The sequence below is a fragment of the Pseudopodoces humilis genome, chromosome 1, assembly GCF_049639895.1.
Source record: "Pseudopodoces humilis isolate 2021_Gansu_Grassland_sample_001 chromosome 1, ASM4963989v1, whole genome shotgun sequence".
NCBI lineage: Eukaryota > Metazoa > Chordata > Aves > Passeriformes > Paridae > Pseudopodoces > Pseudopodoces humilis.
Genome location: NC_142200.1, coordinates 90,926,429 through 91,033,031, shown reverse-complemented (window position 1 = coordinate 91,033,031; position 106,603 = coordinate 90,926,429). Strand labels below are relative to the sequence as shown.

Here is a 106,603-nt window from a genome sequence, read left to right as displayed (position 1 = left end):
TTTGAACCATTGACTTTTTATTTTCGAGAACTGGCCAGCAGATGTTTGGGTTGCTTAGGCTAGTCTGAGTTGGAATTTTAAATATTGGAAATTCAGAAATGTTTCTCTTTTTCTTGGAAAAGATTTGTTGGTGTTTTCCTTCAAAGTTGCCAGGTGAGGAGCTGGCAGTTCACTTGTCTGCCAGGTGGGAAGCTGGGCAGTTTGCCCACCACTGGCAGCTGGTAGGCTGGCAGGGTACCAGGCACACTGTCTGCCAGCAGCTGGTGTCCATCACAAGTCTGACAGAATGGACACATTCCCATCAGAAAGCTGGCTCCTCAGGAATCAGCAAGATCCTCTAAAGGAAAAGTGCTGTGCTGGAAACCTTCAGACTGCTGCAAGTTGTCACCTTTGTTAAGGTGTGGACTGGTAAGTTGCTCCTGCTTTGTTGCACAAGACCAGAGCCTTGAACACACACATACACGCATAAAAAAAAATTTAAAACCAATTTTTTTCTGTGTTTAAGTGGAATAATATCAGTGCTGAATTTACTCTAAGCAAACTAGTGGGGGAAAAAAAAATGTACATTCATGACCAAAATTTGAGCTGTAAGTTAAAATTGCGGTATTCCCTTCAACCTTCATCCTAAAAACATATTCTCAGAGGCAAAACTATCAAGACCTTTCAGATAATGTATTGAGGTGAACAGCCCCACAGAAACACGCAGGGTTTTCAAGGATGTGTCAGCCAGTTGGAAAATTCTACCTTCAGATGCTGAGTAATTGTAGCTAAGCTAGAAATATTTAACAGTAAACATCGCCTTCATGCGTGATGCTCAAAACCACAGCTGTGATTGTCTCTCATAAGCACTGCAGGATGTGGGTGTGTGAGGAAACTAAGGAGCATGGATGTCTGAAACTGCACGACAGGATGTAGCATTCTGTTAGGTCCTTCAGAAACTTGGAGCAGGAGGCCCTGTTCTGCTGCAAGGACAGGCAGGGCTGAGGGAGCAAGTGAAGAGAAAGGGGGCTCTGAGGCAGCAGACTTTGCTCTGTGCAGCCTGACACACATCCCACATCCACTGCCTGGGGTAGCTCCAGCTCCTCCAGGTGCTCCTGGTAGCTCCCAAGCCAGTCTCCACCAGACTTTGCAGGGGAGCAGATCTTTAGTAATCCTTCATCCCACCTACGGAGAGCAAACACCACCGCTGTCTGCACGCCACTGCAGCAGCTCCCAGGGCTAATCCAGAGCCTGACACACACTCTTTAAAAAAATTTCAATGTCAATTATTCTTGAGAAAATAAAGAGTCAAGACTCTTGATCCCAGCTCTTTTACTTTCTTTTATCCTCAAGATTTCCATTAAGCATATCTGATGAATTCAAATTCTCTCCATAAATTTTCTGCTATATTTTAAAAGGCAGTTGAAGATTACAACAAAATGAGACAATGTCTTTACACTAGTTTTTTAATGTTGCACATACTGCATTTTATAACATCAGAAGAAAAAAAAAACCCAAAGTAAACCTTAAAGACAGAAAATAAATATAATTTTTATGAATATATGCAGAGAGAGTGCAAAAAACTGCATCTGTAAAACATTTAAATGCTGAATCATACCACAAAAAAAAAATTTACAAAAGCACTTATTTCTTTATACATGTCAGCTTTCTTCTTATAAACACAAAAATATTTTAACAAATCTTACAAAGATCAAACCCTTTTGCCCTTCACCAGAAGAAAAGTGGTGAAGAAAGTGTATTACCTGGAGGAAAAGAAAAAAAACCCAAAAAAATAGATAAACAGAATGTAAAATCTGCGAGGGGCAGGACAGGGGTCCGTGGCCTCTGCTGGCTCACACCACATGCACAAACACGCCCAGTGTCAGGCCTGGACACTTCCATCTACACACATGTAAAACACAGGCTTTTTACAGAAATAAGCAATGCTGAGGCAATTAAAAGAGCCCTCACACGGTGACCCTTGGTGCCTGTGATGCCAATACTAGTGTATGGAACAGTTCTGCTTCTCTTCATTCCCAAGCCTTGCTCATTAGGGAAAACTGATTGATCAGACCAGCTGAGCTCCAAATAGCTCACGTGAACTGAAGCTTTTGTGAAACTGGACCAGGCCAGCAGCAAAAGACTTGGAAAATAAAACAGATTTGCTCTATGTTCTGGGGTGTTTAGGAAGTGGGTGGGTAGCTATGGAAAGGGCAAGCTTGAGATAGAGCCCCTGATGAACATCTGGGATATGCTTGAACATGGTGGGATGGCCCAGCGCAACAAATGCCATAGAGCTGGTGGCACTTGAATCCTCACATGGACAAGTCCCTTGTGCACCACATCCACTGCATGGGCCTCAGGAAGCCATGCAGCTCAGGCACCTTCTTGAAATTTAAGCAACTCACTGCATACATGCTGCAGCATCGCACATTCATTCCCACTGTCTGGGATCTCCCCGGCACATGGCCACCAGAAGCTGCAGCTTCTGTCTGGACATCCAGAAGGCACAAGCAAATTAACAACATCCTTAATTTTCATCCAAGAAAGGAGAAAGTTTCTTGGGAAGAAGAAAGAAGAATGAGGTCGTTACCTCTAAAGAGCTGGTGGACCAGCTCATGATCGTCAACCACTATCATCTTTTATAGCTCAGATTGCGATGGTCAATAAAATTGGTTGCTAGGAAATTACCTTTCCTAACATCAGAGATTTGCTCGATTCAAACAACTAACTTGAGGGATCATAAAAAAACCTCTGATGTAATTACAAAATAGTAGGAAACATTTACTGCGGACAGCACCAGATCACAGAAATTTACTTTGCCAGGTGCACCATGACCTTTTCTAAGAAGAGAAAAGCCTTCCAGGATGAATGCAATTAAAATAAATCTATCATATGATAAAGGCAATGATACTTCATCCTTAGTATTTTATAATTATCAATAATAAATTATATTGCATTGCATAAATTACAATAATAAATTATAAAACCATATTGGTTATGAGGTTGCATGTCATGACACAAGACAGACCTTTGGGTTTCCTGTTCAGCAACACCATTCAGTTCTCACTTCACTATTTTACTAACTAAAGGACAAATGAAAACGAGACTGAAGTTCTCCAGAGTCTTAGCAGTAAGTTAACCTTCCAGTCAACTGCAGAAGAACCAACTCTTGCTGTTCCAGGAAAGGTAATTTTTCGCATCTTTATTTCTAGCCATGTAAATTACGATCTCATCCTACACACTCATGGGTGAGAGATGTCTGACAACTGTTTTATAACTAGCACACTCTGTTCAACTGCCTCAGCATATTTATAAGATTATCTTCCTGGGTAAGTATACCCTAAAAAGTCTCTAGAGAGTTTGAATACCTACATTCTGAATCTATACAAGAGAAGTATTTTCTATTTATATAATAAAAATATGTATACAGGATGTAGATTTTTTTATTTCCCAGCACATTTCCAAAGAAATCTGCTTAACAATAGAAGCATCTCTTCTGTGAAGCTCAAAAGCTGAAGGGCTCCCTTATCTATGAACCCCAACAAAGCAGCCCTTACTTTAGTTCTTAAGTAAGTTCTTCTAAAGTCTCTGTAAGTTTTTCTAAACAAGCCAGGTCTGGAATTTTCATCTTTGGTCAGGTACCTCAGCATCAAATTTCTTTTTAAAACCTGGGAGAAAATGGCTGCAAGATTTTTATCCTCATACAAAGACATCTACTAGCTTTGTTCTAAGAATCTTTGGCCTGAAACACAGGATGAAAAATAAAATCATAAAAGGAATTAGTTTGAGAAAGAATGACTGGGAGAAGGAGATTACAGTGCAAAACAGATTTCAAATTTTTAAAGCGACAGTCATTATAGCACAACCGCCCATTGTGGCACCAAAAAATGGAGCAGCCAAAAGTTGGTTTTATTGTCCCATCCTGGAAATGTAGTTGTATCTGTCTGCTTGTAATGATTTCTTCATGCAAATATGGAGGCAATATCCAGTTTCTCCTAGTTCATTCAAGTAAAATTTGTGTACATTTTAAACTTATCTTTGGACTTCATGCTGTGTAACTGGACAGACAACAAGATGCAGCATTTAGCGTCATTAAAGCACTGAGAAACATTCATTATTGTTACCCTTCATGCCCTTCTTTGGGGTAAGTAACTCCATACACCAAAAATAAACCATCACTTACCAAAGGGCAACACTGAACACCCACTATAGTTCTGGAATAAATACTGCAGAGACGCACTTATGCTGCAGCATGACAAGTATCTTCTTTTTATTAAGAGATCAGTCTGGGAGCAGATATCATCATCCTCATTTTAACACAAGGACATGGAATGCTGAATGGGATCTTCAGCTGTATTTGACACAGACCCAGAGACTGATGGGAAATGACAGGATATGTGGCCACAGAGATTTGTGGCCAGAAGCAGTACAAACCCAGGTTTCTAGCACTGGTCTCTTAAGTTTAGGAACTGACCTTTAAAGACCTAGAGCCCAATTTTCATAAGGCCTGAATGCTCCTCGTTCAGAGGAGTATGTTTCACTTTCATCCTCCACTAGATATGTCTGTGAATGTTCTCAATGTAACATTAAAGGTGTAAATCCCACCCTCAAGGTGTCTCTTGGTCGTTAAAGGCCCAAGAACAAACTGGCAATGTGCTCCTGTGTGGTACCTGCACTGCCACAGCCCTGTGCTCTCCCCTGTCTGGTGCCCCCATAGCAGCCACCTGGTATGGTGAAGAGATGGGAAGAGCAGTGAAGCCTGGTAGTAATATGCACCAACTACATCACACAGATGGAGCTCAGGAGGGTGGATTTACCTCAATTAAGAAGTCAGATGTAGTCAGAATCCTGAGGTTTTTTTTCTGTTCTCCCTAATTATTACTAGTATTATTTGCCATGCTTTCAATAAATGTTTTATAAAGTGACTCTAATGTTTCTTATAAAGTTAAAAAAAAAAAAACAAAAAAAAAAACCAACAAAGAAACACAAAAGCAAAAGCCAACACTGTAAAAAGATTCCTGCTAAAATGTTTCTCTGGAAACTCTCTGAGCATAGCCAGCTAGTGCAAAATAGCTGCCTTCTGGAAAACAAAGCAACAGGGCTTTCCTGCTCCCAGCACTTCAGCGCAGGTACTGCTCGTCTCGGCCAGGCCAGGATCTACTTAATGCACACTAATGCACATTAATGCACATGCTCAAGTATTCCCACGCAATGAAAGCCAGGATATGGACACAGCCTTTTAAAGAAAATCATTGTTGTAAAGCTTTTAATTTTAAGCTCTGAAGATGTCTCGAGCTTCTTTCTTGGTCCATTTTTTTGCACCTACACAGCCAAAGGAAGTGGTGCCTGTAGCTCATGCTCCCCTTATCCAGTTTTTGTGCGAAGACCTTCAGCAAAAGCCTGGGCTACCAATCCACGTCTAGATTTCTTACATGCCTGGACTGGCGCTGAGACTGCCAGGCTGTGTTAACTCCTTCATGATTAATTTATACCAGTTTTGGAACACCCACCAGACATCTAAAGTGGTGCAAGAGAGGTGCCTTTGGCTGCGTTTCTTTAACAGAGGGAAGAATCTGACAGTTTCATTAACACAACAGTATTAATGAAAAAAGGGTCCGACACCCTTCATTCCAATAGGCATTTTAGATAAAACAGGCCAACAGAAAGAGGGAGAGGACAAGGAAAGAAACCAGACTAGCAAAGGATGCATCGGTCATGCGTAAGATCACAAAACATGAAAAACCCTCAAATTTTAACATGCAAAGGATACTGGTACATTGCAATGCTGGTTATGGTTAAAGAGACTGTACAGCTCCTACATCTTTGTCCTTGAGGCTTTGTTAAAGTAAGACTTGCAACTTCAAGTTCATAAATAAAATGGAAATGACAGTAGTGCCATAAAAACGTAGGTAGAAAAATAGTGCAAAGCCAAGGGCTGGACACTTTAATCTGTCACAAGTACCCCAAAGCACTACCATTAGTGCTCTTCATGAAAACACATACAGAAAACATTCTTTATTTATTATAAATGGCAGTTGCCTGCATTGCACTCTGTATTTAGAATGTACTGTCTACCGTTCTGCTTCCCTTCAAAGCTGAGGATGAAGAATAAATATAGCCTTTCACACTGGCGAGCACTGCCTGCCCTCCAGCCACGACTGGTAGCAAAGTCAGGCAGTATTTATAAAAGAAATCAATTAAAAAGTAAAACAGACAGTATCTGTTAAGGCCTCTGTCCTTGCTAGTCTGCTCAACATACTACACTTTCTCAAAAGAACACCTGCCACTTTTGTTACAGTAACCAGAGAGCTAAGTTAAACAGAAAAAAAAGGTCACATTTACAGCTGCCAAGAAGGCAAAGTTCCTGAGGCTCAGCCAAACACCACACACAGACACCCTCGCAGCACCCTCCGGTGCTGTGTGCTCGGAGAGGGGCGGCGGGGCCGAGCGCGAGCCCGACGCCACGCTTGGGCCCAGCATCTCCTGCAAACCTCGCAGCCCTCATGGAAAGGGGTTTGGAATTACAACCAATTGTATAGTGCAAACTTGTATCTGTTCCCAAAGGTACAGAAAGCACAGACGGGAGTCCAGAACAAAAGCGCCACAGGCCCCGACTGTGAGGAGAATTATCCATTAAGGAAATAAACTCCAGAGAGTAGAGTCTGATCTCAGCTACTCCTGACTGAGCCTGGAGTAATTCCAGCTCTTCAGTGAGCTTCCAGTGAACTCATACAGGTGTAACTGATACCAGGGTATGACTTGGTTTGGTGGTGAGGCACCAAATTAAAATGAAGCACTTATTAAATGACAGCTTTCTAGATTCTGAGTTACTAAAAAATACCAATAACAGAGTTTGTTAACCTTGAGCAGGACGAAAGAAATACCCACCAATGGAGGGAGCTCACATTTACACAGCATTTCTCAAGCATTCACTCCAGCATGTCCATAAGGTTCTGAAGGAGGGCTTGGCTCAGCCTGGTTTCAGTAACTTTTTAACAGTGCTGCCACCCCATATAAACTGTAGAAAAAATATACTGACTGCCCATATGTACTTGGTACATCTGTGCCCGTGCCATGCTCTGTACACACACAGCCAGGATCCCAACGCTGGACACAAAATGGGAACTGTATCACAGTCTTTCTTAAAACATTACCTTCACTGTGAGTCTGCTGCACCCATGGTACTGACAAAAGGCATGCCCAGTGCTAGGGAAATATGCATATTCCTAATATTTCTTGGTAGATACATCATGTTTGATGTGAAAAAAATAGCAGCTTTCTCATGGTAGTCTGGTCTCTCAGAATAAAGCTGTATCTTAGAAACAGTTTTGTTGTTTTTTTACTTCTGTAGCTGAGATCAATGGTAAAAATCAAATGGATTTAAATGCTGAAAGAAATGCTATGGCAGCCAATTGACAGGGAACTACCAAACATATTTTTCTTAATGGTTTGTTACATTTAACTGGACACAAGCTAGCAGACAGAAGGACCTAATCAGGCTTTTCCTTCTCCCTCTTTTACAAAAGACCCAAAACTTTCTGAGAAATCTGAGTGTCACCAAGAACCAACAGCAAGCACAACAGTAATGACTAGATCTGCAAAGACAGAGTAATGCAGCAGGATCGAGTCATGTGCAGCCGATGGAAAAAGGGAATGTTCTATCGGTCTTGAACGGTGGATCATATCAGTGGTATGAAGTACTGAATGGTGTCCTGTTTTCCTCTTCAGGAAGCAAAAACCTACACTATACGTACTGCACAATAATCTAGACTTTTCCCCCACTAGGATTTGTTACTGATAGAGTAGCCCGTAAAGAATAGGCACTTATCCCAAGAACTGGCAAAAAAAAGGGAGCATTATTTGGTAGGAATGGCACCCAAACACAACCATTGTGCTTTCTCACATGTGTATGTTGTACAGATGGAGACTCAAAAAGACACAGAGTTTTAGGTTGTCGGCAGGCTGTGTTTTTTCTTTTTGCTCCGGCAAGATTTGCAAATGCAACAGATGATGCATGGAGATGCCACAAGCAGCAATGGCGAGGTCACCAATGCTATGATACCTAGTCCAACGAGGATCCCCACAACCTGAAAGACAGGGTGGTGAAAAGTACATATTTAGATAGCATGGAAAATAAAATATGCATGTGCATAAACATAACATGGGTCACAAAAAAATAAAAAGAAAAAGAAAAAGAAAAAAAAAAGAAAGAAAGAAAGAAAATATGAAAATAATCATCTTGGTTCTTCTCTGAAGGGCAAAATCTCTTTGCTTCATGCATGCATGAGAGCTCTGCCCAGCTGGCTAGGAACACACCTGTGTTCTGTTCCACATCACTGAAGCTCGTGAGTGGCCCAGCTTGTTTCTGCAAGGGCCTCTGTCGTAATGTCGTAAGAAAATATCATTCTGAAAAACAAAAGGAGAAGTTGTAAGAGCAGATTACAGAACTGCAGGGAGAGGTTCAAGACCAGAGTGGAAACACAACCTTCCTGGCACTGCTTCGAAATTGCCAGCTGCCAGCAGACAAGTTCACCTGTCTTCTAAATAATTACCTAGAGTAACTTCTCGCAGTTTCAGAAATTGGTGTATGTTTGGCACCTGAGCTATCATACAGAATCTTTCATCCTCCACTTTTAAAAAGCATAAGCACATGAGTTTCACCTATTGCACAAGTACGTGGTCTATAATTTGGTGATGATAAAGGGGACTGAAAACAACAGGCATTTCTGAAACCTAGCAATGTGAGGGATCATCTTCCTGAAGTATTCCACCTTCTGTTCTCCTGATGTACCTACTTCACAGTAATTTTCTCCTTAGATTTAACAGGAAAATATAAAAAGTACAAAAATCCTTCACTTCTCTTTTACCATTAATATTTATTAAACTACCCATTCCTTTCTCCAGGTCACTCATGGCCTGCATTACCCTCCCTAAACCACTGTGCTGTAACCTGATGCTGCTTCCCCTTTCACTTTTCAGGTCTGCTCTTTGGCTTTGCAGCTATTACCTTCATCTATGCCTGGAGCTTCTGTAACCCCCACACATTCAGAAAAAAATACATTTGAATCACACAACTATAGTTTCTTTCTCTCTTTCTCCCTTTGAACTGACAAAAACTCGATAAGGGCATGTCTGTGGGGTCTGCAAGAATGCAACACTCTCCTGGTTCAGCACAGTGTTAAGCAATCACTGTGTACTGCATGTACTCTGAGGCAAGCCCTAAGACTCATGTTGAAAAAGCACATTCACCCACAGAGAAAGGAGACATAACACTGAGGGAAACCTGTTTAGCATGCTGAGTAAAGGATGAAGACTGAGGAAGTCTCATTGTTTGCTGGCTGTGGAGTACAAAAAAGAAGACAAGAAAAGCCGCACAGCACACAACATTTTATTTCAAGTGCTGCTAAAGTCCTTTTCACACTCCCACAGTTGTTACTGATGACTGTGCCAAAAGGGCAAGCTGCCATATATACAAGTGCATTACTTCAGGACTCTTCATGCTGCTAGGATACTTGAAGTCCACACGAGTTGAGACTGGTTTGCAACCTTTGAGAAATAATTAGCAACCTGCTAATTATTCACAATCCATGTTATGATCCAGTATTTTTATCCTCAAGCCTAATAACCAATCGTTCTCTTCAGCAAAAATGGCACTAGAGAGGGACTAGTAAAGGAGACCTAGTCCTTCCTAGCAGGGAGCCCTTAAGCCACCATACCATGGAACAACCCCCTTCACCCAGTACCGTAACATGTTTTAGACAGGCTGTGTCCTTTGCTGTTGAAACAGGCGGAACGTTTATTTTCCTCACTCTCAACCAAACTGTCTTTAACTACTGGAAGAGGGAAACTGAGCAAGGTATTGCTGCAACAAACCTCCAGAAAGTGATGTGCTAGTCCCATTTCCCTCAAAGAACTAACATGGGACCCACAGACGTGGCTATAACCCTTTACGGAAGAAAAATATTATACTGATATAAATAAAAGCACTGGGTGAAAGAAGAGAAAGAAACTGAGTCAGAAGCTGAATTGAGCCAAGAAATAAGCTAGGACAGCAATGAACTAACAAAGAGCTTGCACGGAGCCTCAGACTAACCCTAACATCATTATTCTTTACCTTGGTGGTTTTTCTGCAGTACTTACATCCAAGTTCTGTAGACAATACCAGCAAAATGTGTGCTTGCAGTTTTTGCACATCATCTGAGCACAGCCCTCGTTTCGCTCAATATAAATTCGACAAACTGGGCACTGCTTAATTGGCGCCTCTGTCTCTGCTCCAATAAGGAATCTAGAAAAGTAAGGAAACATTCAAGTGAGATGTGAACATAATTGTTGGCATTCAGGTCCACTGCCTGATATGTATTGTGCTGATTTTTCAGAGCATCTAATATTGTTGTCCCAATGCACTCAGTGTGTGAAGCTTCAGAACAATACATTGAAGCATACTCACTACTAGGTGTAAGACTATTAATATCACATAAAAGTGAAAATCCCCTGCCTTGTTCCTTGATGCTATATAAAACCAACACTCACTACACCCACAGTTAATCACCTATAGCATTAAAACTTAGGACTTTGTTACAGAGACCTTGCACAATTCATTTAACAGGACTGGATTATGCAACTCATAGCACTTGTCTGAATAAAATAGGCTAAAACTCCACCACAGCCAGAGATCACACCTAGAGAAGAAAAATCATAACAAGAGCTTTTTGGCAACTCCTATTCAATGGAGTCTCTAGAAAGCAGAATGCTCTAGGTTTAAAGTCTTTCATTTCCTAAAAAAATGATAGAAGACTTTGAATACGTGACTCAACATAACCTGCTTCTGAAAACAAAGATGGATAGCCAAAGACATGATGTAATTTAAACACAAAAATCTCTCTTCTGTAGATTAATGACTATTATAACCTGATCTGTAGGCTGTTTGCACTTAAGGAAAAGGAGCATAAATCAGGCTTCTCACACCAAGTGAAATTTACACTCTGTATGAGTTAGTTTTTCTGTGCAGAGATTCTATATATATTAAGCAGGGGTGATTTCTTAATCACAGTATAGGCAAAATCTATATCCTGCAATATTGGTATATTGGATTTTTTGTATGGGCATAGCTCATAATTCTAGCATGTGAACAAAACCTTTAGGCAGATTTAAAGTCCTGGAGGGCTTCACCTTTCAGAAGTGTCAGTTGCGACCCAAGCTTGGCAAGTACACACATAATATTAAGCATTAAAAAATGAAATTTATCATTTAAAGTAATATTTAGACTGGAATTGTATTTAGGAAACACCAGGAGACATAGACAGTTTCCAAGCTGAAGCTGTGGACCTGGAAGAAAGTTGCTCCATGAGCCTGATGTGAAGCCCTGTGAAGAAAAGAAACGAAAGACTGCGTGGCCATCATGGATTCCCATCTTACCCCTGCTCGGTTGGTACTGGAGAAGTTTGGTTTTCCTGGCACAGGTGCTGCCCGTGCCACGGCTCCTTGCAAGAGGAGCAGAAGGTCAGGTGGCAGGCGGGGCACTCCACTGGCACCGGTGCTCCCGACTCGCTCACTGCAACGTGGCACACTGTTTGGCAGTCGGCTGTGGGGCACCATGTTCTCTGGGGGTCCAAGTGGACTTCTGAAAATCAACAGAGACAGAAATAAAACTCTTTATACAGTCCCCTTCTTGATCCAGTGACATGTGTCTAGGTATACAACACCCAATTCTGCACAAGGGTGTGGGTGCCAAAGCACTCCGCACCCACGCCCATGGGCATTTGGGCCTTTTCTTCTTTAGGCAGGTCTGCATTTGTGCTCTGCTAAGCAGTTGCACTGAAAGTATTGCAACAACAGAAATACAATGCACAGAATGTGTTCCTTGCTTTTTTACAGGGAGGTGCAAAATATGAACCTAATTGCTGCTTGCTGAGAAGCATGTGTCTTTTGTAACACTAGGCCACTCCATGTCTTTCACATGTGCAAGCCATGCAGTAACTTCCATATAAACAGCAGAAGGACTGTAATTAAATTAATGTCAAGTCACTTTCCATGCCTGATTTACTCTCCTCTATCTTTAAACTGCAGTTAATATTCACTGTATCATAACATTACTATTTGTCTGGTATCAGATTATTACAGGAGTCAAGATTCAGGGTGTAGACACTAAGTTACAATCATCACCACATGGCAGAGAATAAGTGCTGATCCTCTCTCTCACTTCCCAACCTTTATTCAAGGAATTTGCAACAAAAACCCACCGGGGACACATTCACTGTTGCTCATTTGCTACTCAGTTCCATGAGATGCAGCTGAACACTCACACCCTGCAGAGCCTCTCCAGAAAAGGGCTGTCATGCCTGCAGGAGCTACCTTGTCCCTCCTCCTTCCCTGGGAGCTCTCTGGTACCACCACTGAAAATAAATAGATGGAGGGGATGTCTCCAAAGTCAGTGGAAATCCTGACCGTGAAATGGCAAAAGCCATTACAAGGTACCTGCAGCAGACAAAATTAATTGTCCCACTTGAAACAAAAACCTGCACAAGAACCTCATATATATATGTTCTCTGGCAAATGTTGCTGAAAGTACATATGGATGTTCCTCTTCTCTGATGGCTGCAGGACACACAGGTACATAGTGCTCTGACTTCAGGTAATCTCTGAGTCTGTGTCAGAGTGCTCCAACAGAGGTAGAGGATTTCTATATCCAACCAAAGGCTGTCACCTATAATTTAGGCAGTGAGAGCAAAACACCTGTTCCTTCAGCTACTTCATGGATCTAGTTGCATTCTTTTCTCTGTCTTGAACATGCTTGGCCTCCTAAAACAAACAAATATTTTGCTTTCTACTGAATGAAAGCAAAACCAAATTAGTTCTCAGCTTCATTTGTATGGAGAAGAGAACCACAGCCAATCATGTAACTTTTCATATTTACATACTTTTAAAAGGTAATGTCCTGATTGAGAAATCTTCTCTAGGTACCTTTAGTGTCTCTTAAAAGAAACTCTGAATTGGGTAAGACTATGGCCTAGTAGTTGCTATTGAATTTAATCCTTCACACAATAGGTTCTGCATGTTTTCTGTTGAAAATTCAGCTTTGGAAACCTAAATTCCCCTATCCTGTTTTTGTGTGGAAGACAAAATGTCTGGTTTTGACATCATTGTAAGGAAGGGAGTTGGGTTGTAAACCTGTTTTTTAACAGATTTGTTGCAGCAAGATGTAATGCATGAGATGAAACTCCTTCCTCTCCCACTTCCTCCATTTTACAAAGAACCTACAGACGGTGTTTTGCAATCCAGGCTGTCTCATACTGTTTGGTTTACCATGCAGTACAAGCAAAAGCAGAGAAAATTAAAAAGGCACAGCCAAAGCAAGGAAAGAGGCTATCGTCCTACTCTGGCAAGTTGCTCCATCTCTTGGTTAAGGCCATTTCTCTCCCAAGCTTTTCCCTGCAGCCAGTTCAGCCACAACTCCTTCCACTCTCAGGAGGAAAGCCCTCCCAGACAGTGCCAGTTTCGGGCAGGGACCTGGCCAGTTTTCATAAAACATGCAAGCAAACAGGTGAGATGTGAGTGGCAGACAGGGGGAATGCAGCACCCTGAAGAAAATTATTTTCTGGCTCAGAAGAGGTACTCACTGAAAGGATAAGACTATGATTGTATTTCACTGAAATCTCCATTTAAAATGGACTACTTTTGAGTCAGGCATAAAATGGAGATTCTCTTCATCTACCACTCACCCTACTGAGTAATTGTCACAGAAACAAACATAATGCATGTGCCCTAAGCACTTACCATTCCTCTATTTCTTTACTTCAGTTGACTACATCAACCCCATCCTAAATAGACATAAAGGATTTCCTGTTTCTTCTAATAAAGATGCTTCACAGAAGCTCTGTGGTTTGGCCCTGACTGGATGCAGAGAAATTAAAGATATGCAAAAAATTTTTGTTTTTAAAAACACATTTGCATCCTAAGAGCACAAAACCCACAAGAGAACAGCATATTGTCAGTGCATCAGTTATTAAATTTAACAATTGTCTATAGATACACCATTCTATACCACCTACTTCTCCCTATGTTTTCACACAATATTATTGGCCCATTAAAAATATATATATATGCTATTAACATAGCTAGCACAGATGGGGGATGGGGGAAATAACTGTTGGATGTATAAATCCTTCTCGGGGTGTTCCAAATTTTCCTCAAAATTAATTTCACAATGGAAAATATCTGGAAAGGCTCTACCAATCACTTGAAGATCAGGAAGGAGTCTCTGGGCAGATTCTGGGTCAGAATTCATCCCCAGCAGATGCCATCAGTGAGGTTTATTGCTAGTTTCAGAAAAAGTGTCAGACCAGGGCAGGCAGGCTTTGCCAGGTAAGGCTCAGGTCTGAGAATGGAGCTCCAGGCCACCAGAAACTAATAAGCCAAGTCCCACTAGTGAGTGCAGAAAGGTCAGCCTTGGGGAACAGCACTAAATCATAGTGGATAGGCAAAGGTCTTGGCTAGGGCTGGGATTAGTAGTGGGTGTCCAGGTCAGAGCTTTAGCAGGAATTGTTGTTCCCAGACATCAGTAAGCTGGATTTATTGCTGGGGCCAAAAGGCAAGGCAAAAGGGCTATGTCTAAGTCTGCTGCTTGGACACCCGTTTTATCGTAAAGGAGCATGAACAGATATTAGAATCATAATGAAGAGAGATAGCAGAGGTGGAAGAGGATTTGTCAGACACAGGCAAGAAAGAAAAGGAAAGGAGGACTTAAAAATAGACAAGTTTCAGGCTTCTCTGTGCGGGAGGAACTATTTAAAAAAAAACATATGTAACAGCGAGTCAGACAAAAGATCACGGGTTCAACTTTGGCTAGTTAGAGAGGAGAAGATATCAGGAAAGCAATACTTTCAGAGTCTTCAGTTAAAAAAGGTTTTACATAAAACAGATTAACACAAGGCAAGAAAACCTCATTTTCTTAACCCTTTAATGCAGTGATTTAACAAGCTCTGATTTCCATTGTCTGGGACTGTAGACAAGCCCCTGATTAGCTTATGAACTAGAGGGACTTCATAAGGAATTAAGAATAAATAAGAAGGTGGTAAAAAAGGCAGGAGAAAGAAATTTTAAAAATGAAAGCAAGGTTTGGAATTTTTTTTCCTTTTATTTTTACCCGAGTGCCATAAAATCATAGCTACAAATCTCCACTTACCCATAAACTCTGGGGCATATTTGAATATTTTACACTTTTTGTACTTTGTTGGCATTCAAAAAGACTCATGTCAGATGAGATTCTGTAAAAACCTATATATTCTTATATCTAACCAACTTTTCAAGTGTATTGCTTTGCCTAATTTTTATAGACCTTTGCATTGTCTTACGCAATCCACTGCATCTAAGCAGGCATGCAGAGCAAGAATATAAATACAGCCTTTCAAGGAAAGTTTGAGAACAAGCAGAGTGGGGCAGTGTCTCAGACACACCACTCTGCATGCTACCAAGCACTGAGTTCTTTGAAAAACACTACACCTTTCAGCTGAAACCCTCAAGCTGGTGACAGTCTTTAAAACCAGGAACGGGATCTCATCTTTCTGACTAGCAAGTTTCTTCTTCAGCCTTGGCAAGGAACCACCTCTTGATGCAGAAGGGTGATCTCTGGGCATAGGAAAGCTTGGCCTAAGTGAGACCTTCAGTTTCAAACTTCTTTACAAAGTAGGCCTTCCTCAGGAATGAGGGGACCTACTATTCCCTGGGAAGAAAAACTCTACTAGATGAACACACATGAGGTCTCTACGTAAGCAAAGCAATTTTTGCAGGGATGCTTGCAAAAATCCACATTGCATTTCAGAATATGTGTCCCCCAGAAGCTCTGAAGATCCCTATGGATGTGTAAAAGGATGGTGTGCCCTGGCCTGCACCAGCCTCTAGCACCTTGACAAGTTCTACCAGTACAACTACCTCAAGGATCCAAGATGAACGTGCCATCGGAAGAGCAATGGAGCCCCAGGCACGCAGTCTGAGAGTGCTGCCCGCAAGCTTGAGTAAAAGTCTGCTAATTTTTTTGATTCTGCAAAACAGAGAATTTCGAATTTGTCTGTGGAGCGCAGTCAGACCTAGTGACTGCTCTTAAACTATTTGAAAGCAAAGACATCTTCTCTGTCTCTTCCTTAACTCACTCAACAGGCCCTGCCTCTGCCGTATGTAACAGTGCTGCCTCCACTGACAAGAAAGAAGGCAGTAGAAACATCAAGGTTCATACCTCGTTCAAACTTCAACCTCTTGTATAACTCAAACTGGTCAACAGGAACCAAACAGGCAATCTGAAAAGAGAAATACACAAAATAAGCATTAGAACTACAAACTTTAAAAAGTTAATAAGCGCTATGTTCTACACACCTGCTTTCCTGAGCTGGCTCTCAAATTCACCTCTTTGTTCCTGCACCGTGCTCCCCCATACCCTGACTTCTTCTCCAAAACTTAAAAAGTAGTTCTTAACCTTCCCTTCCCTAATTCATCCACACAGCCCAGAAGTTCAGCCCATGTCTTTCTTACCATGCACAAGAAAACCTTCTCTGTGGATTCCGTATTTACTTCAGGCTTGCCAGTTTTATTTCATGTTGGTTTAGTGTAACAAAGAGTGACATGTTGCCAGCCCTGGAGACTGCAGCACGCTGTTCATGCACAAGAATACAGCTCAAATGAATGGTTCTTCATTTATGTCTCCCAGTGTTAATGGCAGGGGTCACTTAGCTCTCCAGAACTGAAAGCAGTCTGGTTTCCATTTTTTATTCATTTCATTTCACGTTTGGGCCAAGACAGCTAATACCACTGCTGCTGAAATTTGCCATAGACACAGAGCAGCCTATTGGGAACCAGACTGAAGTTAACAAATTTAGTTGGCATAGACAAACAGGCTTTGCTGATACATTCTACACATTACCGTAATTAAACTAGCAGCCTAAAAGGCTAAATGCTCTAATCTCCAATTAACAGTCTACATAAGAAGACCAAGTGCCCTATTTAAAACTAATAAGCAAACCTGCACACCGGGTATGGAGGGGTTTAAAAGAAACTTCACAGGCACCTCAGGAGTCACATGTTGGTCAGATTCAGAATGTGGGATCATTCTCTTAATCTGATCCATTTGTAATAATGTACCAGCACTGGAAATATTTTTCTCTTTTACTGAAAACAAACCTAGACTAATATAAGACCTGAGACCTGATCATTTGAAGCACTGTGTGACAGTGTAGAACTGACAGTTTCAAAGTGACACACTTTCAAATCTCACATCCTGTATCCAACCACAGTCTCTTCAGATTATTGTAAAGGGCAAAATTTTCCCTCAGTGAAGTGGCCCTTGCTGTCCTCCTCGGTTGCAAGGTGATAACACTCATGAGAAGAAATCCAATGACAAAAATCAAATACATATTCAATATCATGCTGTGAATACATTTTCTTTCACAGGCGGAAAAAATAAAATAACTTTGTATTATAAAATACAAAATAGCTTTATTAATATCTCAAATCAATTGGACATGATTGCACACAACTGTATTTTGTAGCAGATGCTTGGATCATTTCTTTAACCTAAGCCAGAGTAGTACAAAAATGAATCCAAATTATGTCAAGATTTAATACTTTTAAGATTAATATGGCTGTAATTAATTAATATTTAATATTAATATGAATGAAAGACACAGAGATTTTTCTGGGAAACTCTTCACCTGTTCATCAAAAGTCACCTGAAACAATCTTGGAAAACACAAAAAAACTAAATCAAATGGGTAAAAAGAGTGAACTTTAGCAATTTCAGCAATGACACATAATTTCAGTTTTGCCCACTCCTCCCCAGGGCAGCTTTGCATATAAATAGTTTGGAAAATGAAAAGAGTCATCTGTATTTCTCTAGCTGGGTAAGCACTGGCAACTACTTTAAGTTTTCCTTCATTACAGCTAAATTAAAACCGTGAGTCTCAATGCTGTAAGAGCCACTTGAGTGAATTGTTTAGTTGGCCGGGGTCCCTCTGTACTTGCTTTTACATTTAACAAACAGTTTTTTCAAGAGCAGTTCTATTGAGCCCAGAATTTCCCATGTATTAAAAATCAGCCTTTTTGATTACAGTGGGACTGGAGTTATGCATCTTAACGCAGATTTCAATAGGAAGCAGAGGCAGTGCTGAAAGCTTCCCATTCTCCTGGGGAAAACTTGAGCTTACCATGGCAGCTTTCCCTTCCCCACTGGCTTCACTCAGCTCCACTTTTTTCTATGTATCCTCTTCACGGCTCAGCTTCCCCCTCCCTGTGTGCAGCTCTGGGCGTTGAACACATGCAGCCCATCACCTGTGCCACTGACTCCCACAGGCTTGGAAAGACCAGGTCCTGATGGCACCCACACATGGGTCAGCCTGAGAGGTGCTGAGCCAAAGCCCCTCCTCACAGATTTAGTATCTTTAGGCATGAGGAAAACAATGCACAAATTCCTGCTGCCTGAGTTCAATGCCACATGAAAGCTGTATATGCAAACTTAATTGAAAAAAAAAAATAAACGTGAATATCAGGTCCCCATAAAAAAACAGCAAATCCTTTCCTCAGTGAACTTTTAATCTCATTTATACCTAAGCAAGAAGGACAGTCCTAAGTGCAATAAGGGGATTAGGTGTTTATCCCCTCCTACTTGGCATCAGTCTGAATGCTTATTTCCAGACAACTTCTCAAGCCCCACCCGGGTGTCCGTCTGTCCCAAACACCTCCTCTCCTGCACAACCACTCATGTCTCTGGGCTGGTCAGGGCATGGAAATCTGGGGAGGCAGTGAACCAGCAACCCAGCAGATGGCAAAGAGCCAAAAGAGAAAGACCATGAGCATACCAGAAAGCAGGCAAGCAGGCTTTGCTTATTCTGTGCTATGAAATTATTCAATGTAGGAAGAAATGCTAGAGGACAGGTTCGGGGAACTTTTTTTTAAAAAAAAAAAAAGTACTGGGGGTTTTAATTAAAAAAAAAAAAAAAGGCAAGAATTCTCCTCTCCTGAAAGTATCTCAATTTGAGACTTACCAGGTTGTTAGGAGTTGAAATAAGTATTCAGATTTTCCATACCCTATAAACAATATCTGCAGTTAAAATACTCTTGCTATACAGCACAAGAACACACAAGACCTATTGCTAATAACAGCAGCATTCATCTGAAGTAAAAATATCTATGGACAAAAGCAAAATTTTGAAGGCTTACTACAAACAAAGGGCCCCAGCTGGACCCCTGTCAAGCATCCAAAAAGATCGTGTGTCATCAAATGTATCACAATAACCAGGGTCCCTGCTATCACATGATACCAAAGAGCAAAGAAAGGAAATTGAAAGGGGTCAAAATAATTTGGTTAAGTGTACACCAGGGCAAACTTTTCCAGGCAGTGCAGTAACCAGGATGCAAGGAAGAAAAACTCCCCTGTTTTTAAACACTGGCTACCAGAGTGGAAAGGGAAAATCACTACTCCACCTATTCTCGGGCTTTCAAGGGAGATGCAAAGAGGCAATCAAGCAAATTGAATAGATCTTACTTCCTTTCACACCCGTATGAATCAAGCCTTGATAATGCCAAGGGAGGGAAGTTCAGCAGGACAAAAGCTGCTCTCCTTCTCACTTTAGCAGACAGGCAGCAAGGGGAAATCCTGCACTGGCAGCAGAAGTTTGCAAAGGGTGGCACTGCCCACCTCTGCCAAAGCCCCACTCACTGGGGCTGAGTTCAGAGGAACTGTCTTGTTTTGCAAGGAGTGTAAAACAGTTTCAGCAGGGGCTCTGGTTTGCTTTTGAAAGGGGTATGAGAGCTCAATCTCTTTATTGTTAGAAATTACACCCACAACTTTCTTCGTCAAGCTACCATGCTCACTAGAGTCATAATGAAATACTAAATTATTAATGTTCTTCATTAAGGAGCTCTTCTCTTATTTAGCAACAAATAAAAACAAAACCAAGGCTCTCTCACTTGTTCCCCTAGGTTTTATTTTAAAACAAGTAAATAAGAAGAACAAAATTTTTCATTTTGACCCTGAAAAAGATAGGTCAGTCTGAAAAATTTTCTCACATTCCTTGTCATTTTACCATTTCAATATCTTCTGTAGCAAACCATAAACCAATTTTGAAATTAAAAATAAAACTGATATTTTAAACTGAGTCCCAGTGGGATTTTGCGTTTGGCTATGTATGGAATATAATGCAATTAAGAATTCTAAGATCTGGGTTACTGTCCTATTTCAGCATTGCTTTACAAAGTGCTGACAACCCTCTGTCAGGTTAGCACTGGTGTTGATCACAAACTTACATAGACAGAGGGACAAGGAGCAGATTCTGCACTGCATGCAAAGGGGCAATTCTTGACAAACTTGAGAGCCCAATTCAGTACCTCCTTTACTGACTGCTGCAGTTTTAATCCAAATCAGATTACATATAGATGGATCACTGTATCAATGTTACAAACCTTGGAAAAACACGGGAATCAGAAACAGCAAAGCACAATGCCCTAGATATTATCCAAGTGAGTACTGCAGTAGAAATCCCTGTATGCAGTGGAGATTTACCCTGATTCACAGCTTACACTGGTGACTGGATTTGCACCAAGGAAAACCATTTCAAACCATGATAAATTACCCTTTATTTAGATTAGGGATTTTAACTGGTCCAATTAAATCAGTGGAGCAAGTTCCCAAGAGAGACAGGAATATTCTAGACAGAAGAAGTCTGCATGTTTAAAGAGAACTGCATTACCATAAGATGTTCCTTCTACCTTCTGCTTCCAAGAAGAAATCCAAATAATCTTTGTTTATTGTACCATTGGAGCTTGAAAGGGCAAACATTTTGTTTAACCAGACAGCTTTTAAACTTTCCTTGTTTTGTGTAACCAGCTATTCGAAAGAGAGTCTGTAGCCAAAACCATTGCCTTACCACCACCAGCCCTCATTTATTTCTGCTGAAAGACAGCTATGCTACAAGCAGCTGCTACCTAGATGTAACAGGTCAAGATACGACCTAGGATTGCACTTGATTTCAAGCACTTCAGTGGAACAGCTCCTTCTGTTTGATCGCATTCTTCGTCAAAACAAAACAAAACAAAACAAAACAAAAAAAAACCAAACCAAACTGCTGGGGAATATACCAGTTTCAACTAGATTTTGTTGAAGGAAAAAGAAACCCAAGCCAGAGGGTTTCAGAAAACATTTTTAAAGTACTGAAAAGTACAATATTCTAGTTCAAATGACTTTTCACTTCATGCATTTTAACAACAAAAAACCTGGAACATTTTTTTCTAAGGTCCAGAGGGACCTCAGAAAGGAAAGCCTTAATTCCCAACATTTCCTATGGTCTATGAATAAGCACCGATGAAATATTCAACTGTTTTAGAGAAACACATTCCCTACTATTCACACTTGCTCATTTCTTCATGAGACATACAAGAAGAAATTCTATTCTCTGTTGAAATTGTTAACCAGAGTTTTTGCCTCCCTCCATCCCCCAAAGGCAACAGAAGAACATGAATCAGAAGCAAGGCAAGAGCTTTGAAAAGGCTCTAGTAATTTAGGACCAAACTAGACAAACTCTTCAGAATTTTACTGAGAAAATAAACAGTAAATAGACAAATTAATTCTGATTTGTCGAAATGAAGACAAACAGGTCACTGGAAAGCACTGAAGGAATGTTACACACCTTGAATAAGGACCTTGAGAGGGAGAAGAAGAGGAACTTTCATAGCTATACTGTGTTCATAGCTATACTACATTATAAATGCTTATAAGCTTTGTTATTAATTGTTCAGTTTCCTTATTGAAGAAAGCTCAATCCAAAATACACTGAAAGTCAATTAAGAGGTTTTCCTTCACTTTAAATTATGCCTAAATTCATCTTTATCTCCCTTTTGCAGGCTATGTTAAGAGGCATTTTAAAAAGCAAACAAAAACCTGTTTTAGCTAATATAACAAGATGCATTTTGCCCAAAGTATAGGAACCAATTTAGCACTGTGTCCATGACAAATCCAGTTTGAACTGCTATTTTTTCTCCAAACTTCAACAGTATCTGATGAACAGCAGTCACAGCATAGTCTGAAATGAACATGACATGAAAAATACACCTTTTCAAAACACTGATGCTATCTTAGAGGAGAAAAAAAGGACCTTTTATTTTTGTTTTTCCTCACAGTACAGGCAACATGTCATTCTTCATACCACAGTCCTGGTGAGGAACCTTGTCCTGTCAGAAGCCAGAGACAAAACATCCAGACCCCTCAGAGGTGAGAAGCCTCATACTTTTACACCAGGAGTTTGAGAGTTTAAGGAATAAATTGTAACTCTAAACAGTATTTCCATGCCAAACAATAGCCCTAGTTAAGCACATTCTGTATCATCTGATAAGGTTTTTCTTTTTTAAGAAATAGCTTTAAAAGGCCACATTTTCACAAAGGACAGCCTTTATTTATAGAGGAAAAAAGAAAGAAATACAGAGTGTTCATATATATAAATCTGTAGTTTACATACTGTTCTTTTAGTCTGTGAATGGAGTTATTCTATTCTTTCTGTCATTACTGCTTTTTCTGGGTGTTTTTTTTTTTTTTACCTTAAAGAAATAGGTATTTGGTAAAATATATAAGCAGTACTTTTAACCAGGTTGGGGATTTGTTTGCTATTCAAGCAGAAGGTTTGTGTTTCAAGCACATCGCCAAAAGGGAGTGTCAGAACATTCAGTCATCCACGGGGCAATAATGCACATTTGGGCTGTTTAGTCATTCTGCTGTCAGCCCAAAAACCACCCAAGGATTAGGCCAGTGGTCCATTAACACATGCTCCTGGAGTGTCCTTTACTATTTCTTAATTCCTATAGCATTATAACCCTGGTTGAACAGAGGAGAATTCTTCCTGTCATTTGGTAATTTTCCCTTAAAAATACATTTTTAGTAAAGGCTAGATGCCTCCAATCTGGTGCAAAGGGTTGGAGAACATTGCTACACCCTCTGTAACTTTTCAGAAAGAGGAGGAAAGGAAACGGCTGGCTACTTTTCACAATAGCTGGATTCAGCCAAAAAAAGGCTCCACCATATGTCTGTACACCATAATAACCACAGCTGAATGTCCCATGCCCTGATTCAACTAAGCACAACATTTCAAATGTACGCTGGAGAGCAGATACAGAATTTTTTCTGGAGAAAAAGTCTGGTTTGGTATCGGGAATCACACTGTCACTGATGGCATTTGAGTAGGATTATATACTTCTGCCACAGTTATGACATCTGTATGCACAGGGCTCAAGAGAATCCAGAAGACAAACTTCTCTTCTTCAGTTCAGGGATGGAGATCTAATTTTCCTTCATTTTATTCCTGCAAACAAATGCTGAGAGAATGCACAAAACCAATCAAAATCCCGTAGCCATCTTATTTTTCCTGGTTGTTTTTTTTGTTTGGTTTTTTGGGTTTTTTTGTCCTACTTGTATTGTCAGGCCCAGCAGGGACATTTCTGCCTCAAAAAGCAGGCAAGCAAGCATCCCTTGGGTGTATCCCAAGAGACACGTTCCACATCTCTTAAAATCTACTTCTAGCACGTGTTGTGCAGGTACCTTTCTTTCCATACAACTACACAGCCCTGCATGATTTATATTGGACTGCAAAATGGTTGTTGCAGCCCATGATCAACATACACAAGGAAATTCTGACCTTGCACACCATCAGTCTGAGTTCTTGCTGTTAAGAAAGATACAAGAATTTCAGTGTTGGCAGACTAATCAAATCTGACCGAACTGACAGTCTAATGGAGGCTCAGCAGTTCTGGGATACAGGGTATTCTGGTTAAGTCACCTGCATGGGTAATTCAGAGGCTGTCCAGATGCCAAGGGAACTTCTCCCCCAAGGCACAGAGGGAGGGGAAAAGGAGCAAAACTCTTTAAAAACATCTGTTTGTTTCTATCTCCTCTTGTCAGTCAAGCCTCTCGCCAAAAGTTCATTAAAGGTAATTAAAGGGAGGAAAAAGTGTATGATTATCTTTATTATTATACAGCTAAAGAAATTCAGGGGAATATATGTTAAAAAAAAAAATAGAGAGAGAGAGAGAGAAAGAAATAAGTATGAGAAGTATAGATACCTCCGCTTCTTGTAGGGTCCCATGGTTCAAGCATACCATGTCTGGACATGTGATAGGGGAACCACAACCTTCTTGAATTGCCAGCTCCATGTACTGTTTTAGACACTAGAAACAAGTAAAGAAAAGAAAAAAGAAAAAAAAAGTTATATCCCACATGTTGGTAACAACCAGATGTCAGAGATGCTGTGCAGTTCCCACCTTCACCGCCTTAATTGGCTGTCCTGAAGCTGCAGCACACAGCAAACATCAATTATTATAAGCGTGAATGCTACAAGTCATTACATTGGAAAGAATGAAACAAAGAACAATTAATTATGCATGACTTCATCTGCCGAGCACTGCGTTTACCTAAGTCAGCAAGTCAGACCTTTCAGCTGTAACAACCCCTCTGCTCTGCTAAGCTGGGATTGGAGGATTTGGCAGGGGTGGGTGTCTTTTGTCCTAATTAAACAGGCTTTGCGCCTTTCTTTTTCCTCCTGTGTTCTTAATTGAGACTCTCAGCCGGCAGTCTCCATTGTAGAAGAACTCATCTACAAGAAAGACACTACTGTTCTCAGCTGCACAAAAGGGGAAAGGGGTTTAGCACCTGGTTGGGAGGTTATAATCTGCCCTAGAAGATGTGGAGCTACCAGTTCTTCCTCTCCCTCAACCTCCTCCATAGATCGAATAATTTCCATAATTTATCACAATTTATCATCAGCCTTTACTCTATCCAAAGTCTATTTCCAGCATAGAGTCCACTTCATGAATGATTCCAAATTGTTCCATTACAAGAACAGCAGGATTCCCCTTCAAGCTCATAAAGCCCTCTATTCTCCCCACCCTTTATCTGGCATGCCAGTTTCAAATATATTCAACTTCTCTTTATAACACATATTATAGAGTTTTCAGTAAAATCACAGTGCAAAACTCATGCCAAAGAACATTGCTAGAATTGTTCCTCCAAATTGCATAGATAAGTAAGGTCACTTCTAAATAAAACAGCAAAGTCTCTTCAACATAATGGCAAAGCATACAATAAATTGCAAGTCACCATTAACAAAACAACAAAGCCTGGAGTTCTGACAGATTTTGGTATCAGCTTGCATAGTTTACTGTAAATGAAAATAAACATATGTTATGAAAAGTAGGACTAATGTGGTTTTTTCCCTACAGTTTTATTTTCATGCCCACACAACAAACCTCCACCCCAGTACTGCTGACTTCTTCCATTATTGCCCCATCAATTTTTAAGAAATGTCAAAGTGACATATGGCTTTGAGACCTCTGTCTCTCTGCAAACTTTTGGAAGAGGCACAGAGTTCAAAAGCTAATAAGTACGTGATGGGGAAATCACACTCCTTCCAAGTATGGAGGCCTTGAGACTCTTCAAAAAACATTGTTTTATTTATTTATAGGCATGTAATATCCAAATCTGTGTTAGTCTGGGCTATTCTGAGAAGGCCTTGTATATCGTGCTCTGATTAAAGAAATTTCCTGATTTGTATTTTTTTATTGGAAAACTGATTCCCTCTTAACTGTCAGGATAATTAGGACCTTTACAAATGGAAATGATATTTCTTTATTATTCTGTCTCCCTACTGAAATGTCCACATCCACGTTTTGCTTAATTCTGGTGAGCTATACAGAGATATTAGCCCAAGCAAGTAGAATCATCTTAACTTAGTGGCATTTTAAATTAACTTACTTTTGATTTGTAAATATTTGAAGTGTATTCTCTTAGAAGAACGTTGGGCTATAACCTAACTGGTAAGCTTTAAACATGTACCTCATTAAGCACTAATGTATTCAGATCCAGCATGCACCCCTATAAGAAAGCAGCAGAGCAGGCTGTAAGGAACTGATGGTGCAAGTAGTATGTGGGAGGCGAGGGAGATACACACAGGTGAAAAGCCAAGAAGAAATCATGTCAGTCAGTGAAGGCAGTATCAGCTCCCTAGGGATTATCAACCCAGATTTAACCAGGAGTTATTCTTTTATTATTCCAACAGCAGTCTCAGTGCCCTGACCCATCTTCTCACCCACTTCTCCCAAAAGCATCCAGGTACAGTGCTTTTACGAAGCCGGTTTACCCACCGGATCAAATCACCCCCAGCACAGCAACTCCCTCACAGAGCAGTGAGCAGTAAACAGAAGCAGATACGGAGCCACAGTGGTGCCTGGGAGTGGACTCTGGTGACACTGGAGCTGCCCACATCTGCCACCATGTTCTGGGCAGTGGTAGCAGGTGACATAGGGAAAGCCCAAGAAAAGCATGCCCACAGCCCAGGGTGGCTCCCAGGACCATTACTGATGCAGATGGAGGCTGTGGGTGACCTTGTCCTGCAGCCCCATATTCACTAAGCACTGAGCATTGCTCACATGCTCCAGCACGTATCACAGGAGAAACGGGGCAGCAAGTGCTCACTCCCCGCACAGATTTCCTCCCTGGTTTGCACCTGTACCCAGCCTCCTCCACAAAGAATGTAAACAGAAAATTCTGCCCTCAGAGTCCCTTCCCCAAGGCCTGCACATGCTGCAGTGTGTTGAGTGCACTTCTTAGATATGTGGGCAGAACATCCATACATCTCCATCTCCTCATGGGAGACCTGATTACTTTCTGGATCAAGTCTCAGAGCAGCATTTGGTGAAGGGCAAATGCTTCCCTCCCACCAAAGCATTTAGGTAGCCTTAAATTCCTCAGCAAGCATGAGAGAGCAACCTTTTACTTTTGCTAAGATCCTGGGTTCTGTCTCCTCTGTGGCGCCGCCTGATATTTAGTAATTTGTTTTGACAGCATGGTACAGTGGATTTGTATTCTGGGGGCAGCTCAGGTCAGGTGGGTACAGAGGGAGGACGAAGCCTGAGAAGCTACTGCAGGCCCAGCAGCAGCCCAGAGGCTTGATCTTAATTTAGACTCTCAGGACAGGAGCTCAGAGCACTGACAACTACGCTTCCGTACAAGGATGGCATGAAGCTCTAAAGGAGCTTCGATCCACAGTATAGATTTTGCAATCTGTTTCCATACGCAGCATCTAAGTACCAAGCCAGAAGAACAGAGGTTTCTGAGGATTGCTAATGGATCTGGATTCTTCTTCTCTTCTAACCCTCTGCTTGGCTGTAGGTGAGCAGAGGTGGGCAACCAAGCCTTCTGTGGTTCTTTTAGAGGTTGCTGTGTTTTTCAACTTGAAAAGATTTTGCAATTGGGCTGTGCAGTGCCTGGATCTTCAAGTACTTCCCAGAAAAATCTCTCTGTTAAATCATTTCTATAGATATGCAATCTTTTGTTTTGACTTTCTGTGCTTAGAGAAGGTGCTTTGGATGCAATACAAGAAGGGCTTAAAGTTGCTGGGAAACTTGGAAGCATTTAGTATTTATCACTGAAAGATTAAGCTTTTTACTGAAGTATATACACGAATGAAGATGTGAATTTCCTGTTTCCTCTTAGCACCAAAGAAACATTGGAAAATCACTAAAATTTTAAAATATGCCCTAACTTTGCAGCAAAACTGTTTTCAGATGGGTTTTACCACTATTTACAGCTCAGCTACTAATTTAACTGCTTACTTGAGAAGTGGCAGCTAAGAGTATCTGAAAAGATGCAAGCCAAAAACGTGATGAAAAGATGTTTCCATGTCTGTATAATGAATCACAACTGACCTTCTCAGCAGTGTGTCCTCCCACACTTTAGAGAATACATTATTACAGACATAAAATAGCAAGATTTTTTGTGCATTTTGTCTACAAAAATCAGTAGTATCTCAGGAATACTGCATACACTACATATGCTACTTAATTGCTCCTCAAAGTTAAGGAAAAATCAAGATGCTCTGCCTTCTGTGATACAAAGCGTTGCCTGAAAGGGTCTTAATCTTGACATCCAAGAAATTATGAGATCGCAACACCCTGGGCTACACTCTCCCACCAATTTCCTGCAATGTGGTGACTTTTGAGCACAGAGATCCATCAGTGGCTGGAGTAGCCTCAACACAGGATCTGTGGCTTACAGTGACATTAATGCCATCCTCTTACTTTCCATGGCCAGAGCCAGCAAAGTTTCCATGAATGTTTCACGTAACCAAGGCAGAATGGTTGAAACAACAAACTAAAAATCTACCAAGGTCTTGCTGAACCTTGAAGTTAACTAACTAACTTGCTAACCTTCTGAAGGTTAGAATCCTGCTGACTACAAATCATGCACTGGAGGTTTGATTCCATTATGTTCACCCCACAAATAAAAAGCAGACACCAATACAAGTACTTTTAATTCCCATGCAAGTGTGCGCTAACCAGTTACACTCAATTTATTCAGATTTTCCCCACTGAGGAACAAGATCATGTACATATCTGTGTTCTGGGAAACATAATAAAATCCCGAGACATTCAAGCAAGAGAGATCAATTCAAATGTGATAATGTAATTCCACTAGTAAAACTCAGTACACTTAACAGAATGCTTTGTTGCTCATCTAGCTTTGCAAATCATGTGTTGCTCCTGCTGGACAACTGACAACTTTGGTCAAAAGAGGAGTGCAATTATTTTTTTCCTCTGGCTGAGATTCATAATGTATAATGACATTTTTTTCCACTAATTTGCTGTCTAAGTGTTTTGGGGCAAGATTTTTTTCCTCTTACGCTGGTTTTGTCACTCAGGCCATCACCTTCCTCTGTTTAATAAAACAAGATCAATATCCAGTTATCTACCTCACAAAATGCTACTCATGAGTATCTAGTAAGTAAAGGCCTATAAAGTACCTGGATCAAATTATCCTGCAACATATATGCTTGCTTTTTTTTTTTTTTTTTTTTTAAATCTTGCAGGACTGCTGGGAAAGATTATGATTTAGCCAAATTCTTACAAATGCCCCAAGTACATATTTCCCTCCTGGAGCTAAGGGTTTGTTGAAAGAGGACATTGAAACGTGATGGAATAATCTTTAAAAATACACTGAAAAGCCTATTTAAAAAATGCACAAACTAGTAATATAAAATATTCCCTCTTCGGTAATAAACAGAAGTGTTTCTATGGTCAGCTTCAAGCCTGAGAAAGAAAATTCTGTTCAGGCTATTAATGGATTTTTCATTTTAACAATTCTGCATGCTGCTCTAAGTTCAATTTCTTTTTTTCTCCAAAGTGGGTATTTTTAATATACTGACGAAGAAAAAGATGTTTGTTTGGTTATGTATTTACTCTGCAAAGGGATCATAACAGTTCTGCATTTTAACATAAAAATGAGTACAAAGTGTAACTTCAGTGTTATGTTGCTAGGTAATGATGTGACAAAGGCACTATATCCCTTTCACTGTGAAATCTGAAGTTTCTATTCAAATCCACTTTCAGATAATTTATGTATCAAAGACAAAAGATGGATCCCAATCATTCCTACATACTGATTTTCAAGTACCCAGACATGTTCCATTGCCTTGCTCCTCTCCAACCTGCTTGCAGCTCTTCAGCTCCCAAAATGCAGCCTCACGAGTTTGGATACAAAAGCAGAAAAGAAACCCCACATGTCATACGACAAAACTGAACTTTTATAAAGAAATTTTTTAAAAATCAATAAATTTAAGAAAATTAAACCTTTATTAAGAAACATGGAGGGAGGGCTAGGAAGAAGAAAGAAAACACTGGCTTATTTTCCTGTCAAATGCCACCGATACTGCTGCCAGACACTGTGTAGTGGTTGGTACAGGATAAGTAAGGGTATTTGTCTTTAATTCAATTATGGAAAGGTAAAGAACAGAACTACAGTATTTCCCAGACAGTACTACAGGATCTACATTAAATGTGAAAATGCACAAAATGATTGAAGGCATCTTGCCAAACAAGAAGGTCTTTCCTCCTAACATGTAACTTGAAGACAATTTCCATTTCAAAAATAATAAGAAAAACACAGGTCTCCCTCTTAAAATCCAAAGGAATAATTTACAATGTTAAATCTCTCTTCCAGATTTGTCCTCAAAACTGTGTTTGTTTGGGGTTCGGGTTTTGTTTAGCCTAGGCTTTTTTACAAATTCCAGTTTTGGGGGCAGGCTGCAGAAATACTGTATATGGAGACAATACGTTTCAGCTGACATTCCAGAGTGTCTCATGATTCAGAACAGATGAACAGGTAGGCATTCAGTTTTTATTTTAGTTCAGGGTGGCCATGGTTATGCACTTTTTTTACTCAGTAAGACATAACGTTCATTTATTTCTTATCCTATAGAAATGTTACCTGTTCTTCAGTGCGTACACAATCTAGTATTACTAATTTTGGTAAGACAGTTCACATCAGAACTCTAAATTTAACCACCTGATCTACCCAAATCTATCTATCTAATCTAATCTATCTATCTATCTAATCAAATGTGTACTAAGATAAATATACCCCCCTCAACAGTATTCATAGTGCTTATGGCAGATATATATAATGTTTAATAATAAGTTCATCACTGCTGTGACATCTGCACTTCTGCATGTTCAATCACCAAAATGGATCAGTCACTTTCAATGTGTGGTACTCAAACTCCTCAAGTATCTCTCCAAAGGTCTTAAAACTAGATGAAACAAGTGTATTGGCAATTAGCTTGGAGGCATTTGCACTTCACTTGGAAAAAGAAAGTGAGCCTTTTCCAATTAAAGTTTTTAGAAACTACATGATGAAAATAGTCATATCTTAATTTGCTACAGATAAATTTATGACAGGCACGGTTTAAAGTGAGAAACAAAATTCCAATGAAATTTGCATATTGTCCAATCTCTATTTTAACTGCTAAGGACCAGATACAGTGATAAATTAATGGATAGAAGACCAAATGGATAGAAGATAAGGCCACATAAGAGCCTTATCAAGAAAGATGCTTGAAAAAAAGTGGGGAAATACCCCTGTAGCTTCAAAGAACATACAGTCAGTTCATGGCTTAGTATGAGGGAAGGGATAAAATCACTAACAAGAATTTAATTTTGTCACAACCAAGTGAAAACACTTAGCAAGCACGACAGTGCACAAGAACATAATTGCCTCCTCTTGGTCCACAAGCCTTTTTTTTTATGGGATCCTTCAAATGTACCTGAGAAATATACTGTCACCACCTTTGTCTCAATGTATCTACCAGTGATGCTAAATTCTGCTCAGAAACACAGTCTGAAACCAATTTACTCATGGCCCAACACGTCCTGACAGCATTTCATAAAAAGCAGGAAAGGTTCTTGGTAATTGTTGCCATGAAGTGGTACCACCAAACAGAACAGGACCAGAGAAACTCACCCTTCACAAAATGTAACCAGCTGCAAATATAATTTTGCTTGCCAAAAATCCATGTCAGGCCAAACCTGGCCTTACCAACAGCTACAAAACAGACATGAGCATGAGGCTTATGTCACAGTCTGGCTCAGTTACTGTGGCACATTGAAGCACTAGCAACTTACTCCACATCGATTTCTTCATTGGTTAAACGAAGATAACACCAACTGCATCGATGCAATGCTGTCATTAAAACATTAATTCCCTCTTCCTCCCATCTTTCCTTGGCCACCATCCAGAGGCTGCTACCTCTACTGACTTTAGAAACAGGCAGTCCCTATCCTGAAGTAGTATCCATCTAAAGTGAATCGCGTGCCAAGATTAGCAGGTGTAGGAATTCTCGTTTTTAAAATGTGAAAAAAAAATTATTCTGAGACATTTCAAATGTCGAGCTGGGAAAAAAAAAAGAATCCCAAATGTCAACACTTTCAAATGGAAAACAATCTGAGGTGAGCTTTACATAAAGTAAGTGGGGCATTGCAGCACAGGGTGTATTTAGGAGGAGGAGAAGGTAGTGAGTGTTCTGGTGCAGTTGTGAGAAGGTGTCTCATAGGACGGGGAGAAAAAGGGGAGAACAAACCCCTTCTTGAAAATGAGCACAAAGAAACAGAAATTATACTAAAACCCAGTGTTGGCTAGATGATGGCAAATCCAAATATTCCCTCAATCTTAAGTTTTACTAAGTATTATTTCAGTGGATTATTCACACACAGTTGTTTCACTTAGCAGGTATCCCATTCTTTTTGCCATCTGCCTCCTCCTTGTCCTTGATCTACTCAGTCTCCTCTGCTCTCAGATTTTTCTGCTCATGTTTTTTGTGAAGACCCCCCCACATTCATTTTTCCAGTTTTCCAGTGCTCCCCTCCACAAAAAATCTGAAACTTCACAGTGCTAAGGGCGAAATGTCACTATTCAGCCACCCAAAGGAGGCAGGACACTGCACAGCCGTTCCTGGAATGATTAAGGAAAGCAGAGGCACCTTAGAGTGTCCTATAGCTGATGTACCAACAGAGAAACTCCTATTTCTGTAAGAGTTTCTTCTTCTCCTCTAGTAAAAGCAGCTGGCAGCAGCCTCTTTCCAAGGCTGAAGCCCCCAAAGCCCAGGCAGGTGACTTCCCACAACACCATGCTGCCCCAGAGCAGCAAAGGAGCCTTTTGAGCCCATGTCTAGCCCTAGCCGTGTTGTCACACATAGCTACAGCAGAAAATCTTGTTCTCCAATTGCCTTTGGAACACCTCCTACTTGTAGAAGCACAAGACAGCACAGAAGCTAACTGGGCTTGCATGCTGACTTCTCCTTTTAAGGCTGCATGAAGTTTAATCCCATTTGGACTGCATTGTGTGCACCATAATAACAAACAGGTAGATCATCATAGTGTTTGTTTTGCACATTTTGTAACCCAGTTGCCTCACACACTTCTCAGATGTACAAGACTCAACAAAGAATTTGCTCAGGAAAAAAAATAGGGTGAATCATGCTAGTTCTGCATAAACCTGTGCCAACAAGTTTACAAGAATAACATACTTGAAAGCATCCTCTGTTTTCAGTTTGTTATACGTGGTCTTTGACATCTCAAACCCTGTGCCAGTAAATAACACGCAAGATAGATGGACATAAGCTGCTGCCTGACATTAATAGCAGCAATCCCATTTATTGCTCACCTGGCTCTCTTTGGGGCCATGAAATGCTTAAGTGGAGGGGAAGAAAAGAGGAAAGACAAAACCAGTGTGCAGGGAGAAAACTGGTGTGCAGGGAGAAGCCAACACTGGGTTTTCTACTGACCCCTAAGACCATGTTTCTGCAGCAGCACTGCACTAGTTCCCCCCTGTCACCACTGCCACCAGGGCAATCTTATCCCACCTGCTAAAACCTCACCTCCATGACTGCTTACAGGCTACAGACACACACCAAGTCTTTTGTAGGGCTCTTGGTATTTCCAGCATTACTGTTAGTCCTGCACCCCTCCCTAGCACTTCCAAAGGTATGCAGCGCCAGACACCAGGTCAATTCTAGCCACGGGTATGCGAGATGTACATGATCACACCACTCACTGTCCCTTCCTGCTGCTTTCCCAGTTTCAGCCATGTTTTGAAAAGGCAGGAGTCAGCGCCAGACACCAGGTCAATTCTAGCCACGGGTATGCGAGATGTACATGATCACACCACTCACTGTCCCTTCCTGCTGCTTTCCCAGTTTCAGCCATGTTTTGAAAAGGCAGGAGTCTCCTAGATGCACACTTTCCAGAGAGTCTAATGAGCACCAGAGCCTGGGCAACACCCAGTGCGTTATGCAAAGGCAAAGTGGGGAGAGTGGCCTGTCCGTTCCTGGCACTGCCCCACCAGAGGACTCCTGAGTCTTTCCTGAGTGAAGCACTGCAAGAGCTCTCTGGGCAACGAAGAAAAAGAGCGAACATTTACAAAACTTTATTAGAAATAAGTATAATATTCAAAGTATTATTCTCTAAGTGGATGAATCAAGAAGCAATTAATATTAGTTTGCTTTGGACCCAGATGCACTAAAGTGCACTAAAATACTGCATTTTTTTAACACTATAATGGTGTCGACAGACATGGTGTATAATTATTTCACATACATATGTGAGCACCGTGACCACCATGGGGGCAAAAACCTGAGGAGTTGCACATCCAAGGAAGAAAAAATTGCAACAAAAGGTAAATCTAAGGGACTGCTGATAAGTAGGACATCCCCCCAAATATACAAGGATGAGTGGGAAGACAAGGAACAAGATGAACAGTACCAGGAACAGATGATATCCCCTTCCCTTTTGGGAAAGGGATAAGTAAAGGTGACAAGGGGACCATAAAATCATGCAGCTTAAGCAGTACGTATATTGCTGAATATCCATACGTAAAAGCGTGCACCACAGCATGGCACGGGGCAAAGGTTTTATAGATACAGGAAATTAACTGAATAATATAGAGTTTAGTCCTCTAAAACTTCTACAGATAAAATATATCTCACATCCCTTCCCAATCTTCTTCAGAGATCAGTCTTTCATTCAAAACTAATATAAACCCAAACACAATTAAACCAAGTCATTAGGCACACTAGAGCCATTTCCAAATTCTTGGGATGTGCAAATGTGTGCTGTATCTCACACTGCAGTGGAATCTTCTGCCAAGTCAAGACTGATGCCTCTTCAGACCTGACTGAGCTACCAAGTAAGATGCTAAGTATGCTCTGCAAGGCATCTGCTTTTTCTGCTGAGAACAGAGAGAGTAAAAATGTTTACAGTTATTAGAAAAACTCCTACCCTACTAGCAACATTCCACCAAAATGCAAACATATACATTCTAAAGCACAGTTTACTTACTTTGGCTAGAACACAGCTTTTATGGGGTATTTTGTTCATTGCAAGAGTTTCTAAGCTGAAAAAAAAAAGCTGTACACAATTCTAAGTAGTTTGGATGCCTTGGTTTTACAGGCTGCAAATGGAAAGGAAATATAACCTCACCCCCACAGATATCTAAATAGTAACGATTTCCAATTATATTCCACAGCCACAAATGCTGTGAAAAATAATCATCGTTGCAGCATCACCATTACAGTTAGGAAAGGAAAAAAAAAAAAACCACCCTGCATGTAACAGAACAAAAAAATTAACAAAAGCAATGGTTTCAGCTTATTGGAGTAGAACCTATTATGTCCATGTCAAGCTCTTTTCTATTTCACATTTAATACTACTCCTGGTTCTATAAAATCACCCTTAGTGACAAAAAAATAAGCTATACAAGCTGAGACCATTGCTAGCTGAAATACTGCAAAACTGATTGGTGCTCAACCCCATAGCTCACAGCGGATATTCTTACCCTAAAAATCTTACTTAAGTGTAGGGTGAAGGTATCTCACTCACCCTGGCATGGGTGAGAGGAAATTTAGGGCATGGCACACCAGTAGAGCTGCTGCAGGCTGTGCCCCAAGCAATCCCCCATGCAAGTCCTGACACTCCGTGTCAAGCTGCTCCTGACACTGCTTTTTGGAGGCTGCCCAAAAGTGCAACTCATATGGCCTCTCAGAAACTGCTCTGGCTTCAAGACAGAAAGCCATGTAGCCAGATTAAAAGTTTCCAGAGCCCTCTTTGTTACAGGGTGCAAGATCTACATGCCTGGGCATGCATCAGCCCAGACACATCCATCGGGAGGACGTCAGGACACAGACAACAGTCAGACAAAGGCTGGACTTGGAGCATAAACTCAATTGAGACATATTATGCCCACTGAAATAAATAGAGCGTGTCTAAAGGCTTCTCCCAGCTGCATTCGGGCTCACTCGTGGCTGGCTCTTGGTTCAGACAAAGTCAGCGAAGTTTGTGCAGATGCCAAATAACTGTGACTGCACCCTGCATGTCACTGCCGCAGCACTGGAGCACCAAGCTCACAACGGATTGCTCTTCCTGGTGCTGACCAGGGAAGGAGTGTATGGATATGGTGACAGCTGTGGCACCAACAGGGGACACGTGAGCACAGCAACATCCCCAGCCATCCCTGAGCTCTCCCTTTGGCCAGCATCCCGTTGGAGTGCAGAGTCCAGCTCTGCCTGGCACAGTCCTCAGCAGCCCACTCTTCCCTAAGGGTTACTCTACCCAGCTAACACTGAGGTTCATGTACCATTAATGACACTAAATCAGACACTGAGTTCTTGGATAGGAGTGGGACCACTGTAAAAGTATCAACCTCTGCACTTTTCTTTTTTCATATTTAAAGCATTGTCTTTTACCTTTTAGGTACGTGGTCTCAAAACTTTAATTGCAATCTAAAATACAGAAATGCTTTGTGCAAGTTGGTATGGAAAACAAACTTCATTAAATTCAGGTTGAAGTGCATATTTATCAATCTTATCCCAGTTTCTTGAAACTAGATTCTCATCCTGTTTAAACAACCCTGAATTCAGTATAAGTAAAGATATTCTCACCCTAGCTGGCTTCACAAATACCAAATTTCTTCATGAATTCAAACAATCAGGGGTTTTAAAACTTAAACATACTTTCTTGATGCTTATCCACAATTTGTTTTTAAAAAATAAAACCAAGTACCTTTATTCTAGAGTTAAACCCCCCCCCCCCAAAATAAAAATCAAAACAAGCAAACAAACTAAAAAGAAACAACAAAAAAACACCACACCAACATCCTCCTTCTGACCCATTTTCAGGTCAGGTACTTTAGTTACCATTACTGAGGTACATCAAAGTCACTTTCACCAGAGAAACTAGGTCCATTTTTCCCATGCTGACAAAGAGACCAGAAGAGTACCACTGTCTGTAGGGCTTTTATCAGCTCACTCAACCTCTCCCTCTATCATTTCCACCAGCTTTATTTGATCTGAATTTGCAGACCAAAAAGTCCTTACCGACTACTATAGGCAATGCATGACCTGGGCAACATCTCTGCAGCACAGAGGCAAAGGTTCAACGGGCCATTTTTGTTTAGGTTTTCTGACTGCCCTTAAAAGTTACATAAAAGACTTTAAAGGTCTCTGAGAACTCAGAAAAGGATAGCAGGGAAACAAAAGCTCACAGCTATCCTATGATGTTTCAAGTATGCTTCAGGAAAAAGTAAATACTGAGATTGATTGCATGCAGACTGTGTATGTTCTCCAACACTCTTAAACTGCATCTTCTTCCTCTTTATTACTGGGTTTTACTAGTACTTGTGATAGGAAAATATGTTAGTTACAAATTATCAAAAGCAAAATGACAAAAGAAATCTTTTAAATAAGGCAAGACAGGCTAACACCAAATGCTCTTTAGAAAAGCATCCCGTGTCAGCATGGGTAGCACATGCTTCTTGTACAAGACAAGCAATCCCATCTTACAGGTCTGTCCATCTCCCATTACCCTGCTTCTGTAATGTAAAGGCACTGACAGATCTTACCGCTGTACAAAAGATGCAGCTGCATTCCTGAAGAGTGGTCATCTTATCCAGGGAATATTCACAGAGACATAGCTTGCAAGTGAGGAGAGGCTCCAGAGCTAACTCTCCAGCTTCTGACTCGTCAGCAGTCATGGTGTGAGGACAAGCCTTCTCAGAAGAGCCCATTCAGTTATTAATGGTGCACTCAGCCTGAAAAGAGAAATTGGCAGCTGAAACATTGTGTAAGCCATCCACTCGCTTCCATTGCTCTGAGAATTTACATCTCAGATCCATAAAAGTACCTGCACACACAAATGTACTACTCAACATCTCGGGGCCAGTCTCTACTTCAGGCCATTCAGGATTTACAAAGACAGCACACCTCCTCAAAAGACGTGAACTGGCTGGGTTCTGTGTGAACATTCACCTTGCTGGTACAAAGTATCTCAGTCAGGCCGCTTAACATCAAAATAAAAAAAGCCAAACAAACACAAAACTCAGAGAGGTGGAGCTATATATATATGTAGGTATGTATGTAAGTATGTATATGTACATATATATGTGTATATACATATATATATACACACATATATATGTATATTCACATATATATGTGTATATACATCACTCTGCCTTTTGAAATGAGTTTCAGACTCATACTCTTCGCACCCAAATGGGATCCTTCAGTCTTCATTGCACCCACACAGTTCCAAGGAGTGTCTCCACTTCCACTTTCTATTCCAGTTGGTGGCTTGGAAGCTCCCCTAGGCAGTGCAAGACAAGAACAGATTCCCACTTTCCAGGCAAGTACTTCAAATACTTAGTCTGTAATGTAGGTGGTGGGTCCCATGAACTCCACCTTCTCCATGAGTTGTCACTGAGATATAGTGAGCTGGCTCTCTACTCCAAGAGGGGTGGTGAAGGCATCCAAACCCAGGAAAGGGCTTCAGCTTGCATGTGCTATATCACACAGGGCTGGAGCTTAAAACCAAATGAGTAAGAGCATTTCATGTGCAGTCTTCTTTTTTGCATTGCCTTAATGATGCCAAAAAGTAGCTTTTGTGCACGCCGCTTTCTGGCTCTTCTACTTATTTCATAGACCTCTGAGACATTCAACTGATGCTTGTGAACCAAGTGCACCAGCACTTCGACAGAGAGGTGCTCACCAGAGCCAGGTTTTCGCTACACATCACAGCAGTGCTTGGGGATGAAACTTCTCTTCTTTGATGAGCAGCAAATGGAAATGTCATGTTTGCATGTAATGCTTTCTGGCCTCCGCATTTAAGAACTCTGCACCGTAATAATAAAAAATCTCTAGACCCTCATTCTTACACAGTAACACTGAAAAAGGAATTAAAGAGAATACCCTTGTGCTTAAGGTGAAACAATGTAAAGCCTATTTGCAGTTTTTACTCGCCTCAGCACAGACAGCGGGGTCCGCTACAGTATTTAAAGCACTGGAAAATCTATCCCCGCCTCTAAGAAACTTGGCCCAACTTCCACAGACCTCCTTCTGAATACGCTTTGCTGATAGCAAGACAACCTTCACCCACATTTTACAAGCAGAGACCTGATGGCCAGCTGTGCACAGCTGCTTGCACCAAGAATGCAGCTCTACTAAATCTGGAGCTGCATCACAAGTGAAGGCTGCACAAACGTGAAACCAATCTAGACCTATCGATGTGCCTGTCAGATCTGACATCTCATGAGGCAAACCAGAGACTCGAGCCATTTGGTCCTCTTCTGCTGGCCTCCCCTGCAGTCCTGAGCACCCTCTGGGCAGGGCTGTCAGGTCGCATTTGGTGGCACGTCCCTGCTGCCATTCTGTGGCTGCTGGAGTGGCCAAGGCAGCTGCAGACTGTCAATGCATATGTGACGTACTGACTTGCAGTGCCTGCTGAAAACCTCCCTAGGGAGAGAATGAGGGGGCTCATGGAGCTCATGGAACCTTTCCCTGCGGCTCCCATCTCAATGCTGAGGCCTGTCCCCAAAGCCTCATGGGAGCCTGTGCTCTCACAATCTGCAGGAAGACACCTTCTCTTCAAAAGCCACAAAACCACAACAAATCTGGGTCAGAGAACACTTATCCCTTTTTAATTTTTACACTTGGCAGTTTCCTAGCCTAGCCTGTCAGAGAAGCCATCAGATTTGTCCCTTGGAATGTCTTTCTTGTAAACACACAGTTTTAACAGATATGTGCATCATAGCCAAGGTTCTGGCACCTGAATTCCTGACCACAAATCCAAAGCAAACTCTCTTTTTATGGCTTGCTATCATTATTTCATAACATACGCTATTCACACATTTTTCTTGTTCCAGTCCTGGGGCCTGCTACCATGATGCCCCTCAAAATTTGCTCCATACAGCTGCAGAGCTGGAGCTCCAGCATGGCCAGAAGCCTTAGAAGGAAGCCTCCCTCTGAGTCAGGAACTGCAACAATCTTCTGTAATTACTGCAGCAGGGTGGGGGGAACACTGAGTCACTGGAAACGCTGTGGCAGATCAAGAATTACCTGTTATTTAAACCTACGTGCTAGACGTTATCTCAGTATTTAGGAGAATTGTTACACGTTTACTCAGGTTGCTTTTCAATGACAGCTGCATCTGTACAGATGAGCTATGGACCCTCACTCTGCACTGGTCTGAAATTTCTTCATTTACACAGTAAAAGGTAGCAATGCTAAAAGGAAGGATGCACAAAAGAACAGGCAGGAATATTTCAGGATGTGGGAATGGATATAAAATGGATAAAGCTGTTTCAAAAGTCAGTGTTCTCCTTATAACTAAAAGGGTTATGACCCTGCACGCAGGCAGCATTAAGGCATCTGTAGGAAGATTCAGGTGTATGACTGTTTAGGGCTAGAGGCTAATTTTAGATGGCCTAAATCCAGCACTCAGTGTGACAGCGAAGAGCAGGCTCCTGATACACTGCTCTGTGCTAGTAGCAACCTAATGCCACGGTGATGGCTGTAGGGACTCGTTACGGTATCCCACTGTCACTGATGATAACCCTTGTCCCTGAAGACTGTAGGTTAAATTCAGTTTTGCTCCCTGTCCCTCCACACGTTTGCCCTTCCCTCACACCAGGATGACAGAGCACAGCTGAGGTTCTCCCTAAAACAGGCAGAGCACCCTGTGGAAATCTCCAGCAGACAACACCAAGCAAGCCTGGCACATCAGAGGATCCACCCCCAGACAGCACACGCTGGCTCGTTAACCCCATTGGAGTTCATCAAACAAAGCGAACAGAGAACTTGGAGACAGCTCCTTGTCCTGCCTGCTCAGCCCTTGAAGGAAACACTGTGGCTACCAGGAAGAGCACTCCTGCCATGGTCCTTGAGAGGCCAGCTTGTCCACAAGCATCCCTCTGGGTCAGGCTGGCACAGGCAAAGCCATCCTGTTAGCGCTGAACACCTGCCTTTCAAAGGGAGAGCAGACACATGGCCTGCTTGGCCTGCCCCTTCTCCCAGAGTGACCCAGCCCACTGGTCCTTGCATCTGCCCTCACAAATCAGGACTTCTGCTACTGCTGCCAAGGGACACACGCTAGGGGAAGAGCTCAGGGTTATGGAGAAGGGTAGGCTCATTCAACAGCAGCTGGGCTCTGAAATCAGGTTGGCAGGGGAGGTTCATTCTCATCACCACATCAGATGGTAGTAACAATGGAAAAAGAAAGACGCATCTTCCTCCAGTTCCCAGCCCCTACTCTTCCTGTTCTTCCCCAACACTTCAAAACGCATTGTCCTCTCTCAAGCTCCCCAACTAACTCCTCAACTTTATCAGCGTGGCAGAACTGACTTTTCCAGGTGCTGCAGCATGCCATCAAGTTCCACCTCAGCTGCTCTGAATTTTTATGGCTTTCACTTTGCTACGCTTATCCCACAGACTGTCATTACTTAATTACACATCCATCAGTCCTCTTTACAGAGGATTAAAATTCCTATTGCAATTACAAGTGAGTTGCCAATAGGTTAGATTGAAAATAAAGCATCTTGGGTGTATGTGTTGTGCAGGGAAAGAGGGAATCACTGAAGAATGAGTTAGGAAGAAAAAGACCATTCCATATTTGGTTATATGAACAAAAGTGATCAGAAATTAAAGTAAATAGAAAGTTTCTGAAAAACAATGGACACTCATATAAATATAACACACTGTTAAGCATTTAAACTTTCCCTTTCATGTTTAAAAACACAAATGGCCTGTTTAGGAAAGCATCCCAAACAAAGCAAGAAATGCGTCACTGAAATTGTAGTGCGGCACCTCAACTCTGTAAAAAAAAACCCCACTGAACAGCAGCAAGGGCTCCACAGAAGTTGTGGAATACAGATAAACACTTCTTGCGGGTATTCTAACCCAGAGAAATATACCGGTCTGAATCCTGCACCAGCATGAATCATGGCAAGGAAGGGTCAAACTGGCCCCAGCATGTGCAAACACTCAGAAACTCCGAAGATCCACTTTTTTGTCTACTTCTATCAGCCACATACACGCACACACACGCAGATCATACTCCTTTCACACTGCACAGGATTTCCAGGAAATTGGACATCTTTCCTCAAATTGTACGCTGCTCACCTCATAAGAAGACTCATACTTCCCTGGCTGTGACGCCGACGGTGCTGATGCCACAGGAAAAGGCAGGATCAGAAAGTCTGAACAAATGTGAGCGAGCTGCAGAGGGTCAGCCCTGTAGGGGTGTAAGCTGCACAGTCACCAGGACCACAGCTTGCCAAGCGCTCACACCTGTCAACGTTTCCGTTCCACTCATCTGCCTGTGGACACTTTCGCTTTGTCTCTGGGAGGTGACAAAGCTTTGTGCTTTCTTGTAGCACCGGAACACCTCAACACGGCCCGTAAGCAAGAAAACATTAGAGTGTGCTCAAAGCAGAAAGGGCTGAGAGGGGTAAGTACAAGCAGAAGCACTAACACGAAAGCTGGAGGTTTTCAGTGAGATACGAGAAACAGAAGAAAAATCACTGCCTCCTGACACCAGTGTCTGACGTCTAACCTTGAAAATGATTTCCTAAAAGCACATATCTGCAATGCCTGCAATGCTTCTAGACAGCTACCCACTGCCAATCCTGGCATTAAGTGTCCCAAACTGGAAACTATTAAATCCCTGTGATGGAGGTGAGAGAGCAGCCGGGTGGGTATCTGGGAGACAGCCAAGGTCAACCTACCACAACTCCACAGAGGTATCAAAAATCGATACCACCTACTGCTGAGACTTTCCCTGTAAGCAGGAATTTTGAGGTAACATCCTTGCTACAGTCACACAAAGGCTCACTTGAGTCTGCCCAGCTGCCTCAAACCATGACTACTACGGAGGAACAGAAGTTACTCTGTATATGCAATAGAGAAAACAAGCCAGGCAGTCTCCAGGGCTGCAACATCAGGACATTGCCTATGTGCCTGCAACCAGCTCACTGAATTTAACTAAAAAAAAAAAATGCATCTGAATGCAACTTTCACTACTTAGAAACATCACATAGAATGATTAGAGCCTCCCGCACTGAAGTTGGAGGAGAACGAATGGAGTATGTTCAGCACCACGGGTTATGCTTTCATTTTTCACACACTGCATCCAATGGCAAAAACAGAGCTCTTGGAGAAGCTACTTCATGTCCTGTGTTTACAAACAATTCTGCTGAAGTTAGTCAAGCTGTATGCTTTTACCTGCAATTAGAGTTTAAAGGAAGCCAAGAAATGCACAAGTATAAGACACATTGCTCCAGGAAACATTAATGGAACAAAAAGGGTCCTTAATGTGTTTTCCCCTGTGGGCTGGCATGTCCATCCTGTGGGCAGGGTGAAACCTGAGAGGCCCCTCTGCCCCAGTACACCCATAAACCAGCACCCAGGCTTGTGGATTTGCACAAACATGGTGAGATTGAAAAGAGGTGTAAGGATACACGTGGGTCTAACGCCTAGCACAGCACGGTCCCCTTTAAAAAAAAAAAAAAAATTGCATCAAAGCACAATCAACGCATGTGTGCTACATTCCTTTCTAGAGTACCAGGTATTTATTAAACTCTCTTGGAGAAACATTTGCAAGCACTGCAAGTAATCCTTTCTCATGCCCTAGAGATTTTCCAAGTACTCCACCCATTACGAAATTACTTCAGTGCCATACAATACATGGTTTGACATGATCCACTCAGGATTCTGTTGTTTCCTGTAACTAAGATTCCCTCCATGAAAAATAATAAAAAAAAAAAAAATAGAAAAAGAAAACTATCTGAAAAACATGAGTGCCCAAAACCAATGCTAAAAATCAGGCCCCTGGGGGAAAAGAGCAATTACAGAAAGATTTAAAAAATACAACAGAGTGGTATTAAGATAATTGGGTCAAATTACAAGATATAAACTGAGCTATGAAAGTAGGACTTGTGAAGACAGTTGTCAGAAACCCACATTTCTATCAACTGCAGTGAAATGCCATCATTACCAGTTTTGGTTACAAGTCCTTAGCTGTCCCAACTCTCTCAAGACAATGTCATTCAAAATTCATTACTAAAACAGATTTTTTTAAGCTCAGCATTTATGCTCAGAGAATTAGTCCAAGTCAAGTGCACAAGAGCTTCTGTGGTCTTAGAGATAGACAGGCCACTAACCCACAGTGCATTAATTTCTCTGTACGGTATGCACTGCCTACGCAGAGCTACCTATCCAGTCCACACAGCATTACTTATCAGGCAGTGATCCAGTTAGGTGGTAAAACATATGATTAAAGCCACAATTTAAAAAAGCCTTCATCTTCAAGAATGACATTTAATCATATGTTTAAGTGCTCCTGTGTATCAAAGCCTGAATGTTCTGCTTTATTGCAATGAGGTTATTAAAAAGTTAAACAAGTACTCAGATTTTCTGAAATCATGGTCTCAAAAAAAGCAACCAGATCCACAAATAGGTCTCATTTTAAATACATTTTTAATATATTCAGAATTACTGTATTACATCTGAGCCTTAAAACAGCAAGCAGTTGATTACATGCATGTATGAGGATAACCCATTTCTGGATTACCATAATATGCTACCAAGCTGAAGCATTAGAGAGAATCAAAGCATTTCAGTATCTGCTCTCTTTGAGCAAGGCTTAAGGAAAGTCAGATGTATAATATTTCATGACAGCTTTCTACATTGTAAAATTTTTATTGTCAGAAAACTTGTTTAAAGGACAAGCAGCCTAAGTAAATGTGCTGGTACATGAGAACACACCAAAGGCAATTTCTCTCACTTGTTTTCATTGGAATGCCTGGGAAAAAAGAAAAACCAACAAAACCTTGAGCTGCTGTTCAAGAAGCAGTAGCTATATGAAGTATTTTCATAGCATGCTAGCAACCAAAAAATACATCAAATACTTTTAAAGGAATGCAGTGAGTGGAAAGCCTCTTGCACACACAAAAAACCAAATGTTAAGGGACTGATTCTAGTAATTCAGAACATGATCCAGACTTTTGCCAGCAATTTTTATACCAGCACTTTAGGATATTTAAAATACACATTAAACAGCTTCCCAAATATCACATGCACCCAATCATTCCAAACCATTCTAATAAACCAAAACACCACTAGGACACATATATATCAGTCTCCACAAGACTTTGAGAGTGCAGCTGTCAGGTAACTTCTCTGCTGTACTGTAATACTGTGAGGTATGGAGAACTTTGAAAATTTAGAACACTAGTTCTTCACAACAACTTCTTGTGACCCTATGTCAATTTGTCCTCAGGAAGGTGATTTTTGCAAGAAGATCATGGATATTAACTGAATATAGAAGAATATATATTTTGTTTTTCTGAAACAGATGTGACCCTGCAATTGTGGTAATCCTTTAGAGATTTCCTTGCAATACTGCTTGAGAACAGGCAAGAGAGAAAAAAGTGGGGCTTTCCCCCTTCCACTCTTAAAAAGCAGGAGAGTCCAATAACAGGAAATCTACAAGCTAATGGTGAAATAAATGCTGCTACTCACAGCTGAAGGGAGCTAGGAAAAGCACTTTTAAATCACTTAAAGAGAAAAACATGTCAACTAAAAGAGAAATAACTCAGCTGTTACTAAACTGAAACGCATAATGGAAACACAGTATTCCACTCTTTCCAATACTGTCAGGAGCCACACAATGGCAATACTCATTGAATCCATAAGGATGGGAGCAATCCATTCTGCATGGGATGAAGTCAGACCATATCACAGAAGCCCTCACTTTCACTCATTTCTGTGCTTGAAACTAGGACATATCAAAGTTCAGAACACAGCTCTATCAACACTGGCAAGCTGGGAAGCCACAGCTTCCTGCACCGGATCTACTGGATGTGAGTCCTGGGCAGGCCCGTGGGTTTCCATCTCGGGGTCACCCAGACCTATCAGGCTTACTGTGCCTGAGCAGTGGGATGGTGCTGGCCCCAGGCACAGGCTTATGGTGACACGTCTGGTCCTGCAGGAGGTCAACTGCAGGATTCTCCTAAGGTTTTATGTTCATCCTGGTCACAGTGCTCAGCAAAGTTGATCAGCACAAAATGCAGCGAAACAAAGTGCAGTCAGACAAGAGAACTAGAGTGTTATGGCATCAAACACTCCAGATATTTCCAAAACATATTCAAACAACAAAATTATACCAAGTGGAATTCCAACTACTGGTTACCAGGTCTAAGATTAAAATCTAAAGCTTTTCTAAATAACATCCTCTGTTCTTAATGACACTATGCAACATATGTTAATGCTAAGCTACAAGGAATTTCCACCCAAACTAGTTTGGTGCACTATACTTTTAACATCCTGTTGACAAGAGGTAATACAATACTATTAAATAAAAACACATTCTTCAAAATGACAAAAGACAGATCTTTCTTTCAGACCACATGAAGGCTTTTGGTAACTGTGGCATTCACTGAGTAAAAGGAATTGAGCTTTTGGGAGGTCAAATGGCTTGATAAATTGGCTAGCTGTCTCTTCTGAAACAGGACTTGGAAGTTCAGATGTAACAATTTGCCTTTGACACAGAAAAAAATGTTTATTTTTGTTCATCGAATAACAAAACATTGGGATATGCTAAATCCCTTAGCTGGAATGTTTACAGTTTAGATAGGGTGTGTTCAGAAGACATTTGCAACATCGGCCTTTTTTAACATCAAGGATTTTTAGGAGATATTTATAAACACACATTGTTAAAGTGAAAGCAGTGAAAAACAGTGGAAAAAGCAGTGGAAAACAGAGGGACCAGCTTCACGTGATTGTAGTTTGCTTTCTTCTTCTAACAAGAAACTAACTGGGCTCTCGGGGTCCCCTGGCTGGAGACTGCCAAAGCTGTCTGGAGCAAGCAGTGTCTTGACTGCAAGGCAAGCAGGTCAAGGCACATAGAGATGTGACACAAAGCCAGGCCTCCAAAGGGCCAGCAAGAAACTTCCTGGCATCAAGAGAAGCATGCAGAGTCTGCCAGAAACTGAGGAACAACTCAACTGACAGGAACAATGAAACTGATCCTCCACTGAATTCTGCAAAATGTACTGAAAGTCATCTATTGAAAAAAAAAAAAAAATTTACCGTGTGTTTATTTTTAGAAGGGTTAATCTGAGAATTTTTTTCTCAGTCCTTGCAATAAGATGATACCTTTAACATCACTGTCATTCCATTTTTTCACTGCAAGCACTGAAAAGCACTTTCAACAATTTTAGATTTACATCAAGAGAAATAACAGAATAAGTTGATTTTCCTTCTATAACAATTTTTGTGTGACTGCTCAGCGAACAAAACTAATACATGTAATATTTTGATCTGCCCCTATCTAATCCTACAGTCAAATACACTGCTCATTATTATATGGAAAATGTTATTTCCATAACCAAAACAAAACAATTAAAACATTGAAAACTGCCCTTGATCCAAATGTATCCCAATTACTTAGAAAGCTTACCCAGTTTTCAAGTCTTAGCTACAAGGACAGCCAGTGGATCAAAGACTGGGAGTCAAATCTGAGGATCAGACCCTAGGGAAGTCACTATCTCTGACATAAGCCTTTGCCATTAAGAAAACAATATCAACAGCTACTGACTATGCTGAAATTTGGCAAGAAACAATAGTAAAGGTTTGGACCTGGACATGAGGCTGTTTTGAAACGAAACACATTTACAAAAGTAATTATTACTACTGCTTTTCATGACTGGTAATTAAACTAGTCCAAGTGTATCCCTAAACTTCTCCTCTGCCAGTTCCTTGATGAGTCCTTCCAAAGGCAACTGGAGATGAGGAAAGGACAAGTTCCAGCTCTGGACAGATCTGCAGAGGCAAAAAGGAGAAGTAAACGCAGTAACAAGCCCCTGACTGAGCATCTCTCTGCTTGTACTCTCAGTATTCACATTTCATCTCCCTCTTTCCCAGCCCACGCATGGGAAAAGGTAAGAGCCCAGCGTGTAGGGAGAGATATCCTGGGAGGAATTCTGCTGCAGGCAATTCCTTCCATATTGCCTACTGCTCCAGTGTGAAGAAGCCCCACGTGCCCAGGCTTTGAATTTGGGGCACCTCTAACCTCTGATAGGCCTCACATATATGCTGCTGAACAGAAGTTGCAAACTACGCTGGAATAGCAAAAATACCCTGTTTTCCACATCCCTCTTCTGTCTCTGCGCTTCAGGCTCCAAGCATCCACAAAAAGATTTTTGCCTGTACTGTGCCAAGCACAGGGAACACAGTTTCTCAGGGCCTCGATGCAACTACTTAGAAATCCAGACGTTAGTACATGTAATAAACCAGAAGCATCCATCAAACACAGTTAGAGGTTTGCATTCATCACTCCCTCACTTCAATTCCAAATTTCAACATTCATTACAGTAATAATTACAAGGGGGAACAGCAACCTGTAAACATAAGAGATTCCAGGCTCAAGTGCCTCAGCATCTGGTAACAACTGGTTAGTCCCTACATGATCTTAGCCATGCAGTCAAAGTCCTGCCAATGGAGCATTTCCAAAGGAGTGTTTTTCAATAGACCTGTGCATTGTGCATGCAAAGATAAGCAACTGGGAGCTAATCTTTGAAAGAAGCTGCCCCACCTCCCAAACTCTTAGAAAAATGAGCACGTAGAACTGAAAACTCATAGATTTTTTTTTATTATAGGATGACAGTCTTACAGAAACCTTTCTAGAAACTTTCTGCTAGCTGGTCTTTTAATTATGACCATGACAACTAATGCCCATAGGCAAAAAAGGCATTTTGTCCTCACTGTTGCGGAACTTGGGAAGAGATAAGAATTCTTGACTTTTTCTCTACTCTTCACACGTGTATGCTTCCTTAAATCTGTTGGTACATCCTCCCAAAATGCGATAAGCAAAGTTAACAAGGGGGTTGAAATTGCCCAAGCCATGCACGCCGCTTGGGTATTTGCAACAAAAACATTGAGCAATCCAACAAATACGTCCTCATAGTAGTATTGTCTAAATTAAGTACATGTATGTGGCCTCTACTTCACTCCCGGCAAAGGGCACGATTGCCTTTCCCACAGATTTTCTGTGGAAACTTGTGATGAAGAATCCCCACACTGAAACCATCAGTGCAACTGTGGAGAGGTCAAGAGGGTGCAAGATTGCATCTTCTCCATTGTGCAAAATTTCAGCAAGCAAATTATTGCTGGCCCCGTGGATGTTATCTTAGCCCTAAAACGGGTAAACCCCATGGGGAAGGATTCCAGTACCAGTGGCTGGCAGAGCGCTCGCTGCTGTGAAAAATGTTCCAGTGAGTGCAATGGTAAACAGCCCACAGGATCAGCTCCATTTCCCCAATGATTACAGCTTTGTAACCTTCTTCCTTTTTTTGGGTTTTTTTGTTTTTGTTTTTTTTTTGAAAGGGGGAAAAGACTGGCTTGTTTTCCTTCACCATCTCCCCACCTCCATCAGAATGCTTCAAAAATTCACATGAACTCTCCCATCTACTGCTCAGATATAACCAGTGCCAGCCTGCGTGTCACTGCTTCTACTTAATTCTGGAATTTTCTTTGCATGCAAAGGATTAGCCTGGATGCTAGTCATCATGAAATGTGTTTTTCCTTCTATGTACATAGGGATTTAGAGCGTGTAACTTTGAATTATTTGCAGCTATATATACACATGTGCAAAGAAATCTCCCCTACACCACAACAACATACAGTACATGAGAGTGTAAGCAGAGGTAGCCTCAAAGGAACCAGTTCCAGTCCCTGAAAACAGATATAACTCTTCTGTTCCAATGATTTTTTCCTTTTTTGCAAACATATAGAACACATGTTTTCAGCTCTGCAAGTTTCATTCCTGTCTATCTGAAAATTCAACAGTTTGTGTAACCAAACATGAATATCATCAAAGCCTCTGTCAGATACCCAGACAACGTCCACTCCTTGAGTAATGACTCATGTCTTATACTTTCCACCCTCTCCTCATCTTTACAAGAAAGCAAGAGGCAGAAAAGCAGGCAACAGACACAAATACTGACAGTCTCAATTAAAGGGCAGAAGCATGAGCATGACAGTAAAATGGTAATTTTTCCTTCTAATAAAAAGTGATTCTGTATTCTGTCTCCAAACCAGAATCTGGACAAACTAGAGAAGTGGGTGCATAGGAACTAAATGGTTCAACAAATCCAAGTGCAAAGTGCTGCACCTGGCTCAGGGCAATCCCAGACATGGGCACGGAATGCGAGAACTCCCTGAGAGCTGCTCTGCCAAAAAGGACTTGGGGGTTCTCGAGGACGAAAACTTGGACATGAGTGGACAGCATCAGCACTTGCAGGCCAAAATGCCAATCACACCCTGGGCTGCATCTAAAGCAAAATGGGCAGGAGATCAAGGGAGGGGAATCTGCCCCTCTAGTCTGCTGAAACCCCACCTGGAATTCTGAATCCAGCCCTGGGGTCTTGAGCACAGGAAGCACATGGCCCTGCTAGAGAACATCTAGAGAAGAGCCACAAAGATGATCAGAGGGCTGGAACAACTCTCCTTCAAAGACAGGCTGAGAGAGCCAGGATTGCTCTGCCTGGAAAGGGGAAGGCTCCAGGAACACATCAGTGTGGCATTCCAGTACCTAAAAGGGGTCCATAAAAGAAGGAAAAGTAATTTTTACACAGGCAGATAGTGATAGAACAAGCGGAATGGTTTTAAACTAGAAGAGGGGAGACTTACATCAGGTGCTAGGAATAAATTCTTTCCTCAGAGGGGTAGTGAGATATTGGAACAGACTGCCTAGAGAAGCTGTGGATGTCTCATCCTTGGAAGGCCAGGTTGGATAGGACTGTGAACAACCTGGTCTACTGGAAGGTGTCCCTGCCCACTGCAGGTAGGTTGGAATTAGATGGTCTTCAAGGTCCCTTCCAGCCCAAGCCATTCCAGGATTCTATGCTCTTTTGTCTCTCCTTACAAAAAAAAGCATGTATAACAAGTACCCATGATGGCCGTGCCTACAACAAGCTCAGGAAATACACAGGAAGAAACTCCATGCAGGAACCATTTAGAAGAGACACAGAGCGATTACTGAACACTATTTTCTCACTGATCAGCACAAAGTTATTTGGCACAAGCATCTCTGTAAATGTTTGTCCAAGACTAGGTAAATTTGCAGTGTACGATGGCCCTCAGACCTGTGCTTCTGTCAAGTGAGAAGGCTCATAGTCTAGCACTGGAGCTCAGTTATGCTTCAGCAGAAATACAGAATGCTAGAGGCTGAGCTTAGTATCATTGCTGTCTTTCCCTTTGAATCTGCTCTTTCTTGTTTTGTTTAATGTTCCCCTTTGCAAACCAGAAGAAGATTAGTTTTCAAATGGAATGAATGTAAGACCAGTTGTGAAGTGCATTATACTGGGCTCTGCTTTGGCATGGAGAAACCAGAGGAAGAGGAGAGAACTGCACCCAGCTCTGGGCAAGTACCAGAGGAAAAGCACAGCTCCAGAATCACTTTCAGCCTCACAAAGCTGAAGGCAATATCTGTTTTAGGATATGCAAGGAGGTCTGATGGGCTCAATTCACAGTGACACTGGCAGCCTGCCACAGTATTTTGTTCACGTGGGCCTGAGATATCCATGGGCCCAGAGCTGTAATTATGGTCTCAGATATCACAGTACTACTAGCCCAGGAGATATTTATGCATCTGATATGTACAACCTAAAGGCACTGTGAAGTTTCAGGCACATTCAAGAAAAATCTCCACTGCAGAAGGGGGACAGCAAGTCTTTAGGAGTTCTTTTGAGGTACATCAAAGCAACACACTCCACTGGATCTCACCACTGAAATTCACTGAAAGGTCTGAACAGGGCAAACTGCAGGCACAGGGGCTGAGGCTCACACCACAGATATTATCAGAGGCATACTAATGAGCTGAGAACCAGGTTAAGCATTAGCACTGCTTGTTTCCCCATGAAGTAGCTTGCTGCTTCTCACAGTTACATTTTAAACTCACAATAATAATATGGACAAAGTACATGCTTTCCTCCACCAAAAAGGAAAAGGTCAGACAACCACTTCCACACTATTTATTTCTACAAAGCTTATGAAGCATTTAGAGAATAGAGTGCAATCCAAGAACCTAGCTAGAGAGAAAAAACTCCATATTGTTTGCTATTTACACTAACTTTTCCCCCAAAGCATACTATCACAGAAACAGAACCACCAAAATGTCATATCTGTGGGAAAGACGCCCATGATCACACCAGTGAGGTGCATGCAGAATACACTTCAGCATAGGGAACAGAAACTATACCAGGTTGCCAAATGCTAGTTCCACATGAAACCTAGGGAGGTTTCTGGGTCCTTGTGTGAGCAGACAGGACTTTGTGTGAAATACCCCCATCAGACAGTAAGATGCATGGGAGAAGAGGAGTCTGATTCTCATCATATTGGCTTGGCTCTGGAGTAGCTCTGGTTTATTTTGAAAGAATGCCTCCAGTTCACTACAGCTTTAGACACTCTGCAAACACACACTTCTCCATCCATAATCTGAAGCATTACTTTCAGCAGCATACCTGCAGCCATGCCCTTACCAATGTGCAGTACTTTCTCCGAAATAGCTTTCGTTCATTGATTTCAGCCACTTTCATGTTAAAGCAACAACCCAAACACCCACTCACATTCAGGCATAGACAAATCCTATACAGGACAAGAGTCAGGACAATATACTTGTTTCAAAAAATATTTAAGGACAGGATTTTGAAACCTCTGTTTCCATTAATATTGGGACCCTCCAAACCCAGTGCCTGCCCTTAACTGAGTCCACTTGCCCTTCAGGCTGAGGGCAGCCAAACGTATCAGATTGCCCTGCCTGCTCACAGGCAGTTGGAAAGCTGCATGGGGGCATTTCAGTCACAGCCTGTATCTCTGCTAAAATTTACTTCTTTAAAGCATTCACTGTCTGTTGACCAAGAGGATTCAAAGTCACCCTGCAATGCTTCCTTTACTATAGTAATTCTAAATATTTTACAACTTACAGTGCTCTCTGAAGGAAGACATTTGATATTGCTGTATGCAGTTAGGGAGCAGAGTGCTTTTGTATTACAGAAAGTACAGATCTTTAAAATAAACTAGCCTGAAACATCTTCATTACTAAAGCTGCTTTGCACTGAGAAAGCCTTATGATGAGAAAGCAGTGCAAACACTCCAGTAAATGCAGTTGTCTATTCTTAGTGCCAAAAAAATTTTAAATGCAAACTAGAGAAGTATGATATATTTTGTATGTGCTTACATAAACCACATAACCCTAAACCCTGAGCAGATTAGAAGTGTACATTAACACGGATTAGAAGTTAACACTCGCAATACAGATGAACATATTTTTTCTTTCCTGAGACCAGCTGCATGAGACTGTAGCAGAAGAAATGCCTTTAAATCAGGAGGAAGTATCAGCATTTTAAACTCAGGCTTTCTCCAGCTTAATCCGGTATTTTTTCTGTGTGAAAGAAGTTCTTCTATTTAAACTAAAACATACTGACTGTATGCCATTTTAGCAATTGCCTTCCACGCAGATATATCCTAATACTGCAGCATTTTTAAACACTTCACACAGCTATTTCTCCAAAAGTTACACTGACAAGAGTCATTTCACCCTTTTTGGGAAGTACTTGGTGTCTTATTTATTTTCAGCCTCTAACAGTCAGGACACCAAGGTTTCCTTCTGCCACACTGCCTCAGCTCTAAGCACCAGATAGTTTTATTTTAGCCAAAGCACAAATAACATTTATTTTAGCTATTTAATCATTCTAGTCCTTACCTCCTAAAAAAAAAAAATAAATAAATAAAAATTTTAAAAAGGCTTTTCCACTCTCTTCCATCAGAAGTAAATGCTGGCTTTCTGTTCTTTTAGGGTATCCTTTGCTCTTAAGGAGAAAAACCAGACAGAAAGCTGTATCCCAACATACCTTGAAAGGCGAGGTGACTTTTCAGCGGCTGCCCTCGGACTCCGGCATTCCCAAGAACCACGATGTCACAGAGCCCCGCAGCTCGCCGTGAGGAGCGCAGCAGATTGCTCCCACACGCCCTTCCTCTTCCCTGGCTATCTGACAGCTCAACACTTTTAAGGGCAGCAGCAGGACTCGTCTCCCAGCCCCTCGGCCGCTCCGAGAAATCATCCCCTCCCTGCTATTAAGTGCACGCTGCCATTGCACCTTAATCGCACGTCACAGTTCGTATGCAGTAGCTGTGGGAAAGCTGCATTTATTTGCACAGGAAGCTTGAGAACAGCACTTCCTACTTCCCATCCGAGACTCAATTCAACTGCAGGTGATTACTTAAACCCTGTCAGCTCCCAGCCCATGCACACCCTTACGTTCCGATTTGGGTCTCTGTGCAGCTTTTAGCCACGACTCCCATCCGCGCCCTGACAAGGTAAAACTGAAAGCAGCAAGGCATTAGATGTGACACTCATCAGAGCCCTCCCAAATTAACCTGTTTGGGGAGAGCAGTTTGCATAGCAGCCGATGTCTGAAACCTTGCTGGCTTCTGCTTGTGAAAAAAATGTCATCTAAAAAGAAAAAAACAAAGTGATGTCTTCACGTTGGAGGGGAAGGGAGCAAAAAATCTAAACTCAAGAGTAAAGTACCCGTGTAACTTCAGATCTGAGTGTTTAATGATGATGGTGCTCATCTTATTCTGTCAATACTAAAATTTCACTCTTTAAGCTTTCCCTGCGTGCAGGAGGGGTTGGAAATCCTGCAGTTCCGTATTCCAGACCAAAGGGTGTGATTCACAGCAGCCAAGTAGCAGGAGAATATCCAATTGTGCCACATGACACCAAACCCTCAAGAACTTTTCCTGCTGTAGGAAATGCACCACACCCACAGATAAGAAATATAGATATATCAGAGTGCAGAGGGTGCAGAAAAACAGAAGTATAAATGTTAATCTACAATTTTCTTATGACAAAATAAATTTACTTTGTACTTCATGCAATCGTTGCTGGCATTTTGCCTGCAGTACTTTCCTGTGAAAAATTATATACAGGCATTTCTTCTGGGGTGTATAAAAGCTCACAGCTGAGCTTTTAGTTCTTTTCAGACAATTATACTGCATCAGATGAATTTAAGAAAAAAAAAAAAAAAAAGAAGCTTGTGCAACTTTAATTCAGCCTCCTTGCTGAATTATTTCTTTATATTACAGCTTTGCTGGAATTGCCATCATATACTCTTTTCCTCTCAGAATAAGGACAAACTTAGAATTTATCTATTTAACACTGGGTGCTTGATATAATCTTAGATATAGTTATATAATATATATATAATTTATATAATTTTATATATACAATTTTTGAATATATTTATATATATTTAGGGAGGGAGGGAATAACAAAAAAAAAAAAATAGCTGTTCCAACATGTGGACTCTTGTTGAGCCCTGTGGTGTTCATCATCAGGGTTACAACAAGATTAGGTAAACTAGAGCCATGTCACATATACTGCCACTTGAGCTAGCAGAGCATCTCCCAGCAGAAGCAGATGTATTATATTCTCAGCAGTGGCCAATCCTAGACAAGACTCAAGAAACACTGAGGGCTCAGAGTTATGTTTTTAGGCTCTAGAGCAGTACTGAAAATATGGAATTCTTTGGAAAACTTTATGAGTAGAATATGATTCTCCTTCTGTGCTTAGATTTTTATTCTCCATGCTCTGTTCTACTATGAAATAGCTTGAGCCTCTACCACTACTCTCTTCACCACCTTCCCTCTGCTTCCAGCTCCTGTATTTTCTTCCTGTAGCTGCCCCCTTTGCTACTCTTCCTTCATCACACAAGTACTTGATTTGCCACAGATGAAGCTCAGCAAGAAAACTCCTCCTGTTCTCAGCCCCCGTGCTTAGCACCACAGCACTTGAACAGCAAAAGGCAATTATGTCGAGGAGGAGAGTGGTGAGAGAGGGAGGATGAAGGAAATCAAGTCATTCATGCAGGTGTAGGGAAAATGGTAGGGTGGTAAGTTCAGAAGCAGAGCAGAGCAGGGCAGCTGCTAATAACAGACTAGCAAAAGTAGCATCTTGTTTGGTACTTACTCCTTGCTGGCACAACAAAACAAAAAGAAACTTCACTGAAGCAGCCTCCAACAGTGAAGAGACAGAACTATGAAAAAGAATAGTCATCTTTCCTTCAGATAAATTATAAGGCCAGCTTGTAACTGGGAGGGGTGTTCTTTTAAACTATGAAAACTAGATTTAGTACATTAAAATGCACAAAAATTCTGGAAACTTCAGCAAAAAAACATCCCATCATATTTGTATCCCATTTCCTATAGTCTCCATGCAAGTTTTAATGTGATTGCATAAATGTGCAAAACTGCTTACAACAAAATTATTTTCCCTTAGACATCACATAATTGGTGAGAAAAATTATGCACGTTTCTCAAGACATTTAATTAACTGGAAATGTTAATATATGCTTGTTCCAAGCACTCTACTGCTTGGGTATCAAATCCTAAACTGTGGGGCCTGGATTTACATGCCAATCACTTACTGATGCTCTTTGGACAGGTGTCTATACCTCTGCTTCCATCTTCTCTTCAGTATTTGCCCCTGCTTTTGTGCTTATCCAGGATGTCCACAGCAAAGAGTAGCTGAAGGTGATGTGACACTGTGCAGGAGCTCAGGCTGCAAGGACTTGAGATGATCAATACTGATGATTCTTGCAATTGTCATCACTAAAAGACGTGAGCTGGACTTTTATGAGCTCTTCTGTCAAAATGATTTCTCTTCCAGCTACACCTCGAGCCCAGGTACTTCACAGTTTCACAGAAGCACATCTTCTCGGCAAGCTAATTTTGTGAAGTGTTATGAGTCATGCTAAAATTGCTACCCAGCTCAAGTCCCTGAATCTCTAAACCCAGATTGATTGGTTTCCTTTATGAGCCAAAAAAAAAAAAAAGAGTTCACATTGTCACACAATTCCAGAGAAGGCACAAGCTAAGTTCTCTACTTTTGCTTCTTGGATAGCAGTGATATAAAGCACAAAATTGAGAGGATCTAATTAAATTTTTGGACACTCTTAACTGATGCTTTTATACCTCCAGCCTGGGGGAATAGCTGAGCCTTTGAGATGTCAAAATGCAGTATCACTGGAAACTTTTAGTTGAGTTACTAGCCAGAATAAGAATAAAGGCTGGCATAGTTAATTATTAACATGGCTGTGTCATCCTTGCAGTGACTTGAAATACTTCAGAAATGACTAAACCACTCTGCATTAACTGAAATTACTAATTAATTTTTGACATAGATGGGTAAAGAAGTAATAGCGTGACCAGTGAAAAGATTGCTCACATCCCACAAACAAAATACCATTAAGAGCAAGTGAAAACACTGAGTTAGTGTATAACTAGCAGTTTCATTGTAATTAGACATAAAGAAATAGGACTAACTTATGAGGGGAAAAAATAAACTTTCACTACCCTGTTGTGCAGTTTTCAACTAACAAAAAGCAAATACCCTGAAAAGCAATATCTATTCATAGGTGTAATATAAAAACAGGTTTTATAACAAGCTTTTTAAAATCAGAGCATAACTAAAATAAAATTAGTCTTTAAACATTTTACTTAGTGAACATGCAAATAATCCATTTCCCTATGGAAAATGAAAGTATTTGTTGATGTAAAAGAGACAGTTTCACAACAAAAATAGATGCTAATGAGTAACATAACCAATGCTGAAATAAAACAGGAAGGGGTTTTGCACAGGGAGTATACATATATTATCTGAAGTTGCAAGTGTGACGCCCCTGATGTCATGGACTATTAATAGCTATCTTCAATGAGAACTATTTTAAAGGGGGATTACACCATCAAAAGTAATTTTTGGTACCGTCATAAACCAAATTTTTAAAAAGGAATCTCTGTTCCATATATGTATTTGTACAATCACACAGTGTTAGAAATCAGATGTCAGTGCAGAAAAATACAGAGCTGTGTAACATTTTTCATGCAGATAAGCTTTAATCAGTATAGCTATAAGAAAATCAGGACCACATATTTTCCTGTTTAAATAACCCTATTTTTCTACAATTCTGACTTGGTATGCAAGTCACTCACTGACAAACCAGGCTTGAAATCTTCATTAATTCCTTTAGCTAAAACATAAAACTTTATTATAAGGAGCTTTCTATTGGAGTGAAATAAATCAAGTTAAATTATTTCAAAAGAATAGTAGGTTCAGTGTAAAGAGCTTTTTATTTTACAGTAAAAAAAGGAGTGGAATGGCACAGTGTCTACTGAACATTTATGATTATGATCTCAAAATATGTGGATTTGTCTCAGACAAAAAGAAAAGTGGTAGGTGACTTACACACATCCTGCTCCTACAAACAAAGTAAAATGCAATATTCATTAAACTTTGTTGGCATAGTGGACCACCTCCAAACAAAATCATATGGCTTCCATAAGTTCTATACTTCTTCTCCACCTGTATTTTTTTCCTGTGCTTATACTTTAACCTATCTTTTGCTATTTGATCCATACAGAACCATGCCAGAGGAAAAAAATAAAATAGAGCCTCAGCAGAAAGCCATGAGCAGTCAGCCTGCTACCCCAGTGAGTGGGTTTCAGGTACTTACAAATCTCAGCTTAAAGATCCAGGCCAATAGCTTTGACAGGGTATTACCAGAATTTCAGTGTAAACTTGTCTTCCTGGGACCTGGAAGCATCGAGACAAAGTGTACTTGCCCCCGTAGTAAAACCTGCTGGTGGCAGAGCTCTACTGGCAATACCATCAGGAGTGGCATTTTACCACTGGCAACCAAACAGCTCTGCAACAACTCTACAGAAATTTTTGCTTAGGCTAACTCCTTCCTGCTCACTAAGTGTATGTAGAGCCAGCCTGCAAGAAGGAAACAAGCTAAGTTTCAATGAGCCTGCCATAAATAAGACACTGATGAGCTGCCACTGAGCAGCAGATGTCCAGCCCAGGGGCAGCCAGAGCAGCACCCTCAGCCCAGGGCATGTCCTCAGCCACCTCCTTGTACTCCAGACGCAGGGAAGAGGCAGGCAGGCTTCTGTCACACTCCCCCTTGACCTTCTCCTGTGACAAGAGGCATGCCAGCCATCATCTTGCAAGGCAGTTCTGTTCCTCCCCAGCTGCACAGTGATCATCAATGAGGTGACAGCACTGCTTCTGGAGACACTGTCACTGACCACTGTAGCCAGGGTCACCGGACACCTCTCAGGCTCAGAGGCCACCCTGCACAAGCAGGTCCAGTTCCCCAGCTGGACAGCACATGGAGCTCCCCCCAAACCAGCACCACCTCATGAACTGATGATAAAAAATATAATGAAACAAACAGTTTGCTCTGCTCTCATGTTCATGTGTTACACATACAGAAGCAGAGTTGCTAATTTCTTATGGGCATCAGATAACAGGTGAAACTCTCTAGCTGTGAAAAGTCATTTATAAAGCAGCATTGAAGGAACCATACTAAATACACATGAAAGAGGAGACACTGAAGTTGTCCTCTTCTCCTGCCTTCTCTTAAAGTTAGCACACGTTTTTAACAAGAGAACATGTATATATATGACAAGCTTGTATGGGGATAACTTAAGGCTCAGATAAATTAATTTATTTTCTATTAGCTGAGCTTACAGCTAACTTCAGGGCATGGCACAGATTATCAATCATGCACAGATATTTTTCTTCCTTTTGATTGTGTGCCCAAAATGACACATTCTGTTGACTTTTAACAGTGTTTTGGTAATGTGCCTGGAATTTCAGTTATTTCAGACATCAGAATTGCCATCACTTTAAAAACTGAGAGGGGGAAAACCATCCTGGTTGATTTTACAGGAAGCTTCCTCTGTAACAGAGGAGGTCATCAACCTGTCCTTGTCATGAGACAAAAATGTGCACTGTTTTCATATCTCTCATTCTACTGTGTTTTATGTCCTGCCTCAAGCTCTCAACTGCTTTTTTGGAAATATTAAGAGACAGCTTCATTCCTTCCAACCCAAGACAGTCTCCTAGGTGATGGCTTTGCCTTAGCTTTATGAGACTCTATCCACAGGTTTAAAAGACAGGTAGAATTTGAAGGGGAGGGTGGCAGGGGGTATCTAATAATATGTTTCAGCCCAGACCCTGTTATTTTAACTAACTTCTGAAGCCAAGGATGGGCAGGTCAGAGATGAGACAGAGCTGAGGTACTTAATTTTATGGCTATAAAAGCCAACAATAGGACTTTCACAGACATCTGGCAGGAAGGACCAAGGTGTGGAGCTAATATATCCCTCTGATTCAAAACTTTTCTTTAGTATTTAAGTATGACACACTTAGCCTTTGGTTAATTTAGGGTGAGAAATAGTTTCCGAGAGGGGTTGCAGAGGGGTTACTCCAATGGACTGGCTAAGCAGGGAAATAATGGAGCTGAAACATACCCGTAAGGAACACCAAGAACTTGTCCCTGTGTCCCAGCATCCCTCTCCTTACTGAACTTCCAGGGAGGGTCTCCATGCTATTCCCCTCCCCTTTTGCAGTCTCCTTTCCCTACCAGAATTTACATCTCACCCATTTCTGTTGAGACCAGATCTCAAGGTTTCTCCAGATCCACTTTTGTCTCTATGGAATTTAATCGTATGGTCAGATAACACAACTAATAGTTTCTAAGGATTTCAGCCTCTCAGCACACCACAGCAGGGCTGTTTGAGTGAGCCTATCTTCTCCCCTGCTGCTTTAGGCTGGCCACATTTGTAATGGCAGCATCCAAAAAGGACACAGTACCACTTCCCAGATGAGAAGCAGCAACGTGTTAAAACACGTGCAACTGTTTGCTGGTGGCATTCTTATCACATCACAGCTGCAGTAACAAAATCCAAGATTGCTTCACATTCCGGTTTCTCGTTAGAAAAGTGATGAAACTTTTTTCCCTCCTCTGTTCAGAGCAGAGCAGACAGCAATTACAGCAACCTCCTTGAAAGGACACCTTTAACATGCACCACCTAGCAAGCAGTTGTTAAATTCAACAATCCCAAAATTAGGATAGTGGGAACTCAAAGCCAAGCACATTGCTTGCTTGCTGCAAGTGATCCAAGGTTTTATTCAGTTACACTGAAATAATTTGGGAGGGGTTTACTTAATGTTCTTTTTTTTTTTTTGTATTGGTTACAATCAACTGCCAGGTAACTTCATTAAAAATAGGTGCTTTAACCTAGTAATTCATTTAAGACTCTTATAAAATTAAGGATACCCAGTTGGGCAGAGAGAATCTCTAGGAAAAGAAACCTGAGTTTTACAATACTGATATCTTGTAAAGACGAGGGGCAGAAGGCAAGAGGTATAACAAAACCTTTGGTTTTCCAAACACTGCAAAAATCCAAGCAAATAGTGTTTTCTGCTTCAGGACTATTTGTGGTCATTGAAGAAATGACAAGTGTGAACTCATCTTTTTGTTAAGCTTGACTTCATCTTTGAAAAGCCCCTGACTCCATTTAACTGCCCTATACTCACTAGGAAGAAATCTAAACAAGTCAAGCATTTCCTCAAGGTTTTGATTTTGTACATGTATATATATTTCCTGGGATATGACAAAACACAGTCAGGGCAAAATGCATCAATAAATCTATTCCCACAGAGAATTACTTTGCCTTATACAATATAAACAAAGATCTAAAGTGTGAACTCTGAATTTTTAGTCTCCATGAGTTCTATCTTACAAGGTGAAGAAATTTGTTCAGTGACCTCTGACTGTGAGAAAATTTTTCTAAACTAGATTTTCCCTAAGATAACTCTCTACATGCTTGCAATTTGCATGTCTTGCAAACAACAATATCCCAAACCTCAGGGAATTGAAATGCTGCATTGTGGAAGAGAAGGAGACTTTAGATAAAAGGAGAAACAACTGGCCTACTTGCAAGGAAGAAGTCCTGACACCTCTCTCACTTACCAAATGAGCAAAGCTAGGTCAGACCCCACCTGCAGAAGGCAGATGGGAAGAAACTTCCAGGATCTTGAAATCTGCCAAGGAAGCTTTAGAGAACATGAAGTTTAAGGAGGAACTTAACACCAAGTTCAAGGAAGGTCTGGTGGATGAGAGGCTGGACATTACCAGCAAAGTACACTTGCAGCCCAGAAAGCCAATTGTACACAGGGCTGCGTAACAGGAGCCATGGCCAGCAGTGTGAGGAAGGGGATTCCCCCCTTCTCTGCTCTCATGAGACTCCACCTGGAGTGATGCTTGCCCCTCTCGGGGCGCACACACAATAAGGCCATGGACCTGCTGGAGTGAGTTCAGTAGAAGACCACAAAGATGATCAGAGGGCTGGAGCACACCTCCTGCGAAGGCAGGCTGAGAGAACTGGAGTTTTTCAGCCTGGAGAAAGGTCCAGGGAGACCTTATAGCACTTTCCAGGGACCTACATGAGAGCTAGGGAGAAACATTTGGGGAATGGCTTTAAACTGAGCATCAGTTTAGATTAGATATTAGGAACTGAGGGTGGTAAAACCCTGGAATACATTGCCTAGCAAGGCGGTGGATGCCCTGTTCCTGCAAGTGTTCTAGGTCGGGTTTGACGTGGCTCTGAGAGATCTCATCCAGTTGAAGATGTCCCTGCTCATTGCAGGGGAGTTGCGCTAGACAGGTCCCTTCAACCCTAAATGTTCCATGGTTCTGACAGAGGCCAAAGGCAGGGAAACCATTTGACTCTCCTGAATATGAAATTAACAGCATGAAGAGACTAAGCATAACACTCTCCAGTCTTTCTGGTTTTAGTTCAGGAATAGAGTACATTTGCTATACGGCCAAAAGGGCAAGTGAAAGGGAAGAAGAAGAATATACAATTACAGAATATTTCTAACACTGCATGAAAAAAACACAAAGACCTTTTAGCTTTGTATATCTTCATGGCTTTTTGAACAACATAAACAAAAAGATGACAAACAGCACTTCCCAACAGCCCTGCAGAGAACAAACTCAGTGTCAGAATCCAGACATGTAGCATCCCCACTGGTGATCACAAACATCTCACCAGTCTCTGGGTGTCCCAGGGAGCAAGCTGCCAGAGGCTTCAGCTAGGAAAGCAGCACGAAGCACCTCTCTGGGCTGACAAAACTGGAACAGATAGGCTGCTTCCTACTGAGCAAACCTCAGAGTAATTATACAGCTCAACTTGGTGAGAACCAAGAAACTCCACCTGAGATCCTCTTGAAATACGGTGATCATCACACTATGCTACACAAACAGGGTTTACAATAATGGCTTCTTGCCTTTGGGTTAAAAATAATATCAGATCGTGATGTGAGATGTAGCACTCAAACTTGTATGTGGAAACCAAATTTGGACAGAAGGAGGAGGATGGAGCTTATTTCAACTATGGATTTATTCCTGATAGTACTGGTTTAAGGATTTGAAGAATTTCTGGCAGTTCTGTTAAACTGTTTATTTAGATATAAGTGTTTCTCTTTCCCCAAGCAAAATGACAGGAAACATGAATCAAGACTGTTCAAAAACTAAAATAACAACTTCCTTTGTCCTTATGATAATGATAACATTTTTGGTTTTGTGACCTGAATGTGTATTTGTGGGTGTGTTTACTATGTGGAATCTTTTTCCAATGAATCATTATTTTGATGCAATATTTTACATAAAGCCAACAGTTGATCTTTTGTTTAATTTCTTTTGTTGTCAACAGGATTAGGAAGAAGAGAGGAAAACTGAAAAACACGTAGGAAGAATAAATAAAGTAAATGTTTTACAGGAAATCAGATATTCTCTGGATGTTCTGCTGCAGTTAATTTCCACTAAACACAGCAGAGTATGATGGGAATGGAGATAGTTATGGTGAAGGAAAAATTCCAATAATGTGCTTTCATTCTTTGACTGTCTTTCCAGGAAACAGACAAGTTGCTTCAGCCTCCTTCAAATGGCAACAAGTGCACTAAATTTTTTATCTCTTAGTGATAACCCAAATGTGCAACTCCGCATACCAAGATGTTCCGAGTTTCAATACTATTATGGGCCAGGAGGCCCATCCATCACTCTGTCTAGACCACAAAAGGTCTGTTATTGGCACTGTATGGAGGTTTAAGATTCTCTCACATTAAAGCATCCCCTAAACTGATAATCAAGATCTCTCCTCTCTATACCATCCATTGCCAAAGAACTTTATTTTTCTATTGTGAAAAGATTCCAAAAAACATACTAATTTAAAATAATGGACACTTGTACAAAATTTACAGCATGTTGCTGAAAAACAGTCAATGAATAAATTATTTTCCTCATTCAGAAGGCATTGTAAACCATGACTTTGCTCAGGAATGGAGGTTTATTAATTTGGCAGCTTTTATGCTCCAAACTTGTCTGTGAAGAAATGGTTGAGCAGCAAAACTTTTGAAGCCTGGTTTCTAAGGATCTGTGTGCCTTAACACTACTAAAACAATAACCCTAGTTCCCTGGTATGGCTTCCAAAGTGCTCCTGGAGCAGTCATAAACTGCACTGCCCCACATGCACACTTATTAGCGAGCCTTAGATGTGATGCCAGTATTTTGACTGAATGTACCAGAAAATGTACAACAGGGGAGTCCTACCTACCTTTTTACATCGATGGCTCAGAAAGTTTTCAAGTGGATCAGACAAATAGTGTAATCCACATGAGCTTTATTTCCCTAAGAAATTCAGCTTAGGAGGGGACTTAAAGCAGCTCAAACCTTAAAGGATTAGACTGATCATTTCACAAAATCATAGCAAAAGTCAGGGCACTTAACTGGGTACTCCTTAAACATGTGACAGTGTACAGCCTTTCAGTTTTATTTGACACAGTAGGAAGTAAAGAGGAAACACTTTCCTTTGACATTCTGGTTTCTACCACTGGAAGTCAACTTCAGAAGTTTTGCAATAGGTTTCCAATCTCTTTAACAAAAAAAAAAAGCCTGCAGCACAGATAAAGAGTTTAGATTATTTTATTTTTTTTCTGGGCTTTGCCACAATTACCCTCTAACCTTGGAAAAGCATAGAAATTTTATCATCTGTACACCACAAAAAAACTCCACCACCTTACTTACTTGTGTACAAAGTATACAACACATGCCTCAGCTGTCCTGTATGCTTTGTTACAGACTGTAAAGTGTCTTGCATTCAAGGGCAAAGCAGTGAAACACAAATTTTCAAAGGGAAATCTGGAGTGAATTAAAAGATTAAAAGTTAGTCCCTGTAAGAAGTTTTCCAGTGAACATCACTGATCTGATGAAGTATATTTGTTTGGAAGGTAACAAAAATGATCATTCAAATAACACAAAGCATGTACATGTGTTTCTATCAATCCTGCCTTAACTAAGGTAGAAGAGATGAATGCCATATACATTCTACCTACCTGAATACTAGATGCTAATACAAAATAAATACAAAATGCCTGCAGAGGACCCAAGGAGCCACTGATACTTCTCATTTCTGAATCTCTTCCTGTATTCTTCCTCCTACCTTCCTACCATCTTCCCTTTGACTCATTCCCTTTCTATCTTGCTATCTCAGCCACACAAAAGTGTTTGGCAGACAGTTCCTAAAACTTCCTGTGCTACCTGTCTGAAACCTATCTGAATCTACTGTAAAAGTCTAAAATCTCTTTACCTTTTCTTTAGAATAGTTAATTACTCCTAGTTACACCATCAGGAAGCAAAATTCCAAATATCCCACAGTGAATATGGCACTAGCTCATTATTTTTCGTATCTATAGAAATAACATGCTCCAGTGTGCTTGATCTTGTTTCTGCCTTAAAGGCCTTCTTGTGAAATGTGTTGAACAAAAAATTTTTCTTCTAGTATTTACATCTGGGTTTCTGTGTTACTGCCAATGTAATGTGCATGACATTACATTTTAATGTTTGTCATTAATGTGTGCATAGGATTATCAGAAGGCAACTCCTTCAGGTAACACCTATTTGACCTATAACACAATTCCTAACTGCTAACATTTCTACTTTTAAAAGTAACGAGTTAAGAGGCTGTACTTTGTGAGATTATGGAGTAGCCTGGTATCAATACTTTTTATGTTACAGATTTTCTGTACTCCACTTCAGACTGTGCCCCGCCGCTGCAAGGCATAACCCAAACACACAGTCAGAAGGAGTTCACAGTCAGAGTTGCAGTCAGAGGGAAACAGAGGAAGAGTTGTGAAACACAAAAAGCAAGGCAGGAAGAATGTGACAGGAAGAAGATACAAGACACCTTTGTACACAAAGAAATCTGTCAGAACATTTGACATTTCTTCTTCAGCCTCCTTCCCACATCATCAAGAAAACAAATAGATGCAATTCTTGACCAGCATTAACTAGTCATCACTGTTGGCTAGCCACTGGTACAAGTCATAGAGGAAGCAAAGAAGCTGAAAAATGTTTCCCTTATGAATAATAAGGGAAGGTGGTTTGGTTTTTTTTATAGATGGGCCCACATAAAGATTCATAGCAACACAAGCAAGGATAACATCGATGTCAGAAGACACAGGTGTAGCAGTAAGTTGTGGAGGACCAAATTAGGAAAATTAGAGAGGAGAAGCCACAATCCTCCCTGATGAAAGGCTGTGGGAGAGAGGGTTCTCAGCACGAGCTACAGACCAGTGTAGGGACTGAACAAACAGCTGAACAGCCACAGCCAGCACCACAGGATGTTTGATGGTAACACCTAATGCCTGAAAAACACTCACAACAAAACCACACATTTCCTTTCACTGTTTCCAGAATCGGTCAGTGTGTCACTTCAGAAAAACCCAACAAAATCCCCAAAACAACAACAAACTTTTTCAAGCCGGTTTTATCCATTGGCCAGAACACTTTTCCAGACTCAAGAGCCCCATGAAGCACTCCTGCATCAATTGATCTCAAACATTTTATCACAAAGCTGACAGTCCCTGCATGGCATGGGGTGAATAATTCCTGGAGATTTCCCCCCTTTTCAGCTTCTCCTAGTTCATCCATCAACCCCCTCCCCACGTGCCCCCTCCCCCTCAAAAATCCTCACTGTTTCAGACAGGCCTGTGAAGAACCTGTTTTAGTAATCAGTAGGGTGCTCCAATTATTTCCTCATGACACAAATATTGCCAACACCTCAAATGCGGAGGTGTTTCTGGCAGAGTTTGTGTTTTGCCATGTAGCCTTTCTCCACAATAGAAGTCACCTTAATATAAGAAGACATTTTGCTGACACGCACAACTGAAAGGAACTTTCCCTGGCATTTGTAATTGGAGCCTCAGTAACTGATTGTCCTGAAAAATGACACAAGGAAACTATTCAAGGAGGGATTAGCTCTTAGTTAGGAGATAGAAACAAAGCAGTGTTTAAATGCCATGAAATCAAGGAGCGCTCCACAGACCACTCTGGAAGAACAGTTCTGTGTGGGTCAGCTTCCTAAAAAACTGACATAGAAGAATGCAGAGACCAGGCTCTAGAAAACTTCTGTTTGTCTATCTGTCACTGGGGTTGGCAGTAGTCAGGCGGACAGGTTAGTGATCCCCTGACTCAGCCCCCTTGCAGTGTCACACAAAGCTTTGCCTTTTCTCGGATACAAAATCCTAAGCCCTGCTGACAAAGTCAGCAAGGGATCAACTATCCCAGTCCTTAGTCCGTTTGAGCCATTTTAATTATCATGAATGCTGTCTTTATCACGCCTGCCTCCAGTCAAGTGGCAGATTCAATACTACTCAATACTGTCTGGCAGAGTAATTGAAACCCAGTGTGTGCAGAGCAGTACTCTGCTCCCCTGAAGCTCAGACATCTCTTGAGCATTGCCTTGCCATGATTTTAGACACCGGGAAAAATGTTTACTTTTGAGAAACATCAGGGGTTTCCAGAGCTCCTCCTCTATTTCTACCTCCACTTCTAAGTGAGAACAATTAATGTTTTTTGCCAGCCTGACCCAACTGAACAAGTTCTCCCCTTTTTTTATATAGATATATTTTTCAGTCCCTTCCCCCCATACTGACACCCAGAAAACAGTATTGGCCCTTTGCACTCCCTGCAGCTATTCAGCCTCTTCTGGGCTGTGCTACATTTGTAGACTTCCTCTCGGGACAACAGTTCCGTTTTGGGTAAAACTACAGCAAAACAAGAAACAGCTGACAGAGGGGTCTGGCCTGAAAGTCAAAAGGTTCACACAGCATGTTACCAGCATCTGGAGTGTTGGACAACCTTTAGCCAAGAATTTTGATCACACAATTGTATTATTTGTCTTAATATCATGCACAAAACAAACCTGATTGTATTTAATGACCTTTTCAACTTCTGCAAAAGGTAAAATCACTAATGCATACTAGCGCTGTGTGTGAATTTCCAGTAAGGTTTCCAAGAGCCTCTGCTTGCCCTCTGCTTCTGTACCCTCTCTCCTTCTTAGCTGCTGAGCAAAGTGCTAAATGCTATGGGGTCATCTGAAAACCAGGTCTGACCAGTTATTCAGTGGTTCTTCAAGAACAAAAAAAATACTGAACACTTCAAAACGCAGGTCATAGCTATTATTTACCCTAGCTTAAAAGGGGAATAGTCAAAAAAATAGAAGACTACTTAGTCAAAGCTACTGCAGTAAAAAAAACAAAGAAAACGTTAAAGAGGGAATGCTAATTAAGGGCTGTGATAGCTGGATAGTGTCTGGCATTAGTAGACTGAAGAAAAACACACTACTGTGTAAAAGGTGAATAATGCCTGAAAAGAGGTGCAATTAGGACCAGCTATCATAGGGTTTAATACATTATCTCCTCAGACTACACCAAACAAGTTCATGAGGATCTTTGTTAGCTGAAATCAGATAGATGCTGCTGGAGGAGGAAGTTATTGGTGTTCCCAGTGGCTCACTTGCAGGATAAATGCCTTTGAGATCCAGAGCACCAAACAGTGCACCAAACTATACTTTACCTTTTTTGTTTGTTTGTTTTGCCACACTGACTGTAGCTTGCTCACTAAGCTTCATTCACTCCTCTTTCTGCCTTCCTTTTATTTTGCTCTGCATTACAATGTGTGGGATGTTGTTAAACAATCACATTTGTGAATGTTGGAAAAAAGTATCCTTTTGAAATAATTCAGTGTGAATCAGCAGAAGAGTTGCATACAAAGATGATTCCATCCCCTCCAAAACTGTGGCTCATCAGAGATGCTTGAATTTCCCTTTTGGTGTAGTCTCAATTTTAAAGATCCATTTCAGTAGAACTACTGCCTCTGCATTCTTTTAAACTATTGTGAAGAAATATGAACACAAAAAGATCTATTTTTATATCAATATTCTACAGGCACATAAAAGGGAATCTAGCTTTCTCCTCATGATTTATACTCTCAATAGAAAGCTTTAACTAAGTTACAGTAATATTATTCAGTTGGATTTTGTTTTTTGTATAGCAAACATACGTGAGCTATAAATCTCAAGAAACAAAAAAATATATTTAGCTGTAGGCTCTTTTATATCACCAGCAGGCTTAGGTATGCTTTCAACATTTTGTCTGCTCAATGCTAATGGCAATGGATTAGGCAGATTAGATATGCCTACCAGTGCAGCTCCCCGATAAATTACAGGCTTTCTATCCACAGCAGGCCCTCAATAATTCCATTTTCTGTAGAAATGAAAATGTGTTTTTGGAACAAAAGAAAGCACTCAGTCTTCCAGCCATTCACAGAAAGTTTTGCTGGTATACAGCCATATGTCAGAGCATGCCTACTGTTCTGTAAGTCACCCTGGGAACAGCAGGACTAATGAAGCCTACAGAATCATGTCCTACATTTAGTACCCACAGTGTAATGCAGTGCCTGAGCCTGGGCAACACAGCTATATTCCCTATGCTCCCTCACATCAATCTTGCTCAACACCTGAACTGCTCCATCCCACACAGCTCTGCCCAAGTGTCCTCCCACAGCATTTCTCCACTGCCTCCTCTCCATGCCCTTATCCTTCCTGGAGTCACCACCCTCCTCCTTCCTCCTTCTCAGCTCCTGCCAGCCTAGTACATTTTCACTGATGGGTGACCAGCAGCAGCTGAACATAACTAACTAGACATGAGCTCTGTCTCCTCCAACTCGGCAGGAACCACTACAAGTTGGGCAGAGAGTCCAACACCATTAGAGGGAAGATGGACAGACAAAGGGATACATAGGGTGGTTGCACACCCTGTGTTTTTTTTGAAAGCAGAAAATCTAGTCTCTTGAAAAGGCTGCTGAGATGCTTCTTGGTGCTCCTTTTCAGGAAACACATCAGCATGACAGACTGTCTCAGTTTGAAAGACAGGTGTCTGCTAGGGAAGGCAAGAGCCTCCCTTGGAATGAAAAATGTAAACTCCATCCCTCCAAATTACTATAATTTTGAAATCAAGGGGTTCTCAGGCAAAGATATGGAGATAGGAACAACAGTTCTTTACTAGTATATAGCGTAACTATAGTATATATATAACTAGTATAACGAGGCACACAAACAACAATAACTACAGCAATAACAAGAAAACAGAACCAGGGACCCCCGTGACAGCTTTCTCAGCTGAGACGGGATGGAGGAGAAGCTTTGTTTCACAAACCCCTCGGGCAGTCAGTCCCGGTGCTCCTGCAGGGCTCCGAGGAACAGTCGGCTGGAAACAGCAGGGATGAGCTGAGATCCTGGGCTGGTGGCTGAGGTGTATCAGCAGCTCCGCGGCGGTGCCTGGCACTGCCACACGTCCCGGCAGGACAGGGGGTGCGAGGCCACCAGCAAAGGAGGAAGGAGAAGAAGAAGACAAAGATGACAAAGACGAAGAAGATGAAGACAAAGACAACGACAAAGACAATGACAAAGATGATAGTGATGACAGAGAAGAAGGTGATGACTATGAAGAAAATGATGATGAAGAAGACAAAGAAGACGAAGGTGAAGAAGAAGAAGATGAAGAAGACAAAGTGCCGCTCTGAAGCCGAAGAAAGCCAGCCCCCAGCTGCCCCCACCCTCCTTTTTATCTGCCCCCCTTCCCCCTGAGCCCAGCCAAACTCTTTGTCTTCTTAAGCACCAGTAAGTACCAGCAGTTAGGTTTCCCTGCAACTAATTGGGAAAATTCCGTAAGTGAGAAGGAGCAAAAGGAAGGACACTTAACCCTCAACACAGACTTACCAGAAAAGTCACCCTTCAAAAATGTCCTAAGATAATTATTTTCACTGCACAATTTCTGCTTCTGGGAGTTTATTCTCACAATTAACTCAAAAGAGAGAAAATAGCCAGTAAGTGTGTTATTAAGTTTTATGTTATTAAGTTTTATGTTTTAAGTTTATTAAGTTATCAAGTTTCATTTTATTTAAGCCGATGAGAAGCTATCTAAAAAGATAGTGCTGCTGCCTAAGACTGAGGTTCGCAGCCCTATCTTCCACCTACAGAAAGGCCTTGGCATGACAGAAGAGGATGCACCATGCAATTCCTCAAAAGAGATAGACTTGTGGCAAGCTTTTCAGTTTCCCCTAGCTGTGAGATATCAGAGCTGTATCAGCAAGAGATTTAACAAGGTTTTGGCTGCTGTGTTATAAGAGAGATCTCAGTAGCAGTCAGAGAGTTTTTGTGTTTGTATTTTTAAACTGTGTCATGGAGCTTAAAGCAAAAATTTGCTCTGTGGAGGAAATGTACAATCAGAAAAAGTATGAAGTCTTGGCAAGACAAACATGGATAGTTGGGGAAAGCCCACAGGATCCAGCCTGTCTTTGTGAATCTTTGGACAGGCTGTCCCATGAAAACTAAACAAAAAGCAAGAGTAGAAAGATAGGGACACAGTCATGGATACACTGAGTGTTTCTGTATACTCTGCACTGGAAATAAGGGTTATTTTTTACCACCACCCACATAAAATTTCCCACTTCCAGCTGAACTTCTCAGCTGAAAACTGGGAGACATCAATTTTAGATAATGGGTAGAGAAAAAAATATCTGCATACCTATCACAGGAAAGTATTTAACTGTGATTATAGTCGCCAACACCCACCTTCTGAGATTATGAATAAGCTGCATTTATATGAAAAGCTATTAACATTAATTATATTGCTTTTACGGCTTACTAAATATCTGTGGGTTTTATAAACTTCATCAAAGCCACAGACCTCTTCAGCATTTCCACCCCTTCTGGTATATAAAGTAATGGGAATTGGTTTGGCTCCATTACCACCATTTTCTATCGGCAGGAGTCAGGGCCTAACATTAAGATTTTGCTTTCTTTCCTTCCTTTGCTTTCACTCCCTCTCTACAGTCCAGAAAGACATTACATTTTCCTCTAGAAAGAGCTATGGCTTTGAAGAATGATATTAATATAACTTGTTATAAACTAAAAGAGGCATTGAGGCAAATAATACTATATACGAAAGAGGATTCCCCACATTTGTTAAAATTCCCAATCCCCACATTTGTTAAAATTCCCAATCCCCACATTTGTTAAAATTCCCAACAGAATTTCTTTCATTAGGAAGACAGAGTTCTAAATGTGCTTTTAATTCTTGATTTTTTGTTGATGATTAGGCTTGGCATAACTAGTTATTTACAAAATGTCAAAATTATACATTTCGTTAATTTTTCATAATGTTTTTACCAGCAATATAGTCAAATGTTGTCTACAGCAAGTTTTTGCTTCAGAATTTATGTAATACAGAACTAAGTTATTCTCTTTCAAAAAATCCTGTCCTTAGACAAGTTAGCATTTTAGAATTACTTGATTCTTTTAAACATAAGCCTTTATCTTCTAATAATGTGAAATACATGAATCTTTCCTGACTCTATTTGTCACAATTTAGTTTCCTCCTGTTATGCTGCGATTCTTGGCAATTATCTGAGTCCTGCCCTAAAACCTAGAATTGAAAAAGCTAAAAATATTACAATACATTATTTCAAGTAGGAATTACATATACATATATATTGAGTCACATTAGCAAAAACTTCTTAGAGCTAGGAAATGAGCTTGGGCTTCCCAGAATCACATTATTTTACATTCTATTTTTTATTCAAACAAAGCCTAGTCAAATAGACTAACCATGACACAGAAGACTGAAATAATTTTTAAATGCATTATATTCTTTTCACTGAACATTCAGTTTGTTCAGCTTAGTGCCAACACAGGCTCTCCTTAAATTGTAGACTGCACTCATGGGATAAACTGCTGATTCTATCAAAGGAACCTTCTCATTGCCAAAGTATTTGATACCTGGCTGGCAATTTCCCTAGGCAAGTGTGTTTTGCAAGCTCTGCGAACTGTGCTGTAGCTTATGCTATTTTGGTTCTATAGATAGATAGTTAGAAGCAGCAGCTGAGACAGATCCAAGCCTGTCATCTTCTAATCTAAGTCACCACATGCATCTTGCTTCATCAGTGATGAAAAATAGAAATACAGCAGCCGGACATGTCTTTGGCCATAGAGTGTTCAGAAGACATTTTAATGAAGTCTAATGTCCATACCTCAAATTCACTCTGTGTGTGGCAAACTGAACGACACAGACAGTGCATTCATCCTCAAAGACAACTGAAATTACTTTGATTCTGATAATTGTTAGGTCTAATATTAGTAGTGTTTGGGGGAAGAGAGCTATGCTATCCTCCATGGAGTCACTTCAAGGCACCTCAGCAAGATGGATAAAACTAAATTCTACTGCCTCAAGGATGAGAAGAAACTAAGTACTTCTGTCCTCATTCCTGTGCCACCAATATTTGGAAACAGCAGCAGAGCAGGGGTATAGATAGGGCAGAGGTGATAGGAGTGGGGTTATGATAGGTGGGGAAGTTGTTGGACTGCAGTGGAGAAAGGATGAGGACATGAAAGGTCTGGAGGGATTCCCAAATATCCCTAGGGAGCGGCTATCAGCAAGGAGTTAGATGGTTCTGGGAGGGGTAGAGGGTTTAGGAGCAGTCAGGGACAATTTGTGCCTGCAGCAGGTTTTCTTTGCCTCCTGTGCCCCTAGCCTTCCCCACTCCCCCTCACAGTCTGACCTCAGTGCCACAGATCCCTCAGCCCATTGCTTTTCAACAATGTATCTTCTTTCCCTGGTGGGCAAAGTGCCCCAATTCTACCTCCATCTACCTCTTTCTCCCACTTCCCCCGAGACCTTCTAGCATACAAGAACAATAAAGTAAGCTTGATGGGACTTGGAGGAGAGAAGATTATAAAATGGACCACAATGTTCTTTCCTTGTTCTCTCTGCAAGCTGTTCTGGTCAATTAACAGAGTTCCCTTCCTAGCTCCTGACTAGGAAGGATTCCTGTTTGTAAATTCATAGCCCTCTTTTGAACAATCGATACTTTGAGTCTCAGGAACCTGAAAGAAACTCCAGATGGAAATAGATCACTCTGATCTTTAAACAGTTCAAATCCCCTCCTCTTGGGCCCACTACATCATTACATTTCTTTACTTCCAAAAATTCCACTCAAAGGCAGAATGTTTTGTACAAAACACCACTACCAAGGGCTAAAAAGAAGTTGCATATACCTGTGACTGGAAATAGTATATCAGGGCCAGGAAAATCCAAGAAAATGGGGGACGTTTGAAGGACAGTGTCTCAAGTAAAATTACACTGCTGCTACCAACATTATTTAAGACAAAAAAAATCTCCACTGGTTTCTAGTACATTGGTCCCACAAATAAACTATCTCTCAGCCTTTATTTAAAGTCTCATTTGCTGCTTTGATGATTGACTTGCTATTGGGAAAAAATGCCCTTCATTTTTCTAAATAAGCAGCCTACTCATTGTTCTCTACAAAGTCATATTGAAACAAGTGTACATTTGCATCTATGTAAAAGCTCTACATTTGAAAGCACAGTTGTATTAATTTTGGTTCATAATTTCAGGCTTCCCTGTGACAATAAAAAATTATGCTACCTAGAGTGATGTAAATTGGGTTCCATAATAACTACTTCAATTTTTAATGTCTCTCCCTTTCTCTAATATCAACTACCTTCTGCAACACTATGGTGTCCTTGAAAAACACTCAAACAAATTATGCACAAGAACCCTATATAAGGAAAAATCAAGAGGACGTATGAAAAAATATATCTGACTACAAAAGCTGTGTAAACCAAGACAACAAGACCACTGTTCCCCTAAAGCTTATAGAGTGGTCCTCTTTTATGGATTTTTTCCCATCTGCATAGAATAGGTTTTACAGTTCCTCCTCTCCCCGCAAATGGCATCAATTAACACTGGAATAAACACACTCAATCCACATATCAGCCAGTATAAAATGGCAAAGCCTTTCCAGGCTGCACTAGAAATTCAGACCAGCTAAGAATCATTTTTTATGTTAATGAAATGTATAATGTTTGGCCCTTTTAAGAAAAGCAAGTTCAAAATGAATAAAAAACACTTCCAAAGAAGCATAGCTACATTTTAAATTCGCCTCTGCGTACAGCAATCACATTTATTAGATTGCAAGGCAGACTTGGGCTTCATAATACAGGGGCTAAACTAACCACCACCTAGGGAAAGACATATAAAGATGGACAGACAAGCCGAAAGAAATATATGCCATGCACATATCTTAAAACAAACCACTTGAAAAGAGAACATGAAAAAAATCTTGACTGCTAATCAAAAAAATTTATAAAAATTTAAACCAGTGGGATGCCTACATATAAAGACCACGCTTCACAAATATTCAAACACTTGCTACATAACAACAGGCTATATGCCTCTCCTTTCAAAGACATTGATTTATTTTTGCTTGAAAAGGGAAGCCTTACACTATTCTAATGAAAACAGTGGTTTTGATTATTTAATTCAAGATTCCAAAATGCCTCAGACATATCCTTGATGATAAACATGACATTGTATTCTTTTGCTTTAGTCTAAAGAGCCCTCTAGTGCTCACTAACAGTAGCCATAATATATTATTTCAAATAAGTAAAGAACTTTCTTGCAAATCTCTGCCTACAAGGTCTACCAAATACCTCCAGCTATGGGAAAGAAAATTAATTTGAGGCACTGGGTGATACATCTACATGAAGAAAGTACCTTAAATTCCATAGTTAAGACTGCTATCTGGAAAATATTATTACGTTGCTTTCTGTATAACTTTAAAGGACTCGTGGGTTTAAACAACTTTTCAGTCATCCACTAATGATATCCATTGATGCAAGTTTATTTATATATAGAAGAAGAGCCTTCAGTTTTCAAAATTATTCAGCTCTCTCAGTCACCACTGATGAAAGTCAATGACTAATGGGTCATGCTGCAATTATCTCCAGAGAGGTATTTTTTTCCATAGAGTTTCTATTCAGGTAAGTTCATGAAAGACCACCCCATTCCACTCTGGACAATTAATTCACTTTAAACAAAAACCTTCAGATCATGTTGTGGAGAAAAGATGTTATTAGCTCAAGATTTCTTACTCATTCACATGCCCCACTCCCTCATCTGGGTCAACAAAACTGCCTGTGGAGATAAGCTGTGAACCACACCAAGACATTCCTTAGTGCTACCACAGGCTGTAGAAAAAATATATAGAGAATATGACTTCAAGTTCCCTATCCACCATCTGAGAAAGGATTTTAACCCATTCCTCCACTGAAAAGAGCTGCAAAACAGATGTGTCAAACCATAAAACTGGACAGAATACTTTTACATTTTGTCCAGAGGAAGTCTACTGATAGACTAATTTGATCCACTCTGTAATGTCCAATATCCTGAGCTCCTGTTCCTGAAAAAGTTTAGTTTAGCAGTATAGTACGTGTTATTGAATCTTCCAACTCCCACCAGTAATAATCCCACAATGGATTTACCATTGAAGGGTGCTTGCCAGCTATCCCAGAATGAATGCCATTCCCATTTTTAAGGGGAAACTGATTCTTATCCAAGCAGCCGTAATATTAGAATGAAGTTAGCATAAAATTGTAGCTAATTTCCTTTGCTTATCCGAATACCAGCAAGTTACTCTCACTTACAGCTTAGAAACACTATTTTGTCAACTGAAGTCACAATCCAGATGTGAAAGAAAAGTACATTTTCTGTACTTCAAATTAAAAAAATTACTTGTATATTTACAAACACATGCCAAAGAATTATTCTTTCACTGTGCAACCAGTACCATAAAAAATTCCATACCCAGATTCTGCAAAGAAGCTTTCAAAAAAAAAAAAACCAACCAAAAAGAAAAAACCCACAAAAACAACAAAACAAACAAACAAAAAACCCTGCAAAGCCCCCCAGAGCACCAAACCTCCCCTCTAGTTTAGCTGAAGACCTATCTATCTTGTATTTACAAAGGCACAGACAGAGCCTTTGGTATTAGCAACAGCAAAGCGTTGGACATAACACTGCCACCATTAGAGATACGAAACTTGCACAGGAGATAATGAGGTTACTTCAGCTCTCACAATTCTCCTAGACCCCAGTATGCATCCAAAATTGTCCAGGTACCTCTACTACCTATGCCAGCAGTAGGGAATATATGTGTCTAGAGGATAATGAGATGGCAAAGATAAAACCACTGTCTTCTTTAAGCTATAAAAGTGTAACTTGTATGGACTGAGTGGTTACACTGGCACTTCTACAGCACTTTAACCAGCCTTGATACAGCTCTTGCAAGTGAATTTTAAAAAGTTTCTCAACCTGAAGGATCCTTATTGTCAGCAAGAGAGACAATTCTTCATCTACATTGAAGCATTTTCTTTAGGGAGATAAATACAATAAATATCAAAGTATTATGCTATTTTATTCCTGTTTCTTTCATGATTTATAGTAGGTTTTTCTATATGCACTGTACGATTGCAATTGAAAAGGGGCCAGAAATGTAATGCTGCAGTAAGATAAAAGCTAATATATTAAATAGTCATACAAAAATATATTAATTTCTGTAAGTTCTTCATTTTTAGAAAGACTGTGCAAAAGTTTTGAGAACAAAGTTTGATAGCAGAGACATGCCCTCTGATGAAACTGATATTCAACATCAAGATCTCATTTCAAAGTCCACCTTTAGATTTGCTTTACTATAATATTATGTGCAACCAAAATCACTGCTAAATTAATAGAATTAGGAAGCATAACTTCAGCCTTTGTCTGAGCTCTGTTAGGCAAGCTGGACATATGAAAAGCCACATAGTGACTTCTTGTTCACTCTTCCATTAGGAAGAATATAGAGTATGTAACACAGCCTTAACTCCCATATGCTTACTTACAGGATTCTTTCTTCAGGGATTTCTTCAGGGACTTGAAAGGATACTTCTGTGTTGCAGTCACTGTAAGAACAAGAAGTGTAAATTATTTTAAATATGGAATGAAAATGTCAATTCACCTACCTCAGTTACAGAACATTTGTGCAAAAGCTTTAGAAATGTTCATAATATCCCAGAATTACCACAAGCTAGTTATCTAAAAGTAAATTAAATTTATGTTTCCTATGAAATCAGTAAAATTATCTAGGGGATATAAGAAAAAGGAAAATACATTAAATCCTGTAGTGAATTTAAGTCAATGGAATTATTCTACTGAGGTCATTAATGACAAGGTCAAAGCACATACAACTTCACCAAGAAGAACTGTCCCAAAGAAAACCTTGTTTTCCCAAAGGAAATTTACTGCTACTTTACTATTATTATATTTTCCCATGTAAATTAGAGTTCAACTCTCAGTGTCCTGTTACGATTTCCCTCTTCCTGTAACCTCCATCAGAAAATGAAATGCAGCATGAAAGAAAGCAGACTGACACTAGAACAAATTAATTATGATGCTCTGACATGGGGGATTGGATTGTTTTATTATATTAACGATAGTACAGATTAATTTTGAAGAACCCTACTGGTACTGATTCACAGAAACAGGAGATGCCACAAGACTATTTTGTTAAAACAAGCAATGTTTTCCAAGGTCAGGAAAGAACTTCACATGCTATTATTTGACAGGAACATTTTCAAATACTTCCATGACTCAAAAACATGTTTGACAGCTGCTCTCAGGTCAACTGTCACAAACACAAGGTTTCATTTTCACCCTGACATAGCCGAAACTATCAACTAATCTATCCCCTGAGAAAGACACAGTATACCAAATTTATTCAACATTTTTTCTTCTCCTTGAAAAAAAATCAGGGTAAGGGAAAAAACACGCGCTACAGATCCCTATTGAGAGAGGGCTCTGCAAAGGTCAACTCAAGTAAGCAAGCATATTTTCTTCATCTGAAAACTGAAAACCATAGCACAAATATGCATCTTCTGCAAATGCTTTAAAGAGAACTGCAATTCTGTAGCTACAAAGGTTACAAGTGCTTCTGTCTTCATCTTTTAAAAGTACATGGAACAAAAATAATTTGCAAGCTGTAACTTCACACTTTCTGTTCCATGTTTGATTAATGACCTATTTTTCTTTTCCACTTCTCAGAGAGATTTCAGAAATGAACACATTTTCCTTCTGCAATCAAAAAGGTTTATGGATCTCATAAGACTTTGCATTGATCTCTTCAAATGCCTTTTAACATTACATGTGAAAGATGAGGAGATTTATCTATTTTCCCAAGATGCTTTCAACCCATTTCAAGTGAAATAAAAGTCAGACATTAAAAATTTTACAACTGTTTCATGTAAAGTCAAGTATGAACTGAGCTCCTAGTTGAAACTGAAGCTATTTCAAATTCTGTTGAACCCAGAACAAAGCAGAGAGCTGCTGCACAATGGCAGTACATGCTTCAGCCACCTTGCAAAAAGGTTTTTGCCATCCTGCCTGGCAAAATCAGTTTGTAGCCCTGTACTGAATGTTCACTTCTATCTATGAAAGCTCATAGGCCTCACATTGGAAACTAGTTGAATTATACAGAGTTAAGAATGGTGTGACATTAAAATTCAGCACTTCAGAGCAGATCATAATAGTAAACAATCAGAAAAGCAGACAAACTCCTGGACCTTCCAGAGGCAGCTGGAGTGCTCACCTCTCAGCAGTGGCTGCTCTCCTGGTCCAGCAATGATGTTCCAAGCATGTGTTCTGGGGCTGCCTGCAGCTATTCACAGACTTTAGAGAAGTGCAGTTTTGATTCCCTGCATTTACAGCATTGTTCTTCATGGTAACGTATCACATGATAAGCAAATTTGGAGCATAAATCTCCACTATTTAAAAAACATTATGAAACCTGATTTTAATTAGTGATTAATCAATTACTGTGTCTGTAATTGTCCTTCCTACAAAAATACACTCAAACCTTTATGGTCATGACTTCAAAGCTCAAATTTACCAACCCTGATACAATAAAAAAGAAAAGAATGTAATAGAACTCAGCTCCATACATTAGAACCAGCAATTTTCCTCTTCTGAAATAAAGATAATTGGGAAGGCAACAGGATTTGGGAACTTTTAAAAGTGTTCTTTGTAAAAGTCTTTATATACATTTAACTATTTGTTTAAAGTTTAATGAAGAAGTAGGGGGGGAAAAGCCAGCTGCTCTAAGAAGTTGTCCAGCTTCACAAAGCTTCACTGTGTACTTTAATATCTGTGGTTCACATGGCACCATTGAGCTCTCTTTAGGTACTGGGAGACTGCTCTTAAGTGTACCCAGAGCCTTTTTCAGGCTGAACTACCCCAACTCTCTCAGCCTGGCCTCATATGGAAGGTGCTCCAGACCTCTGATGGTCTTCATCAGACTATCAGACCTTCCACTGGACTTGTTTCAATAGATCCACATCTTTCTTATGCTGGGGCCCCCAAAGCTGGACACAGCACTCCAGGTGGGGTCTCACAAGAGTGGAGCAGAGGGGCAGAATCCCCTTCCTCAACATGCCTCACTCTTCCTTTGATGCAGCCCAGAACACAACAGGATATCATTCAGTTTCTCACCCACCAATTCCCCCTGGGCTTTCTCCACAGGGCTGTTCTCGGTCCACTCATCTCCCCACCTGTACCCATGTTCGGGTTTGCCCCAACCCAGGTGCAGGACCTTGCACTTGGCCTTGTTGAACTTCACGAGGTTTGCACAGTCCCATCTCTCAGGCCTGTCCAGGTCCCTCTGGATGGCATCCCTTCCCTCCAGCCTGCCGACCTCACCACACAGCTTGGTGCCATCAACAAACTTGCTGAGTTGGTGCTGCTTGTACTACTCAAGTACAAGCAGTGGTCCTAAACCTAAAATAATATTAGTGAACAAAAAACTCAATGTTTTCTCAGAACACATCCCCCTTTTTCTTGTTCTTAATGTCATCAGGTTGTCTGAGTTGAGCTTGAACTAACAGCTTTATATCCCAAACTCTTCTGTCAGAGGGACAAGGGAAGGGAACAGATAATGAACATGCAAATGTCAAATGGGTGTTTCATCCAGAAGATGGATGTAGAGAGGTAGGAGCTCAGTAAATCCACACACACCAATATTCTGGATGAGGGAAGTCCTCAGGGGCTGTAAATTCCCTCCTGACACCCCAAGGATATCACCATATGCATGCCCTCGATCCCTCTACACATTGTGCCAGTCCAGCTTCTGCTTGTGATTTAATTCATCCCTCAGCCCTTTCATTCACTAGTGGGATCTCCTCAGCTGATGGACAGCAGGACTATCACAGCTCCCTTAATCCCCAGGCAGCAACTCAGGAAAAAGTAGCACATGCATGTGTCTTTTGAGAATAAAGAACCAGAATATAAACCACACACACAACGGGAGTCAGAGGTAATGAGCATGTAATCAGCGCTGAAGGGCACACTGCACACTCTATGACTTTAATGCCTGCTTTTTACAGCTTCTGTAAATTAACACACTTAGTAAGCTGATGGGAATCTGAGTCATCTGTAACAAAAAAAAAAAATCAATGTATTCAAAAGTTAAAAACAAGCAAGTATAAGTTTTAGATTTTAGGAGATATTAGAATTGTAATTTATTTTGTTTTGCCAATAAAAATATGTCCATGTATACTATGTAACAAAATCTAATGTTTTATTCAATAAATAAAATTATTCAGTGAACTATTATTCATATTATTTTACATTTGGTTTTAAGACCCAAGTCAGCTAATCTCTGTGGATACTACAATATCTGATGATTAAGGTTGACTTTATTAACACACACAAAAAAAAAAACCCAGAAGCATTCAAAATAATTGAAACAGCGGTTTGTTTTGTTAATGACAAAGTAGTTCTAATTCCTACTAAATTTTCCCTTCATGACAAAAGACCAACTTTTTTGATTCAAAGACAAGTCATTAGAACTGTGAGGACAGAAAGAAACGTACCCTTAACTGAAATTTTACTCAAATTTCTACTTTGTTATGCAAAATATTTAGATTTAATATGTCTCCAACACCTTCCAATCTGGTGCATCTGTGGACTTCCCCTAAAAGAAGAGCTCCTACATGCCTGTTTCCCCCTCACCTCTCTCCTCCTTAGCTTCTTCTCCACCAGACCAGGTAACTGTGTAAACACCAAGACAGTTCCGCTGGCTGATCTGACAGAAGATTTAGTCAGTTTTCTGCCAGCCTCCAAAAAACAAAAACCATTTTCCCCAGGAACTGAGGAAGTATCTGAATTGGCACAGAAAGGTAATAGAAATCCCTTTCTTCCTATGAGCATGGCAGTTGTACTAGACAGCATCATATCCAGCCACATGCTCGGGGCATAGATTTAAGCTAAAACTGATGTAATTTTATCTTACCCAAAAAAAAAGAAAGAGGGTCTTGACTTCTATTTGTGCCAGAATAGCACTGGTGCAGGCACGTGATCTGCAAAGTCTGGGCACTGAGCAGAGCCTAAAAACACCTGATTCCTTTCCAGCTGGTCCATGTCTGTTATCCAGTTAATCATGCAGCTAATAAATGCTAAAAGTAGCATAAAAGCAGCAACACTTGGTGAGTGGCCAGGAGTAGGACAGAGACAGAAACACAGACTGAAGGTGTTTCTATTCAAAGTTGAATGCAAGGGCAATTCCTCTAAGAAGAGCAAGGTAAGGAAGGAGAGGAGCTCCACCTCGTAAGGCCAACAGGCACCAACCAGCACATTCGTTCTGCATAATCCTCACACAGTCCCTTGCAATGGATGAATGGTCAGGCATGTGAGAAACTTTCTTGTGTTTGAGTGCTTTCTACATCCCTCCACTCCCCAGTATTTTTCATTTTCTTCTGACAGTTTAATGAGTGTCAGAGTGATACTGCTAAAGCAGCACCACTTTTCCAATAAATAAATGGGAGTTCTCTTCCTAGTCCACAACTATTTTAATAAATAAATAAACCAAATAATTTCACTTTACCTGTTTTGTTTTGTTTTTTTTTCTTCCCATCTCCATCTCACGGAACACTGGAAAGATCTGAAAATCTACTGCCATACAAATGTACAATAACTGTACATGCAACATTTGTCCCTTCATCTCATCAGCTCTCCTCTCTTCATCAGCTATAAATATTTGATTATATTAATTACAGTATATTTTACATTATATATACATTATTATTGTTGTTATTATTATAACAATTCAATTAATTCATTTTTTCAATTACCTACAGATTTGCTTTTAAAATATATTGAAACACTTGAGTTCTATTGTACTTTTTCAAATGTATCTGAAAATGTCAACTGGCACAAACAAATATGGACAAATTTCCATATTATACTATATTTGCCAGAATAAAATGCAACACAGAAAGCAAAATGGGCCAGTACTCAGTTCTGCAATGATGACAGAATGCAAGTAAGCAAAAAATCTGCATTCTAAAAACAAGTTTTAAAGGTCCCAATGCACTGTAAGGATGAAACATTTAATTTACCTGAGCAAAATACAGAATAGAAATCGTTGCAAGTCTATGAAAGCGACTTACACCAGCCTTTACAGAAGAACCCCAAGCACAAAACCAGATACCCTCAAAAGAAAGCAGAAACCAACGTCTAGTAGTAATTCCAAAGAAGCTGCTTCCAACTGCTCTGAACTTTCAATTCATTTTCATGACTGCTTCTCTGAGGCCAGGAGCAGAGCCCATGCCAAAGAACATGATCTGTTTCTCTAGTCAAAAGGGACTATTTGGTTTGGGAAGCATCAGGAATGTTTAAGGGAGCATATTTTGGAGCTTTTTGCAGGTTACTACCAGGAAAATTCCAGATTATTGGGTCTGGATTACAGGAGAAGAAAGTGATGTGTAACTACTTATAGGTTATAAAGAAGTTCAATATGCATTACTACACACTAAGTTTGAAAAGTAGTCAGTGTTCCCAGCCAGAACCACATAAATGAGAAAGATTCCACATGTTCATCCAAATCAATCTGTACAGAATATAATCATAACTCCAGAGAAGGAAGTTTGCCTTATCCCACCACTAACTGCATTCAAAATTTCCTCTTGCACAGTTTCTCCAGGATGGCCTCACTGTGTAAGGATCTTTGGAATCAGGAATGTCCACATGAGAAGCAGACTTTTGTACTGCTTAAAAAGTGTGGAAAGATATTCAAGAATATATTCAAGAATTGCATGAATGAAGAAAAGGTCTCTAAAAGCTATCTACACAAAGAAATTACTCTGTATTAATTGAGGGTATGAATATATAATACAAATTCAAACACTCAATGACTACTTCCACATGCAATGAGCTGAACAGTCCAGTATAATGAGCATTATAATTCAGTATAATTTACATTGAACAAGAATGCTCAGTAACACCAAAAACTGGAGCTAGTGTTGAACAATGCGTGTTTTGTACATTCTGCCTTTTTCCCCAGCAAATTCCCTTGGAAGAAGTATTTTCAGTATCAGTAAAATACAAACAAACAAAACAAACAAACAAACAAAACAAAAGACAACAACAACCAAAAAAACCCCACACCTTATTAAAACCACCTTACTATATGGTTTAACTTATCACAGATTTCCAGGAAAGACCACATTCCCATTTCACTGTTTGTAGACAGATAATTTACAGAGATGTTCTTGCTACTGACGCAAGTCCTGCCAAAACCTGCAACTAAAGATGTCAGGGAACACTGCAGATGTTGCCCCTTTTTGCTGCCTGCCCCACTTTCTGCAAAAGATGGCCCTTGCTGCAGCACAATAAGCAATCTGTCCATGCCTCGTGCCTCCCTAGTTCACAGTCCCTGTACTTGCTTTCTCTGAAGGTAAGTTTGTGCTATGTACCATCTGTGAACCACCTTGGCTGCTCAACAAGTATCCATGTTCTTCTGCTGCTCTTTGCCCAGCAGACTGAGGAGAGGAGCAGAACAGAGAACTAGACCTAGTAACCTCTGCAATCACCCTACCACAACTTAGAAGTGTTTATCAGCCAGAACTTTTGGGAAGATTAATTTGAAAAAGCTTTTAAAATTTATTAGTTAAACCATAACTAAAGTTTAAAAGTGACTGTAAAATGCTCTTATTTAATTTACTTAAGAAGTAAATTTAACTTAATTTACTTTAGAATTTACAAACAAAAGTCACTTCCAAATAAAAGAATCCGTAACAGATTTGATTGCAATTTAATTGATAAACTTTTGAAGTCAGCTCAAATTCATAATACAGAATGTCCATGTAGTAATTTAGAATATTTTTCCTGAAAGTTTCTCTGTATGCAAGCTTAGAGATTGCTATTCATTTTTTTCTGAGACACAAAATGCAGTGAAGACAGAGGGCTGTGTTTAGAATTGGGCAGGAAGGTAGCTATGAAGAAATGTGAAGTGAAAGCATTTCAAGTAAGTATTTTTGTAAGGCACTTGCAAAAATGACAAAAATGGCTCTGTTGCCTAGCTCATTTTTCAACTGAATTACTTAACCAGATGGAAAACCAAGATGTGTGACCTGTGCCAAGTAAGGTCACATATCTGGGTTTTGGGAGTTTTTTTCAACCAAGTTTAAAACTACTCTGAAAAGACAAGCAAAACTTTTTTGGAGAACTAAAGGTGAATGCATTTTCTAAAGGATAATTGCTTAGTCAATGAAATACAAAAAAATATGTAATCTAACAATACTCAGACTTCTAAGAAAATACATATATTATACCATACCATAATACATATATTATACCATACCATAAATACAATAAAACATTGTATTATTGACCATTCTGATGTGCACTTCAGGTCAAATTCTACCTTGGAAAGTCACCTCTTAAACACACCAGAAAAAAAGCCTCAGAAAATATGTATATATGCACATTTTATATAAGAAATAGCCACAACATAACTAAATTCTTACTCTGATGAGAGCCATGGCATTCATTTTTAATAAGCCTTAAGTTCTGTAGTTAATGCTAGATCTTGCTTCACTTTTCAGCATCTGCATTCCCTTACAGGAAGGCTTGCTGCAGATTAAATGGAAGCTTAAGCTTACAAATTGAACTGACATTTACAAGTCAGAAGTGACACACAGAAACTCTGCAATTGAATCGCTCAGTCTGGGTACACTCACAGCTGGCTTCAGTAACAGGATACATCAGATTGCAATTTACTATGGACAAAAAGACTTGTCTCACAGTTCCTACATCCAGGCCTTCGTTTAAACACTGGAAAGATTTTATGATGCTTTAGGACCTGACAGATCTTATAGCAAGTTTTAAGGAAAATTAAGCAAATTGTTAGTGTCTTGGACATGTTTACTTTAAAAGCCCAAAAGGGGAAGTGTTACAGAACAACCAGATCTAATAATATTAGGTAGCACAATCTTATATAAAGCTTTAAAACTTGTTACAGAGATGTCAGGTATGTTACATTATTAATGTCTACAATCCTGCACACAACTGTAGAAACCTTGAGGATGTGAATAATCCATCTTTATTTGGTGAGCAAATCAGGAACCCACTCTCATAGGTACTTACAGCACTGGGGTTTCAGGACCTATTTCTGAGAGGCAGACTTCTTCCAACACATTAGAGTGTTCAGGTTACAAAGCTCACGTGTGATCAAGGATCTGGTAATCAATGCTGCAATCCACCAGCAAAAAGCCTAATTCTCATGAGTAATAAAAACTGCTTTACATAGCGGGTATTAAGTATTTCCCTTAAGGCCTAACCAAGCATCCAAGGAAACCTCATACCACTGAAGGCAGCTGTAATTGTAGTAGGTATTAATTAATTTGTACTAATTTACAACAGTTTAAGAGCGCAGTGGTACAAGCCTCACCAAATGGTAGGTAGCAACCAGAATGCAAGTCTTTCAAAACAGCTTAAAGCAACTAAGAGTAAACTAGAAACAGACATTAGAATTTTATAATACTTTTTCAATCTTTTATTTCCAAAGTAATTAAACCCTCAATGAGAAATGTCCAGGCTAAAACTGTTGAATTATACAGTTGTATTTATATAACACCAGTCTCTTTCTAAAGCTACATTTCAAATGGGAAAAGCATACTTTTTTTTTTTTTAAATCAAAACCAGCCAAAGAATTTTCCCATAAGCTTTCCAGGAAAGTCAACCTCTGGACTAAAACCAAACATAAAACTTTCATCGGGAAAGGAGAATATTTCATTAAATTGTGAATATGCAAAGACAACATTCAGACATAAAACGATGGAGAAAATTCTTATGCAACTTTCCACTTAGCAGCTACTACAGACTACCACCTACTATAACAAGAATATAACATAATAATTTATTTCAAAAAACTCAACTGAATTCAAGGCACAAGCATTAGATTGTGTGCTCTCTACTTCTGACTGATTTTTGTACACTAATCTTCAGCATCAGGAACAAATGATCAAAAAGCATGACAGTATGTTCCACTCCACAAAGCTACTTTTGTCCACATAACTATGTATGCTTTGTTCCAAAAAGCAGTAGATAATTTTATAGAATCACAGGATTTTGACAAGTTTGATAGTTTTCATTTTTCCAATATTAAAGACTTTTAGCTTATTTATAAAATAATTACTTGGAGAAGCTGGGATATTTATTTTGAAATATGTATCAACTTCCTCTAAACTGAAGAAATAATAAAAATACCTGCAACAACAAAGGTTTTGTAAGAAGAGAGTCTGAAGTGTCTTATAAAATTATTTATATAAAAACTATAGAGTAAAATTTGAAACACTCCAGAAACTTTTGCAGAAAATGAACAAACCCAAGGTCTGTTTTACCAATTCTCAAATGTTTTAAAGTTATTGTAATGCACCTATCTGTGGATATTGGATAATTAATAACATTTAAGTGATACAGCTATTCTACATAATGTTCTAAATAATGCACCATCTTAACCAACACACCAAAAAAACTACCAGTTTTGAAGTTAATTTTGCATTTCAGGATCTACTGTAAAATCTGCTCACAATGTACATAAAAACGTGGGAGTGAGAATACAGGAGGCATCAAACCTGTGCATACTTTACTCTCACTAACACCTCTTTGCCCTAAAATAGGACACCTACAGTAACACGTTTGGTTGCTTTGTGCTGGAATCCTGAAAAGCACAAACAGCTGAAGTTCTAAAGTCACCCCCAAAAACTGAAGAAAATAATTGTGTTAGTTTTCATGCCAGCAAAACATGCACCATAAAACACATACAAATTTACAAGCAAAGAAATGAATACTTGGAAGTGAAAAGTCATCAGCTTATATCCAGTATATGTTTGGGATTCTGTCCCGAATCCCAGCTGCCTTCCATGGATCACAACCTAGTATTTTATCCTAACACACCTAGCTGTAGAGCACAGTGAGGCTGCTGCTTCATGGGCAGCAAAACCACCAAGGAGAAGAAATGGGTATCAGAACCATTTCCAGATAAACTGTTCCTGTTAGCAATTAAAGGTCCTCTGGGACTGTACAGTTTGATCGGTTTACTCCACCCTTTTCTACAGAGTTTTAGGAAAGATGTTGTAAATTTCCATTTTCTTTTTCCACTGCCCACACAGTATGGATGGAAATCAGCAGACTTGCAGCCTATTTCCAGTTCTGCTATTAAATAATATTCATACTATGTTAATCCTCAATTTACTAAGACATAAAATGTGAAAAAGAAAAAAAAAACCAACTAACAAAAAAAAAATAAATGGCTTTACCTGAGCAGCTAGTCCAAATTTGGTGTTTTGGAGGTGGTTTCACTTAGAGACACTAACTGGCAAATTCCAACTAGTTGAAGAATTTTATCTAGCAAGTCTGTGAAATTTTCTGGAAAAGCTTAACCAACTACCCACAGATGCATGTGGGTAGCAATGTGATGTTATTCCTGGAAAGTCTATTTGTAATGTCCACATTTCACATGTGGCACCACTCATCTTCAGTACTCAAATTCTGCCTTCCGTGACATCCTTGCAATAATTTCAACTTGTACAGGGATTTCTATTACCAAAATATTTTACAAAGCAATCTAATTTTTAGAATCACATCAAGTAAAACAGTGTATTGATACCATCTGCAAAATAAATAGGATACTAAAGTTCTGATTTCCATGTAAGTGGATACTCTTGTGTTTAGGTATTTTGACCAGAAAGGCTTAGCCCAACTTTACAGGCATGACTTAAAATATAGTCTACAACTCCATGAACCATTTTGAGAATTTACACAGCTTCCATTCACTGGGCATAACACAGTGTTTCATTTTTTGAGCGAGCTTCAGGACATCCCAATTAGAGCATGGTGCTAAGTGCACCAAGGTTGTGGGCTCAATCCCTGTATGGGCCATTCACTTAACAGCTACATTTGATCATCCTTGTTGGTGTCTTCCAAGTCAGAATATTCTGTGAATCTGTGATTTTTTACTCCACATTTTACCTACAAAGCCCAGGCACAGAACCCTTCACTAATTTGTCTTTGATGACAAAGGAGGTGACTATCAGATACACATAGGACTTGCAACTTGTCTTCTAGTTCCATACTGGAAAAGCCTTTCCATTTTTTCAAAGATGAAGATTTAAGCAATATTAGGTAAAATGTATTTAAATCTTGAGCAAAAGTTTTCTAAAATACATCAGTACATGTAAATACACTACTTTATACTAGGAAGACTTCAGAATGTATCTTTTATTATATTGTGAAAAGGACTGCAAAAGATGAAAAAGTCTGCTTAAAGGAACAATAAAATTTACATGCTCCTCTTCTGTACAGAAAAAAAAAAAAAGATGAGCAGCCATTCAAGATCAGCGAATTTAAGCCAGCATCTTCCTCCATAAAGAATGGCTGAAGTGCTAAGGGTAGAATTTGGGAGAAGTCAAATTCTGCAGAACTGGCTCCAGCTTTTGCTTAGTAGCATCTCTAATCACTCCTACTCCAGCATGTTCTTTCCTTTATACCATACCAAAGTAGTGAGTGTCCTTGACTTTCACTCACTCCTGCTTGTTACAAGCAAAATTATCCTCCTGACGTTTTAACATGGGGACTTTTCTCTTACCTTTGTAATTCCTGCAAGCCAAATTACTTTATCTGGTAATTACCAAGGCACATTCTTTATTTTAAGCTCTGAATTAAAATTAAAAGAAATTTTTATCACCATGTCCACAGCTGCTAGTCAGGAATGATTAGCTTCACAGCTTTCAGACCTTGCCACATCGTTTCAATGCACTATACAATGGCACATTTCAGAAAGATGAGCTTCTTCAGCCAGTACCTCCACTGGAAATAATGGTGAGTGATTCAGTCATCTCAGCCTAAATGCACTCTCCCTTTTTATGGTTTTTCATAATCATTACTGCATATGGCTACCTCTTGGAATTACATAATGTATGCATGTCAGTGCTAATCTATCATGCTCCAAATTCTAAATAAAACACATCAATTAAAGTTGACTTGGAAAAATGATAAATGAAATGGCAACACAGTGAAGAAATACAGTGACATAAACTACAATTACAAACTTCTAACCTTTCTATAATGTTTAGACTAGGCTGTAGCTCAGCAAAAACTTCAGGATGTTTCTTCTAATTTTCCCCTTCATGTAACAAGCAGTTGAGTCTCACAAACAAAATTAGGTATTAAACCATGTTTTCTCCAAAATAAGGGTACTGTTATGAAAAGTGATACTTCAGGTAAGTGTTATAAAATCTGTTTCCACTTAAAATTATTGTAACAACATTTAAGTAAGACTTTGACAATCTGCTTCCATTCATTCATACTTGAATATCAAATTTCTGTATGAAAAATCAGATGAGGCATTCTCCCTTTACATACTTTAGTAATTTAAAATATGTCTTTCTAGGATCTTATACTGAAAACAAACTTTACCTTAATGCTCCCTTAAATATGCATTAAGACAGAATAAGAACAAACCAAGCCCTGACTTACAAAACAGTAAATCTTCTGTCCTGTGCTAAACCCCTTCAGCTCTCTACAGGCTTCCTGCAACTTTCCTTGGTGTCCTTGGCCATGGTGGAGCCCACCTCACACTAAGAGGAAGCCGCATGCAGAAACCAGTGAAGCCTCTGAAGTCCAGCCACCAGAAAGGAAGATATAAGCTTCCGATATTCTATATTCCTATATTCTATATCAGAATGTCATTGCTGGAATTCTTGTAACACTTTAAAAGCCTTTCTTATCTGAACTTTGCAAGTTTATTTATGTGTGTACACATAAAATAGTTTCCCTAAAGCCTTTAGTTCTGTCATATCAGAATTTCCACTAAAAAGTCACCAGGACTGAAAGCTTATAGCTTTCAGCCACACAAAACAGCACTGTGGTTTCTTGTCTCTACTAAAAGCATATTTCCAATTCTGCAAGTCCAGGTAAAGAGGGGAGTCAATTAAGCTGCATTATCCAATTTACATACAAATCTGTTACTGCTGGACACGAAATAAGTCACACGGACGCAGCTCAAGATATGGTGAAGAAGAAGCGAACTCTATTTCTTCTCTCACAATTTATAGCTTTCTGACCATGGCCAGGGATTGGATAGTCAGGATAACACCTTTCTAACCACACTGGCCGTGAGAGATGTCCATCAATATACGTATAACAGAAGGAATGCATACATATCTATGTTTATAGTTACTGTCCTGAGGAAATTCTTTACAAACTATGTCAACAAGCTCCAAAGCTGAGTTTTCAGGGCAACACAAATCCTGTATTAGAAACTTTGACTTGAGCTGGAAAAGCAAAAAAAAAGTGACAGAAGCTATTGAACAAGTTCAGGCTCCAGTTACAGTCAGGTGCTTTGGTGGTGACAGCTCTGAAACAAAGTTACCATGGTGTAAAGTCTGAAGCAGCTAGGAACAGAACTTGGTCACCTGGCATTTACTACCTTCACTAAACCTAAAGCCCTGCAAGGGTCAAACAATGAATAACTACATCATTTGTGAGAAGAAATGCCTAGAAACCCAGGATACAGAGGTGAAATGAGGATAAATGCTTTGCTTCCATACTGAACTTTATGGCTTTTGTTAGTCTAAGCCAGGCCATGGATATTGCTTTAATATGCTATGAATATTTTCAGGGTAAAATTGCATTAGTTTAAAAATAAGGCATGATTCATATAGAATTTTCATGGAATTTTGAAGTAGATTGAATATTACAGCCAGATGTATAAACCTTTAAACAACTACAGTTGGGATCTCTTTTTCCACATAATAAATATAATTGTTTCTACTATGGACTGAGAACACTTGGATACTTTAATATTTGATTCTGCATCTAGTTTATGTATAGTAAACATAGTAAACACTAAGGGTCTGAACCTGAAATGAGTGAAGAATAATCACAGTAGTCGCCTCTTCAAGGCTAAGAAGCTTTTGTAGCAAAGAAGCTAAGAAGCTTGCATGTTACATGTAACAAAGCACACCTCAAGGAAAGGTATGTGAAAAACAAAACACTGTCAAAATTACAGCGAGTACAGGCTTAAATGAATGTTTTTTAAAATAAAAACGAAACCTCAGTTAGGCTTCAGAATATTACTTGTAAGGGTGCAAAATGAAACCCCCACTAAATGCCATTATCCCTTTATATTAGCCCCGGAGCATGCTTAAATTCTGAAGGTTCCAGTCGAGAGGAAACAAGCAAATCCCAAAGCAACCTTCAGTTAAACTTTAAAAGTTCACCTCTCTTTCAGACGATAACGCAATTAACAGACATGCCTCGAGCCAGCAATCACCCCCTCTTCACCTGAAAGGCGAGGCTGGAGAAGCTCCGGGAGAAGGAGGGAAGGGGCTCAGCCCCCTTCCCCGCGCTTGCAGGTGCCGGTCGGTGCCTACCCGGGCCCCCGAGGCAGAGCGAGGCGCCGGGAGCGCAGCGCCTCCCGCTGTCGGGGCGTGGCGGCAGCTCGGGACGGCCGCTGCGGGGTGCCCGCGTCCCGGTGCCCGCGTCCCGGTGCCTACCTTTGCCGGGCCGCGGGTTTCTCCGGGCTGCGGGGCGGGCGGCGCTCCGGGAGCGGTATCCCGCGGGAAGGCGGCCGGGGAGCTGCTGCCAGCCCTCGCTCCGTGCTCGGGTCCTGCAGCCCTCGCAGCTCCTCTCCCGCGTTGCGCATCTGTCTCCCGGCCGGGGGGGCTGGCGGCGAGCGCAGGGACCGGGGCTGTTTCAGCCACCGGGGGTGCTCCGGCCGCCGAGGCCGCTGCCGGTGGCCGTCCCGGGCGTGCAGCTGCAGGCGGCGCTGCCCACAAAGGACAAATTCTTTTTGCACGTCCCGAGCGAGGGAGCGGAAAGGCTCGGTGCCGGGTGGGTCCCCCCGCTACCGGGCGGCTGTAGGGGGAGGACCTCGCTCGGGAAAGAAAAGCCTCTAGTCTTCTGGACAACGTCGAATCATATCATGGAAGACAAGTTATTACTAAGATCACCTTAAATCATTAGCAAGCCACAGCGTTTTCCTTTTTCTCATCTTTGGTGGGTTGTTTTGGTTTTTTTTTAAATAGATGTTGCCAATACCTACAAACAATGTGTGAGGAAAACCACCAGTTTCACTTTGTAGCACAACCTGACGGACTACGTGTAAACCCCTCCTAGTGCAAAGCAGTAGCAGCCCCAGCAGTGTTTTCAATTTACAGTAAGTTCAAAAATGTGTAATCGTAAATGAATTGTACAGATACCTATAGAGTTGTCAAGTGTAAATTTAAAGACTCAAACCTTTAAGGCATAAATGAATGGACAGTGTTTCTTTTTCCAAAGTGTGAGTTACATAACATTTGCATAGCTCGCTGGCACATCCACGCACTATTCATTGCAATACTCTCCCACAAGGTAGCAGGAGGCCGGTAACTGAGTGAGCATTCACTGCGGGTCAGATTCTGTCCTTGCCATGCTTTGCTCTGGAAACCATCCTGTAAACAGCTCGATAGTGAGAACTGGGTGGGACACTAAGGCAAGGGCCCTTTTACACCCCTCTCCTTGGTGTCAACAGCAGAGTTCCTCAGGGCTGTCGCCTGCGGGAGCTACAGATCATCTGTGCACAATTCCCAGCCTCTTCCTTCTAAACACTGGATCTAGCAGTGGATCTAAGTATTTTGTAGAACACATAAAAACCGTGCATGCTTTTACTGAACACAGAGTTGTAGGTTACACACACAAAGCGGTAATTTTCAAACCCTGCAAAGTAAGATTTGACTTCATGGTAAGTGGAAGGTACACAGAAATCCCCACACAGAGCTCCCCCTGCCAACACACAATGCTGTCATTCAGACACAGATGAAAAATGTGCCTTTATATACTACTTTGATTCATTGTCTGTCTCTGATATTTCTTTGTACTTTACAATCTTGTTGAATCTTGCAATACTTACCCTGAATCATGGCACAAAAAGGGATTTCTAAAGTATAATGAAACTGTTTTCATTGATTTCGTATTGATTACACATTTCATGTTTGCAAGTATTTGTATTTACTACTCTTTAGGCTTCTTAAGGGTCAGGCATTACTAGCCTGATGATGGATGCAACAGCCTGCTAATCCAGAAACACTTGGATGGGGTATAAAAAGGGAAATGAATGTAGGACGCAGGACCCCCTTAGGAAACACTGTAAATTGAGTGTTCTTATCAGTCAACAAATGTAAAATACCTTGCACAAATGTGCAGTGAACACCTGAAGATTCTCAGCTGATGTTACTGATCACATCACAACTTAACTGCATACTAGTCAAATAGCTTTCAAGTTCTTGTCTGTTAAATTTTATTAATTAGTACAATTATTGGTTCATATTTAGATTCCTGCTTTTGGTAGTGATTAAATAACCCTTAGATTCAAAAGCCACACACTGCTCCTAGTGTTAATAAAGATGTACTTGGCATTTGCACAGAATTTTCTCAGAATTTCACAGCCCAGGTATTTTGACATTTCTAGGAAACCTTGTCACATGACTGTTAAAAAAAAAAACCTGAAGTGTGCACACACATATGCATATATATATATTTAAATGACTTGTACAAGAACACAAAGCACCAGTACCTACATTACTAAAAAAGTAGTATACCATCATTTGTTGCTGTGGTATTTTACTCTATGTATAAAATTCCAAATGAGAGATACTTAGTGTCTACTTTGATGCAGGGCACTTCCTCTACAATCCACAGATTACCTTTTCTGTAGTTTTGCCCACAGCAGACTTGCCAGTTTCTGTGCTGATGGCAGGACACTGCAGAAACAGGTCACTTTGGAAACAAAATAAAGGCAACCCTGGGGGATTTTGTAAAGGGAAGCCTACATTTCTGCTCCCAAAAGCTTTTCACACACTGTTCTATGCTCTATACTGAGAGCCAATAAACATTGCTTGCTAATACAAGCTGCTCTGAACTAAATGAAAAGAGCTGTTTTTATTAATTAACAGTGGCTGGTGACCATGTTTAAAACTGCATTGCCTGGTGCACTTCAGCATAAAACACAAGCTTGTAATGTATGCTGAAACATGCAGCTGCCCTTTTTACAGCCCCCTCAGAAAAGTTTTCAGCATTTTAATGCTACTGAGCTATGATGTCTAAGAAATGTACCCTTTGATATCTAAAAGTGAGCCCCAGGTACATCCAGGAGAACTATGCTTCATAGAACTGGCATCTGCAGATAGAGCTAGCTGTCAAAACTCAGTGTGTCCTTAACATTAGGACTCTGACAGTAGAGGAGCACCCTCTCTGTGATGGAATAAGGAGATCCATCTATAGGAAGCAGCTCTTAAGAACCGCTTAAAATTACTCATACCTTTCCAATTTGTCCTTCTTCCAGGACCAAGGCTTTTAGGTTTCATTTAGAACCTTTCATTACACTGTCTAAACACCTTAGATAATGCTAATGTTTTATATCAATATCATTATCTCATCCAGGTCTTTCAGATCTCAGCTGAAATAATATAATTAAGTAGACTTCATCAGACTGGGAGGAGGTAGCAATATAGAAGCGTTGATACAGCAAACCATCCCAAAGCAGTATATTAAGAATCAGCTTTCTTACTCATAGTGAAAATGAGAAGAAAAACCAGTTTCAAACTATTTTCTTGAATTTAGAAACTTTCCTTTAAAACATATCTGGGTTTTTTTTTTCCAATTGGTCCCCTCTTTCTCCCAAATTATAGCTTCGCAAATTTTTTCTGAAGTGTTCTAAACCCCTACTGTCTCAGTCTTAACCGGGAGATGCAACAACCAATTATTAAACTATTGAGAGCGTACTGAAACTACTCCATAAAGCTGTAAATCAAAAAGATACTATGAAGGGCAGAGGAGGTTTCAAAAAAACACAGTCAAGAGAAGTTATCATAGCTGTTGAAGTTCTGCCAGAGGAACCTGTGACAAAATTAAATTTACCTGCACTGAGTATATCAATTCCTAAAATACTGGATTTGGTTTAAGGGTCTGTCAGCTACTAAAGTGGTATGACTTCACTAAAAGGATCAATGAAACCATTATCTTCTATTTCTCCTCAAGATGAAGGTGCATCTAATGTGGCATGTGTAGAATATCAACATATGTAATTCAGTTAGGCAAATCATCTCCATTGGGTAAACACATCCCTCTTTACAAAATGACTATCTAATTTATCATCACAACCTGAAGCCCAGCCTTTGGATGTCTTCTGTCACAATTCTGTATTAATTCAAACCTATTCATCTTACAGGAAGCAGTTTGTTGTCTTCAAACATCTGTCTTGTGCCATTTGTGTAGCCCGTGGCTCAGTGATATTTCTGTCTCCTTATTGTGTGTTAACAATAAGCTTGTCTAATTACATATTGTTGGTAAATAATTTACATTTTCCCTTTTAAAATGACCGCCATCTGTGATTGCACCAGCTTTAAAAAAAGCTTTAAAATAAGGAATCTGCATCTCTCTTGGCTAAATTGGCGGTGATTAATATACACTCCCCAGACTTTCCCTTTGCACACTGTATATAAATTGTAGTATTTCCTAATACATTTATCCTACAGATTTCCCACTGCAGCTGTGGATGCCTGATCCCTGTAAGTGTTACAGGCCAGGCTGGATGGGGCTCTGAGCAACCTGTTCTAGCGGAAGGTGTCTCTGCCCATAGCAGGGGGATTGGCACCTAATGACCTTTAAGGTCCCTTCCAACTCAAACCATTCTTTGATTCTAAATATTTTGTAGTATTTGTGTTACACTTATTTCCTGGATTTACCACCAATTCTAGGGGACTATGCTTGACATGCAGCTAAGATGACCAATTCACGGAAGTGTGACACTCTTCTCATTTCCTCTTTTATTGTCCCTTCACCTGGTCCCTTGCAAAGGAATAGCCATATACTGACAGCTCCTCACACTAGCCAGGAAACTGCTCTTGGGATAACACAGCTTTCAGACAAGTCACCTGCACTTGCTACTTCGGGCTGCTTTCCTTCAACATACCGTCTGTGTACTCCCGACTCCGGTTGGAGGCAACGTGGAGATCAGCCTGGCCTCCTCTCAGGCTCCAAGATTAAGTCTTAAGTTTAAGACTTTAACTCGGGCCACAGCGCGTTGAGTGGGACTAGCCCTCGGCTCCTTCGGGGGCCGCCTGTGACCCTACATTTTGCAGGAGTGAGGAGGCGACCTCACTCCTCAGCCGTTCCCTCCCGTTGGCCGCAAACCCCCGAGCGAGACGCGCCCGTTGCAGCCGCGCAGGCCCGCCCGCGCCGGCACCGCAGGGGTGCGCGCCGGGATCCCGTGCACGGAACGGCGGCACGGAACGGGCGCTTTGCGCCGGCCCCCGCGGGGAGGAGACGCGTTGGAGTAACACAGAAGAAGTGGGAAGAATGCCACGTTCCTGGGAATTGTTCATCGTAGGCGCGCGTGAAGCATAGTCACGTAGAACTGGTAGTAAAAGTAGGATATATGTGTAACATAAACACTACTAAGTGCTTAAAAATGTAGAACGGTTTGGGTTGGAAGGGACCTTAGAGAAAATCTAGTCCCAACCCACCTGATGTGGGCAGAGACACCTTTCACTACCCCAGATTGCTTAGAGCCCCATCCAACCTCGCCTGGAACACTTCCAGGGATGGGGCATCCACAGCTTCTCTGGGAAACCTGTGCCAGAGGTATTGGGAAACACTACAATTCACATTCTGTGTACAAAAGGGAAGTCTGGGGACCGTATATTAATCACCGCCCAATTTAGGCACGTTAAGAGGTACGGATTCCTTATTTTAGAGCTTTTTTTCCCCAAGCCGCTGCAGTTACAGACGGTACCAGTTTTAAAACGGAAAGCACAACGTCGCGAAGCTCACAACGCCCGCTCCCCGCCCCCCCCACTCCCCTCAGCGGGAGCGCGCACCCGCCGCCGCGCGCGGCCTGACGTCACCGCGGGCGGGCGGGCTGGCGCGCGTGACGTGCGCCCTCCCCAGCCCTCCCCTGTCCTCCCCGCGCAGGCCGGGCCGCGGGCGCTGATTGGCCGCCGCCTTCCCGCTTCCTCCTCACCGCCCGAGAACCCGCCATTTTGAAAACCTTGTTGATTCCGGGAGGGAGGGAAGAGGGAGAAGGAGAGGGAAAGAGTGCCTGGCGGCTGTGGGGCTGCGCCGCGGCGGTGCGTGTGTGTGTCGCTGCGCCCGGACCCGCCTCGTCCAGCAGCAGCTGTCGCCTTCAGCTGCTGCCGCCGCGCCTGAGGAGGGAGCCGGGAGCCGGGGCTCGAGCTGAGGTGGGTCCCGCCGCCATGGCCGTAACGGCGCCCGAGAGCGGTCCCGCCTCGCCGCGCCCGGGCCAAGCAGGGACGGATTCTGACGAAGAAAAATGAAACGCAGCCGCCGCGGCGCCGGTCGTCCGACCCGCCCCGGGGACGCGCCGTGTGCGGGGCGCTTGTCACCGGGGCTGCCTCCGTCCCGGCCCCTGCCCGAGGTGTTTCCTGGGTGCTGCGGTGTCCTGCGGCGGGAGCGGGCGGAGCGGTCCTGCGTCCGGCGGGGACGCGATGGCGCCTTGGCTGCCGGCGCCACCGGGCGCTGCGCATCGCCGTCGGCTTTGCCCCGGCATCCGGCTTACAAACCGGGAAGAGGGGACAGGTGGAGAGTCCCCGTCTAAAAAGCCCCAGGCGAGGGCGGGAGACCCTCTCCCGGTAGAGGTGAATCCCTTTTTCCCCTAAGCAAAACGTCGTCCCGAACCTAGGTGGTGGAAAGCTAAGAAGTCTCTAACTTTCTCTCTTCTGTAACCTTTGAAAGGGGAAGGAAAGACAGTGTGTAGTGCTTCTCTTCCTTTTACTCATGACTTCAAGTAGAAGTCAGTAATTGCCGTGAAAATACCAGATTACTTACTACAAATGAAATACTGGTAGTATTACCCTGAAAGATAGATTTTTCTCTCGTGATTTAGCCAGGAAACTTTACTTTTCCTCGTACTGTTGGTAATAAATATTAACTCATGTTTTCTGTCATTTGGAAGACGACTGATCTCTGGCAACTGCTAATGCTTCATATAAGCAGCAGATCTAAATGTTACTTATTGCACCTGATCTCTTGTACTGGCTTTAGTATTGCAAAAAGAAAATGGTTAATTTTGTGAAATTCTGTTCCAGATCTAAACGGTGAAAATTTTTGAAAGCTAAAATTTTTAAAAATGAGACATATGGTTATCTTGCTCTATTGGATAGATGTTTTCTGTTAGTAGGGAAATGGTACATGCATAACTAAGATATTTTATTTTTAAAGTTTACATATAGTTTACATATTCAGATGCTAAGAAAAACTCTTGAATATGCTAAATATGAAGCATTTATTCTTTTTTGTTGTAGATCTACAAATTAAAACAGGAAGTATTTTCATGACCAAAGATGCAGCAGCTGTCTGGGTTATGAAAGCAGTGTTAATTCTTCCTTGAATTGCTTGCAAGTTTTTTTTTCTTTTTTTAATGTTTCTGTTCCCATTTCCCACCTAAGCAAGTAACCTGTTTAAGTTACTAGGAAACTTGCATGCATAGTTAACCATGATTAAAAATAAGTATTAAGTTTATAGCAGGGTGCAGTAAAATGCTGATATCTTAAAACACTGCAGTTTTTAATAGATAACAGTATCAGCTGCTTTGAGTGGGTGTTTCCGAATGTTTCACAAAAGCAGCTTGAAGACGTGTGTGAATAGAATTTATAACCTTTTAGAGTGTTCTTAGCCAGACTAGTTGCAGAATGGATGGCAACAAGTTCTGAAAAGTTGTGTGTATTGTGTATATGTCAGGCACCATAGTGATTAGACAATGTCAACAATCAGAGAGTACCAGCACACTGCTTCTGCTGCACAAGAAGATAATTTTTTTAAGCAAGATTCCTGTGCTTTTCATGGATGTTGTTTTACTGATGATGGTTTCCTCTGACTCTTTTCTATAGAAGCATACACCATGTCTTCTGTTGATTCCTCAAAAGAAGATACAATGTCAGAAAAAACAGATGAGAAACAACCTGAAACTGAAAACAAAGCTGAGGAAAGTGATGAAGATGAAGAAGAGGAGGAGGAGGAAGAAGAAAAGGGTACTTGTTTTTCTGTTGAATAAGTTGTTCTTTAATAAATGCCAAGCTATTGAATGCAGTCTGCTGTGATTTTGGCTAATTGTACAATTATTGAGGAGATGCCATAGTGCATCTGTCTCGTGGGTCATAATAGCTTCCCAGTAGACTATATCAGGCAATGCTAAAAACAGTGGTGCTGATTTATCTCAGTAAAGATTGAAGGAATTGCCAGCATCCTGGACTTCTATACTAGGGATTTTTTGTTGTATAAATTTTTTGATGATTGTAGGAGATATTGTCCTTTATCAAATTATTTTTTGCCAGTAACACTCTGAAGTGATCTGTGTTTGCCAAAGAAAAACTTCTAAGTGTGCAGTATTTTTGGAAACAATATGAATGTTTTTGCTTAACTACAGTGAATTAATTTTCTGTGTATCCAAATGTAATTATACTGGGTCAGTAGAAATTCCTTTAGACTAATTTTGGTATATAAAAAATTGCAGCAATATGATAGGATGGGGAAGCAAGGCAGGTTTTTTTGTTGGGGTATGTAATTGGAGGTAGTCAAGGAGAACAAAACAAGATGGGGGGAACTACTATGCAAAAATGTTAATTTCTATTATGAAGTCTCCAGGCATCTGTTTTCAAAAGGAAAGCATTCTTGGAAATATGGCTGTAATGTGGCACAGTGAAAACCAAGTCATTGATGCTCTTGGATCCTTGAAAGAGATGATGTTTGTCTTTAGGAAAGGCAGTAGAAAGAAGACAGATTATGCTGTTTGGAAAACAGCAGAGTAATTGTCATTGGATTTTCAGAAAAAAAATTCTTTTTGCTCTGGTTTTGATTATGTTCATGCAAGTTTTGAAGCGGCTTTCAGATGTTAAAGCCAGGACAGCCCATCTGTTTAGCTCTAAGGATGGTATTACTTGAGGTGTCAAGTATTTCAGTATGAAATGTTCAGCTGAAGCGTTAGCTTTTTCTTCGGAGTGGTATCATTAAATTAGTGATGTGCTGGGTATATGTAAAACAATCTAAATATATTCATTAGTAAGCAGTACCAGAATTACTGGGAATAATATTCTTGCAGTATTAGTGACACTTGTATTGTGCCCTGCGGAGTGCTTCTCTCTGTACCCTGGGATGTGTAGTACAGTCCCACTGCACTTGTGCTTCTGCCTCTCCTGCTGAAATGTGTGGTTTCTCCAGTCCAGTAGTGGAAAACATATTGTGTGCTGGCATCCTGGACCCTGCTTTTGCCTATCTGGTGGTAGTATTCTTCATAGTGCTGTGCATGGAGCTGTGTGCATACAGAGTGCAGCATCCAAAGAGAATGTGCAAACAAGGTCAGTTTTGTATCTGAAAAAGGCAGTGAAAGGAAAGAAGGATTTGTTTCTGAAAACACATAGTCCTACAGTCTCCATTACAGTGAAGTTACCTTTAGGAAATGCCCAGTCTTGTCTTCAAGGTTTCCTTGGATACAGGATTGTGGTGAAGAACTGGAGAGACTTCTAGTTATGTACATGCAGCTCTATAAAATCACGCTGGCTTATTAGCCAAAGGTTTGAAAGTGTTATAGTACCTGGTTATATCATCATCCATTTTTGATTTGCTATTTCAAAGAGTCAGTGTTGTGTTGCCTGTCACTTCAGTCAGATCTGCAATGAAGAACATTGTGTTTAAGGAAGCTGTCTTTTGCAGAGAAGAGTCTCATTGTTGAAGGAAAAAGAGAGAAGAAGAAGGTTGACCGACTGACCATGCAAGTTTCCTCACTGCAGAAGGAACCTTTTACAGTTACACCAGGTAAGCTTGACTTCTCACATACGAATTGTGAGTGTTAGGAATGATAATGAAAACTTTAAAAAGATGAAATTACTGATTTGTTGTAGGTGAGACCTAATTTATGAGTCATGATCCCTTTAAAAATAATAATGCTATAAAATATGGAAAGTCTTTTATTCTGTAGCATCAGTTTAAACTGTAAAAGTTACATGATGTTTAAACTTACTTGGAATAGGATCTTCAGTACCTCACCACTCCTAACAAAGGCAGGAGCAGCCAGAATAGAAAGAAATGCAAAATCCTTGTACCCTGATCTAAGTAGTATCAAGTAAGGCAGGTAAAAAGCCTGTCAGGATGCCTAAGTGATAGGAAAAGGCCTGCTTAATGTGTGACCTATTATAATGTCTAGTTATGTTTTTATGGAAATTCTTTGCTTTTTTTTTTTTTTAAAAAGTAGAAACTTTAAGTTACAAACACATAGGTAACTACAAATGTGATGCATAGCATAAATGATTTTAATTGTTTCAGGAAAAGGACAAAAACTCTGTGAAATTGAGAGGATACAGTTCTTTCTGAGTAAAAAGAAAACAGACGAACTTAGGAACCTGCACAAACTCCTCTACAACAGACCAGGCACTGTAAGAATTTCGATCTTATATCCATTAGTTCTCATGTATAGTGAAAATGTAGTGCAGTTTTTTACATTTGCACATATGGATCTATTTCTTGAGTGCTATTTATTACAAGCTGCTTAGAAAGTGGGTATTTGCAGGACCAGTTAAATAAGCTTCCTCCTTTTAACTCCTATAAACTCTCTCCCTATAAAAATCCTGTGGCAGGGTGTACTAAATCAAAAGTCTCTTGAATGTAGATTTGATTTTTTTTTCTTTAATGGTGGAATGTTAGATTACCTTACAAGGATGAGTTGGAAATAATTTACGGTTCACATGCTAAAAGCTGCTGACATGCAGGTGACACTCAAAATACTGCATGTGTTAATACATTGCTGCTTTTCTGCTATTTTTCTCTTAGTTTGCAGTAAGCAGTAGAAAAATAAAAGTGATAAAAATCTCTACTAAGATTTTATATATAACAGTTTTCCTAAGATAATTAAAATATTGTCCATTTTGTATTTAAGGATGACACTTAAAATGTAATGACAAGTCTTTCTTGGAGTGGTTTATGTATCACTGATTGTGCCTTAAATTTCAGAGTAAATATGACCCATTTTCCTTGCTAATGGAAGCAAAATGTGAAATTGAGGCAGATTAAATTGTACTATTTCTATACGTTTACTGTAACTATTGGAACTTTTTTAATATCTTTATGTATTTTGGAGACTTGAACAGCTGGCACAGAAACCAGAAATTAAATAGTACTAGTATACAGATGTAATTATATCTATATAATATATATAATATACTAGATCTAATTTCTTAGACCACTGCTTCTGATGGAATGCTTGTTTAAATGTCAAAGAATGATCTGTTGCCACAAGTATTTAGAAAAAAATATATCAGTACGGTTTCAGTCGAAATTGTATTTAGTCAGAGTTTTTGGGAACTCAGAATGCTGTTTGAGGTAATGAAGATCAGATCTTGTCTTGTATGGACATATTTGTATGTGCTTTTAGTTGTACTTAACATTTTTAATAAAACATACCAGTACCACCTGCAAATTTTCTTTAGGTGATGGACAAAGCTCTTTGGAAAAGGAGCTCAGCTTTGGTAAAATTACAAAAAGTACATTTGTGATCGTGATGGGAGCAATTTTCCATTTATAAGGGCTATTGGAATGGAAGTTCAATCCAGATCAGACACCAGGTGTAATGATAGCAGTTGTAGATTGGGTGGTACATAAATGCAGATATTGGTCCTACTAAATAAGAGGTTCAAAAATATAGTCATGGAATTATGTAAGACTTCAGAATAGCTAGTAAAGCAAATCTACTTTAGCAGATTATAGAATAAAAAATAAAATTCCCTATTTTGTAACAAATTACATGATACAAAGCATGCAACAGGCTTCATAAAGTTGTAGTTTTGCAAACCTGTAAATCATCATGCAGTACATTCTAAGTGAGCTTGAAACTGCAAGTGACTTCGTCTAGTAAGTTATTAAAAGTACCACAGTCACAAGAAATTGAACTTAATTATTGTAGTTTGTCTATCATAAGATAAAGCATAATCCATGTAGATTATAACCTAAAAGGTGTAGCTTTGTCTACAGAAAGCTAAATGCTAGAACAGATTTTCTTGTATGAAAGGTTAACAATTGTAGTCAGATGAAATAGTTTAAACTGCTTGCAATGAAAAGTAATCTGTGTCCTCTGTTCTAGGTTGCATCCCTAAAGAAGAATGTGGGTCAGTTCAGTGGGTTTCCATTTGAAAAAGGAAGTGACCAATATAAAAAGAAGGAAGAAATGTTAAAAAAGTAATGATCTCTTGATACTTAACATAGCTTGACTCATGCTATGCAATCTATTTTTTCTTTTTTCCATCCACAATTTTACTTGAGATTAACATTAAACTGTAAGACAGGTGGCTGTTTACTAGAGCTCTGCAATTTTTTTTCTGAGTTCATTTTAATCACACAAACTGGTATCTTAAGACAGCTTGAAATGTATTAAGAGTTAAATTGTGAACATTTTATTCGCAATTCCTACATTCCTGATTTTAACTGTTGCATGCTAACTAGCAGATTCTTCTACCAAGGGAGAGGAAAGCGTTATTTCCCCGGGGCAAGCATAGTGTTGTGAACACATTGCACTTTATTCATGGTGCAAACCTGCATCCTTCTATGCCTCAAAACCTTCCTCCTTTAGAATCAAAGGCATCTATGAGTATTATATACTAAACATACAAGAATTGCTCTAGCAACTAATCTCACAAACTTTTTTTTTTTCTTTTTTACTGTCTCCCTTCATAAGTCGCTTTTCCATCAATAGGAGAAGCTGCTGCAACTTAGTTTTGGCTGGACTGAAAAGGTTTAAAATGCCCTTGCATATTTGTGTAGGTAGTTGTAACAAATGAAAGAACTAATAACATCTACAAAATATATTCTAAAACTGGGTGGTTTTTTTAGTTCCTGTTTGCTGGTAGTGGAAAGGCTTCCAGAACTTGGATTTTCCAAGTCTTTCTTCTTCAGATAGGCAGTTTTCCAGGAGTACAGTTTGCCAAATACATGGGAATCTACAAGACAAACTCTTACCTCCTAATGGGAGTTTTGACTTTTTCCCAAAGGTTTAATTGGATAATTCCCCCTATCAAAAAAGGGTGCAAAGTAAAGTAATTTTGCACCTTTTCTTTTCTTATTTTCTATATGAAACAACTGCTAGTTTAGTCTTCAGCAAATATTCTGAAACCTGATTGCATTGGGTTGCATATGAAGGTGCAGAGCCCTGTATGCTTGCATTACTGTGGTAGCTTCTGCTGCTGTTTGTAGCTGTGTGGAACACAAACTGTTGATCAGTTTGTTAATTTGTTCTGCCTCTGTGGTTGATTTCTGCCCAGACTTTACACTTGCATGTCATATTTTAGCAGCATTGAAAAAGATGAGCAAAGGTCAACATGTATTTTGCAGAACCTTACTATTCAGGCTATACATCATAAAGAATGTAATACTTTTTTTACTATGGTTCCTTAACTTTTTTTAAATATCCTGTTATACAGACATGCAGATTTGGGAATTCTGTTTTATTTTGCTTTATGTAATATGGTGGCGATTCTTTGCTTAATCATTGATAAGTCTGGAAATGTAGTTGACTGTGTGTATATATATATTGTCAGGTGGCAGACACAAACCAGACAGCAGCTTCTAGCAGTCAGGTGTTGACTGTTTAGGATGTGATACTGAATCTCTTCTTATTTTCTTTTTTTTTTTTTTTTTTTCCCCTACAGATTTAGAAATGCAATGTTGAAAAGTATCTGTGAAGTTCTTGACTTGGAAAGATCAGGAGTTAACAGTGAGCTCGTAACCAGAATATTAAACTTCCTAATGCATCCAAAATCTTCTGGCAAGGTAAGATGCAGGTTGTTATGCTTGCTCTTATAGCTCTGTTCTGATGGAAAGTGCATCTGTTCTCTATTGCTCATTGTTTGCTTGTTTCCAGTAATAATATAATTACTGTTCTAACTTACTGAAGTAGGAATGACTTCTTGAAAGAGAGTAGTTCTACTACTGCAGGCATCCGTAATGGGGTGACAACTTAAATAGAAATTCTGTTTACTTGTGGGTGTCCCCATTAGACACTGTTAGTGCATGAACACATGGAGCTCATTAGGATATCGATTCCCAAATGCCAATTATCCTCTGCTTTGTGGGTGGAGGAGAATAGATACATGAAAGGATGGGAAAATCAAGTGTCAGATGTTGCCTCTGTTTGCTGTATTTCACAAAAGTATGTTATCACATCACCAAATGGAATTTGTTGCAGGGTACAAAAGCTTGGATTTAGCCAGTGCACTAGATTCAGAGTGCAATTGCCAGGACTGCTAAACTCTGTTGTTAATCTTCTTGGACTTCAGTTTTTAATCTAAAAGTAATACTAAAATAGTTGCACTATTGCTCAGGAAATTAAATCTATTCCAAACAAACACTGGAAAGTGATGTGAATAAATGATGG

General features: G+C 40.4%; 2 protein-coding genes across 5 annotated transcripts in view; one reads left to right on the top strand and one right to left on the bottom strand.

Moving 5' to 3' along the window:
- Positions 1 to 1,340: 1,340 nt before the first annotated feature.
- On the bottom strand, positions 1,341 to 92,577 carry RNF144B (ring finger protein 144B). 3 transcript variants are annotated; one of them, XM_088061376.1, is made up of 9 exons: positions 92,479 to 92,577; positions 77,706 to 77,765; positions 37,223 to 37,411; positions 24,067 to 24,171; positions 16,211 to 16,271; positions 11,398 to 11,602; positions 10,123 to 10,267; positions 8,299 to 8,388; positions 1,341 to 8,069 (listed from the first exon to the last, which is right to left on the bottom strand). In XM_088061376.1, exons 3-9 carry the CDS (start codon positions 37,385 to 37,387, stop codon positions 7,929 to 7,931), a joined length of 912 nt encoding a protein of 303 aa, XP_087917502.1. In that variant the 5' UTR covers positions 37,388 to 37,411; positions 77,706 to 77,765; positions 92,479 to 92,577; the 3' UTR covers positions 1,341 to 7,928. The 3 variants fall into 3 exon arrangements, with proteins under 3 accessions (XP_087917502.1, XP_087917499.1, XP_005525311.1); XM_088061373.1 differs by lacking the exons at positions 77,706 to 77,765; positions 92,479 to 92,577 and adding exons at positions 50,050 to 50,244; positions 53,564 to 53,811; XM_005525254.3 differs by lacking the exons at positions 77,706 to 77,765; positions 92,479 to 92,577 and adding an exon at positions 53,564 to 53,811.
- A 5,639-nt stretch (positions 92,578 to 98,216) lies between these two features.
- Positions 98,217 to 106,603, top strand: part of DEK (DEK proto-oncogene) — a 17,291-nt gene continuing 8,904 nt past the window's right edge. For both annotated transcript variants that reach the window (XM_005525255.3, XM_088065235.1), the window contains exons 1-6: positions 98,217 to 98,411; positions 100,080 to 100,220; positions 101,899 to 102,000; positions 102,508 to 102,617; positions 104,318 to 104,412; positions 105,879 to 105,999. In XM_005525255.3, coding sequence (XP_005525312.1) covers positions 100,091 to 100,220; positions 101,899 to 102,000; positions 102,508 to 102,617; positions 104,318 to 104,412; positions 105,879 to 105,999 — 558 coding nt within the window. In that variant the 5' untranslated portion in view covers positions 98,217 to 98,411; positions 100,080 to 100,090. The remainder of the gene's footprint in view (positions 98,412 to 100,079; positions 100,221 to 101,898; positions 102,001 to 102,507; positions 102,618 to 104,317; positions 104,413 to 105,878; positions 106,000 to 106,603) is intronic.

Bases quoted from the DNA above. Each gene is read 5' to 3' on its own strand.
- RNF144B (XM_088061376.1), bottom strand. From the start codon at position 37,387: ATGGGCTCTTCTGAGAAGGCTTGTCCTCACACCATGACTGCTGACGAG. The intron at 24,172-37,222 runs GTAAGATCTGTC...ACTTGTTTCTAG, and splicing joins GCTGCATCTTTTGTACAGCG to TGTCTAAAACAGTACATGGA. The intron at 10,268-11,397 runs GTAAGATGGGAA...TTACTTTTCTAG, and splicing joins CCAGTACCAACCGAGCAGGG to ATTCCTTATTGGAGCAGAGA.